Source organism: Nyctibius grandis, chromosome 1 (genome assembly GCF_013368605.1).
Source record: "Nyctibius grandis isolate bNycGra1 chromosome 1, bNycGra1.pri, whole genome shotgun sequence".
NCBI classification, from domain to species: Eukaryota; Metazoa; Chordata; class Aves; order Nyctibiiformes; family Nyctibiidae; genus Nyctibius; species Nyctibius grandis.
The window spans coordinates 44,085,935-44,230,113 of record NC_090658.1 but is presented as its reverse complement, the minus strand read 5'-3'; the positions used below and the strand labels follow the sequence as shown (position 1 = coordinate 44,230,113).

Genomic DNA, 144,179 nt, shown 5'->3' with positions numbered 1-144,179 from the left:
GCAAGTTCACCCCCTAGGGCCTGTCTGCCTTGGGAAATCTGGGAATAGCACAGAAAGTGTTAAAAGAAACAGAAGTGGTTGGTTGTTTGTCTTGGGAAAACTGCTTTTGTACTGTGTGCGTTTTCCCTGTCTGCAGGCAGGGGTCAGCTGCAAATGGAGACCTATTCGGGCCCAGCTGAGGGGCACTGAGTTACCAGTGTTCCCCTGTATGATGGATGATTTTTATGTGGGATTCTGTCTTAGTATACATAATCTTGGGAAGCTGCCGATGACATTTTGTACCTGTGTGCACTGCCCCTTGTTAGAGTGGTACTTTATTGCTTTAAGCAAGCCTTTAATTTTCTTATTTCAAAACTCCAGCAAATTTCTTGGAGAGATGTTTGCATCATTTCTTGTGCTGGTTAAGGTTATACCTTGGAGAGTTTCATTTCATGTAGTGTCACTTTGTTTCTTTCTAATTAAAAGTTTTGGTTTTCCTAAGGGATCACTCCTTTGGTGCTGCCCGACCAGTCAGTCCTTTAAATACGCTCCAGCAGCGGTCACACAGAACTGACAAACTTGAGCTGGAGGAGGGAACATGATGTCCTTGGATGGACCGCAGAAGACCATCAGTAACCCGGTAACTCCCCTGTCACGTCAACAACTTCTCCCTTGGGAAATGGGACTTTGCTCTTTTATGTCAATAGTTAGTACTTGCGCTGTTTTGCACAGTGAGGGATGTTACTGAGAACTCTTTGCATTGCTGAGGTATTTGAGGGACACAGCTGACACTAGGAGCTGATGGTGTTTAGAAGCTGTGCTGTAAGCAAATGAACACTTAATGCACAGGACTTACAAAACAGGAAGGAAGTTCTGTCGGCCTTGGAGGGTAATTCTTTTTCATACACAGCTTATGTGGATGTCTGGCATTTTTTCAGAATGTGCTGGATCGAAAGTGAAAATATGATAAGCAGTGTTTTCACTGCTAATTCTCTGCAAACATGGGTGGTGCCTGGCAGCCCTTGTGAAATGTTTTTTTTTGGTGGTGCTTGTAACTTCAGTCTGAACAATTCAGCTTGGAATCTTTTTCGATAGTTGATATCTTACCTTATAATAAATCCTGATTTGTAGGGAAGACTTGAGCTTACACGATTCAGCAATTGCAGAGAGTGGATGTGACAGAATATTATTTGCCTACCTTAGAGTCTGGAGACCTCTCTGAAAAGCTCTAATATTCTCATGATCTGGGACAGCGGCCTGACACTGGCATATGGCTAAAGGGATGGGCTGGAGCTGTGTTTTTCATTGTATCTTAAAAAAGATAGTTCCTTTGAGCCTGCAGGAAATAGTATTTTTAACATTCTGTGCTAGAACTCTTTAAAAATAATGAAGCGTGTAGAGTATCTAAGTGGAGTGTAGAGTAGCACAGAGCTGCACAGGACTTCCTTATCTATTGCAGTTTTGCACTGATACACACCTGTACCCTCAGTGAATCTGAGTGTTCAGTCCCACTGCATGTTCACTGCTAGCAAAGTGGATAGAGTTAGGGATGATGGGGGAATAGCTTCAACCTTCTTCACAAGAACCCATCTGGGAGAGGAAGGAAAACTGTGTGGAGATTAACTAGAAGGTGGAAGGACTGAACTGCAAAAAGAAATGGAGGATGAAAGTTGGTAGATGGGGATTTTAGTGGGATAAGAGGTGTTCAGGACAAATAATCTGTGTAAGGGAGCGAGGAAGAGTTCAGCAAAATTGGATGGCTGCAAGGGGACTGATGAGTATGATGGGTGACAAGACCAGGCTGGAGAATATAAAGAACGTAAACTACTGCTTAGGGGTCAAGAGCCTAAAGTGGGAATAAAGGTGAGTATTTGGGACTGGAATGTGGAGACAGAGTTGGGAAAGATTGTGCTGATGACCTCAGAACAGCCTCCAGACAAGGCCATGAGCAACCTGCTCTATCTGACCTTGCAAGGCATTGACACCAGAGGTGTCTTCCAGCCTCAGCCCTTCTGTGATTCTATCACCTATGTGATACCACAAGGTGAACTTAGTAGGGATGGAGGAGGGCAGGCTATGAAGACTTCACTGTTTCAATGAATTGTTCCATGAGCAGCAAAACTTTAAAGCTTTATTAGAGGTTTGAGTCTATGTGTTTCTTCACTACTGTACTGTTCTGAATCATCCAGAAGATCCTTTACTTCCCTTGTCTGGCAAGAAATGTTGTCAAGCCCCATCTCATGGGGCAGCTGTCCGCTACTCAGCAAGCTGGATGAAAGCTGTGCTGTCACAGTCCTTTCCTCTGTAAGACCACAATCTGTCCTCTTGTTTTATGAAAACTGGCAGATATTAGAAAGAACTTGATCTTTGAAACCTCTCAAACTCAGTTGATGTTGACCAATTGGCTTCATAGGTAATTTTTGGAGGTCTGGAAGAGAGGCTGGAAGAGAGGGATGTTGGTAGATGTCACAAGCATTACTCTTAATAAATATTGAGGAAAAAGTAGTAGAAGAACATCTTGAGACGTGAGGAAATTACAAGCACATTATGTGATGACAAAACCTCATTAAGTCTGTAGTATTGCACCCAGGAAATGCTCTATTATGGCCTTGTGGATTCCATGTCTGAGCTTCTGAAGAGTTGATGGGCCAACCTTCTTTTCTCTTAAATAAATTCATCCTTTTGAATGTAAAGAAGTTTTTTTTTTGCCACACCTTCTCTTCTGGGGTAAATAACTTTGACCCACTGGAGTAGTTAAGTCCCAGCATCCCTGGCCTGTGTCTGTATGTTTCTCTGGTTTGTTTTTGGAGACTGAACTGGTAATTTATTACTTGACTGCATTACTCAGAGCTACTACCCCTCAGGAGCAGCGTGTTAAAACTAAAATAATCAAGATATGTTTTTTCTTATTTATTAGTATTAATCTTAAAATTGAGCCTCTTGTGTACAGTTTGTATATTAAGGAACCAAGCTACTACCAGTAAGCAAAGGGATTTCAGCCTATTTATTCTTTCACTTAACACTTGCGTTCACATTTGGGTCCTCCTCTGCTGCACCTGCTTAAGCCAATAAAAATACACCAGATTTAAAACAACTTGACCATTTGTGAGCTTATGCTTGAGAAGCAAGTTCTTTAAGTCTGTTTTGCCTGATGTAGAAGACAACTGCAAATTAGGTTTTGTGCAGTGTGTGGGTAGCTGAGAAGGGAATTGGAGAGAGGGCAGGAAAGGATGTGTATCTACTGGCAGAAATGATCAACACTCTGTGTTTAGGCAATTTTTGCTGTCGTTCCCCCTTCCCTCCCCACAAATTCACAAGAATAAGTGTCAACAAACACATCCCCTTTTCATATCTTCCTGTTTTGCGTGATGATATGTATATATTTAAAACATAAAAATCTCAGCTTGTCCTTTTATGCTCCAATATTCCATTCAAGAGTAGTATTTCCAGTCGGTTCCTTGTTTGTTGTTAAATCACTGGAACTCTTGTTTGCAACTGATGTTTCATTTCAAAGATGTCCTAAAATCTTATACACTGTTCCATAGATGAGGGATTTTTTTTGGGGAAAAAAAACCCCAAAAAACAACATTGGCAGAAATTTTTGTCTGTTAACCAGAGCAAATGCAACATTTGCTACTGTTTGCTTCCTTTTTCAATCTAAAGCACATGTGATGAGATGCAGACTTATAGCTTTGCTTTCAGATCAGTCTCCTGTGTACTCCACAGTTTTCTGTTAAGGTGCTCCCCTTCCCTCCCTGAAATGCTGGGTGCACCAGCTGATGGTCAGGGTAGGGCTTCTGTCAGCATGTCTGAGCCTTTTCCAGAGAGCCGTGCTGGGGCGTTTGGGCCTTTTATTTTAACTGACATGTCCCCTCATATGGCTTAACAATTCCTACCATGTTGCCATTTCAGTTTAGCATAATGTGCAAGTGTCACCTTCTCCAGCTACTGATACAGAAGAAAAAATAGGCAGGCTTTGAGCCAGACTGCATACCATAGATACCATAAAGACCAAGACCCTTGAACAGGGCTATTTCAGTGCACTTTGCAGTTCTTAGCACATTAGGATGAGGTACTTTGTTGTGATGGTCGTGTAGTTTTTACTAAGACGACACTCTGTGACATAGTCTCTTCTTTTCCCATCACTGCTTTCCAAAATGAAGCAAGAACAAGCAAAAAAGGCAGCTGCTATAGTGTGGGGTCAGAAGGGTTGTGGAAGGTGCCTCCTGCTACCAGCAAAGGGCTGATAATAATCAGCCCTTGTCAATGACCTAATTGGAAGTGAATCCTCTTTATACTCAACTAAAAGTGAGGCAATAAAATATTATGACTCTTCATTTGAGAGCTAGGAATTGAGGCTGGAAATTTTAGTTTTAATTTTATCTGAGAAGCTTGGTTTTCACAGATGAAAATCTGCTGGGTTTTTCCTTCCTGTTGTGGTGGGTATTTAGTGCTTTTCTACTGTTTCTTTTAAATGAAATGCTGGATGTATTTGTTTTAATGTGCTAGAGCACCACATAATTAAGTATTAGAATATTATTTTTAAAATTATTGTGTTTTTTTGGCCTCCATCACAAAATGTTATTTGAATCTTTTTTTTGCTTCCTTTTTTTTTTTCCCCTTTTCTAGATCATTCCATACGTTGGGACAATACATGGTGGCCTTGTTCCTGGAGAGCTGATTGTGATACATGGGACTGTTCCTGATGATGCAGACAGGTAATGGCTGTGGTGTCACTTTTTGCAGTATCACCATGTGAACAAGAATGTAATGGATAAAATGTTTCCAGGGGTCCTACTTATGATGGCACACAAAGGCTTCATCTAAATCCTTGTGATAGTGTCAGAGTGAATACAGGCTTAAGCGGTTAATGAAAGCCTGTGAGTGGCTTTCAGGTGATGAGAAGTGGAGGGTGAACTGATTTTTTGCTTTCTGCTGATCCTCTCTTCTCTCTTTTTGCTTTGCCTGCTTTGGCAATTTTTTTTCCCTATCATAGCATATGTCTGCTTGTCTAAAGAGGTTGTCTGAGACTAACAAAATTGTTAACTGAATGTGTTGCGTGAAGGAGTTAACTTAAACTGGGATAAGGAGGTATGAGCTAGTGCATGTGCCCAGTATGGGGGTTCTGTTCCCTGACTTTGCCCAAGGTTCATTTGGTTATTCTACTGAAGAAGATGGGAAGGAAGGTGATGAGCACAGTAAGTGAGGAGCTTACATGATATGAATGATGACCATTAAATAAATAATTAAATATTTTAATTCATTGCAATAAATCATGGGAGAACCTTTCACAAATGTGTAGGTTTTGGACAAATATATGTTTGTTTTTTTTCCTTATGCAACAACACTCATTGTGTCTGCCTGTTCTGACGCTCCACAATAAAACACAAGCGTATCGAACTTTTAGGTGATTTCTTGACAGACTGAGCTGAATGTGGTTTGTCTTATTTTTATGATTAGGTTCCAGTTGGATTTACAGTGTGGGAGCAGCATAAAGCCTCGAGCTGATGTGGCGTTTCATTTCAACCCCCGCTTCAAAAGGTCTGGCTGCGTTGTTTGCAACACACTGGAGAGTGAAAAATGGGGCTGGGAGGAGATCACTTACGAGATGCCCTTTCAAAAAGGGAAGTCATTTGAGATTGTCATCATGATTTTAAAGGATAAATTCCAGGTGAGTCTGGGTTGAAATCTGTAGCCAGTTGTTAGGCCAATAAGAGAGAGGTATTTTGTATACTTACAGTAAATAGTTGGAAGCCTTGGTTTCTCTGTTACCTAGGTATAGTCTAACTACAGAGAAGCTGAGAAGCTTTTCTTTAAAGAAGCACTAAGTAGATCAGACTTTTAATTTTGTATTGCTTCTCTCTAAGTTGGATGAGTGGGCAAGTAATTTCCTGCCCTGGCTAATGGTTACTCCACCCTTCCTGTCTTATGTGCAAAGAGCTGACCTTAGGATAAACCTGTTTTGTGACTAGTGTAGGACAGTCCTCTTGGAAGAAACGTGTGAGGTGAATTTGTCTTGCTCTGTTAGACTGCAATAATAGATTCTATTAGATTGGTAATACCACACTGGTAAATGATCAGGTGATAGAAACAAAAGGTGTGAAACACAAATTTTAGTGTAGGCAAATAAATCTCCCTTGTAGTGATGGAAAGAGACTGAATCACGGATGAGCTGAACTTAGTTGCTCTGAAATTTCTAGGACACTCCCTGCTTCTGTACCAAACCAGTCTAAACCAGAGATACATGCATACAATTTGTAGCGTATGTTTAATACAATTTTCCTGTTTTGTTTCCTGTCTCTTTAGGTGACTGTAAACAAGAAGCACTTGCTGCTCTACAACCACAGAATTAGCCTTAAAAGAATAGATACTCTTGGAATATATGGCAAAGTGCAGATCAAAACTATAGATTTCATTTCTAATGTAAGTTATATAGAGAGCTGACTTGTTTGATTCCTTTTCTGTCTTGCTAAACTACAGAGTGATTTATGATGAAAAGGAAGTAAAAGAAAAGCAGCTACACAATCTAACGTCAGTAACAAGATTTTTTTTTCCCCGCATTTCAACATGTGAGTCTCATGTGAGGATCTCTGTCTTCCCGTTTTAGTCTTGAGGTTAGGGGCAAAAGCGTGACAAAGTTTACAGCTTACAAAGTTAACAGGACAGATGGTATAAGAATTGATTTGATACTGAATCTAGGAATGGATTAGGCTTTTCAAACATTGCAGGAGCTCCAGAATGAACTCTCACTATTGAGAGACTGTAACTTGTTGCTTGGCTTCCAAATGCCGAGTTCAGCCACAGCTGGAACTGCTTGTGCGCATAACCCTGTTTTTCCTGCTAAAATGACTGAATTGTTGAATGAAGTGATAAATAGGAGTGTACGTTAATTTCAGGGGGGTGAGGTGTCCTTTCTTGAAGACTTTGTGGCTTGACTTGCACTTGGACCAAACTGCAGTGAACTTAAAGTGAAGGTGGTGCTGTGCTTCCTCTCAGCTGCCAGCTCTGCTAGAGAAAGTAAACCAACAGGGAGGAGTCGAACAACACTTTCCCCTTTGCAGGAAGAGAGATCCTTCTGCTCTGAAAGAGTGAGACTTTCAGAGCAGAAACGGAAGGTGATAAATTCCAGGGAGATACAGAAGGTGAATGCCTTTTCCCTTTCTTCCTGCCACTCACTAAGGCAGCCTCCCTACTCCTGTGTAATAGTCCTGGGTCTCTTCTGCCCCATCCTCACCACATTGTGGGCAAAGCTTGGGTCTCTTACTGCAAGGGTCAAGTCTAACTCAGGTCAGAGTGCAAAGCCTGTGCACAGACTCTTATGGGCCCCATCACTTGGCCTTGGGTGTGTTGCCCGAATAATCTTACTTCAAAGCTATCTGAGTCTTGGTCTTGGAGGACTGACTCTGAGAAGAGCTTGGGGGCAAGCAGGTGCTGTAGGTTGGTTTCTGTCACAAGCACAAAACAAAACAGAGTTGCTTTAGTCTGTGGTTGCTGATGCTGTATCTTTTGGGGGGAGAAAGGAATGGAGAAGGGTGATTGTTTCCTTTTTGTCTTTGCTTCTAATATACTCTTCTGAGGAGGAAGATGGAGGCTTATATTGACATAAGCTGAAGACACAATCTGCCAGGGCTAAGCTGGCACTGTATCTCTGCATGGCCATGTTGCTCATCTGTCCTTTCCATGTGAAGGGACAGGAATGCAGGGGGCTGCTTAGAACCCAAGGCCACCTGTGTGGACCTGCCCTGCTGGTATTCCTACCCAAGTGAGGAAAGCTCAATGGGTACCCTCAGATGCTAAGGGGTTAACAGTGCTCTGACTGTTAAATAAAGATTCAAACCGTAATGAGGTGGTCTTCAGAAATCTCAATTTGGCGTCAGCAGTTGATCTTCAGGACTTTTCCTTGGTTTGTAGGGATTTGGCTATCTTTTTCTTTACCATAGCCCTAGATTTCCATGTTAACAGTTCACCCTTCAAAGCAACACAGATCCTTATACGGTTCTAAACTGACTTTATGTTAAAAAGTTTTATGAAGTTAGGAATGACATCTAAATATCTCTCTCTGCAGTCTTTACAAGGCTCTCAGCCGTTGTCTCTAGGAGTAACAAAGATAAACACAGAAAAGGTACATATGTTTGTAAAAGGTTGACTGAATCTCCCTGTTATCTGATAAGCCAGATAATGTTGTTTGTTTTCTCTTGTAGGGGGAAATGCCAGATGGTTCGCAATTTGTAAGTGTCTTGTGTAGACTTGTGGCAAATGTGAAGAGTAAAAAAAAATCGAAATAAAACCATCTCAGTTATTCATGAAAAAACATGCACAGAACAAGGGAATCGAGAATCTACTGGGAGGTGATCATCAGTGAGGTTTTGTAGAGAGTAATCCTCTTTTCTGCTGCTAGTAAAAGTGAGGCTATCTGTTAAATTGTTCAGAAAACCCAAAAGATAAACACAGCATCTGCAGCCATAAACAGAGAAATAAAAAGTGAGGTACCTGAAGTTTTAAAGGACCAAGTCACATGAAAAACTTTTTTCAAATAAGCATACTAGTTCTTCACGTTAGGGAATACCTGCAAAACAAAAGTATTCTGCAGTCATATTACGCCAAATGGCCTTATGTTAATGTGCGTATCTCAGAACCTGCCTGGCTACATCCTCCTCTTGCTGACAGGTCCGTGCTTACCCTGTGTACGCTTCAGGTGGCTGGATGCAAGCATCGCACCTTAGGGTTGGAACGCGCACGCAGTTAGCACAGAGCATAGACAGAATGAGTGCTCATCTTTTTGCAAAAAGCTGTACAGGTGAACAGTATCCAGACTGGAGTAAGGACCACGCTCAAACTGAAAAGGTCTTGGAAGCCAGGAATATATACAAATAGAATTTGTGGAGAAGGTGAAGTTGCAGTGAGTGCGATGATTTTGGTTGCCTTGTCGCTTGACAGTCTGCCTTCTTCAGTCCTCTTTTCAAAACCAAATAACATGCAATATGGTCATTTGCAAGTGGTGGACTTTGGCAAACAAATAAAGGCAAAGTACTTCTCCATTCACTCCTTTTCCCTGATCAAGATAATTTCTTAACACAATGAAAAAAAAAAAGGCAAATACTTGCACTATCTATCATGAACTGGTGCCAGGAGGACAGAATACTCAGTGACCCTACTTCTAGCACTTCTGCAACTGTGGGACTACACACCTAGCATGAGTCTTTAAGGCATAACTGAAGCTTTCAGAGAGGAGAGGTCGATATGTCCGTATCTGAATAATTATGTGATACAAATTTAAATTAGTGCAGGGAGTTTTGTGCTTACTTTTTTCCCCCCCTTCTCCCATTAGTGGTAGCAGAAGTAGTTGCAAGTAATGTTTATTTTGAACCCAAGGTGGTAGTCAAAAGAAAAAATTCAACACATTGATATGTTTATCTCAGTGTAACTTTTCCACTATAGTCTTAGTATCCCAGAACATGTTGGTAGGAATAACTTTAGCTATAAGTGCAGATTTGCAATTGTAGGCCAGATTTCTTCCTGCCATAGTAAAGCTCAGCTTGTATATTGAAAAAAGTAAGTCAAAGTCAAGGTTTTTACTAGTGGTATACTTCCAGGGAGTTCCTTACGTTGGGAAACTTGATACTGCACTTCGTCCAGGATGCACAGTTGCCATAAAAGGAGAAGTGAATAAAAACCCAAAGAGGTAAGTGTTACTGAATTTTTCTGCTATTTAACTGATCTACTCTTGAGAATGAGTAGGCTTTTCCATTGCCTCATTATATCTTTACTCACTTGCAACTTTGCATCTGGAATAATCTGAAACTACAGTGCAGTTTTCTTAGGAACCTGCAGGATACTACTTTAGAGAGGACTTAAAAGAGCAGCTCCATTGTGAAAAGTGAAGGTAAAACCTGCGTGTCTTACCTACTAAATCTGCATCATTCACAAGATTGTGTGTCTGTTCAGGGTTTCCATTGTGCAAGGCGTGTGAACACACATACGTACAGACAGCTTTTATTCTAAAGAGATCCAAGAGTAAGGGAACTGGCAGAAGTAGATGGAAAATGAGTGAATTAGATGAGTTGTTGGTGTGCTCAAACGCTGCATGTTTCTCTGAATACTTCTCGGACAGCCTCCTTGGGGACTGACTAACAAAAACTGAGTCATGAAAGCTGGTAGGGGAGTATGAGCTATAGTTCTGATAGCAAATTAGGAACAACAAGTTGTGAAGAAGACATTTTCCCAACATGATATCGAGAGGGGGGAAAAAACCCAGGGAGCGCAACATGGTCAAAATGGAGCTGAGGAGATACCTGTGCTTCAGCATGCCGTTTGCTTAAAGTGTGGTTTTGGTTCTGCAGAAAAATGCCTAAAAATGAAGCAATTAGTGCAAATGATGAGAAGCATGTTTTTTTAACGCTGTGTGTATGCATTGCAGTCCTCAGAGCACATATCTGCCCTGCAGCTGAACAGCACTCAGAGTTCATATTAATACTGGAACCCAAGGTCTAGAAATCTCATCAACAAAGTTTGAATGGACTTCAAATTGGACAGGATAATTAATACTTGATAGTAGCATTTGTTTTCCTTCTTTTGACTTGAAAAGCTTATTAGCACAAGTCCTGAATGTACTGCTTATAAGCGTGAAGAGGCTTTTGGGTGTTAGTGAAAGCATTGCAGGTTGTCTGCTCTTTGTGCTTTTAAACGCATAGATTTTTATAGGGTTTATAAGTTATTTAATGTCTTCACTCGGCTCATGCAGTTGTAGATGTTCCTTTTTCTTGGTGAAAAAGAGGACTTCACAGCTTGGAAGTGTGGCCGTTGCTACATTTTGTATCTGGACTAAGCAATTCTAGGCTTCTCAAAGCAGGGAAATAACCTGACAGCTGGAGCTAACTTGGAGAGAGGAGTATTTCTTCTTCAAATGCAGTATTGAGTTTGGATGACTCTTCCCGCTGATCACTCTTCTCCAGAGCCCCCATTTAGGAACCCTGTGTTGTGGACATGTCTGAGATATTGCAGAGTATTCATTCAGCCTGGGCAGAGCTACGCTGCCTACAAAGTAACACTTTGTATGCATGGTGTCCCACCAATCTTAAATGTGTGGAGAGAATCCTGAAATTTTTCCTTAGAGTCTAACGAGTTTGCTGGCAGATAGAATATAATGTCTTTAGGTAAAACAAAGCCTCTTACTCTCCACTGCCTGAGTTAGAAAGTGATGGTGGAGCAAGTAGCACTGTATGTTTCTGTGAGAACACTGCTTCCTAGGGCTGTAGGGGAGCAGCACTTGGCCCAATACCTGCTTGCTGAGACATGAACAGAAAGGTGTGAGTGACGAACCAGATCTAGCAGGGTCATGCCCTACATTTGCTGCCTCTAGCAAAGGTTTCAAGGTGTGAAGGAGACAAATGCATGTTAACTGCCTGCTTGATTCTTCAGGTGAATCACAGCTCTGGCTCCAGAACAGTTCTGAGTATTGGCCAAGGGCTTGGTAAATAGCATGGACTACTGCATCACACTTATAAACCCTTGGTATAGTAAACTTTTAAAAAATATCTTCCAGCTTTGCGATAAATCTGAAATCAAGTGACTCAAAGGACATTGCATTACATCTGAATCCCCAAGTGAAAAAAAAAGTTTTTGTAAGAAACTCATACCTTCATGACAGCTGGGGAGAAGAAGAAAGGGAAGTTGCCGACTTCCCTTTCAGTCCAGGGATGTACTTTGAGGTAAGATTAACTGAAACATAGCATCAAACTGGTAATACTGCCAAAAGGATTAGCAGTGGTGCGTAAATGTCATGTCACTAATACAGATTTAAATAAAACTGCCATTCCTGCATTTCTTGAGAATATTTAGGATTAAATGGGACCATAGGGAGCAGAGATTTGACTTGGTTTTAATGACAGTTTTCTTTGTAAATAGTTGCAAGAATTCAGCCTGTGCTTAGAACGAATTTTAATTGAATTGAGTTGGACTTGATGATCCTTATGGGTCCCTTCCAACTTGAGTTATTCTATGATGCTATGCATTTTATTGAAGTTCCATTTTTAAATGTTGCTTTTGCATGAAACATTCTTTGTAACAGAGGCAGGGCTTGCCCAAGTCTAGGCTAGATCATCAGGTTGTTTTTCATGTCTTACCTGAGCTTAAAACGTAACTGTTCCTCCTCTTGCTTTTCAGCTGATCATTTTCTGTGATGCCCATCAGTTCAAGGTTGCTGTTAATGGTGTTCACATTCTGGAGTACAAGCATCGTTTTAAACAACTTCAAAAGGTCAACACAGTGGAAATCACGGGAGATGTTCAATTGTTAGATGTGAGGAGCTGGTAGTTCTTTCAGTCAATCAGTACTAAAAGAATTAAACCTCTTCTACTGACAGTGCTTCCTTGTCAAGTACAGACAGGTGCTGACTCGCACTGAGCCTGCCTTTACCTATCTAGGCTTCTGCATCTGCCTCTCTGAGTTAGGTGAGTACCACAACTGCTAGCTGCGAGGTTAAACCCTCCTCTAGTTCACAGTATCCTGGCAAGCTAAAAACAAGTGCTTGCTCAGATGATAAATCTCCTGTATTACTGAACCTAGCAATATGGAAATGCTGCATCATACTGTGTCTAACAATTGCACTTGGTAGGTTTAAGTTATACTACTACTCGGCATTCCTTGATAGCATACCTTCAATATTGTGAAGTAGAAACAAGACTGAAATAAGATCTGAAGATATGGTTATCTACCCCAAAAGGGACATTGGTAATTCATTTAAAATAGAATTATGAAAGATACTCTTCTGCTTCTTCGTTTATATTAGCAACTATAACCTTTTTACTGAGGCTGGATTAAGCGAACATTTGACCCATCAGCTCTAGCAAAAGGCAAGGAGGAATTTGATGTTACTTCTTAGCCTGCTGCTGCAGTAGTACCTTCTCTGACACTCGTCGTTATGTCACCTCCTGCTTATAAGTGGCTTAAATCAAACATACAGCAGCATTTCTAGCTTTTAGTTTTACAAAGTGAAACAAAACGATTTAGCTGGTTCTAATTGTGTGAATTTTTGAAAGCTTGTTTGATCTGAAAGGGCTCCCGACTGAGTTGAGATTGCTCAGGGACTGAAGTAGATGTTTGTGTTTTTCATTTTTTAAACACGTGTGAATCCAGGTAGTTTCAGCTGAGATGAGACTCGGATGCTCATCAGTGGAATAGAGAATGAATCCTTTTTCAGTCTTGTATTAAAATACTGTCTCTCTGAAACAAGCTGTTCCTACTAAATCAGTTTTCCGTACAAATATCAGTCTTAATTTTTATACTCTTTTTAAAAATAAGTTGCTACTGGCTGTCAATAAATGCCTGAGGGATGTTACTATTTATCTTAACAGCTGCTAAAAGAGTGAAGCAATTTCAAGAATAAGATGTACCCTAAAAGACTGTTTAAGATAAATTACCAGATTTAATGTATAAAAAGCATAAATAAAACCACTTGTGAACTCTGCTTTTCTCCAAGTGTGGCTAAGTAGCTATGATTCCTTTTCGATCTCTATTTTGTCTTGTTTCACTTATTATCTTACCAGTATCTCCAAGGTGGCATAGTGATCCTGACTGGAGGACCATTTCCACAGTGAGAAGTTAGTGATCCACAGACCAGTTAACCTGAGTGGGCCTAGGCCTCAGCTATGCTGGTGTGACCTTCAGGACAGGGTTGTGCTGTACTACCCCTCAGATAAACTTAGCTGGCTGGTTGTAACAACAGAGCGGCCGGGAGGCAGCTCCTACTCAGTAATGGCAATTACACTACTTGGGTGTCCTTGCCTTTATCTAAGAGTTCTGCAGGAAGTTCTCCTGTGAACCACCTTTTTGTTTGACAGCAGACATGATTAATAGTTATTTTTTTTTAAGAAAAATCCTCTAAGAGCACAAATCACCACAACAGGATCTGCATGGCATGCTGCACCCTGAACAGAGGCCCGCTCCCAGTGGGATGTAAGATTATCCTCTTTATGGCATTAGTTCTAACCAGTTGCATTTTAAACCATAATTTACAGAGTCTGAGTGCCTTTCTTACTAGCAGTGTAATGAACCAGCACCTCCTGGTGTAAAACAGGTGGTGAGTTTTTTGGTAAATTCATTAATGTAGCAACCAATTTATTCTTGATCTTGAGGCGAATATGAAGCTAAGCAGTAGCAGTCTTTAAAGACTAAAAACCAGCTTTAGCTCCTATATGAATCCTGGTTTCTTATAACTTCCCTTTCAGTAGCTTCAGTGGGTTTTTTACTTCCCTAAAAGCAGATTCTCAGGATTGCAGTGCGTGGGTCCAGTGAGTACCATGCTTACATTGTAGCATGACAGCCCCTCTGCAGGGACAGTAACTGCATAGGCCCAGCACAGTGGAATTCAGTGAGTCTCACATGTTGTCACTCTATGTGTGCTCAGCTACCAGAATTTACTGATAGCATGCTCCAGTTTCCTGCTGTTAAGAAAACAGCAGTTAAGGAAAAGTCATACGAAAAGTCCCCAGACCATCCAGAAACAATACAGCCAGATTCTTACAATATTTTATTAAAAAGTTAAGCTCTGATAAAAATTAGTATGGCAGTTTGCCTGTAACACTTGCATGTGTGAAGCTAACAAGATTCAGACAAAATCTGAAAATAAAGGGGATGATAAACTTAGAAGTAGCTTTGGAGTGGTTCTCCCAAAATGATTTCCAGTTGTTTTATTGTCTTCTGACACTGCTGCTCAACTTCTTCACATTCATCTAGAAAAAGAAATAAAGCAGGAATTAAGTAGAATAGTGATTACAGAGCCACCCTAGGAAGGCTTCATTACTCGTCAAGGCTAGAACTGTCTTCAAACACCACGTATAAAATAGTTATTCAATAATATTTGAATTTTTGGACTTAGATCAGTGTTACAGCAGAAATAATTTGCCTAAAACATGCAGCTGGGGAGATGTGCACAGGCTGTAACACAGAAGAAACTACCATAATTTAACTGAACTTCAGGAGTGTGTTGGATACAATCTATTTCAGTTTGCACAGTTTAAGCTACTGTATACAAATTCATAAGATTTATAGCAATTATAGCAATCGTCCTGTCTGAATCTTTGAAATAAGTGGCGCTTATTCTTTTTTGGTCATAGCCCAGTTGTCTGCCTTCACTAATGCCGCTTTAGAACATTACCTTCCATGAGCTCAGCTAAGAATGGAATAGATTCTGGTAGCAGGATCAGGTAGTTCTCTTTCAGTTTTTGTGCAACTTCTACCAAAGCAAGCAGAGCAGCAAATCGGACCTAAAACAAAACAATAATCTTTGTAAGGAAACAAACATTACAGTATAGTTCCCTGTATTCTTCCCCTCCTTCTTTCTATATAAGCTTGTAAACTATCTTTCCCTACTGAAGGGAACTAGTTTTAAGCTAATTTAAATCTCAGCATCTGGGTTAAGATAATATCAAAGGAAAAACAGGTTGCAAGAAGCAGGTATGTTGCTGGAAGTTATTTGATGTAACGGTCTTTAACTTCCTGTTACAATGCCGCTCTGTTCCACTGTATCAGAAGGACTTAGCTCAGTACAATGAAAAAACAAGTACTCCCCCGGAATACATATAACCTGTCAGATAGGAGAGTCTCGACAAAACTCCTGAAGGTTCATAAAGAACTGTCTTCCAGTTCTCCCTCTAAAATGCCCCTTTCTTCATACACGAAACAGGTTGGCCCTTATTCCAACACCTACCAAATCTTTAGAAAACCCAGACCACACAGTATGGAAGACATCCACACGTGGAATACTGACTGCTTGCAGTAAGAGCAGAAGGCCATGTTGTATACATCTCTCTAGAACTTAGGAGTAGCATAGTACAATATTGGTATTTTAATCTAGGCTAGTATTTTAGCAATGACTTGGCTAATCCACTTCTGGTTTGGGGGCACTGTTACCATTTTCTAACGCAACAAAAAACCCCATTCAAATTCTGATAGCTCCCAACCTTAGCAGAGGTGTGCCTCATTTTCAGCAGGATGTGGTAGTTCAGTGGTTTCCAAAGAGAATCGTCTGCCATTGCCACTGAAAACTGAGCTATGCAGGGTATCAGGTGTGCTGTCACTCTTTCCTGGAACTTCTCATCTCCTCCAAGCATATTTTCTAGCTGTGGAAGTAAAAATCTTGTCAAACAGATCCAGGCTCACATAAACCCAGCCCAAAGCACTTCTTCTAGCTTTGGCTTTCAGGTACTCAAGAGTTACATCAAAGAGTCAGTGTCTGCAAGAGCTCAACAACATGCATGAACCTTATGGAATGAAGATGTTTAGAGAGAGGATAAAAAAATTAGTAATTCAGAGCCTTAGGCAAAGCTACTGTCTGTAGCCCAAAGACAATGAATTAATTCCTCCCTTTTTGTTAAGGGAGAGGACTGAGGCCTGATAGTTAAAAAAAAAAACATAAATCTTTCAGATGGGAAAAAAAAATCAGCTATGAATTGGGTTTTTTGTGTTTTTCAATACCTGATCAACCAGAGGCATCATCAAGGTTTCTGCTCTTTCCTTACTCAGGAACTTCTGGGTGTCAAACAGGAAGAGCTTGTGCAGACAGTCCATGGTGAAGTGCAACAGTAGACAGCTCTTTTCTGTGCTGTTCTCAGAGTCAAAGAAAGCTTCATCTACGTATCAATCAAGGAGAAGAAAAAAAAAATCATAAAAAAAAAAGAAAATTCAAAACTTCCCCACAAGACAGAAACATTGTTAGTTTGTGAATATAGCTAGAGGAAGCACTACATAGCAAGTACGTACTCATCACTCAGAACAATAAAGTGGAAGTGGTACGTTATCTGGTTTTTAGCTAATGCCCCAGCAGGTCTGCCACTGCTTGTTCATGATCAGCTGGGGATAAAAGAGAATAGCCACAGGCTATACGAAAACTGCTTGGCTGTACCTGTGGATATGGAGAATTTCTTCACATCACTACAAATGGGATGGGCAAGTAGTTTCCCATACAAAAAAGTAATAACTATTTTTGCCAAGAAAGCAGAGGAGTCTGAAAACACCAGGTAGCATATAAGAGAAGTCAATGAGAAAAAAAAAAAAACCCAAACAGAAAAAAAAGTCACTCTCTTTCCACACAATTTCATTCTCATGGAACTCACTGGGACTGACATTGAAATTTTCATGTGGTCTCAACTTTGTACTGGCAGCCCAGAGCCCACGGATGAAAAATGTCCTTTGGTTCCATCAGAATAAGAAAGAGGCCTTATTTATGAGAGAAAGAAGAAAGAGAGAAATGAGAGGTATGTGCTGTGAAGTAAATCCTGTAAGACTAAACTTTCAGCAATTACAATTAACCTCTTTCAGCAATTAGAGTTAGCCTGCCGATGCCTCTCTGTAGTTAGTAACTGAAAACTTACCAGTTTTAGAAATGTTGACCTGGTTCAGCGTCTCAGCAAATGGCTTCACTAAATGACCAGCAAACAGGGTGAAGAGACCCTTGAGCTTGTCTGCAATACAATCTGCTATTCGGTGGAATGTCAGCAGTCTGTCTTTTAGGGTAGACTCTGTTCTGGACCAATCAAAGAGCTGAAAGTGAAAGGCAGATTAGCTCTGTCCTGTGCCTGTGCACTGGAAAATACAAATATGCTGATGCAGATGCATTATATTTAAACTTCTTACCTTGAAGAAGAGGGGTCTGAAAGAAGCCTCAGAAAGTTTCATAACCATACTTATTAGACAATCGATAATGTAAGCCTCTGTCTTACCAACTTCCTCTAAATCATCCTAGAAAAATTAGAAAACATAATTCCAAGTTTGAAGTGTAAGAATTTGAGCTTTCAAAGCACGTTTTAATTTTGTCTGTTTCAGACCAAATACCTTATCATAATGTTTTATACCCCAAGAACAACTTCAGAACAGAATATTTGATACCCAGAATTTCAGAGCACATATACAATGGAAACTACTAATATTTTTTAAAACAACTGATAGAATTAGCATGTAGAGGTTGAGCTGCTGCTCTTCATCCCCCTAAATAAGCCACCTCGGCGTGTTCTGTTCGGAAGTCCAGGGCTTTCATGAAAAATGCCGTCAGCTCAGGCTGATGGGAGATCAGGTGCTCCTTCTCCATACCAACAATGTGCTCCTTCAAAATGTTCATAAGGGGACCCAGGCAGTTCTGCCAAAACAAAAGCAAAGCAATGCAAAGGCAACTGTGATATTGTCAGTAACTGAGAAACTTAAACAAGGGAATCGCATTTTTGCACTTCACACATTTACTCATTAAAATACTGTCAATAAAATAAACAAACTTTTTCTTGTACTTTTTTGGGGCTGAAGTTAGTAAGATTCCTGAAAAGAGTTTGGTCTTCCCTCTCCAATACTGGACATACCATTTAAGTCTGAAAGGTTTGCACCTATGAGACAGGAGCAAAGCCCAGATGAAAATTATGACTCAATTTGTGTTCCTAGCAGATAAATCAAGGCCTTTATGAATGGGATGATCCCTCAAGCATTCATCATCTAACACGCTAAGGACATTAAACTGGTGCATTTCTCCCAGTGAGTCACCATTGCGGTACAAAAGAAAAAGGAGATAAATCTAAAGGCTGTGCTAGGTTTGGCTGGGATGGAGTTAATTTTCTTCATAGCAGCTCCCTATGGTGCCGTGTTTTAGATTTGTGACCAAAACAACACTGATAACACACTGGTGTTTTAGCTGTTGCTGAGCAGTGCTTGCACAGTGTTAAGACTTTCTTTGTTTCTCACTCTGCTGCCCCAGCAAGTAGGCTGGTGGTGGGCAAGAGGCTGGGAGGGGACACAGCCAGGACAGTTAAACCAAATTTTGCACTGCTTGTTTCTTTCTTTCCTTCTTTTTAATCACAATGCAAAAGAACGAAAAAAATCCTTACCTTGCGGGTATTTGCCACTTCACAGTAACACTTTGTAACTGCAGGCAAGAGGATTCGGGGAGCAAGCCTTGTAGCTAGGATAGTTTTCAACGATGTTACGCGTAAACTTATCTGGGAAGAAGGACCAAACTCAGCCACAATCTTTTCCAAGCGGACAACCTATCAGGAAATCCAACAAAAGTTAGGCATACTTAAAACAACTCAAGAACTTACTTTACAGTAGTTGACTGTTGCAAGCTTCAGACGGGAATTTTGCTGTTTGCACCACTTGGAGCACCTTACATTAGGATGTCTGCGTACAGAGCTTCGCTGTCTTCAGAGGACAAACACTGAAAAAATGCGCGTGTCAGCAGCAGGGGGTCAGAATGACCCTAACTAGAGCTGTTAGATACACATTTGATGAGATCATGGATATTACAGAATGGTCCTTCAGGATTCATCTCCCTTTCCAAAGAAGCAAACCACAACCTATCAGAGGGAGGAGTAGGAGACACTCTTACGTTCTGTATCTTAGTTATCTGCCTTAGAAGGTGAGTAGAAGAGTAATACGCTATGACCTTCCACACAGTTGGCACACACTCCTACTTCAGTTTCAGAGAGAAAAAAGTAATCTCTAGCTTCTTCTAGGAACTGGGCAGAGCCTGTCCCCCTTTACATATCTGTAGGAATCAGACAGCTCACCTGCAGCAGGCAATCCAAAAGATAAGGACTAAGGAAGTGTGGTAATGTTTCTGCAACCTTCAGCAGAGCAGTGACAGCACTCAGCAAGTAAATTTCATTGGAGACCAGCTCCTTCTTATTTTTTAAAGTCTTCAACAGTGCCGGCATCAGCCTGTGAATAACCAAGCATCAACAGAGAAAGGTGAAACCACTGCCCATTCGGAGGCACGTTTCCAGTCACATAAATCCATCTGTTAAGCCTGCAGGGACACCTTTCACATGAATTTTTACATGTGTATTTGAGGAAACTCAGTATTCTGGGCTCTTCTGCTGTATTTCATTTTTCAAAGCTAATGATGGATATTAGGTTTAGAATCACAGAATCACAGAAAGGTGTGGGTCAGAAGGGATCTTTAAAGATCATCTAGTCCAAGCTCCCTGGGCAGGGACATCTTTCACTAGATCAGGTTGCTCAAAGCCCCCTCTTTAGTTTAAAGATTTAATGACAACAAGAAACTTAAATTTGTTAAGAAATACAACAGTCTTCAACAAGTAAGATGCTTGAATTCTTCTCGAATATGGAGAATAAAATAATGTAAGATGCAGGGTTTCCATCTGTACTGGTTCTCATGTTTTTAAATGTAATCTGTTCTGCAGTAGACACATAGAATATGGTCTGACTTTTCTAAAGCCATAAAGATTGCCTCTCTGTTCACAGTAGCAGACTCCATAAGGAACTCTACTGATTATAAAACTCTTACAATTTCCCCACTAGCTTCTTAGTTCTACGACCAGGAAGCACCTTCAAACGCTACGAATGCCTTTATTTTTATCTACACAAAACACACATGGGCAGACGGCCCCTTGGCCTTCATCAGCATTCCTTCAGTAATGCATTTCAGTATAACTTATTCCTGCTGCAGTTGGTTCTGTTAAAAAGAACCCACCAGTACCTTGGAAGCTGAGGTATTGCTTGGGCTTTCAATGTACAGGTGACCTCAGCTATACAGAGCAAAGCACTTCCCATCACATTCTTTTCCTCCTTCTCTGAAGAAATTAGGTCAATGGCAGTTTTCAGAACAGGTACAAATGGCACTGGATTTTCTGTGCCAAAACCTTTGCAGAGTAGCTTGAGGCTGAACAAAGCAGTCTGCCTGTTGATGGCTTGCTCCTCCTCCTCCTCCTTTCTTTTACACTGCACAATAGCAATGAGCTCAGGAAGTAGCTCTAAGAGCTGCAGGATCTAACAGGACAAGAGAACACACACGTTAGACATACAGTTAGAAACTCAGAACCTGCAAGGTAACTTTGGGCAGGTAGCCTACGTCTCACTACTCAAGAGAGCTGCCTGCCAGACTTGGCACTGGTACTTGACATACATAGAGCAAACCACTTCTACATCAACCTCTCTCCAGGCACTTCTGCTAAAGGAACCGAGTTAAACCCCTTCGCCTCACCTGGCTCTTCTGCCACTTTGTGCGCTGCTGCACCTTATTGTTCAAAAGGTCCATTGCCTTACGTCTCACAGATGGGAGCTGATTTGTCATTAGTCCCCTAATTACAGGGATGAAAGTTTCTGTTGGCAATAAGGCATTGACCTACAAGAAAACACAAACAAAACAATACCATAAACGCTCTTCCATGCACTGTGACAACCTCCAAATAAGACAGGCAAACCCTCTTCAACTTCCCACATGCGTTTCAGGATCAAAGAAGAGAGGACAGGCTAGCAATGCTGTATCTGAAGCAAGGAACAGAACACAGCATGTTCCAGTTCAGTACTTAATGTATGTTCACTGGCTGCTAACCAGCCGTTATCCACTAGCTCTGAGATTTCTTTAGCAACTCCTTTTGTCTGCACTGCTGAGCTGTCCCTCCTTACCCTAAAATACTTCTGGTAGTGGCCTGTGCATGTACATTACGAAAACTGGAATATGCTTCACAGGCAAAAAAAAACAAAAAAAAAAAATCCAAGCTGTGAAAAGACATATGCTCCAAAGCATGCAACAAGATAGCTAGTCCAACTCTACAAATGTAATTCTGATCAGAAAAAGATTAGAAAGAAAAGTATAAGGATTTTTTTCTCCATTTAAATTCCATGTAGAAATATATAGCAGTTCCATTAGCATTAGTTAAATCATTTTATGAGTTAACAGTGAGAAATGCTGCCAAAAGCCATTCTTCTCCACCAGATAGTGAAATGACTGCTTTCAGCCAGTAGAATACTAACTAGAGGAAATCAGCATTCCTGGTATTTTTTTTCTGGTTGTTCTGTCTAAGCTGTTAGCTCTAGTTATTAAAGTTGTTAGATGAGTTTAAACAATGATGCACCAGGTTGCAGACCATCCAATAAGGATTAGTACTAATCCAGTAAGAGACCCTACAAAGGTTATAATCATATTAATAAGCAAAAGCAGTAATGTCCCACTACTAACACGAGGGCTAATGAGACATACTTTATCCAGCATATCATAGGACTTGTTAAGCAGAACCCGCCAAAATTTGGCTGTTGGCTTGTCCACGTTTCCTTCCACTGAAGATGCCACAGTGTTTATATAGTGAAGAACTTCTTCTAATAGCCTAGATGGAATGGAAGCACCTTTTAGTAAGTAACAAGGACACTAAAGAAGTCGACTTTATTACTGGAAAGCATAAAATTTCACATAACAGCAACAATAAAAGAAAATGAAACACCTAATGGAGAGGCTAGCAAATCCCATCTACATATTGACAAAAAGCTATGGCAGTAAGGACAATCGTGCACATTAAAGAAGTCTAGCTGGTACCCCCAAATCTACGTACAACAGTAGTTCTACTTAAGGACGCTGCTTTAAAACAAAAACAATCTGGGAAGATATAGATGTTTAAAAAAATGAGCATTTAAGGAGCACTTAAAATAAATCCTACACACTTTTTCACTTAGAACAAATATAAAAGTTTGTTTATGAAGAAACATAAAAGCCTCTGCAAAAGAAACTATTAATTTTGCATTAATGGCTGTTATAGCCCAATGACTACAACGGTGATCTGTGATTACTGGTAGTTTTTTTACACCAATATAGGGGCACCTGTGAATAACGATTTTTTTTCCTATGAATGAAGTGATACGTTTTGCTAAAAATCTGGAATTCTTTTAGAGACTCCATCATCAATAGCATAATAGTTATGGCCAAGTATGTAAATAAGTACTATCAGAAATACAGAAAGAGTGGATATTGGGTAGAGCAATCTTTCAGAAATAAAAAACTCCACGTCATATTAAAAAAAAACCCCACAAACCAAAACCCAAATAACTTGCATATAATAAATACTGCTTGTTGCTAAGGTCAACACTAAAAGTATCCTTGGGGAAAAAAATATTCTAATGGGACTACACTTAAAAAATATTCCCAAGTTGCAGTAAAAGCTAGAAATAGGAGGAGGGGAACAGATTTAAAACATACCTCTGTTCCAACTTCTGCAGCTCTTCTGTTTCTTCGCATTCAACTATCTGGTTTAAAAAGGAAAAATGAAAATGCTAGGTGTGAAACTTACCTCCCCTCATTAAGTTAATATCCCAATATGTGCCAATTTGTTTGTTCTGAATGAAACATCCACTGACATGGTAATTACGAGTTCCCCACATCTGCACTTAAGCCACCATTCTTGAAGAAAATCTGAGAATCTTAGGCAATGCAGTCACAGTAGCAAATACATTTCATGCTGGTGGATGATGTTCAGCTGAAAAACTGGGAACTACTTCCAGCTAGAGCTGCAGCTTAAAATTTGTAACGTTTATTTTGTCTTTTCAGAGTTAATAGCATGAATCCCACACCAAACTTAAAGAGTTATACAGATTGCAAGTGAAATCCCAGACTCCATAAAGCCAGTGAGTATCCACCGTGACCAGAATTTCGCTTTGTTACCTATTCATCAATCACACAAACGGAGTCTATCTGGAAAAGCCCTATTAAAAAATAATTAACATTACTGACAGGTTTCAAAACTGTGTCAATAAAGGTGTAAGCAAGATACACTGGACAGTGTATAATTTCATCCCCTTTGAATATAAATCCATACTAAAAAGCAAATTAAACCTCATCTGTTACAGTATGACACGATTACTGAATGTGATCAGTTTAAAAGCAATCTGCCATTATTACCTTTTTCACAAAACTCTGAGAGGATAAAAGCTGTGACATGAAGGAGACTGACAAGAATTTAAAATGCCGAAGTTGTTTGTCTGAGTGAGACTCCACATTAAAGAGCTGCCCATCCTGATTTTTTAGCTTTGTCTTGCATGTGCTTGACTTTTTTGGCCCAGGATCATCTGTTGAAAACATTCACAAAACAAATTTGCAGCCAGGAGGAAAAGACATTTGACTTCTGATTACAGAAACAAAGTAAAATTACAGTCAGGTGCTTATCAAGGATAATCATTCTGCAGTATTCAAAATAATGTCAAAGTTCCAAAAAAGATGGTCTGAAATACCACAGGAGATAAATTGTTCATTTCAACAGCCTCAAAAGAAGTAGTGACATTTGACTGCCATTCCATCTGACCATTTTTATGTAAACAATCGTCTTTTTTCTTGGTGCTAAAGCTATGGTACGCTGGCTACAATCCAGAGACTTCTGAGGCAGGACCACATACACTGTGCGTCACATATTCGGGAAAACTGCTTTCAGTGTCATTACGTCATCCTTCCTGGCTGAGAAAATGTATTCAAACAACAAACACAGGAAGACCTAACTTAAAAAGAAACAAACAACCCTCACCAACTCTCCCCAATGCTCTTTGAAATAACAGACTGGAAAAGTATTAAAACATATTGTTTAATTTTTGCTCCACTATATTGTAGTAGAAAGAAATGAAACCTTAAAAAAAAACCCAGAAATGACTGGTAATCCCTGTGATCTTGTCTGCTATAAATAATAGCTTTTTATTTCAACTAAATGATTTATTCTGCCTTCTAAGTGAGGACTGCCGTTTGATTCTAAGTGCTCAAATTAATCTTTGAGCACTAATTAAAAGGATTAAAAAAAAAAAAGTAATCACATATCTTAGCCATTTTATATATTCAAAAAAGAAGTCATTAGAGTAATTCTGAATCCCTTAGTCTTCTGTCTAGAGGAGTAATAAAATCATAGAACAGTTTGGGTTGGAAGGGAACTTTAAAGGCCATCTAGTCCAATCTCTCTGCAACGAGCAGGGACATCTTCAACTAGATCAGGTTGCTCAAAGCCCTGTCCAACCTGACCTCGAATGTTTCCAGGGACGGGGCATCTACCACCTCTCTGGACAACCTGTGCTAGTGTTTCACCACCCCCATCGTAACAAATTTCTTCCTTATATCTAGTCTAAATCTACCCTCTTTCAGTTTAAAACCATTACCCCTTGTCCCTTGTAACAGGAAGGTTTACATGCATTTGCTGGCTCTGTTTTGTGGTTACCTTCTTTGTTCTCTGGTAGCTCTTTCAAGTACTGGATTATTTTCATCATGCTCTGGAACTGAGAACGTACATTAAATTCGCAACAGATGGAAATCCAAAATTCAGTGTCTGCTTCCAGAACAGCATCCTGTTTATGGTTTAGAAATAAAAAAAAATTATGTCAAGAATTAAAAAAAGTATTACTAATAATGATGAAAAGACTCAAAAACTCCTCAATGAGTCTGTGAAAACACCATGGTGAGCTGGATACTGCCAGGATTAACACCAAGGGTAAAAGGAGCAACCTCTTGGAGAGAGCATAGTTTCAGAAGACACAGAAAGATTAAACTGCTACAGCAAAGACTGTATCTTCTCACCAATGTTCCTTTAATAATTCTTTTTAGTTTTCCCCATAAACTATGCTTTCACCTAATCTGAGGGCCTGCCTACACAAAAACATAATAGGGTTTTTATCTTGGTCTGTACAGGAAGACCAGTATCAAGTTTCACAAACACAGTTAAAGAAAAAACCACAACTTTAAAAATATTGAAGCACTTCACAATTAGATTATCAGCTCTTCAGGTCAAGGATTGCTGTACAATATGATCTGATTTATTGTTCAGGCTCCAGGACAAAACAATATTGTATCTGCAGTACAAATCGTAGTCAATATCACCATCAGGTTCTGCTATAGAACAAGCTCAGAGCTCACTACTTATTTTAGCATAACCTAGGGGCTTATCTTGCACCTTCTTAAAGGCAAGACCATGAACAGAAACGGGGAGATCAGTCTCTTGAGGAAAAAGTTGACCTCACTAGTCTTCTAACCTTGTCTGTGCTTGACGTCGCAGTCACAGTTTTGGTCACATACTGCTCAAACAGCAGCACCAGGAGAACCCAGAGGAACTTGTCTCCTCCCACCGTAGTGATCAGCTGGGCCAGGATTGGCAGGCGTCGGTGCTCTGGCACATGGGGCAAGGCATCCACAAACACACGAATGATCTTTATCACCACCTCTTCCACGCTTCCTGAGGACTCTGACAAATCACTGTCTTCAGCCTATGTACAAACAGGTACAGCGGTTCAAACAGATTGTCACAGACAGGTACAAGTTCTTTCTTGTGAATTCAGAAATGAGAGAAAGCACTACATGCCTGATACCAGCATTACCAAAAGCATCATCTCAAGGGATATAAGTGCTCCAAAATAAACAGTTTTCAATCACAGAGTTCCTTTTCACTGCTTAAGGAAGATGCTTCAAATAAAATTAAAAAAAGAAAAAGGGGGAGAGAGAAGGGGGAGAGAGAAGGGGGAGAGAGAAGGGGGAGAGAGAAGGGGGAGAGAGAAGGGGGAGAGAGAAGGGGGAGAGAGAAGGGGGAGAGGAACAAGAAAGGAACCCAAAGAAACGCGAAGAAACCCAGAAAAAAAGAAAAGAGGAAAAAAGAAAAAGAAAGGGGAAAAAAAAGAAAAAAAGGAAAACAAAGGGAAAAAAAAAACCACAAAGGAAAAAAGGGAAAAAAAACATTACTTGGCATCAGCTGAAATAAGCAGGACATTTTCAAAGGAAAGCAAGGCCACATCCTTCTGAGAATTTTGCCTAACTGAGAATTAGGCTATCAAGGGCCTAGTAAAAATTATACAAGTGGGCTACATGATCTCAGGTAAGTAATATCAGGCTCTCCTCACATGTAATAATCATGTGTGCCATAAATTATCTGTCACAGGAACTTGTGATGGCTGCTACGAAAATTTTTAAATAAAAAGTAAATTAGAAAAAAAAAAAAAAAGAGACAGCAACTTGATTTCTGTAAAAGAGATCTGCAAGAGGATGCAAAATGTGTCTAGCATCATTAAAAAATACACTGGGAAATCCCCAGCCCACTGTTGGAAGAAGAATTTTTTTTTCCAATTCATTTTTACATAAGAAATTTATATGGCATTTTTCATGTTTAAATCTATGAATGACTCTAGAATTAAGATTTATTAGGTGCAAGTGAAATCTGACTGAAGAAAAAATGTCCTCTTTGAAAAACAATATTGTATTTTTGTTTTAATTTATAACCATTTATCTAAGATGTCCAGAGGAAAACAAGAAAACCCACACAAACACCAGCTGAAGAATAAAAGCATTTGCCAAATATTTTACCTTTCTACTTCCTTCAGACCACATCTACTATTGATATGACCACGACATATTATTATAGGACTAATAACCTTCTTCTTATTTCCAATGGTTTCTCTACTGAACTTCCCTGCTATTTTTATGATGAAAAACTTGAACTTGAAGTATGTTTCAGGTCCTCTTTAGGTACAGTTGTGATACTGTTTTGGCTAAACCATTTATAAAGTGAAGGAGCTCATAAAATTAAAAAGAAGCAGTAGTCTGATGAACTCAGAGTTGGTCAGACAAGGAATAGTCTGTTAATACGGTTATTATATATAATTTAATATCTGTCTAAAAATAGATTGAATAGGCTACAACTTATTCTACCAATGATATTCAAAACTATTTACTCAATTAATAATCTTATTGTTCACTTTTTTCTACTCCTTTCCATTAAGTAGACAAATTTACCTGTATAAGAGCAGGAATAACCATCTGCACTGTTTTATTAATTACTTGGAACGTGTACGTATCATCCAGACGCAAGACGTTTGCTCCCATGAATGTAAAAATGGGCATAATGTTATGGAGAACTTTATCCTGGAAAAGAAGAAACAAGACAGATGAGACTAGTTTATTTTTTGAACTGTGCTGCTCTGCATATTATACCTGATGGCATTTCTCCTTCCCACAAATGCCACTAGATTCCTATAAAAGAAAATGAGAATCATTAGTATCTTCCAAAATCTCCACTAAACTAATTTTACATGTATAGTATCCCTTACAGCTACTTACTATGTGCTTGTTAGAGTTCTTAATACTATTTAGAAACCAAGATACACTTCCAAGCAAGTAATTAAGGAGTGGAAATTGAGAGTTTAGTCTGATGAAATACCTTGTATTCTTCAACTCAGTGCCATGGTAGTATGACAAGCAAAACCAGCTATGGGGAGATTTGCAGAAGCACACATGTGAGCGTGGCACAGATTCCACTGATTTTCATACCTTTCCCACCCACCCTTTTTATATGTGTAAAACATCTGCAATATCTGCAATCATACAATGAAAACCAACCATGCTCATTTTAATTTTTGGCTTTTTTGGGGGCTAGACTGTAATCACAAGTCACTAATTTTAAGAGGTCTGGATTAGAGGTGTCACCTAGCTCAAGAATTAGTTTCCTAGATTTTGCGAGAACTTAGAGCAAGTAGTTATGGGCACATTTTTTATTCAGTTTTAGTGAACTGAAGGAGTGTTTTAGATTTTAAAAGAGAGATGAGACTCATACAAAATATTTCCTTGTATTCTGATCTTGAAAATCTTGTAAGAGCCAATATTAATGTACAATAAAAGCTCAGTTTTATATCAGGTGATGGCAGTAAGATGGTGACAAAGAAAAACAACCCCAACAATGCAAAAGCCAAGTCCTCCACAAATTTGTCAAAACCATTCCAGTTTTGCCTTTTGGGAAAAACGCTCTCTTTCCAAATGTTTCAAGAAAATACTGAGGTAAAGATAAAGATGCAAACTGAGTGTGATACATCTGGATACATTTTGCTACTTTCATAGTTTCAAAGCAAAAGAATCTTTCTTAGAAGAGTGAGTGTCCACTCAAATTTCAATCCACAGCAGAAAAGACCTATTTCTCATTCAATTAAAATCAGACCAACCTGGTTTTATCATCAGCTACAACTACATTTCTCAGTGTTGTACATGATTGGAACTTGTAAGAATACATGTGCTATTGGGCTAGATGTTTTCTCTCTTGTATATAAAAAAGCAGGGGAAAGAAGAAACAATGCACGAGAACTTTGACCACAGCAGGAAGGTGAGGCAGGGCTGTTGTCAAAGTTTCTTCCATTTCTCATGTGCTTCATTGCAAGTCACAAATGACTAGTGACCAAAAGCATCAAGACAGAGGTTTGTGTTCAAATAAAATGGAATAAAAAACCCTAAAAGAGAAGGGAAGCTGTAAATGTTGCCTCTTGCTCCTTTCAGAAAGTTTGTCCCCATAGAACAGCTCTATATGTTCTTTACTCTTCCCAATAATTGGAACCTGAAGAGAAGAGTCAACGCATAAATTTCAGGCACTACTTACGGGAAATATGCCAGCAACAGCACCAAGGAGAAGCAGTGCATGGTGGTGTGTCTGTGGCATTTTAGAAATCCTAATGCACTGAACTATCAATTCCACATTGAATTTTTCTTTGTCGAGGATACCTGCAAGTAAAACATATTCACTGATTAACACTTTAATGGTCAACTATGTAGGAATAAACAGTGCACTCTAGCACTGGTTTCAATTTGCAAACCATACCTAAGGGATCTGCAAAAAATGATTAAGGCAGCAAACTTGTATACCCTGTAGAGGAATGTCTCTCCTAAATAATACAGTGTAGACCGAGAGAAGAAAAAAGTTAGAGGCCATTCTTTTAATGCTGTAGTGGTGAGAGAAGTACCAAGAAATGAGTCTGGCAATTTTTACCTGCTGGGATCTTGCTACCATCTGAAGACAATTTCTGACAGATGCTTAGCAGGCAGCTGAGGATTAGCCGCTTTGTATATTCCATATTTTCTTCTTCCGATGCCATAGGTTCCAGACACCTATACATTCAGGAAAAAAATTAGATATTGAAAAAGGAGACAGAAAAATAAGTGGCCAAACTGCATATTAAGATACAAATAAGAAACTGCAATCTTCATTCTACAGAAGTTCTGAATTGAGGCTTCTAAAAAGCGTTTCCAAAAAGTGCCTCTTCCTTTTTTTGTTTTCAAATACATCAACTGGTCTAATGAAAGACATTTATCAAAGCACTGCCAAGAGTGTAAGATGATTACCTGAAATATGACTGCCAGTCTACATAAAGGCAAGTCATAAGGAAAAAAGATAAATACCCAATCTATATGTAAACTTTCCTGAGAGCCTGAGATAGGGCTGGCAGGAAAAGCAATAGTTTTCCTAGGTTGCACTGGATGAAGGCTGTTCCACAATGTTTTAGGAGGAATTTTAAAGCTGAGAGTATTATTATAATAGCTCTGTAAAAGACACAAATCCTGTCAATTATGCCAGTTTTAGCACAGGTATCCTTCTTAGCAATCTCAAGCCCTCCACCTGAGAAACAGTCTTCACATAAGAAGCTATGCAGCAGGTAAATGTCTTAAAAAGCCCATCACATTGTTTAAAGGGCAAAATGTCATAACAACTTCCCCTTCCCCTCACTGATTTACCTAAAAGAAGTTCAAGTAAAGAAGGCAAGCTAAGCTACAAAACATGGCAACAAAGCAGACAAAAAGTAGCCCATATTTTAACACTTTACAGTGTTTGCTGCAGAAGAGAGTGCTGAGGGTTCATGTGTTACGGAGGCACGATTACCGGCTCAGCAGGTTAAAAAGCGCAGGTACCAATGCCTGCGGCCGTCTAAGTTTCTTCTTATGCTGCAGTAATTCCAGAATAAGCATAACCCTCCTCCAGCTGAAGTGGCTTGTTTCTGGTGCCAATTCTGCATCCTGAGGCTTTCTAAAAAGGTAAGACAAACAATCAGTATATCCATTTGCAAAGAAAATAGTAGAGTTTAAGGGAACAAACGCATAAGTAAAAAAAGACAATTTTTCTTTAACGTAGTAATATCCTTTACTGCTTCTCCTGGGACAGGTGGCAATGCTTTTGATTGAAGCAGCAACACATTTTAAACAACCAACAGAAAATCCAGACTAAACTGGAAAAAACAAGCAAGTATAGCACACTTCGGTGCATACAAAAATTGTACACAATGAAGCAGACTTCTGGGGAAAAAAAACAAAAGCTATTGCCAAATGCCAAATTACCTCTGTTGCTGCATTTTCTGCCTTCTAGTTTGCTGAACAGTGGCCAGACTTTTGGTTTTCTCAGGAGGCTCCAGTTCTCTGACAATCTGCTCAGCACACACTGAAATCTGAAACAAAGAACAATAATGCAAATACCAATGAACAACATGTCACATCACACATCTATGCCCCCTCCTTTTTTTAAAAACACATCCCTTACATGCACATATGGGTATATAATCCACATACTCAACTTATATCCCAGAAAATGAAAACCAGTGCAGCAGAAAGAAGTGACTTAGTATAGTAAATGACTGATGCATGACTTTTAAAGAAATACCTTCTAAAAGCAGCCATTTCACAAACTTTTCACACCATTAACACAATTATATTATTTAACGGTTGGACTCGATGATCCCTGAGGTCTCTTCCAACCTGGTTGATTCTGTGATTCTGATTCTGATATTATGTGACAAATAGTTTTCCATGCCTTTCATGCTATGAATTATGTAAACGAGTGTTACTGAATGTAGCAACATAGAACCACCACCACAGGTTTGAACCTATTTCTGTGTTCTTGAGTTTGCCACTTACCCCTTTAAACACACTGCTAATTGTCTGGGCACAAAGCGGGTCCTTACAGTTTAACAGTAAGTCAAACAATACTTTTAACAGCTTCTGTTGTACCATCCCATCTGACAGAGCTGCAAAGAATGGCTTAGTAATCTACAAAAGGGAAAAAAATGAAAGGATGCAGAGAGGTTTACTGTAAGAGGGTAATAAAATCACAAGCTATGGAACTTAGGTATGTTAGATTATGTATAACACACCCAATCACATATGCATGTTAGTATCAGCACATATTGTAAAAATCTGCATATTAACTATGTATTTGTATATATCCAGGAATCCTTAGATGCAAAGCACATACTTCTGAAACATCCATCACACACACTGATTCCTGAAATTTTTCACAGTGCTTGCCTGGTCAGGGGAACCAAACTTGCTGTTGCCAGCCTTTGGTAAGTATACACTAGTACCTGGCTAATAGAAGGCCTGAATTTGTAGCCTCCTTCAAATGAGACTATTTCTCACCTACTGTATTTTCTTGACAATTTTTCCTCAGAATAAAAACATGAAGTAAAGCTCCTGCCTGACTGACAAAAACTAAGGACAGGGGAACAGTAGTATCTACAGGCAATGATACAGGTATTCATCTGCCATGCAAATACAATGAGATTTCTATTCTGTACTTGTCAAAATGCAAAAATGAAGCAAGCAGCAATTTCTCCTTCTGGTAAGTTTAAGAGAGAAAGTTTCGCAGCTTGTTTAGATGTTTCAAAGACACTATGCAGACCTTGAAAACCCGTACTAAAAGAATGACAGGTCAAAAGCTATGGACTCGTTAACACAGAAAGAGTCGTAAATCCAATTCTAAACACTGCTATTTGCTTTAAGTATAAAAATAAATTAAAGATCTTTCATAAAGCCATACCTGCCCAAGTGCTGTGATCTGAAATGGGGGAATTTCTTCGTAGATTTTCTTGGCAGCATGCAGACTTTTGATAAATAAATCCAGACTCTGCTGATTCTTGCACAAGAGCGTTGCTGAATATTGATTAAATTTTCCAAGGATGAGATGCAGGAGAATAACTTCGTCTTTCAACATTGCCCCAGGTTTCCTAAAGACCTTCTCTAGCAACCGGTCTAGTGCAGGCAAGAGGTGAGAGAGAATCATCTGCAGAGGAAATTCATAACAGAAGTTTTTCTCCATTCTCATTTTAACAAACTTCCAATAGCACAGCTTCATTTTACTGCAACATGCCCTCTCTGGTAACCTACACATTGCATACAGTATTTTATGCATCAGCTATTCAAGAGGAAAAATACACAACTTATTGGGACATTACCACGAGTACATGCTCAACTGCTACTTTGTTATTCTCCTTTGCAGAGTAGTATTTCATATTTTTAAAGTACAGAAACAGGCAATTTTTTTTACCAATTTATGACTGCTGTCTCCTACAAAACCCAAATGTGAGGCAAGAATGCTCATCCTTTATGCAGTTCATAATCCTTTCAAGACACACACAACTGAACAGAGCATAAAAATTCATTATTTCATTCATTTTCTGAACATTGAACTCATGTTTTTTCCAGCACTTAGAGAACTATGAATATACTAGATAAGAGGAGGTTAATACATATAAATAAAATTGATAGTACTACCTAATATGTTACAATTCTGTACAGAAAATCCTATATTCGCTCATATCTAAACAAGGTAATACATTTCCTCTGGAAGAACCTTCTTCTGAAACAGTCTTTCAGTAACATCAAGGGAGTTTCCTTAAGAACTCCACTGCAAAATTCTGCAGCCCTTACTCTCCTGGATGGAGCATGCAAATATTATGTTTCATTATACATGACACCAAGCTGGGTGGGAGTGTCGATCTGCTGGAGGGTAGGAAGGCCCTACAGAGGGATCTGGACAGGTTAGATAGATGGGCCAAGACCAACGGCATGAGGTTCAACAAGAACAAGTGCCGGGTCTTACACTTCAGCCACAACAACCCCATGCAGCGCTACAGGCTGGGGGAAGAGTGGTTAGAAAGCGGCCCGGCAGAAAGAGACCTGGGGGTGCTGATCGACAGCCGGCTAAACATGAGCCAGCAGTGTGCCCAGGTGGCCAAGAAGGCCAATGGCATCCTGGCCTCTATTAGGAACAGTGTAGCCAGCCGGTCTAGGGAAGTGATCGTCCCTCTGTACTCGGCATTGGTGAGGCCGCACCTTGAGTACTGTGTTCAGTTCTGGGCCCCGCACTTCAAGAAAGATGTTGAGGTGTTGGAGCGAGACCAGAGGAGGGCGACCAAGCTGGTGAAGGGTCTGGAGGGTCTGACCTACGAGGAACGGCTGAGGGAGCTGGGGTTGTTTAGCCTGGAGAAGAGGAGGCTCAGAGGTGACCTTATTGCAGTCTACGACTACCTGAAGGGAGGTTGTAGTGGAGTGGGAGTTGGCCTCTTCTCCCGGGCAACTAGCGATAGGACAAGAGGACACAGCCTCAAGCTTCGCCAGGGGAGGTTCAGGTTGGACATTAGGAAGAATTTCTTCTCAGAAAGGGTCATTAGACATTGGAACGGGCTGCCCAGGGAGGTGGTGGAGTCACCATCTCTGGATGTGTTTAAGAAAAGACTGGACATGGCACTTAGTGCCATGGTCTAGTTGACAGGGTGGTGTCAGGGCAACGGTTGGACTCGATGATCCCCGAGGTCTCTTCCAACCTGTTTGATTCTGTGATTAAATCATACTTCGCAGCACTACTGCATATTATTAGAGGTGTCAACTTAATGCCTAATAGTCTAATACATTATGAAATTATTTAACAGCTGAAATTTGATTTCAGCATTTCAATCAAGTGCAGAACCCATAAAACAACTAGAAAGGCGGTACTTACCTCACCATGGAGTTCATGAAGAATTTTCATTAAGTTTCTGGCAATATATGATGGGAAAATAGGGTTCTGTACACAATCAAGTATGCTTTCCAAAGCTTCCAACAATTTTTTCTTCTGGGATTTCTGTTTTGGTTGTGTCTCAAGCTCCTCAAATAGAGTTTCCATAATCTAGTTCATTAACAAAGTGAAAATTAATTCTTCCCCTGCAATAAAAATGCCTTAAAACAACATTTATTCAATGCTTTCGTCATAATGCAATCTAGGTACAAACAGAATTCTTCATCTGTAGAAAAGCCACAAGTTAATACCTCTTATTTGACTCATATTCTCAATTCTTTGTATGTAATAAATCACTTGAATGTTTTTATAGTCCTTTTAAAAAAAAATATTTTAAAAAAATTCAGTCTACTATAGTATACAAAGACAATGAACTTTCCCAGTTAACTTGATTCCCGCTGCTCACAGCAGCAGACAAAACTTGTATTAATGTAAACCTTAATAACAAAAATACCTGTGTTATGTATGTAGGATCAGATATGATCTCTTCTGTCTTTTGCTCCAAATGCTGAAGAACAGGATGAAATAGAGACTCCTTTACCCCTCTCAAGGAATGGAGGCAGTTGAGAGCAGCCCTTCGAACTTCACTCACAGGACTCCCCAAGTTAATTAGCAAAGATATCACCACTGCAAAAAGAGTGAGGGAAGGAATGAGGAAAAGACAACAGAATAAAGTGAGTGGTCAGAATTTTACTGTACCTGTCCCTGAAGAGGCATCAACATTACTTTGGAATTAAAAAGTCATCTCTTTCCACTATAAACCTCTAGACTACACAAAACTAACAAGAAGCTCACAGATCCATGGCTCTGAACTTCATCACAGTCCTTATATTTGTGTTTAAGCTCAGAAAGTTCATATATTACTACTGACTGCCACATCCTTGTACTGCACAGAAAGTAAGGTGCTGTAACTGACTTCTTCAGCATAGGAGCGTGTTTCTTTAACACTTTTAAGATTAAAAAAAGTGGTTTCACCTACTTCCAAGCTTGGGCTAGTAACTGCAGCAGTGAATCAGCAAGAAAGAGCTGTCTCAGCCTGGTGCAGCTGAACATAAATAACTATAGATACCCTTCATGGTATAAAATATAGTAAAATTGCACAAAATTAAAAAATACTGTGATTAAGTCTTAAGATGAGAGATAGATACTGTTTTTCTTTACCTGGAGATGATGGCGATAGCAGCTGTTTCTTTTGTTGGCATGTCTGTGATTCAAGCAGTGCATAGCCAATATATAGAGCTTGAGTCTGTAGCATTGCATTGACTTCATAGTTCAGATGATTTGAAAGGTTATAACTGTAAGTCCATAAAATTGAAAGGAATTTGAAGAGAACCTCTGAATCTTTTAGATGTACCTTAAATTTTACCAAAAAAAAAAAAATAATAGAGAAAAGTGCTTGTTTAGTAACTTTAATTTATTTGGCAAACTACTACTCACATCATCTGATAAACCACCCAAATCAAAGGAGTACACAGAAGGGAACTAAAGAGTCAGAAACAGTGTCTTTTGGGAAGAAAAAGTTATTGAGTAGATGCTCTTGGGTAGAGAGTACTTGCATGGGTATAGAAGTCCACATGTTGCTTAACAGCTGTCTTAATTAGTTTAACAGATAACCTGCAGTCTATAGGTATGTAAATACAAGGGATTTTTTTTTTTTAATCATAACAGACTGAATACACATCCATATAAACATTTGTATAGTACGTCAACTGCACAAGAAAATTGTTATATGAAAAATAAAGCAAAATAAAGAACTTCTATTTCCTGTTTTGTGCAGCAGTAATCTTAATATTAGAAGTGCTCTAAGTAATCCCTGACTTTTCATCAGTCATACAAAGTGATTTTCAGAAGTCTATAAACTAGCATCTCAGAAGAGCTGGGCATCAAATTTTCTTGTACAGCACAGTTTTCTGTGCTGAATATTCACACTCAACTTTATTCTTAGAATTTGTCCTGGATTGGCTGCATAGGCTTTATGATAATAGAGCATGGACCAAAATTAACAAACTCTGAACCATAAATGTATCACTGATCATCGCAGACACAGGTCAGAGTGCCTTCTCCTCCCAATAGTAATAGCTGCTCCATGAAGATTCAATTTGGTTTTTCACACATTTACATCCAATTACCTTAACTTTGCTTTAGGACCTTTCTGTCAAAATGTAATGAGGATAGCTTCTGATTTTGAAGCAGTTACATTGTCTCCTAATAGTATCCCAAATCAATTTAAAGTTCTTGCTTACTACATGGTCTGGCAATAGCTAGCATGCTTCCTGTCTGCAAAATGCTCTCTGGAATCCTAAGAGCTCTTCATTCATCAAACAGGAGTGCCCACACAACATCCCACAGGCTGAACACAGCTTGCCAGAACAACTGATACAGCTTCTGACATACTCTTGCCTATTCTCTTTTCCACAAGTCCACCAAGATCTACGTTCTAGTTATATTAACTGTTCTAGTGTGGGCAAAAATAATTGTCTTGTCCCTTTCAAATTAAACACCCTCAAAATCAGAGACCAGCACTACTCCACAAGTGAAAGCAAATTATTACTACAGCTGTTGCCTTCACTAGGTCCTAGGACATTACTAACCCCATTCCACAAACCTTCTGTAGTCCCTCCTCCAACCGTCTTCTCTTCTGTGCAGTACGACCCAGCTTGTTCAGTCAAAATTCCCACAAAAATAACACCCTTCCTCGCCTGCTGACAGCCCTTAACTAGCCAGACACTGAATCAATCTCTTTAACAGCTCAGTACAATCTCACTAGATCTTGGAGTGACTGATAATTAGACAAAGTTATATACAAGAATTAACATCAGAAACAAGCTTTGTTATGAAATCGTTGCTATTCTTTCCTTCTTCTCTTTGTGTTTGTCATGTGCTGTTCTTGATGAAACAGCATCAAATCCAGTAACAGCAGCTTTGTGTCAATTACTTGCTTCTCTTTGCCCCAGAATGTACAGTTATTACTCCCTGTCATCTAAAATCCAGACTGACAAAATCCCTTATTCTCATCACAAAAATGTATCACTCGATGTGGGTGAGAAAACATGAGATGATGTTATAAAGAAACACACAATGTCTTCTAGAAGTCTTCCTTTCAATTTTTGTATTTAAAAACTAACAAATTTTACAGAGCAACTGTTTGCTTTGCTCCCAGATAGGGCTAAAACTTTTAGCTCAAACTTCAAGCTCTTGACCTTGTCCTGCAAATCAGTATTATGTTTTCACCTTTGCCTCAACTGGTCCATTTATTGTTTTTTTACTTTAGTTTTCTATCGTTACATTTAATTAGGGTTAACTAACCAGCTGAAGCTTAGACTTTCATCTGCTCACAGTACTAGCATGCCACAAGCAGTGTCGCGTGATCAGTTCCCCATTTTTCTGTTTTCCTTAAAATTATATAATTATATATAGTTGATGACTAATAATTCAGAGCAACAAATGCAAAAATAATACCTTGAGTAAGAGATTCATCAATGCTCTGTACTGAACAGCATTGCTTCCCTCACTAGCTCCACTGACAAGTAGGTCAAATAGCCCCAAAAGGAGATGCAGGTAGTCCTGGCTATCTTGATTCAGAGATTCAGGATTCCACCAAGGTTCCTCTAAAAAATACAGGTTATAAACAAGACACAGGGGATGCATATGAACACCTTCAGAAACCAAGAGAAAACAGACATCTCTAGTCAAAAGAAGACAATACATTTGGCTGATTTCATGTTCACAAATAATTAATCTTTACAGATCTCAGTAACAACCAAGGAAGAAGGTTAGGGAAGCAAGGCTTCCTTGTTTCCAACAACTTCTGAAGACAAAAAAATTAACCTTCCTTGTTCATTGATATAAAAGACAGTCAAAACCTTAACACATACCTTTTGAAAAGGACAGAGGAGGTTTTAGGCCATTAATGAAGTTTTTCAATAAGAACAGGAACATAGCTGACTCCTCTGCATGAGCAGTCTGATCACTATTGAGCTTTTCTATGTATGCAGTGAACAAGTCCCTAGGCACTGAAGTTTCCTCTGTTGTTTCAACAGACCAATTTAGGGGAGTTTCCTGTAAATGAAAATTCACTTTAATGTATACTGTCACAATTCCATGCAACAAAAGACAGAAATTTAGCACCAAAATTCAGCAATACTTAATTTCTAACCTCAAAAGAGGTATCCTTATGAAGTTAATTACATTTCTGATTTTACATTTAAACTTGCACTGCAGTTTTAAAACCTATGCCAGCTCTTATTAACAAAATTAACAGTGTACATAAGTGAGGTAACAGAAGAGTAAAATACCACTCTCTCTAAAATATCTCTTCTAAGGGATTAAGGAGTTACAGCATTTTATGGACGTTCAGTTTAATCCTTTCATCTAGCTCTGTTCCAGCAACATAACCCGTATCTTTCAGATATTTGTATACACAAAAACTCTTTAATGGAAAAATCTGAGGTCAGAGTAACTAATTACCATGTATTGCTATGTGTGTGTGCGAGCGGGTGCACACACAGAAACACAGCCCTGCTCATGTGGGTTTCTTACACACACAAAACACAACAAACTGTTTCAACATCAAAATAAACCAAGAAAACCTCAATGGCAAATACGCATAAAAATAAAACAAAAAAAGGTAGCAGAAAGATGCAGAAACACTCTTTCTGAACATCGCTCCTGCCCCTCTGATGGCTCCTCCTTCTGCCCCCATGTTACCTCCCAACAAGTGTCAACGCAACTGTTTACGGAGCTGCACAATAAACCAAACCAAACAAATTCAGGAACAACACTTTCAATATTGTTGGAGGGACTTGCTTGAGGTTGCAATTCATAGAATCGTAGAATCACAGAATGGTCTGGGTTGTAAAGGATCTTCAAAGATCATCTAGTCCCCACCCCGCCAAGGGCAGAAACATCTTTGACTAGACCAGGTTGCTCAAAGCCCCACTGAATCTGACCGTGAACACTTCCAGGGAGGGGGCATCCACAACTTCTCTGGGCAACCTGTTCTAGTGCCTCACCACCCTCATAGTCAAGAATGTCTTCCTTACATCCAAGTTAAATCTACCCTCTTTTAGTTTAAAACCATTGGCCCTTGTCCTATCACTACAGACCCTGGTAAAAAGTCTTTCTCCACTTTTCTTATACGTCCTCTGTAAGTATTGGAAGTCTGCAATGAGGTCTCCCTGGAGCCTTCTCTTCTCCAGGCTGAACAACCCCAACTCAGCCTTCTTCATCGGAGAGGTGTTCCAGCACTCTGACCATTTTCATGGCCCTCCTGTGGAACCACTCTTAGCATAAGCTTTTTCATACTCAACTGTATTTCCTTCTTTCCCCTATTGAACAAACCAGCAAAACCTTTACTCAATGACTAAAAACCCTGATATTCCTAAGCCAAACAATGACACCACATGATGCCACTGGGTAGCTGTCAGAAATGCCCCAAACTTTGTGCTAAGCCCACAGCACTGAAACATTGAATCAGTTGGTGGGATGCTAGCCTAAAGCTCTGGAGTTCTCAATTTTTTAATGCAGACTCACTAGAGAGGTAAAATGTAAGAGCAATTCTTAATGGCAGCTTCTAGTACTGCTGCCAAGCGTGTGTTTTTGCTCTGAAAAGAAATGAAGGTTGTATTTTCAGTCCTTGTCAAGGTTTGTGAACGTCTTGTTCTCCAATAAAAAAAGATTTCTCCATTACAAAGAAAATGCCTTTCCAAACTGTTTACATCTTACCTCTGCAGATTCACAAGCTCTGAGATTTTTTATTTTTTTATCCAAGAGACGGAAGACTCTGATAGCCACTGAAAAATAACTTTCCTTCATCTGTGTATTGCAGCAGCACTGAACAAGCACTGAACCAATTATATGAGAGGTTACTTTCTGTCTCATACTGTCAGATTCTGTTTCAGCAATGAGTATCAGATCATCAACCTTAGAAAAGGGAGTGGAGAAAAAACAACAACAAAAAGTCTGTAAGGCAGTGGGACTTCACTATGACTTTACACTGTTTTTCATTTGCATGTCCAAATAAATCGTTGTTACCTTCTATCATCAGTAACAAGCTACTGTCTGCTGTAATAGTACTCTTTGAAACCTGGGAATGCACAAACATCTGTTTCTATGAACTACTCACAGGTATACTTGTTTATTCTCTAGAATTTTTTTTCAGGAAACTGAAAATTCCTGGAATTTAGTTACACTAATCATTTGTCCAAATAGGTAAAAGCTTCGCTGCTTCTCTTCCTTATGCTAAGGTAGAAATCTCACCTAGAAATTTTATCTAGATTGTACTGGAGTTTGTTATTCAATATATATATATATATATATTTTTTTTTCTTTTTTTTTTCCTAGCAGCTTGACGATAGCATACCAGTGCTAAGAAGAGCACATACAAAGTTCTTCTATATCCCATTTGTTCTACTGCAGTGACCACCTGGATCTCTTAAGGTTCGGGTAACATGGTACACATACCATTTGCAATAGTAAGGAAGGATCCCCTGAAATCATGTTTTCGGAAAACAGCAGAATCATTTTATTGTTGGCCACTCCAATCAGCTCTGCAGACTGGCTAGAGTTAATCGCCTCTTCAAGAGCTATTCCAGGGAAAAAAATAATAATCAGACAATCTAGGTACACAAATCACACATTAAAACACTAGCGGCTCGATAATATTTAGAAACAGTCAGAAACATACTAGACAATTTCTTCATCTTTTCAAAGAGTTTTAAAGAACTCCACTCACACTCACAGCATGACGGCTTGTTAATGACAGCCAGTCTCCTTCAATAAGTGTTTAGGTTCAATAAGGATGATGTCCTAAATCATCACAATTTTTCTTTTACCAAATTAGTTACAATTAATGCTTTACCTTCTGGCCAGCCTTTCAGCAAAGGGTGTAAGGAGCAGAGATCAGATTCTGACAGACAAACGGCCATTTTCCAATCTGAAGATTTTGAATTTGCATTAGTGATTACCATAAAAGGTAACAACCGCATTACTGCTTCACCTAGTAGTTCTTTTTTCTCTTTCAAAATCTCCTCTTTGACTAAAATTTTTATTGCTCGCTCCAGAACCTTGTACCTAAAAGAGAACAAGTCATGTTGAAAATCCATTGCCCAGTCATACCAGCAACACTTCTTTGATTTGTTCTCCATTTTCCACGGCTATTTTCTGAATCCAAACAGCAGTGAGAACAAATAGGGAATTCATGGGAAATGGTATGCAAATAACTGAACACCCCTCTTGTAACTCAGCATAGATATAGCATAACAAAGAGTATCTGAAGTGAAAACTAGTTTCTAAAGTATTCTTTAGAGTTACTTTTTAAAAATTTAATTTATGCAGAACGAATGTAGACTGAAAAAAGGCACAAACATACCACTTCCCATCCTTTGAAAGATCAGCTCTCTGGAAGATGTTCAAAAGACTTGATACTACTACTTCTGGATTGACTTGTTTCCTGAAAATCTGAAAAGTAATCAAGAAAAAGAAATGGAAGTATAATAAAATACAAAATAATTTACCATACCATAATGGAAAATGCATCTGCTATACCAAGTGGAAATAGGGATCAAACATCACTAATTGCATGCCTATTGATGATCATGTAATAAAAATATTATCAGGGTAAACAGAAGTTATAAGGCTGCGCAGTATGCCCTCTTGATATGCTAAAGCACCGAGAATTTACCGAATGCAGAAGTGTTTGGTAAAATTGATAAACAAATAAGCAGAACACTTCATAATTAAGTAAGAATTGCTTTTACTTTACGTAGCATCTGTATGACAAAAATATAAGGGAGATTAACAAAAGATACTAAAGTTTAAAGAAGCACTCACGTGCTTCTATTCCTATTTTTTAGTGATTGAGAATGAATGAACACACAAGACCAATTATACTACTGCTAATAATATTCTCCACTACTCCTAGCAGAAGCAATAAAGACAGACTGTTACTCTAGCTGGAAACAATCAGTACAATGCATACCAGAGTCCTATCCAGTAAACCTGAGCCGGAGTTTAGAGCTTTGCCACTATCAACTGACCAAATGACTCTCATATGGAAAAACTCAACTGAGTCCTTCTCACTCGCGTAATGACTTGTCATGGCACCATTTTCCATCCAAGAGGCAGAAAACACGGCTTGCATTTTTATAGAAAAATGCATAGGATAAGCAGGAAGTACACTTCAAATAATAATCAAAGATTAAAACATGCTTTAGTAGCTACATAAAAATCCATCAATAAATTCCGGTTAACTGCAAACACTTTGGGAAAAATCAGGAAGCCGAAATTTGGAGGGAAATTCTGAGGTGGTAAACAACACAAGCCTCCTAAATTTGTGCTGCTTCATCCTATTAAAGGACAAAAGCCATACACTAAGGACACGAGTAGAAGAAGGGCAATTACAAAGAATACATTCCAGACACACATATTCAAGACCAGCTAAAATCTCACCTGACATATCAAAAGATACACACTTACCTCCAAAGAACTGAGAGCAGACATTACAACATCTCTGTTGTCATCCTTGAGCCGACCAAAAATTGCTTCTTCTATGAAAGACTGATCAAAGCCTTCCTGAAAAAATAAAGGGGAAAAAGAGACAAAGGAAAAAAACATCATTTGTTGGTAGCAAAATTTACAGGCTTTTAATGAAATATCTGAATCCTAGTACAAGAAAAGCAGTAACATCATCTAAATTAAACCCCACAGCCAGACTAACTTTCAACAACAAATGAAAGAGAACCAGAAGTATCCATTAACTTAGATTTTATCTTAGATTACAAGCAGCTTAATGAACAAAAACTACATCCAGACTCCAGAATACAGGAAAATGGTGACAGGATCCTGCTGGAAACAGCACGAAAAACAGTGATGACGTACGAATAGTTTAACGGACCACTCATCTTCAACTGATACGTCTCTCATCTTCAACTGATATGTCTGGTGGACAGCTTTTTGAAGACATTACACGTTAGGTCAGTTCTGTAAGTGAGAGATTCAGGACACAAACCTTGGATGTTTCAATAACATCTTTCAAATGCTCAAGAGCCAAGACCCGCACAGCTGGCTGAGGATGATTCAAACTAAGCAGAAGGGAGGTATCAGAGTCTTCCAGAAACTGAAAAACAGATTTCAGAGTGACTCACTGCATGTTAAAAATACTTTAAGTATATATAAGGATAACGGGAGAAATTCTTTCAGCAATTTTTTGTACCAGAAGAAAACCTGTATAATTCAGACCCAAAAAGTGTCAATTACAGAACAATGGTGTTGTATAGCTGTTTCAAATTTGGTCTCCTTCACTTTGGCAGACAGTTTTTGGAATACAGCTTGAAAAGTACAGTAAGCCACAGACACCTTTTTGTCCTAGAAAAGCACTACACTTATCTAAGGATTCTGAGAAAGCTCTAGTGACAATGTCAGTGTGACAGAGCACAGATAGAAACTGTTAAAAAGGCATCCCTGCCAGTCCAATTGTGTGCACTTATCTCAGGAACCTTAAACACTAGAAGAGAGTCACATGCCTTTGTTCTGCATGCCTTGTTTTTCTGTTAATCCGCTTGTTATTCAGTCACAGAATCTGTGCCTTCATTAAATCAGTACAAAAATACATTAAGCACTTCTTTATGTAGTTTATCATCTTTTCCTAAGTGCTTTCAGTCTTTCAATCGTGCAAACAACAGCCATAATACTAACCATCTCTTAAGAATAAATTCCTTGGACAGATCTGTTGCACTCATGGTTATTCTGAGTTAGGCTGGGTTTCAATTGCTCTTCAGAAATGGCACAGGAAGAACTCTGTAGTCACTCTATTCTTCCATGTTATTGACTGTAAACGTCTTTAAAATCAATGCAACAGAAAGGACTGAGCCACCTTCTCTCAACAGCAATAAAGTTGTTGGTCAGCTTTCCCAAAACAGACACCTCTGACACCGACAAAATCTTTAAGTAAGATGAGGCCTTGCTGGGCACCACCATGTTGACACTGTTGACCACTACAGTATATGTAGTGGCCATGTTCCTAAGGAAAAAAATTATTGATAGCAATCGGGGCAGGTGGAAACGTGTAAATTTCAACCATGAAAAAAAGCTCACACTCATGTCTGTTCAGGATAAACACAAAAGATCTGATGGCTTTTGATTTTACCACCGTTTTGACCAAGCCCTCCCCAAAAAAATCACATTTAAGTAATTTGTTGGGGTGGGGTTTTTTTTGTGAGAATGGTAGATATTTGTTTAGAAAGAAGAAGAGAGAGCAGAACTTTGCCAAAATACCAGCCTTCTGACAGCATAACCAGATAAGAGCTAGGATCACAAACTGAGTTTCTGCCTACCTTGTATTTGCCACAGCTTAATGAAAGAGAAATAAATTGGTGAAAAAGATTTTGGTCAGCCTCATCTGTGCAATCTTCCAGATGCTTCTCCAAGACAGAGTCTAAGGCTTTAGGATACCTGCCAACAGACAAAACCCCCAACATTTTCCACAGAGCATTACAGAAGAACACGTATTTACCAGAGAAATGCAGGGAAATACAAGGATGCTGAATGCACACGCACTCATCTGAACCAGCTATTTTAAGTAGCTTTGCAAATGCAGTCAACCATCATGTCCTAACACACATGAACGATATGTAGACCACTAGGATAGATAATGAGCAGAAAGGTTATGCTACACAGGAAACAGCCGTACAAAACCAGTAGGTCTGTGTCTATGTATTACAGTGATAATAAAATACGTAAGGACAGACCAGTAAAGTAAAATTTGGACAAAGACTAGGAGTCAGTTATTTTGACTGTATTTATTCAGGCAAGAATATTGTGCTTGCTACACCCAGTAAGTCAAGATCATAGCTGACATCACCACCCTACAGATTGTGAGCCTGCCATAGAAAAATGGAACTTACTTTCTCTCAAGAAGTCTGATAAGAGGAAGCATCTTTTGATTGAATGCAGCCATTTTGGTGGGATTAGATTCAACCTCTGTACCAGAGGAGATAAACTCTTCAAGAAACTTGCTAAAATTACAAACAAAAGAAAAAGCCACCATTTTTTGGATAGTATAGTTTTCATTAATGTTATAAAGCACACTGCTAAACAGGTTAGGATTAATACACATTACTTATTGCAAGTACAGATTCGCTCCTGGCCTGCAGTTTCACTGTCCCAGAAGTACTCCCACAAGTGCTAAACGCATGGCTCTTCCAGATTCCTGAGTGTTCCAGTTTCAAAATCCAGATTTGGAGTTAATTTGTGAACTCAGAAAAACATCCTCATACAATGCTAATGCCATTGTCAGGAATTAGTTGTAATTAAACCAGAAATGACTGTAGTACTGCAGAAGAAAAATAATCAAAGTTAACTCACGAAGCCAACAGGTGATCTAAATCCTTTTCCAGTGGTATACTCTGAAGAATACCTTCAAGATGTCTGATGTAAATCTGATTCTGTGTCTCATCAGATTCTTCTTGTTCCTCTAGGAACAACATGTAATCATAAAAAAATAAAAATAGTTTGAGAATAACCTCCTCGTACTGATTAAAGCTAATAGCTCGTACATGCATCATCATCTGGTGAACCAAGCGCGTAACTTGAAGACCACAATGTTAATCGATTACTAGCACTAATTCTTGGTGAGCTGCTAGCAATGCTTTATACCAATGTCATTAAAATGCCAAAGGCTGTATTACAACCAATAAATTCAAGTATGCTTTGGAACGTTCCAGACCTGCTACCATAACCCGTGCCAGCAACTCCCTACAGCATTCCCTGCCGTGAATCTGGACCTTTTCAACAAAAGAGCTTTCCCAATCATGATTCGGCAGTTACAAGTCCATGGTGCACGTAGACTTACTAGTGCAGACACAGGCTACTACTGCATGCCAGTCAGCCTTCCTGTCCCAGACTGTTCCCAGGCACATTTAATTCATCAGGTAAACATAGATCTCCACTACTTAAACTACATATGGAGTACATGTAATCTACCTAAAAATGATTTTGCAGTACTACAATACATCACTAAGAGTCAGAAATTTCATACATCAAAATGAAGTTACTGCTGAAATACTGCAAATCAACATCTAAATCAAAGCAATATAGACAAAACAATGCCTAAAATAGCCTTCCCTGTAGGGTCTGGAAAACCAAAAAGCAACACACACACAAAAGCTTGATCAGGTCTTCTCATGTATTGGCACAGTTTTAATGGCAGAAGCAACTAAAATTACACAGCTACAACACTGACCACAGCCACCTGTCCTTAAGGCTCAACAAAATTGTAAAAATGTATGCCTACGTACCCGTATCGCTTTTCATGACAGTGCAAACAAGGTGAGGCAACAGGTAACGCAGAAGAGGAGAGATATCATAGCCTGCTGAAAGGCCTTGCAAAACTGTTACCAGTTCTGGGGTTTTGCACAGATAATTAAATGGCCTGCACAATGGAACAGGGAAACAAAACAAAACAAAAAGTATGTATGCTCATCTGAGTTACCAACACATTCAAACCATGCAGGCTTCCTAAAGATTCAATTTTCAGCAACAGGTAACAGCCTCATTGTAAACAAATGCTGAAAAGATTCAAAGGGTTCCACTTGCTTATTGTCAGAGGTTTATTGGTGCATTTAATATCCAAGAAGAAAACAGGGTACTGCCAGTCATGTTGAGCACAGCTGCCGCAACAAGACAAAATACTCATATGGATTGCATGAAGAGATACCCTCACATTGCAAGGAGCATATCTACTACCCAGCGGCAGCAAAAGGAAGGGAGGAAAAATAATAGCTCAATGACAGGAGATCCTCAAAGAGAATAGAAGCGACTTCCCTTCCTGCTAATAAAAAGTTTCTCTCATCTTGTCTTCTTTTATACCCACCTGGCTGGATGCTGCATAATGCATCAAGCATGCCACTCCTTAGTTCCCCACACCTTAGCTTTTAACCCATTTTCCTCTTCTGTGACTGTGTTCAAGTATCTGGAAGGTAATCACTGTACTTATCCCAGCAAAGATTTATTCTGTTGGAATACCCACACTAATCTCTCTGCCAGCAAGCAAACTCCGTGTAGCACATGGGACTTCCATCACCGTGTTCAACTGCACGTTAACAGCACAAGCTAACTGTATCGGGGCAGGGCAGACAGATCGATGGGAATGAAATACTACATGTACTTCCAGAACACCTGACTTGTGGGACCAAAGAAGTGGTGGTATAGAAGCACTTCCACTTCAGGTGTCAAACTATACGACCTCAAAGCCTTTCCATTGAAGGGACAGACTTCTTTTTTCCAAGCTGTTCAAATAACCTCAAATTTGCACTACCATTATTTTGCTGACTTCTCTTCCAGGATTCCCACTTTCAAGAAAACCTCTTACTGACAGGGTTCAGTTTTGCACATGGACAGCAATCCTTTACTGAGGGACACGGCAGGAGAGGGACCAAAAGATGACAGACTCACACCACTGAGGCTCCTCAGCTGTAGTGCGCACACAAATTTTCAAAGTAAGTCAAAGAAACTTCCAAGCCCTTTGAAATGTCAACTACCAAAATTTCTGATAGGAAAGTACCCCTTTAATGAGGAGGATAAAAAAATTCAAATTATCAAAGTGCAGTCTGAGCTTTTAAAAAGGGGGAAAACTCAATTCATGTAAACTTACTTTTTCCCAAGTTTGTCTCCTTTCTGAGTTTGTAGAAGTAGATTCAAGCATGCCACCCCATCCCTGACTAAAGAGGGCACTTTAGGTAATGTCTTGCTTATCTGTAACATCAAGGAATGCACCAAGGAAGTCTCCACTGTCGCTTTTACTGTCATCTGGCAGATTATCATGTATGTTGCAGCTCTATAATCCTGTATGGAGGATTTCAAGCCCTAGAAAAAGAGATAAAGGTGGATTTTTAACACACACAAATTAAAAAAAAAAAAAAAAAAAAAAAGAGTACATTAACATAAAAATCATTTTTATTCTGACATCCATGGAATCACACCACCTCCTTCTCCATGTGTTAACTTTTAAGGAATCTATAGACTCAACTTTCAAGAAGAAAAAGCTGTCACATGGGGTGCACACATACAGAAGACACATTCATTAACTGTTGCTCTGTTTGTTAACAGAGCAACAATCCTGGAGGAATGAGGATATTAAAGCAGGCTGTCCACCCTGACTCCATTTCCTCATTGTTTAGCACGATAAATCTCTAAGATAAACACGTTCATTCAAACTTCATATCCATTTCTCACAGCTCCATTCCTCAGGCAGAGTAGGAAAGAGAGTTCTTAAAGTCCTCATCTGAGGTGTGAAAAAACATTATTATTTATGGACCTTCACTTGCCTGATGTTTCAAAGCAGGCTAGCAGTGGTACAATACACTTCACATAGAACGTACCGTACCTCTTAAATGTGATCTGCAGATGCCTGTCCACAGAACACAGTACAGTTCATCACACAGGAAGAAAATCAAAGCTTCATGTACCTTTTGGATGTAAGGGAGCAGCATAGAGACTATAGTGTCTGTTATCTTCTCTGCGGCTCCAAGAGCTGACACAATGGTGGAGGCATAAAACACAAGAAGAACTCTCAACTGAGTCGAGTTGCCAGGACACTCTGAAAAGACCTGGACCACAGAAAAATCAGTTGTTCAGACATCAGGAAAAGTGGAAACACACATATAGCTTCCTCCAAACCAGCAAAATCTCAGCACTCCAGCACAAAAGCTCTACCAGCTCCTGCTGGCACAACTTAAGTCATGACGTCCTCCTAGCAGTAACCCTCACCAGAGGTTACTGCTCCCCCTTGCAGACAAGGCAGAAAGAAATGAGTGCTATTCCTCAGCTACCATAGTTAATCACAATAAGGTAACCTACAGCACTTGTGATTTTGGTGTAATGCTCAAGACTGAGAACTGGACATCCAAGAAACTGACTGGTATATGATTAACACCCCCCACTATGTCTGTGAACAAACCCTGTTATTGTGTGTGCTTCAGTTAGTTTGACAGTATGTGCACTCCAGTTCTCTAAATAATTGGAACTGTGGTACATCTCACCCTTCTGGGACTATAAAACTAGTTCTCTATTTGACATAATTGAAAAAAACAAATAAATCTGCTCACGTTCTAACATTCTCAATTTTAAGTTCTCATTAATATTTGAAGACGTATGCTTAAAACACCCATGACAACCCACAAAAGACATACCCAAATTCGAAGCACAGCTACAAACTAATAGCAGGAATAACTTTATAAAAGAAATTAAGACAATGAAGTACCTTGAAGCAATACATTATCTTTAAGAATCTGATAGACTGTCATCTATACAAATAATAAGAAATCTTCATATTGTTTACTAATAAATGACTCCTTCTACTATTTGATATGTAATTCAAAATATTAGTAAATAGCATAATACTATACAAAGACAAAGAAAACCAAGTGACAACAAACAAATAATGTTCTAGAATAAATGAACAACCTTCACAGATTTTGCCACCAGCCTGCAGATGAAATCCATGAAATCCAGGTCTTTGTAGCAGTGTGTAATGACAGTACCCCTTGCCAGTGGGACTCCAGGTTTCTTTACATAGTGAAAAAAGTAAAATTAGAACACTCAAGGGTAAAGTGAAGTACCTGAAGTAAAAATTAATATAATATCTAAATTAATCCTACCGATGAGTTAACACAATTTAAATTGAAATAGTAATGGAAACCCACACACCTCTCTGGAATTTTTTGTACCTACACTAAGACAGACAATAAAGAGCACTGCATATAGTCTATATTCAAATAAATATATATTTTAGTAATTGACATATCTTCCTAGCAGTAGCAAATACTTGCACCTTAAAAGCATACTTTAACTTTGCCAAAGCAAAGAGTAATTACAACCAAACCTTTTCATAATTAACTTTAAATATAAAGAAAGACAGCAGAAACAACAGGTGGGCACCCAGGCTCTATCCCTGCAACTAAATCTTCCAGTACAGTTCTGCAACTAACCACATGAACAGGTGGACTATATTCATAAACCTAGTAACACAGTCAAGATATTATTAATAAAGTCCCTCATGTTTCTCCCAACTTGCATCTGTTAAATACTTTACCCTTATTGGATCCATCCAATGCCATTTATGAGTTGGGCTTTTTATATTTAAAAGTTGAATAACTCTCACAAATAGTTTAGTCTCATGATATGGCAGAACGCAACCAATTAAACTATCTTGATTGTAGAGATGGATGTGAAATCTAAGGAAAAAAACATACATGCACAGTTAAAAATTATCTGGAAGTCCAAAAAAAAGACCCAGCCACATGCTTCTCAGAACACCTGTTTCTCTCGCTTTTAAGCAAGACAAGAGATGATCGTCATACTGACTCAGACATATGGTCCACCTACAGTCCAGAATCCCAAGGTGGCCACTAGCCTGTATGTGCTAGAGGAAAGAAACAGTGCTAGCAATTTTATTCCTCACTCTCAGTAATTTTAGGTCCCTATAGGACCTAAGATTACCTTAGTTTCTTCTGCATAGATTTCAAGATTAAACCAGACATTACAATGATCTAGTATGAATTCCAGTAAAATACATACGTAAAAAAAGTTGTGATTCAAAGGTTGTTATCAACAAAAACGCCCACTCTTTCAGGACATGAAATGTTATACTTTCTGCACCTGGATAAGTTAATTTATAGAAACAAATACAACATTCATTTCACAAAATACTTGGTTTGCTTTTTCTTCACACCGTCCTGCATAATCTTGAAATAAGAATGCTTAGCTCATGTTATAATACAAGGGCGTGCTATTCATGGTTCACAGTTGATATCGAAAATCAGCTATTTTACACAGCCCATTTCTAAAAGTGTATTACATAAATGCCTTTCTAGGCTCTCTGTAAGATGGCTAGAGCTGGGAAAATTTGGTGAAAGCCAGGCAAGGAAATAATTGCTTTTAAATAGAATACCATCACAGATCAAAATTTTCACAGAAATTTATCAAAAGACAAAAATCTAATTGGCAAAGAAGAACATCTGGCCCCATAAAGACTAAGCCCAAATGGATATTTTTAACACCTTAACCTGTACTTTCAGAAAACAAACAAAAAAAATTCTCATTAGGAAAAAAAACCCTGGCATTTCTAGTAGCCTTATCTATTGACACATATGATATTCAGTGGATTACCTGTGAATCAGCCATTCAAGGCACTTCTGGGCTGGCTTAAGCATAAAGTAAGGGGACAGGTGAATCAGGAACAATGAAATATTCTTATTCAGCTCCTGATTTACTGCTTTAGACTGAACGCTGCGTTCCAGGCCTTTGGATGTGGAACTAAACAAACTGGACTGAAACACTTCAAATGAAGGATCAATTCCCATCAGCTCTTCTAAGCCAGTGCACCCTGTGGAAAAAAAAAAGGAAGAATGCTTTAAACACAACAGTTTTATTCACCAGTCCTACCCACCTACCTCCTCACTGGCATATTCAACTTCTCTGCTATACTGGTATATGTCATCCTCACTAAGCAAACCAAACAGTAAACAGGTCTAAGACCAAAACTTTTGCTACACTTAAAGTATTTCTTAACTAACGAAGAAAAAGAACATTAATAAGTATCAGCAGCGCGCTCACGCAGCAATGGAGGCCAGTAGCATCCTGGGCTTTATTAGCGAGAGCGTAGCCAGCCAGCTGAGGGAGGTGAATTGTCCTCTCCTCATTTGTGACATTGCATCTGGAGTACTGCGTACAATTTTGAGCTCATCAGTAGAAGAAAACCATTGCCATATGGGTGTGAGTCCAGCAGAGGAACACTATGATGGTCAGGGGACTGGAAAATAACATACAAGGAAAAGGAGGGACTGGGTTTGTTCAGCCCGGAGAAGAGAGAGTCAGAAGGAAATCTTTTTGCTGTCTGCAACTACTTAATAGCATACAGTGTAGGTTATCAAGAAGATGGAGCCAGACTCTTCTCAGAAATGCTCAGTGAAAGGACGGGAGGAAACAGACGCAAGCTGGAACATACGAGATTCCAAATCAATGTATGGACTGATATTTTTTTTTTTAAAACACTGGGGTGGTCAAACACTGGATCAGAGGCCCAGTACTGCATCAGAGACCGTAAAACCTCCATCCTCAAACTCAGCCGAACACAGGCCTGAGCAACGTGCGCTAACTAGCCCTGTGCTCAGCTGGGCTAGTACCAAATGACCTTCAGAGGTCCCTTCCAGACAAAACTATGCTATGATTTTATACGGATGAAGCAAGCAAAGGTGCCTCTTTGAATAAATTAAAATACAACATTCCATGTACACCACTGGAGAACCACTGGAATTATTTCTTTATTTTACACATGCTTATAAGTATTAATGGCTAAGCACAAAGCAGACAACTTCAGCTGAAATAAAGAAACCAGGCAGCTGGCTGAAATATGGAAGAAATAAATGATTATATGCAGCAGTTCTATAGCAACTATTTAAGAAACTAAAAAATACTCTGTGTTGCATCAAAGATGTATAAATCTACAATCTTGTTACTTAAAATCATTACATGACATCAGTCTTTCTGGTTTTAGAAAACAGCTTTCTCATTCAAGAAGTATCACATTCCTGGGTAAAGTTCTGTACAAAAATGGAAAGAGACAAGCACAAAGGATTTGCAGTGTGCAAACACAGCAATGGCTTCTGCCACTTTACATTATTTGTGGCCATAATGTTACCAAAGAGCAGGGCGTCAACATGTTTTCATGAAATCACAGAATTCAGGTTGGAAGGGACCTTGAGAGATCTCTAGTCCAAGGCCCTGCTCAAAGCAGAGTTAGCCCTGAAATCAGACCAGGCTGCTCAAGGCATTATCCAGTTGGGGTTTTCAAATGGAGAGCACAACCTCCCTGGACAACCCGTTCAACTCCTTGACTGTCCTCACGGTGAAAAAGCTTTTTCTTATATCCAGTTTGAACCTCTACTGTCTCAACTTATGCCCATTGTCTCCTGTCCTCCAGCCATGCATTCCTCTGGACAGGCTGACCCATCTTCTTGAAACCTCCTCATAGGTATCAGCAGGCTGCTACTAGACCCCTCAAAGCCTTCTCTTCTCCAAACTGAATGAGACCACAGACATTCTTGACACCAGCCTCCCCTTACAGGGCAAGTTCTCCAGCCCTTGACTACCTTGGGGTCCCCGACTCTTCCCAATGACCTTATCCTTCACGTGCCCAGAAGCGTGCTCCAAGAGGACCTGCTCCATGATTTTCCCATGGACGGGAGTGATGCTGACTAGCCTGTAGTTTCTTTAATTATCCTTCTGGCCTTTTTTGAACGTGGGTTTGCCTTTCCTATTTATCTTCCCCCAGCTGTTTTCTGGGTAGATGATTTTTCAAATCACTGGCATCTGAACAGCCAAACTCACCGATTGCAAAAAACGTGTCCCTGTCAATAGCCGCAGCCTCCTTGGGACTGAACAGCAGCGACGCCGCTTCGCTGCGGTCCAGGAGGCTGGGGTCGGTCTGGGGAAGCGCCAGCCGCTTCAGCTGCTCCGCCAGGGACGTCATCGCTGCACGTCTCGGGGACAGCAGCCTCCACAGGAACCTAAGGAAAGGAGACCGAAGCAGGCTGCAGGTGAAGCAGCTGCACGGAGACGTGCCGCCTCCCCCCCGGTGCAGGCCCCGCTCCCAGCTGCCCCTCGGGAGTGCACACACGCGGGGGTGGGCCAGGCCCAGCCGAGCCGGGGAAGAAGCGGGACAGCGGCAGGCGGTGACACGTCCCCCGCGGAGACGCGTCTCCCGGTCCCGGCGCCCGACACCGACCTGGCTCGGCTCCGCGCCGCGCCGCTCCGCTCCCTGCCGGGCCCCACGTGGGCTGCGCGCGCCGCTGACCCGGAAGCAGCGGCTGAGGCGGAAGGGGAAGCTCCCGCCCCCCACCGGCAGGGAGCCGCCCTGGGGCTGCGGGCGAGAGCTCCACTGAGCATGCGCCGCCTCCCGGCGGGGCGGTGGTGGCGCGCGGCGGCTCCGCGCGAGGGAGGGGGCCGCTGAGGGTGGTTTCGCGCCCGTGTGGGGGCCTGGGGCAGGTGTGGGGCGGGGGGCAGCCCGCCCGTGTTGGGGAAGCAGCCGGTCCAGGCGACCAGTCGAGGTGTGAAGGCCCGCGGCGGCGGCGGGCGGAGGGGGAAGCCTCAGCGAGGTGCCTGCGGCAAGGCGTGCTGCTGGCTTTGTGCGGAGCCCAGCAAGGCAACAGCCCGGGCTGGGTGTGGGGAGCCACTGAACGGGGCCGGCGTGTGTTAGCAGTAAGGGCACGCACAACTGGGGTTGTTCCACTTTTGGATTTTTCCGTATCTGGAGTGAATGATGCTAGGGGAGGTGCAGGACCCCCATGAGCAAAAGGTCTTGAAAGCTACTGTAGTGTGTATGGGCCAGATCCCAGCTGCAGAGCCACAGAACTGTGTAGGTTGGAAGAGTCCTCTCAGACGTCTGATTTAGCCCCAGAGCGGGGCCAGCAAGTTGCTTAGAGTTTTGTCCAGTTGCGTTTGGAGTATCTCCAAGGGTGGAAATTCCACAGCTTCACTGAGCCTCTCATCCAAGGTTTGGTTACCCTCAGATTAGAAATAAATTGCTGATATTAAAAACCATGATGTCTCCCACCAGTTTGCGTTGAAGGCTGCAGGGTTCTGCACCTGGAAGTCAGCGCACAGAGCCAGACAGGGAACATGGCTTGTGACAAACCAGGAGAAGCCTGGGGAAAAAAAAAGCAGAAATAGAACTGATTCCAGTTGATGTCAGCAGATGGACAAAATTATGCTAAACAGAACAATTCCAGCACCAGATCTGTAAAATTATTTCCATATATTGTTGATAAGCTGTATAGCTATGGCAGAAATAACAAATTTGTTCATATAGTAAAGCTGCCTTACTTGGCAATCATTTAGCATACAGTAGAAATACAAAAAGCTGATGAAAGTTTAGTGTTGAAGAGAATTGTTTAAATGCTTAATTTTATCCATTAGGAATATCCACTGATTTCAACAGGACTCTGCTTGTATTAAGTTAAACATTTGTAGGAGTGGGAACAGAGAGAGGAAATGAAGCTGGATATCTGACTTTGTGCCTGATTATATTTGCTGGTGCCTTGTCAGAGAGCAGCTATTAACTGTATATTGTGTTACTTATGACATGGTATTATCTGGATGTAATGGCAGCAATTGCTGAGCTGTTAAGGGTTGCTACCATTGCAATTATAATAGTGTTAAGGTGTTTAGAGGATATTACTGATTTAATAGGATTGCTGTTATTTTTCTGATTGTTCTAACACTGAGATTCTGATCATCTAGCAAATGAGCTGGCTAAGGGTGGTGCAGACCAAGAGGCCAATTTATGGCACTTTTTCACATTCCCTGTGGCTTCTGTGCATCTTTTTCGTTTACAAAGCCTTCGTGAGACCTTATTTTAGCATGGTTTAAACCTGCATAAATATGCATGTTTCCATGTCTAAAAATACCAAACGTTAAAATATGTAGACTTAGCAAAGGACAGAAAGCTGTTTCTAAAAAAGAAAACTAGCCATTTTTTAGCAATGTTGTTCGTTACTTGAATACTCTACCTAGAGAGATAAACTAGAAGTTGCAAATGCTGAATTGTGTTCAGGTTTTCCAGTATTCCTGTCCCACTCTATTCTTTCCCGTGGAGAGCTGCAAGACGGAGGTTTTATATCTTTGCACTCTCTGTTCCATCCTTGTTTGGTTTCAGAGCACAGCTGTGGTTCCCTTTGGAGGTTAATGGAGGAACAGAGACACCTTCTTCAGAGGGAAAAATATCTGTTCTTGATTTAATTCTAAAAAACTGTTTCCCAGGACAAATATAAAACCAGAAAGTCTACTAGGAGCTATGCTTAGTTGACTTTCTAATTCCCCAGTGGTGAAGCTGAATATCAGAGATTTGCTCCATGCTGGACTACAAAAGGATGCTTTTCTGAACTTAAGTCCAAGCCTGTGTCAACCAGTCCCTTTAGATTCTCAGTGCCTGCATCATCACATAGCTGGTCTGTATGGGTGGAATTCTCATAGCTATACTACAGCTGAGATCATCTCTGCTGATGGCTGCTGTTAAACTGTGTTTGACAGATTAGATTGTCTGTTAAAAAATCTTGAAGTCTTAGAATATAAATTATCATATGCTAATTTTTATTTGGAAAAAAGCGATCTGTTTCCAGCATTTTCTGTAAGCCTGTTCGCTCGTAAGCATTGGTGTGTTTGAAAAGATTTGACTGACAAATGCAAACACTATTAAATTCTTAATGTTCTTTACGTCTGGGTAAATTTGTGCTACCGCTGGAGCAAATAAAATTGATGTCTTTGGATAGATAATGATATAGTCTTTATATTCCTTTCCTTCCAACTCACCTCACCAGCTGTGCATATATAGAGCTACATCTACCTTGGTAAGTAATGCAACCCAGCAGGAGGAAATTTGTAGAATGAAGTGGTGCTGAGGAAACCTTGTCACACTGCTGTGAGCATTTGTGAGGTTTTATGCAGACTAGATCTTGTTATGCCCTGTAGACCAAATTCCCATTAGGTGCGCTCCCAGAATGCATCTTGTGGTTTGCTTTTGTGTGTAGGCAACAGATGGGGAGAAATTTCATTTAAAGAGGAAAAGGGAATAACTGCTGATGCAAAAAGGAGCCTTCACTAGCATTCAATTGTAATATATCAAAATAAAGGTAAGGAATTGAATACTACCTATACAATTTACTGTTTACAGACAAAGTTAGAGAGTGTTTGTATTAAGTACTCTTAAGTACTCTTAAGTACTCTCAAAAGCTTATTAATTCATTTGCTAAGATGACGCTTCTTTTTCCTTCTTGCACCACCTCCTGTAATCTGGTGAGCCACCATGATTTTGGATTGGTAAAACAGTTCTGAAGGAGATGGAAAAGAGCCACCCTCTGTGTGCTTCACCATCTCTTGCTAATAATCTTGGTGTGTTCCATGACATTTCCCCATGCCATTTCTAATAGGGAATGTGACAGTGCCTGACATCTAAAATATGATCTGATTGCAGCATAATGAAGTAATATTAAAACCTTTCTAGGATATGCAAAGGAGACTGTAACTTCCTTAGAGGGTATCAAGTTCTCCAACTTTTTAAGCAAAAGTAGGTGTTAACAGGTATGTATGTTTAATGTGGGTATGTGTGTGCTAACTGACCTGTAAACTGATCTGTGTTCTGGAGCAGTGTCTTGAACATCCTGTAAGCCAAGGTAATCTTATTGTCAAAGGATGTATTTTGTTCTGCTATTGGTTGTAGGAGGCATGCCAAAGTTTACTTGTAGTTTTGGAGGCTGTGCAGTTAAATCTGCTACTCTGAGCTAATCTGTGTCCTTTGTTCTTAATACATGTACATATCTGCTCCCTATTGGAAGTTTATAATTTATAAGAATACATCTGTGGTCTCTGAATTTATAGAGTTACTGTAATTATCAGGAAGAGCAGTGCTTTATCGTATACTTTAAGGCTGCAGTAATGTATTTTCCTCTGTTTTCAGTTCTTTCTGCTCTCTCTGAAAATGCAGCAGTCACCCTTCACCTCTGGACATTGTGAAATGATGAGACAGTACTGTTCTGCAGTGTTACACATTGATAAAGCCTTGAGGTCATTATTCCCTTGTCTAAGCTTTTGTTAGAAGCAAGAGATTGGAGCCATTGTATCATATAGCAACACAAATATGTAAACAGAGAGAGTTAAGATTTGTTTTCCCTATCTACCCTTCCTCCCTTAAGGGCTTGATCTTTTTATGCTTACATTAGTGAAACTCAGGAGTAATTCTGATGAGGTCAGTGAGGTTGTATGAGTGTACAGCTGATGTAACTGGAGGCAGTAACAATCAAGCATAATTCGATGGTGGTTGAGGTTACAGAGAATTGCAGTGCTCATTGCTGGAACAGGACTGAAGGGAGAATAATTCTTCAGTTGACCTGAAGGGCTGAAAGAAGCTTCCTTGCTGGGCAGTGTATCAAGCACATCATCGACTTGCTGACCACTGTGGCAGACAGTATCGTATTTCCCTGGCTTTTCTTGGTGAATCTATTGCAGCTTCCCCCAGCCATAAATTCTCATGTGTAGCTGCATTCCAGATCTAATAATAAATAGAAACCCTCTGGATGGGGTGGCGGGAAGCTATTTTGGGGATTTTACTGTATTAAAGGCTTTCTGATATGGTAGCATAAACTGAGGGCTTTTGAATCAAAATTGTTGTAAAGGAAGCTTTTAAGTATATATTGTAGGTAAGGAGAAATAAACCCCAAATAAACAAGCTAGCTTCAGCTAGGCACATGCAGAGAAAGCATCAGCTTGAAAAGGGTAGACAATAGTCATTGTAACTCCATTTGTATCCACTTAATGTAGGTTTAGTTTGTCCCAAAAGCATCAGGGAGAGTAAGGAAGACAAATAGAGATGGTGAAAAATGGAAGAAAAAAGCAGTCCTTTCAGTGCTGAGCTACTTGATGAATTGTGCTTTTTTAGTTTATTGTGTAAAAAGTCAACTAGAAAGTTGGATTTTAGCAACTGCACAATTGTTGCAATGAAAAGTAGGAAAGTGTCTCTCGTGATTGCTGTGATTGTGATAGTCCTTTGTCATGATTTGATATTTATTAGGCTGGGAAATATGATACTGTGTGTATATGTTAGCTGTTTATTGTTACGAAAAGATACCTGTGCCAGGCAATCTACTGAGAGAGTAGGTGTCATAGATCTACTGCGTGGTAGTTGTGAGTCACGTTGTTTGATGCATTGGGAGAACTTGGTAGTCAGAGTGTAGCGATGTGGCCATTAGGGACTTGGACGTAATAAGCAGTAAGGAAAGTGTTGTGTACTAGACATGTCTCATCTTTCATAGTAGAGCTGTAAACAGTAAAAAAGACAATAAACTGAAGGATGGGGAGAAAGAAAAGTGATCAATAAGGAACATGCTTAACACAGCATGCTTTTCTTAGTGTGGTATACTGTCTTGCTATCACCTCCCTCAATTGCCTGTTATTCAAGCAACTGACAGGCATTGGAATAACAGTAGATCTCGTATAGTGCAACTACCCATTCCTGACCTGCAGCTGTTTGAACCTCTATTTGCTTGTCAGCCAGCCATTTGCTGGGTTTTTTTGAAATGCTGAGATGAATCCCAGCTCTTTCCCTGAAGGAGAAATTGTGTCATTCCTGTCTGGATGCACTGAATACAAATTTCAGCCTTTTCCCAGGCTGGCCATTGAAGCCAGTGCTGCTTTCATTTCTTCCTTTGCCCCAGTCACTGCCAGTCCATGGACTGTTTCCATACCTGGTGAATACATGGTTTGAACTAGAATGAGCTCACAACTTTATGTGACAAAGCCTGAAAACAGTATGACCCACATTCAGTAGCAGAGAGGAGAATATATATCTGCCAGTTTTGTTGTTCAGTTATATTCAGTTACGTATTTTTATTTATCCACTTTCTAACATTTATTTATTTTACATATTTTTGTGTAGGAATGAGTTATGCATTCATATACTGCCTAGCACAGTGGCACTGCGAACACTAGGAACAACTGAACATTTTTTAACGTATGTCCATATGCATATATGTATGAGAGATATGAATACTATAATATTCATAGGGAATACTATAATATTCATAGGACAGGGAACTGCTAGAGAGAGTCCAGCGCAGAGCCATGAAGATGATTAAGGGGGTGGAACATCTCCCTTATGAGGAGAGGCTGAGGGAGCTGGGTCTCTTTAGCTTAGAGAAGAGGAGACTGAGGGGTGACCTCATTAATGTTTATAAATATGTAAAGGGCAAGTGTCATGAGGATGGAGCCAGGCTCTTCTCAGTGACATCCCTTGACAGGACAAGGGGCAATGGGTGCAAGCTGGAACACAGGAGGTTCCGCATAAATATGAGGAAAAACTTCTTTACGGTGAGGGTGACCGAACACTGGAACAGGCTGCCCAGAGAGGTTGTGGAGTCTCCTTCTCTGGAGACATTCAAAACCCGCCTGGACGCGTTCCTGTGTGATATGGTCTAGGCAATCCTGCCCCGGCAGGGGGATTGGACTAGATGATCTTTCGAGGTCCCTTCCAATCCCTAACATGCTGTGATTCTGTGATTCTGTAATATTTTAAAGCTATTAGAAACTCAGAGAGTGCCTTTCTGTGATACGGAATTATACAAAGTATCTGCAATCACAAAAATCCCCTAAACTTTTGTCTGCATTTCAGTGCTGTTTTAAAAAATGTTTGGCTTTTGTATTTGCATTCATTGTGAGTTGGAAACTGTTCATGCTGTTATGTATCTTGGGAATTCTTGGGGAAAAAACCTGTTATTAGAAGAAATATGTGTTTGATTTAGATGGTGAGGGCATGCAACTGACTTTTACTGATAAGCCTAGATCTCCAGATTTGCTGATTTACTAGAGGTGCCATGTTTTCAGAGTTAAAACAGTGGCCCTGCTGTCTCGAGATGATGTAAAGACTCTGTGCTGCCTTTCATAAAATAGTCTTGACAACTGGAAACGTTCTTGATAACAGCTAATAACTCTTACAGACAAAAGTATATGTCAATGTTTCCTCCAATGCATTTCTTACTCTCTGTCATTCTGCATGTATCGTGTATGGCAGTGACTTAAGAGGGTTCTTTGCAGAGAAACTACTTGAGAGATGCTCAGAGGCCCAGTGACATTAGAGGCAATTCCTTGGACACACTGAGAGGAGGGTGCTATTTCTTCAGAAGGCTTGACAGGCACTTAGTGTAGTGAGTAGGAAGGCACCCTGGTCTTGAACGTGTAGTGAAGGGGAGTAGGTGGCGCTAAGAATCAGATGATTCTGCCAGTGGTGCTGGTACACCTCTTTTAAACAAGCCTGGTGGCCAGAGGCAAAGCAGTTCCTGCTGCAATGATCTCAAATACTGCACAGGAGAGGTTACACTTCAAAATTATTTTGCAATACCTGCTGATTCTTCACAGTATGGTGATGTGCCTTGTTTTAGTCTGTAGGGGGGGAACAAAACATTTTAAACAATTTATGACTCATTTAATCTTTAAAATGTGCCTAGTGTGTCTGTGTCACTGTAACACATTTAAAGGCTCTTTTGTGTGAACTACAACAGACAGATCTGAGATGCAAAACATGATGTTCTTTCTTGAGCAGAAGCTGTAGTGGTTATGTAACTGTTAGGCTGCACTGGAAACTTTTAGTACTTTCCTTAACATTTTTTATGAACTGTTTTCCAATTCAAAACTCATTTATAATCACTTAATTTATAATGTATTTAAAATTAGTTGTAGAGCAGGTATCTTAAAAGAACATCAAGATCACAAGTCAATTAATGGTGGACTATGCCTGAGTTAAGATTTCCAAGCAGTCTTAATTCAGCTGCTTTGTATGTATCACGATGCAGAGTTTAATAGCATAGTCACAAACTACTTTTTCTCCAGAAATCCTGCTTTGTTCAGTGTATTGCATAAGCAGTGCTCTACAGCATTATGATTTCTCTTTTTTTATTCAATGAATGCCTGTTGCACTCAGTTGAAGCATGTTGCCAAATACATAATTGATGATTTTCAGCCCTGGTCATCACAGTATTTCTACTTCTCTTCAAGTATTACAAATCTATTGGGTATTTGATTTTCACATACTTCCTTATACTTCACAGGATTAGTATTATTCCTGGTCTGCAGAAAGAAAACTGAGGCACAAGCTCCAAACTATCCATAGTTCCATTTCCCCATCCAGTGGGTAGTTTTAGGATATGAATGCTGGTACTATGGAATTCGTCTTTTCTCTAAAGTGCTTTACAGAGTACAATTACATACTGTCTTTTTGCCCTTTGAGTGGGCAAAACTGCTGGTAGGCCCAGCAGAATCCTATATTTGTCTGGTATTTCCATCACGCATTGTTTTAATCTCCTGCAATTGAAAGTGCGGTCTATGACCTTTGTGACTTCCACCACTGGTAATTTAACAGTAAAAAATCAGGCCTTACAAATTTAGGGCCAGATCGGAATAATTTCCATAGATCATCTGTGTGCCAGTGTTACCTGTGAAGGAGATATAAGGGGATTGCTGAGCTGTGGGGAAAAATGAAAAAGAGTCTTGGTGTTCTAGAAGTGCATTTGTAACTGAATAGTCTCCACTAGAGAAGTCCAAGATATGTTTGAATCCATCCATTTGAACTGCAAAATAAGCTTTCTGATGAATGCTTTTGTCATGGGAAAAGAGGCCAGGGTAAGATGTGTTCAGACTATCTCAACTAAAAGATAAATTCCAGAGTTTGCTATAAATATATGTGGAGCCTTACAGCCTATAAGGCTAGGTTCACCTTTGTCCTAGTTGCTGGCTCCACCTCCAGTAACTATTGTCCATATGAACTGGAAAAATACCTAGAATAGCGTCTGGCTTAAAAAAAAAAAAGCCCTCCAGAATTTGGTTCAATTATGAAATTCTGGAAGATGACAGCTCTTCCAGATTTAACTGTGGGACACAACAGAGATCTAAACTGCACATTAGCACAATTCCACTGCATTTGTCCTATAGACAAACTGATTTCAAAGTGAAGCAACATGCAAATACTCTCCTCTCCTCCTTTGCTTATGCTAAAGTGGACTTAAACAGGGAGAGAGATGAGCCAACTAAGAAACAAAGGACTTGTCCACATTCAGAGGGATTGAGAATATACAAGAGCCTTCACCGTGAGTAGGTTATTACTGGTAGATCTCCAGAGCAACCAGTCTCGTACTGGAAAGTATGTTGTGCAAAACTGATACCCATTGCTCTTCAGATGAGAATACAGCCGAAGTTAGTAAGAGAGGTCATAGTTGGACAGGGAACAATTGTCTTCAGAACAGGAATTGGAAAATTCAGGCCTTGCTGCTTTCATGTCAGGCATAGCAGGAATGTTGCTCATTTTCTCGGTGCTGATTCTTAATGCAGCCGAGTGTCAGAGTAAAGCTTTGCTGGACAGGATGTAAGGAGAGCAGTTCTGGAAAAGGAAAACTTGCACTATACATGTTGCAAAAAGAACATGTTATCCGTGTTTGGCAGTAATTCAGGTTGTGCCTAATGCTGCCTTATACAGGGATGAGTTTGCCCCTTTTACTAATCTTTGTATTGGTTCTGTTGAATGGATAATAAATAGCTAGTATTCATTTTTACAGACTGGCAATCCATTCAGCCAGGTTGCCTTCTTGAGTGTGTAACTTCAGTTTCATTGATGTTAGTGGAATTACATTGGTGTATCTGGAAAGAGGAATGAGGGCATTGAGACTGCAACTTGTCTAAGGTCATTCGATCAATCTGTGCAAATGCTGAGTTTAGAATACAGCAGTGTCTGATATCCAGTGCCCATATCCTGCACTCATAATCTCCACCTCATACCTGAGTGATTTAAAACCTGCCAGGTCTCATCTGTGCCCCTTAGATAATTATTGTCTGGAAACTCTGACTTAGTTGATGATGTTTATTTCTAGATTAAGTAAAGGCATGTTGTCTATGCATTCCTTATCTCACACACAAATCTCTGTTCTCTTTTCTCCGTGTGACCAGAACTATTGCTGAATAATGTTGTGCTTTTTAAGACAAATAGTCTCAGGTAAATCAGTTGTGGGTTACAGACTGGCTCACTGAGGGATTTTTTTAACTGGTTGTATTCATGAAGTACAAATTGTGTAGTCAGTTGCAGGCTTTCACATTGCCGTAGTCACACAGTTTCTTCCTTGCTTAGTATCTTTGTGTGATAAGGCTAAGCCAACATAGACCAGGAACACAGCCAGGATTCTGAGAACACATGATGGTGTGAAGGTTTCTTCAGAAGGTTTGTAACAGGCCATGCTATACCCCTAGTCCTGCCCCTTGCATTCTCATCACTGAACCATTTTTAAAGTCCTGGATCTGTCTCGCCATTTTTTCCGATCTTACGCCCGCACTATTTGTGGTTTCCCCACCTGTTACTGTGTGTATTACGTTGTAACTGTCTGCATATTGCTCTACAACTTCAGTGTGCTAACAGACTGACTGCAGCATTGTATATAAATTACCATATACATTTCCCACTTTTTCCTTTGATGTTACATTTCTAATCTGTGCAAAGCATCCATCGAAGCTTCTGATGTTATTTAGTTCGTGATCTAATCGGTCTTTGTGAGTTGCATCTATCCAGACAAGAACCCTTAAACAAAAAAGGAACCCTCAAGAGGCTAGCTCAAGGGGTAAGGGAGTTCAGGTATCCTGGTTTCTTCTGAAATATTTAATAGAAATATGTCAGAATGTGAGGTCTGAGGGCTCTTCTCATTCATGAAAGCTATGATCTTGTGTAGTGCTGCCTGGCAGGCGCCATGACTAGAGGGTTTGCCCTCTGCTACATTACATCTTTCAGCACTCACATTGCAGTTCGTGACTGTTATTATGTATCACAGTACAGCCTAGTGATACTGTGGCAGAGACCAGATGTTGAATGTTTCCTGCTAATATCTGCCCTGAAGCCTCTCTGAGAGCCAGGACCGTGTGCTGTGCAGGCTACGAGGCTGCAAGTGTGACCCTGCAAGCAGTAGGGACATCCCCTCCAGAGTATAAGGGACACTGAATGCCTGAGCAAACCTGGCATACTAGAATAATGCTGGGCATTTTTGGGTGCAGGCTACACGCAGACCTCAGAGACAAACATGGAGGTGAAGGGTGTATGGCAGGTAAAGCACACTGTAATCGTAACTGTTCTGTAGGTTCCTCAGGGTTTTTAGACAGAAAAAGCCTCTGCTCCAGAGAATTTGTGTTCTAGGTGGACATTAAGGACCAAAGGAAGCATTGCTGACACTATTTTAGAGATGGGGAGTGCAGCACAACAAGCTTGTTTCTCTCAGTGAGAGCAGCCTAATGGGCCAACGCTTAGCTTTTTGGGAAAATTTTATCTGAGTTCACTTGCTCAAGGTCACATAGTGCATCTTAAGCTGGTATGGATCACCCCACGTCTCAGCCCCGTGATTTTCCTTCTGCACAAAGGGTTGGCAAAAGCCAATGATCTCAGTGCAGTCAGCATTTTCTCCATACTCCTGAAGCCCAAGCTATGCTTTGGTAGTATTTGTAAGTCCTATAAATGCTTCTTGCTACACTTCATCCATGGCTGAATTTCAGGGACAGAGTAAGTTGTCTCTATATATAGCTGATGAGACACTTTGGGATCTTCTGACATTGTCAGTTGTTACTATGAAGCCACCAATGCATTTTTTTTCAGCTCATTCTCCATTTTTGTTTCCAAACCTCTCATTTGAAATAGTACACTTTAAAAAAAATAATTATAACGTATTTTTAGCTTCTGTATAGTTAATATCCCCACGCACGAGTACCATGGGGGTTTTTCAGAGTCAAAGTTTGTGCCTCTTGGTGCTAGATGTGGGAGGGCTAATATGCTCAGTGCCCGCGATGCTTTTCCTTAGCTCAGGCAAAATCAGAATTTTGGTTCCCAGATGTATCCTTCTCTTCTCTGCTCTCTTTCTGCCTTCCTTCTGTATGTGTTCATTTCAGGAATATGAAGCGAGTTTAATGTTTATTCGTATTGTCTTTACATATTGAATTTAATGCCTTGTTTTTTTTTCTGAACTTACAAAATAGTGTGTTTCTTACATTGAAGAAGGTGGGTTGTGTTTATTGAATCAAGAAAAAAAGGGTTATTTCTCCCAAACTCTAATAAAAAATAAATACATTTTATAACACACTCAACCTTTCTCCTTAGCTTTGTTCAGGAAATTTATGCATAATTTTTAACAGAATCCAATATTTTGGCCCAATCTAAATTATCAATGTCATCTTTAAATAATTCAAATTTTTGTTGGTTAAGCTTTAAACTAGTGGATGTTTGCTACAAGCAAAAGTACATTTTAAGCGACAGTTATGACATGCTTTGAAAATAAAAGGGCTTTTTGATCCCTCTTTTAAGATTCTGTTACCAGTTTACACAAGAGAACAATCACTTTGAATTTCTTTCATTGACTTCTTGAGAAACCGTCCTACTGTTCTTTTTCACAAAGAAACAGGCTGTGCCTATGGAAAGATTATTGCTTAAAGACTCATCTGCATATTGAACTCTCCTAAGGTTCTTTGTCTTCCTGTGGCCTTTCTGAGACAGTTTTGTCAGATATGAACTATTGTGTTCCTACACAGAAGTGTTACAGCTGAAAACTAATGGTGTTCATTTCCACATCAGTTGATTGTTTCACAGACGATTATTTAAATAGGGAAATCTGGTTTTCTTATTCTAAATCTTACTAAGTTCAAATAGAAGAATGATCTGGGGAAACATTGTTGCAGTGTATAGCATTTTTGAAGTTTTAATAAAAGTTGGGTTTTTATTCACATTGTAAGATTTTGTGAGAGGGAAGAATAAGAAGCACGTTGAAGGGATTAAAAGTCTGATGAACAGTGAAAATACAGAGGAGTGCTTGAGAGAATGATATGACGGCTTTTGGGGAGCTAATGGATGTTAAATAATGTGTGTGTGAAACAACTTCCATTTCATTAAAAAAATGATAAAGGTTGACACAGAGTGAACACTGGGCTTCCTTTAGTTAGAAAAGCCCTTTGATTCTCAAGGAGCTTAATGCGAAGTGTGCCAGGAGGCTTTCGCTTAGGTGGTATTAGATTCAAAGGTCCTTCATAAGTTGGAACTGTGATAAGAAATACTGAGTCAGTTCACCCACAGACCTGCTGCTGCTGTTAGGGAAGTTCTGGCCTTCTTGGTGCTCCTTGTGCATAGGAAATGATATCTTGTTGCCACAGTGTTCTCCTGGGGTAAAGGCATTCTTCTGGGTAGGCCCTTCCTAGCATTTATGTTAGCATGAACTACAACTACACACCTTTTGCCAAGTAAAAGTTAAACATAGTTGACAATTCGGCTCTGCCATCTCCATTTCTGATCTCCCTGTGCTACCTTATTTCTTCTAACATGTTTGGCAATCATGAGTATTCTTTTTGTCTTACCACATTATAAGCAATCTGTGTCATTTCTACCTCAAATATTCCTGCTGGTTCTTGGGTATCTTGCCATATCAGCTTAAAATTCTGTATCTGTATGGTTCACTGTGTTTCTTTGTCTTTCTCTAGTTGGGACTTTTGTCCTTTCTTTCCTGCTCAGCTTGCTTATTTCTGGTTTGATTTGATTTTCTTTCTCCTTAGGCACACGTAGTTTGTAGCTGTGTGACTGCCAGCTTTAGTGAGGATAGTCCTAACCTACCTCTGATGTGGGTATAAACTGATTGAAGCACACTGCTTTATTCATACTACTCTGCTGGGCACAGCTTTCCTTTTCTCTAGGTGAGCTGGAAGAGGCAGCTCCCTTTCCACTTCAAGTTTGGCATCAGAGTTCCATTTTGGCTCTCTTTCCACTACTGACCTCCATTCATATGCTTCTCATTACCATCCACACAGTTCGTTTATAAAATTAAATTAAAGTAGTAAACAAAATACCAGATACTCCTCCTAAAGCTCCACCTATAAATATCTCCTCTGCCTACTCATGCTGTCTGATGAAGGGGCAGTAGGCAATTATTTAGAAAACCCAGAACAGATCAGATTCCATCCAGATAGGCAGTTTTTTAAAAATGGGGATATTCCGTTTAGCTTGCTGTTTCATAGATAAAAAGCCCAGCTCTCTCAAAAGGCACACTGATGAAGTTGAAGCCCCCTATTTGGACATTTTCAGAATTAAAAAACCATGTTTTTCATCCTGAAATATTTTTTTGTCCAAAATGAACTATCATAACCTACCCAAAGTGGAATTTGAAATACTTGCCCCTTATAGAAGAATGTGGGTTTATTTCTATTTGGAATTAACGTGAATTTTTTTTTATCTCTCAGACTGGCTGAGAGATACTATGGTTCTAGCTGTTGGTTCCTTGGAACAAAGATGACATTTTTGTTTTATTTGTTTTGTTATGAAAGTACTAGGTTTACCTATGGACCAAGTAAACATGACAAAATGAACAGTACCTTTGCAGCAGTGGCTAGCTGTTTTGAGCAAATCCATTTATTTTATGAAAAAACTTAATAACCTTCCTTCAGAATTCTAGAAAATCTGGGTAGATTTCCCTTTGATTTCCAGAAATCTAGGCATGGATCTGACTCCAGTCTTAATCCACAGTGTGATCGGATACTCTTTGTCATCATAATGCCTCAGTTTTTATTTCATGACACAGTCACGCTGGCCCGTGTTATAGGATGAGGGCCAACAAAGAACATGTGGCTTTTAGCTAGGACCTCCCTGTATGAAGCCATCAGTCCCTGTAAGGCTCACCTGTACTGCGCAGTGGGGAGTGGTGCGGTACCATCTGAATTCATCTGCATAGATCCCCAGACAAGGCAGTGCCGAGGAAAGGCACGAAGCTGGTTGGAATGACTCACCTCTAATGAGGCAGTGCGTAAAAGGTCACAGGACTCTTTGCACAAGAGGCATCTCTGGTTCAGAGCATTACAGCTTTACAAGTACGTTTCTGGGCCTTTTCTGACTTCTTGCTTTTCCTCTAGAAACTTCTGTGCTGTGTATAGTGAATAAGAAGAAACGGTTTTACTGACTTCAAAGGCTTAAATAGTCATTTAGGTGATTGAAATTAGACATGTATCACAAACCACAGATGACTACCCAGCTGTAAAAATAAACCACACAAATTACACCAGCATACACATAACGTGTACATACATGAAAGATTTTGTTTTGTAATTGCTATTTGATATTGTCTGAGAGTATCCTAAAAGCAAGCTCATCTGCACTCGAACAAAAAAGTCTAGGCATAGCATTCATCAACATTTGCTTTGTTATATAGATGGAAGTGTAGCAACCTTGAGCATATTTGCATTGAGCAGGTGAAAAGCATATGGTTCTGACTTTGCTGCTTAGATTTGGAATTTGATTTTTAGACTCTGTCTTGCAGTATATATATCAATCTTTGGAAGTTCACCTTGCTTTGATTGCATGAAACATGTTGCAGTCCTCTTCTGAATTCCAATTTGTAACCTTAGCGCTGCATTTATGAAGTTTCTTTGAGCTGATGTGTAGGTATTAGCTGTGCGTGTATGCATGTTCTTCTAAATTGCATTGACTTACGGGATAGAAGGCGACTTGGCAGAAAGCAGAGCTTTAGTTAGCAGTACAAAGCGGAGGACATATGCTATCTAGCTGTTAATTATTCCAGTTATTCATTCACATTGGCTTAGAGACCTATGGTTGCCTTTACTGAACATAGTTCTCCTGTGTATCTGATACTGTCTTTTATGGCTTCCAAAACTCAGCTTTGGTGAGCATTTTCTTTTTCTAACTAAGGTTTGAATTGTGGCCAGTGTGGACAGTGCTAGAGAGGATGACCTTGGCTGATGATAGGTGCAGGCATTAATGACAGGCTACATGAAGGACATAGTAAACTTGCCAGTTCCCAGAAGAAACATTGTCGCCAGGGCAACTGAAATGACATGACACGAGAGACACAGGACATGCTTGCCAGGATGCTTGATCTCAGTGCTATCTTTTCAGATTTTACCCTGTGGAAAGCACGGGTAAATGGTTCCTGTCACACATTTATAGTTATTGGTTCCATAGACCTTTGTATGTGCTTCTTGGTGCCTGCTTTTGGGATGTACTGAGCGTGTTTCCTGGATGAAAAAGATACATGTTGCTTTTCTAAGTTGTGCTTCCATACTTTCCCGTTTAACTCCAGACCTGATACCCACTGGAAATTGTTTCGTCTCTTGGGTGTCCTTCTCTGCTCTGGCTCTTACGATTCTAAATATGAAAAGCAAAGTGTGAAGCGACTCAGGGGTCCACATGGACTTCAGACTAACGATAAACAATGTCAAACTACATTAGCGAATCATAGACGGGTCTTGAAAAGTAGGAATACATGTCGGTAGGAAAAAGAAAAGACAGGTATTTTATCAGCTTGGAAGGACAGACAGACACACAGGCGAGGAGACAGTAATTTCTGGCCAGAGCGCTTACGGGAGGCGAGTTCCCCCGGGCAGCCTCACCCTCCCTGAACACAAAGAGCGCAGGGGCGGGCGCGGCGGCCCCAGCGCTGCCCGCGGGCAAGAGGCTCTGCCCCGGCCCCGGCCGGGCCCCGGCCCCGGCCCGGCTGAGGGCGCCTCGCCTCGCCTCGCCGCGCCGCCTGGAGCGGGGCCGGGGCCGCCGCCGCGCCACGTGACAGCCCGGCGGGGATAATAAGCCGCAGCAATGAGCCGCTCTGGGCTTCTCCGGAGGGTCAGCCAGAGGGACCTGCAGCAGCGGTAGCAGAGAGAGAGGGAAAGGGAAAGAGGGCAGGGGAGAGAGAGAGGGAAGGAAGGTCACCGCAGGTCAGCACCTACCTGACAGTTTCAGCCTCTGCTCTCAGCAAGACTCATCAATATTCTTTCCCTGTCACCTTGGAAAAAGAAAAAAAGAAAGAAAAAAAGACACTGCTACCTACAACCCATCAGCAAGTAAACTAAGCTTAAAAATACATATAAACGTAGTAGAAGCCACAGCAGCTGAAGCTGATCCCCGGGTAGCATGAATAGCATGAACCAGATAGAAACAAACATGCAGTACACCTACAACTATGAAGAGGATGAGTACATGACCCAGGAAGAAGAATGGGACAGGGACCTGCTTCTGGACCCAGCATGGGAGAAACAGCAAAGGAAGGTCTGGGAATAAACTAATGTGTGTCTGTGTATGTGCTTCTGTGTGGAATGATGTCCTCTCTCATTGCCGTGCTGCATCTGGAATTGCCAGGGTGGTGCAGTAAGGGGTTCTAATTTTGTAAGAGAATATGTTTTACATTGCTTAAAGCATGTATATAATATGTGCTAGCTATGCCATATTTTGAGGATAAAGCATTCACTTTTTGGATTAAGTGAAACCTATGTAAGATGAAACTAATTTGTGAGAGGAGTTTCTTATTATATTGCACTGGAAATATTCTGTCAGTACCTCTAGATTTATATATTAGTATTTCAGTAATTTTTAATTACACTTCCTGGGTCTTCCTTTCAGAAAGCAGACTCTGAATTGATGTGTGTGCCTGATTGCTTTTCAAAAACAGTAAATTGCAATTATAAACAGGGAGATGAATGAGATGGTTCAAAATTGGTGTGCAAAAAAAGTTTGCAATACTTCTGAGAGCAGACTGAGAAATAGCTTTTGAAATTGTGATCTTGTGAGTCAGCTCTTATTAGAATTTACTCTTAATTCTGACTGAATGATCTGACAAGGAAAATATTGCCTAGAAATATATCCAAGCTAGATTTGGAAAACTGTATTTCATGAGTAGGTTCCCACATGCCAATTCACTGTCTGGGTAAAAATGGGTCTGTAAACTCCTTGGAATATACATGCCATTGTAGAGGAAATGCTTCTTGCCTTTTAGGTGTAAAAAGCTATTATGCCAGCAAGTACTGCCCATGCTCTTTTTCTGAACATAGGCAGAGATTATAATCCCATCAGCAGTCGTGTCAATGGTTCGGTACTTTAGTAATATTTGTAATATCTCATTTCAGAACACTGAGTTTTCGCAGCATATGGAAAAGAGAGAGATGAAATATTGTAAAGGATTTGTTACTTCCTAATGTAAAAGGTGATGTTGAAGTCACAGCTGACAGTTCTGGGATTAAAAGGTTACCTGCTGGTTACAAGAATGAAAAAAAAAAGGGAGAGGGGAGAGAGAGAGAGAGAAACGGTGCCCTAGACAATAAGGGTGAATATGCTTTTTGCTATAGGTGAGCAGCTCACTTCAAAAACTTATGTAGAAGTTGCCAACTTGTATCTGATGACAGAGTCTGGCCCACTGTTACAGTCACAGCTTCTATAAGAGCTGTACTATAAAAGTATAGCTATAGAAGTAAGAGCTGTTAGAATCATTGGGGCCAATGGGTTTCTTTTCCATTAAAATCATTAGAGCGAATATTTTCCTCTCGGTTTTTACTTGTAGCCTTCCTCCTTCTGTGAGTTTTACCTGTTTTTATTCATTTTCCTACATCCACACCTGTGCGGATCCTGCTGTACGAGTATAGTGGGAGAAGATCTGGGCTAGGTTGAAGTTCGCTTTTCTTCATCTACCAGCTGCTACAACTTCTAACCAATTATTAAGCTGTACTCATCAACACTGACACGTTTTAATTTGATGCTCTTTAGATGGTGAACTATTCTTTTATGTTTTATAACGAGAATGGAAATTATTTTAGTGCTTAAGTACTTTAGTGATTTGAAACTGCACAGCTGTAACAGGTCGTGGTTACATCTTATTAGGATTCAGTTGTCCAGCATTTCAGAGAACGCTGTTTTCAAAATAAAGAAATAATGGAGAAGTTACTAGATAGTCAGCACTCTCATGCAGTTTTCCTACAATGCAGATAAATGATAAAAAATAAAGAGAATTTGGATTCTTTAGGCTTTCTTATGTTTACAGTAAGTCTCTTGACTTACAGAAGAGCAAGGAGTAGTTAATATAAGACCTCATAGCAAATTTTTTGTTTCCGTTCCTCCAGACAGCATGCTTCAGCAGACAGTCAGGTTTCCACATTGATAAATTAAAGCAGACTGCTTTACTTCCACAGAGTAGAGAGATTGTGGCTGTTGCCAGTTCCCAGGGCTTAGTTTTAATATTAAAGTGATACTACATTTAAATAAAATTTCGGAGAGGGAATCCTCATTCCTTGTCTTGGAAAGGAGACTGAATTTATTATTACATGAAAAATAAGTACTCTCATGATAAAGGGCCCGATAAACTTTATAAAATTTCAAGGCTTCTATTTTTTTCTAATGGTGCTAAGACAGCTGCAGAAAGTGCCTTCTTTATTTCCTTATTTATTGGGCAAAGATTGCAGATACATGGGCACAGATCTTTGTTCTAACTGGTAATATAATATTGAAAAGTGATCTCAGTGGAGCCCTGGCAGTTGGCAGCATATATTTTCTGTTAGACAGTCTTGGAACAAACCAAAAATAAATGCCGTTGTTTCTATTGTGGGCTGCCCTCTCCAGACTTGCCATTTCAGTGATATGCCTGGTATGAGATCTGTCAACAGATGCTGGTAACACATGATGACGTCCATAGGATTACAATGGATGTGACGTCTAATTATAACCATGGTTCATAGAGTATTATGATCTGCTGTAATCCAGGCTCCTCGGTGGTTGCAGATGTCAGAATAACGATGAAGTACACTATAGGAAAGGAAGCTGAGTTGTAGCTTAGATCTGTCTCTCTGAATGTGAACAACAATTTAAATGCCTTAGTTGGGGTAATATTTAGCCTGTGTCAAATGAAGAACTCAAGAAAATACAACAGTTTGACCATATGCTGCATTAGACACTATTGGTAAAAACTTAAACAGGATCATATGGTTGGAAATTTGAGGCAGCAACTTTAAAGAAAGACTAAATAACAAAAAAAAAAATGTATTTTGGATGGACATGATGTTTAGAGAACTAGAGCCTTGGTGTCTTTTGAACATGAGGATGGGAACTATGAGGTTAGAAACTTCTGAAATCTGCTCCTTGACCCAGTACACTTCCAGTGGCCACGTGCACTTAAACAGCAGTTGAAAGATCTATGAAAGTGGCCCCTTGTTTCTTTGGTACTACATGGAAATAAAAAAGTATTGGAAAACAAAAAGTCTGGCCAGAGGGGGTGGGATTCTCTTCTTCACTCTGCTCTGTAACCTTAGGCAAGGTCAGCTCACCTCAGACCTTGGTTTTCTCACTGGTAAAAAGAGGACAACAGTGATATTTGTAACAACTGGTAGAAGTGGTTGGTTCTATGATATGTCAGACTAGTGATTAGCTGTCTTGCAATCCCTACTCTGCTGGACTGGAGTGGGAGTAAAAATCATACTAGGTCATAGTGGAAGACTTAAAACCTGATTTCTCTTCTCTCCATGATAAATTTGTTTCTCAAGTTTCCAAAAAACGTTCAATAAACTCCACAAACCTTTCAGTTTTCACTAGCCTGTATCTCAATACAACTAAAAGGAACATAGGAAAATGCAGTGTCCCTTAGCTTAGGAAACCAAGCTCAACAGTGCTACTCAAAATGCAAACATACTGTTTGAACTGCCAACACTACTTAGTAAGCTGTGTGTTAAATGGTGGTCTTTCTTATGTGTAACTTTTTCTACAAATACTTTATTATAGGAGTGTGCTTTTTTAAACTTTGACATGAAATGTGGTTTGTTAGTTTTGCAAGAAAGTGTTAAGCCTTCAGGTTTAAGATCTGAAGGTTGTGAAACAGGTGTGATCCCTTCTTCAGGACAGTTGTATTGTAAAGCACTAAACTGGCTCCACATATTTCATACTTGTCTTCTCCAGTCATTCAGATATGTCTCTGACACTTTCGCACTAACACGTGTAAGGAAAGAACTGGAAACACGCTCCTTGCCTTACTGATATTATTATAGATGAATGATCTGATTCTAGGTTGCTTATGGCCCTGGTACCACCACTTTGTTAATGTAGAAGGATTTTAGTGTGGGTGTCAATGCAATATCTGACCATTTTGATGTTTTTTTTACACTGGTATAGAATAAACAAGAAGACTCAGAATATTTATTTACCTTGATATTGCATTCTTTGTGAATGCAAATCATCCTGATGACACTGAACGCTGTGCATGACTGAGGTCTTTAGTAGGAAGGCGAGTTGTTCTCTGGGTACCCAGCCTCGTGAGCCGGAGGACAGGGACAGGGAGCAGAGTGAAGCCCCCATAATCCATGGGGAAATGGTTAGAGACCTGCTATGCCACTTAGACATGCATAAGTCTATGGGACCAGATGGGATCCACCCAAGGGTACTGAGAGAGCTGGCGGAAGTGCTCACCAAGGCACTTTCCATCATTTATCAGCAGTCCTGGCTAACCGGGAAGGTCCCAGGGGACTGGAAATTAGCAAATGTGGTGCCCATCTACAAGAAGATTCGGAAGGAGGATCCAGGGAACTACAGGCCTGTCAGTCTGACCTCGGTGCCAGGGAAGATTATGGAGCAGATCATCTTCAGTGCTATCATGGGGCATGTACAGGACAACCAGGCGATCAGGCCCAGTCAGCATGGGTTTATGAAAGGCAGGTCCTGCTTGACTAACCTGCTCTCCTTCTATGACACGATGACCCACTTACTGGATGAAGGAAAGGCTGTGGATATTGTCTACCTGGACTTTAGTAAAGCCTTTGACGCAGTCTCCCACAGCATTCTCCTGGAGAAACTGGCTGCTAATGGCCTGGATAGGCGTATGCTTCCTGGGTGAAAAACTGGCTGGCTGACAGGGCCCAAATAGTTGTGGTGAATGGAATTAAATCCAATTGGCAGCCGGTCACAAGTGGTGTTCCCCAGGGCTCAGTATTGGGGCCAGGTCTCTTTAATATCTTTACTGATGATCTGGACGAAGGGATCAAGTGCACCCTCAGTAAGTTCGCAGATGATACTAAGTTGGGCAGGAGTGTTGATCTCCTGGAGGGTAGGAAGGCTCTGCAGAGGGATCTCAACAGGTTGGATCAATGGGCTGTGGCCAACTGTATGAGGTTCAACAAGGCCAAGTGCTGGGTCGTGCACTTGGGGCACAACAACCCCATGCACCACTACAGGCTTGGGGAAGAGTGGCTGGAAAACTGCCTGGTGGAAAAGGACCTGGGGGTGTTGATTGATGGCCAGCTGAATATGAGCCAGCAGTGTGCCCAGGTGGCCAAGAAGGCCAACAGCATCCTGGCTTGTATCAGAAATAGCGTGGCCAGCAGGACTAGGGAAGTGATTGTCCCCCTGTACTCGGCACTGGTGAGGCCGCACCTCGAATGCTGTGTTCAGTTTTGGGCCCCTCACTACAAGAAAGGCATCGAGGTGCTGGAGCGTGTCCAAAGAACGGCAGCGAAGCTGGTGAAGGGTCTGGAGAACAAGTCTTATGAGGAGCGGCTGAGGGAACTGGGGTTGTTTAGCCTGGAGAAAAGGAGGCTGAGGGGAGACCTTATTGCTGTATACAACTACCTGAAAGGAGGTTGTAGCGAGGAGGGTGTTGATCTCTTCTCCCAGGTAACAAGGGATAGAACGAGAGGAAACGGCTTCAAGTTGCACCAGGGGAGGTTTAGATTGGATATCAGGAAAAATTTCTTCACTGAAAGGGTTATTAAGCATTGGAACAGGCTGCCCAGGGAAGTGGTGGAGTCACCATCCCTGGAGGTATTTAAAAGATGAGTAGATGTAGTGCTTAGGGATATTGTTTAGGGATATTGTTTAGTGATTGACTTGGTAGTGTTAGGTTAATTGTTGGACTTGATGATCTTAAAGGTCCTTTCCAACCAAGACGGTTCTGTGATTCTGTGACTTTGGAAACGGTTCTTTAGGAGAGAAGCTGTGTCTTTCCAGTCTTCAGCAGTACATATCAGGTTGCATTTTCAGTGTGACCTGTAAGGATTTATCTGCATTACCTGCTTTGGCTGGTAATACAACTCCTGTGTCCTTGCAAATAAAAAAATGCATTTGAAAGCCATATGTATGGCAAATTATTTGGAAGAAGTTACCAGGACTATGAATTACGTACAACATCCTTCTTTTTCTAGTGTTGCTGCAACTTCATTAAGTTCAGCAGATTTGAGAGGTTCATTGCAGCCTGGAAGAGAAATTGACCTTGTGTTCAGTCTGACTTCAGTGTCTATAAATAGAGTTACAGTCAGTGTCCTGGATTCACTCTGAAGTTCGTGTGGTCTATGGATGAAATCTAAACTGATTTCTTATCAGAAACCTCTTCCTAGAAGAAGCCGACTGCTGAGCAAGAAGACAGATGAAGTAGTGGAAGGAAACAGCTTCATCCTTCAACCAGGAAGAGAAGGAGAGAAATAACCAAGCCTGAATGAATGAAAATGAAATGTAAGGCAGAAAAACATTGTCAGGAGAGGCTAGATGCCACCAGCAAAATTCAGTACTGTAGAACCACTCCTCATGGATTTACAGGCTCTGGATTCAAATAATTGCCATGGAGAATATAACAATATCTACAGGGCATTCCAGCCTAGGTCTTGCTCTTTTTCTGAGATTATCTAGATATAATCAAAGTTGGGGTTTTGGGTGTAGGTTTGGGGGAGGGGGACACGGTGTTTGTTTGGGTTTTTTTTGGTTGGTTTTTTTTTTTTTAGACCATGCAAAATTCTTTCCATGAGTAATCAGCCTTGGGGTTAAGCTCCCATAGCACACATAGCATCCACCTCTTGAGAGTTTTTGATGAGGTGACACTTGTTACCCACGTGGAATACCAGTGGGATTGTTGAGAAAGCACAGAGATTCCCCTCTGCATGTGAGCAACATGAACAGGGTCTGGATGAGAACCAGCAGTGATTGTAGGAGGCGTGAGGGAGGCAAAAGGTATGCTCCTTTCTGAGAGAGTATCAGCCTTCTTGTTCCTTATTCCTAATACTTACCTGTTAATAGTTGGATATTTCTTATAAAGATGGCGGTCCTGGGCTGAATAGCTTTAGGACTAACTTCAGGAGGGGATTTAATTTGTTAGGAGGAAAATCCTCCAGAGTCCAAAGCAGAATGATAGTCAGTGGAAAAATCACGTGCTATACTGAGTTCAACAGTGCAGTTCTCTGTCTCCTTTACCTTTTATGCATGGAATTAGGATGACGTAGGTGTCTTGGGAATTCTATAGGTTGAAATGCAGGATTTTCTGTTACTACTAATAGTTAGGAAAGCAAAAAATTTCACCCTTTTAGACTTATTTTTTCTAGTATTTAGCTGGTACTGTGACTATCTTCTATAGAAGAACAATGTCTTGCCAAATGATGTGTGCCACTATAGATGCAGTGTGCCTTATGGTAACATGAAGTTTCAGCACTCCAAGGCCAAATGCTTCTCCTCCAGGTGCATCAAGAATTTTCTTTTCAAACAGTGGCTGCCAAAACCTCTATTATTAAGAACACACTCATTAAACATCTCTCCTTTCCTTTTAAATCCTGGGTGCTCTTTAAGTGACCTTCTCAAGTGGTAGATGGCCCCATGTAGGGTCTGACTCAGAAGCTGGTAGTCAGTGGATGGACTTCATTTTTTTCTGCCACAGCATATCTTGATTTTTCAGCATATACCATAACTCTAAATATTAGACACTGATGCAACAGAAGGACATGGAGTTGCAGTTTCTCTAGTCCTATGAAGAGTTGCCATGAGGGCAGAGGGAGCCTGTATAGAAATATGGGATGTGTTTATGGCTTGTTCTGTATGATTGGCTTCTTAGAGATTAGTGCTTGTTAAAATAGTAACATGTTAAATTCCTCTTGCTGATGTTATTTGCATGGAATGGTGCTTGAGAGGAGCATGCTGAAAGGAGAGTGGAACGATTATATTTTGTCAGTGTGCTTCACATTCTGTCTTGGAAGCTGTCAATAAAGGTGTGCAGGTAAAGAGGGCCCTGATTACTGTGGTGCTGATCTATGAAGGAAATGATAAGAACCATTTTATAATGGGAAGCAAAAGCTGCTTCCGACCTGCACTCACATACACACACCACAGCCTCCCCTGGAATTCGTATAGTAAAATGTCTGCAGATATGCTGATCCAATTAGTAAAACAATAAGGATTAGAAAAAATTATGGATCTAAGTGGGTTTCCATAAGCTGCAACAAACTTGCTTAAGAGCTAGAGAAAAGCTGTGTGTTAAGCAGTGGACTTTGCTGTAATCTCTTGTGGGTAGGAGGTCTGCATCTTGCTGTGGATCTCTGTTTGGGTCACTGGAGAGTTGGCGAGAGAGGCATGGGAGGTGTTTGCCTGAAAGAGCACCGAGGGTCTTCAGCCCTGAAACTGCAGTAAATAGGGAATCCACAGTCATACAATTTGTAGCCCTGTGCAAGCAAAAGCAGGGCTCAGGTATATTCTGTAAACTAATGAATCCCAGTAAGGAAATACCATGATTACATCACCAATTTCCAAATCAAGCTAACACAGCTCTTCAAGCTGAATTTTGACTGCTTTTTGCCAATGGGTAACACAGCTCAAAATCTTCCACCAAAGCCCTTCCATCCTCTTACAAGTAAGACAAAAAGGATTTCATCATTATGATGGAAAAATTGGATATCAAATGCCTAACACAAATTTAATCACTGTTGCATAAATTATGATCCATTTAATGATGTTTAGTTTAGGTAGTAATTTCTGTATTGCACTGTACAGTTCTACTGAATTAATTTCAGTGAGACTGAGCATGAGGATTTTCTTTAGTTGTGAATGGTGAATACTATATAGATATTGGTGGTACTTTAGAAGTTACACTGCAGGGCCTGCTTACAGAAGAACACACTGGATTTGTATCTGGAATGCAGGTGGACATGATGCAGGAAGAAGCATGTCAGTGAAATAGAATTAGATGGGAATTTGTGCTGCTCAGCTTTGTCCCAAGTCAAAAGACGTCCCTCCTGTGTGTTACGTTGTATCCTTGCAAACAAACAAATATAAAAGTGCTTACACAGTTGGCAAAGTTGAGTTGTTTTGGATGGCTATACTGCCAAGCATAATTTCTTCTGAGCCCTAATTGTTGGGATAAACTAATGTATAACTGATGTGATATTCCTCTACTGTGAGCAGTGAAAAGTTGCTGACTCTGAGTGAATATGTCTTTTATGGCATTTTTTACTCTCAGCTGATACCAGGAGAACATATTCACATCGAGCACTCCATTTCCTCCTAAATTAAATTTCATCCCTAGTAGTTTGGGGTGATTTTCAAGTCTTCAGTGTTTGAAGAACACCATTTCATCAAATGCTGTGATAAGAGTGTGTGACATTTGTTCTTAAAAAATCACTGGATTTGTTGGTTTTAAATATGCCTCATGTTGAGAGATGATGCATAAAGCTGATCATAACTATACAGGTGCTATACAATGCTTTTTTCCTACCTGATAAAATTTGGCATGTATTTAAAGATAGAAGTTACCTCTTTCCACATCAGTTAACCAGCAAACACAATGTTATGATCACCCTCTGTGACTGTTTCTGTACATGTTCTCTAGTAGCTCTTCCTGCTGCCAGTACAGGTAACTCTTCAATACAGATCAAGGTAGCATGGACCTAGTAATCCTCAAACTACTGGTTTGAAAGGATTACAGGGCAGGTGTCGCTGCTCTGCAGGAACAGAGCACCTGCAGAGATAGAGGTAGAGGACTTTGAAATGCAATGTTCTCCTTTTAGGAAAGTGTCCCACTTGAAATGGTAGCTTGTAGAAGTACACTTCATGCTTTAGAAGGGCTGTCTAGAGGGAAGCAGAAGCTGACAGTTGTCTGGCTCATGTTTAGTTAGTTTCTATATTTGGACCTTAAATTTCCATGTATGCACACAGGTGAGAAAATTAGTCCTGAATTTATGTCCTAAGTGCAGGAATGGGCACTGCTGCTCCTATGTCTGGTCCCAGATTTCCCTGCTTTTGAGTTGTAGGGACATATCACTTTGTCCATGTCTTCATCTCCAAAATAGTGGTTGTAATACCTATGTGCTGGCTTTACAGATGAAAGTGCTAAGTGTTTACTGTACTTGGTATGAGTAAGATTTTCCATTTACTTCAAATGCTTCCTCCCAACTGCTCTTAACTGTCAGAACCCCTTCAACTTGAAATCTGATGCTTGTTCTTATTTCTCTTCAAAAACCTGTAAGCAAAATCAGTCCAGCCATCCGTTACTTTGATAACTAGCAGAACCTAACTTAGTGCAGATGGCGTCTACTCTGAAGTGCCCCCTAGAAAAGCTTTGCTCACCCCCACTACCATAGCAGGAGTCTGCAGAAAGTGACTACCCTCGTCTAAAATTAGCATCTGTGGTTATTCCTTAAGCGTCTAAGGAAACGCTTATATTTTTTATAAGTGTTGAACACCCAGGCATTTCCACTGACGTCAGGAGGAACTTCTGTCTATTTTGCATCTCTGAAAATGAGCCTGCTATTTTGGCACTCACAGAAAGGCCTAACCATCTAGAATTAAGTGATTTTTTTTTTTAAACTCCGTTTTGTGTTTAATCTTGGCACCAGCGTAGCTTTTCACTGCTGCAAGACTTAAGACATTGCACTCTTTAATATGAAGAAAACTGGTACCCAGCTGCACTAAATAAAAAAAAGACAAACCAAACCATAACTGATTGTGTAGCTCTGGCATATTATTTCACCTGGAGGATTTCTTTAGGCTATGGAAAACCTCTACAGTCCAAGTTCATCTCCAGCTGTACTCTGGAGTGTAGTTCCACCATGCATTTTCTTTGGCAGAGCCGCTGACCACCTTTGACTCTACTCCTACCCATAGTTATCCAGTCCCCTTCATTTGCTGGTACAATGATCTTCTGCTATATACTAGATCATTGAAGAAATTTGAAGCAACCCTCCCTGTTCTTAGCACTTCTTAATGCCAAGTCATTGCAGTAATGTAGTTTTCAGTGCAGCCCCACAAGCAGCTATATCTGTACATGTACATATTATGTATAATGCACTTATCATCCATCTGGCATTAATATTAAAATACCAACAAAACACCATACATGAGGCTGAAGTTTGCTCCCTTTCCTTTTGTCTATGGCCTTCATTTCCATGACTGAGCACAAGTCCCAGCATGGCTCCTGTTAAGAATAGATATGCTATAAACAAAGAACTGTGTGTTTAATTGACAAAGCAGTTTGCTTATCACAAACACTGTACTGTCTAAACCACAGGTGTTTATGCTTTCAGCAGTTACAGCCATCATTGTGTGTTATTTACGTATCTATTCTTAGCTAAGTGCTCAAAAACAGGTTACTTAGTTAAATTGCATATTCATATATAATCAAGCCATCCGAAGATCCTCAGTAATGTTTTGCTTTTTATTCTGTTTTTAAGAAAAGCTCAGTAATTTAGGAACCTGAGCCTCCCTAAAAATTATTTAGGAACTCTGGAATTTTTCTGAAAGTCTGCTGGCTTACAGGATATTTTAAATGTTTTAGAAAATGTTACTCTATAGCTAATGCCTCATAAAAAAGCGTTAGAGCTTACAAAAATCAACCCAATATGTTTAAGTAGTATCTTTGACAGCAGAAGTTACCAAATTCTTTAAAAAACAGATTCTTAAAACAAGCATGAAATCAAAATTGATTTTTTTTTAATCATCAGTTACAATAGTAAAGAAATTAACATGGGCAGATTATATGCTTTGTGTACTGAGAAATACTGCATTGAATAACCTGGCATATATGCCACGGAGGAGTTTTTTGTTGCATAATTAGGAATTAATGCATGAGGTTTTCCTCTCTCTATGAGAATCTCAACTGAAACCTTAGTTTAGGTTACAAGTGAAACTAGATTTGATGATCTTCAAATGTTCTACATAACAGAGTGCAAAGGTGACATTTACTGTGTAAATATCTTGGGGTCTGACTATTGACATACTTTTCCCATCATTTATCAGTGTCAGGGACTTAAAGATGTGTGTGTTGGTGTGTGTCGAATTGAAAAAAAATTCAAAATCTGCTTTAGCTTTATCAGTCAGAAGACATGGTTTTCTGATTATGGAAGTGTTTTAAAGAATGTTGATAAATTGGATAGGAACATACTTTTAGCCCACTCTGATTGACTGTATTGACCAATTTATAATGGACTTACTTACTCACTTGACAATGTAGTGTATAATTACTGGATAAAGATAGCATGGTGAAGAAAATCAACAGAAAAAGCAAGGGAAAGACATTTGGAAATCCAGTCAACTAAATCCCGGATTAGCTTACTTTAATTAATCCTTCTACTTCCAGAGAACATACCTTTAGTTCCTTCCATACTATAATGTGTGAATGTTTCTTTCATCTCATCCTAAATAGTATTTGATCATTTAAATATGTATCTGCTGAAACAAAAATGTTAGCCAGTACTATCTGTGATAGTTCAGGAGCTCTTGGGAAACCAGGAGGAGCACTGTAGGGCACAGCTAGTGGAAGAAGGATCCAAGACTGGAAAGCAGAATAGGAGATAGATCTCTTTATAAGAAGGTTCATTTGGCACTGATAGGGTAGTGGTAATGCATGTTCTTTGTTTAATATACTTGAGAGAAAGCCTCAGGCAGTATAAAGGTCATAGACTTCACCTTTAAAGCACACCTGCAGATTTGTCCCTTGCAGGTCCACCACAGTATTTGAGACCCTTCTTGGATTACCTGTTATTTCGTTTTTAACTCTCCACAGGGAGAGGCAAATATGACAGAGATTATGCTTTTGTTCCCTAATAGCAAAGAAGTGGCCAGTTGGAAAAGAATATAGAGGGAGAGAAAAGCAAGAAAAATGGCTGGTCTCAAACCTTTTACCATTGCTGAAACAGTTCCCTCCAAACCTGCTGGCATTTTTACTGTGAATCCTTTACTGAAGATGCCTTCTAGTTTGTTGATACTCTTGTGAAGCAGAAATGCTGAGCATGGAAAGTGGTGGTCCAGAATTAACTCCTTCTGAGCCATGTATAAATGAGTGAATTTCTTTTGACTCTCTAACAGTTCAACTTTTTGCTGGATATTTTCGTCCCATGACATACTAAATACCTTTTCCTATCCTTGTTTTTCTTAGTTTTTCAGTAGTTAGATCCAAAAAGTGCACCTTAAATACAGCTCTTTTTCTAACTAGTGCTTACAGTGAGACCTCCCAAATATCACTTTGCTCAAGAGTGATCCAGAAAGCACCAGAATGCAGATAGCTCACTGTTCCATTAATTGAGTATGCCTTCAAAAGCATCAGGCGTTGTCTTGATTTTGTTCACCCAAGATCTGTATCTAAAAACTTGTAGAGAGCAAGAGAGAGAGGATGGGTGAAAGAGAGGTGTTTGGCAGCATGCATCAGTACACTGGATTTTCTAACAGAACCTACACACTTCACGCTCTGCAACCTCTCTGCTTAGGTCCCTAGTGTCCTACCTCATTGGCTAAGGAGAGGTATCTTCTGGATAGCACTTTATGAGATAGAATATGTATTTCTATATAAATGCAAAGATACAGTCTTTATTACATGGGGGACAGAGTCCATTAAAGCTTTTATAAAAATGTGTACAACATCTCTTCGCTGCACTCAACTTTGTGCAGTATAGTGGCAAATCTATTTTAATGCCCTGACAACTGGGCACGAACTGATTTATTTGTAGGTATGTGCTGTAAAGTTTTGTGGTGTAAAGTAATCAGGAATACTGGGTAAGTTATTAGTTGCTATAGCCATACTACTTCAGGTTGCAATGTCAGAATTACTTACTTTTATAGCGTAAATTCAAGCTCTGCAAAGTGCAGTGTATTGGAACAGAGAATATTTGGTGAGTATGCTCTAAAGTTAGGTTACCCTATTAGAAGAAAATACTGTTGTGCCATACAAATAGCTGGCGGTCCTCAGAGGCTCAATCTGGATGCTGCACGCTCCCAGTCGTGCTGTGTGGGAGTACTGTGTCTATCAAAAAGGCACAGGTCCTTGTGGGCGATGCTTCTTTATTTCTGCAGATATCAGTAGGAGACATTTTGAAGGGCAAAATTTGGTGGTGTTGCATGTAAGAAAACCCCAACATATACCAGGATCTGTTAATTGTTAAATTATTAAATGCTAGAAGCAATTTGGCCTATTGAAAGCGATCAATATGTCCATAAAATTTGCCTTTGAGGAAAATACAAAATCAACATCTGGAAATAAAAGAAAACAAAAGCCATTGACCAAAAATAGATTATTCAAAACTTTGCATTTGTACTGTTCCAGTAGTCCCTTTTTTTTGTTTTTGTTTTGTTTTTAAAGCTTTACTCCCATTTAAGAACTGTTCTGAATATGCTTGATTCACAGATACTTTTTTCACCAATATTTGGTTTTTGAGGCTTGTGAAATAAAAGTTCTTTCACTTGCTACAGCATTTTAAATTTGCAAAACATACAAGAGACTGTAAAATACTGCACAGTCACTCAGTCTGAGAGATGAACAGAGCCCTCCTAATTCTGCATTTAGAACTTTCACCTCTACTGTGGGGTAAAGATTTTGGACAGACATATAAAGAGGTTTTACTACTTGAAAGAAGTTGTACAAAAAGCTGTGGAAGAGCAAGGACTCAGATGTTGAGTCTTTACTCACTGTCTGTCTTTTCACTCTCATTAGAGAAAGTAATTTAATATGGGAGCTATTATAACTTGGAAATTTGTTAGTAATTTGAGAACTTTATTTTTACTTCACAGATTATACCATTTATTTACCATTCTGTAGTGCTAATCTTGTACCTTGAGCATGCTAATGCATTGAATAATGGTATGTAATCCAAAAAATTCAGAGGTATTAATTCTGTTATGGCAAGGTATTAACATACCTGTCGTTTTACATAAAAGGCAAAGAGAGTAGAGTCATCAGAAAGGTAGTGTGTAACTGTAAATGATGTCATGCATATTGTTATTGAAGTAGGAGAGAAGATGAAGAGGTAAGATCATTGCAAACAGCAAGGGATTGCTCCCCATTACTCCATCTAGCTAGAATGAATTATCTAGGGCTGCTGTAAGACAACCAGACATTGACATTTGGACAAAGGGTTCTCAAAGAGTATTGCCTGGATGCCGTTTATGACCATCTTTTATCAAGGACTTGTGCATATGATGTGAATGAATAAACTATATTGCAAAAGTACTCATTCACATCCTAGAGAAACCTCCACTTGCAATACCCTGACCTTTGTCACCGCTTAGCAAGGTGGTGACAATATTAATTAAAAGTCTCAGTATTGCAAAGCCTTCCGAGTGGAATATTCTAATAGCTCCTGCACCCCAACTCATGATGAAAGATAACCTTGTACTGAAGATGGACTTTTAATTTATTGGTTGGGAATGTGTGGCTGGGGGGAACCTTTCACTTTTAGGTCAGTGTTTTGAACCCAGGCCAGGTGAATAAGTGACAAGGTTGCTAACATATGCAGGCTGTTCGGTAATGTCTATGAGGTGAGTTGTACTCTCAGTTTAGCTCTCAGGGGGACAGGTGTCCCCATCACTTAAACCACCAGAAATGGCAGCTTCATTGGAGGTGCCCAAAGCTGACCTTATTAGTGAGAGGTAGGGACAGTGACTTTTCATCCTAGAGGTGAAAGCTAAAACAATTTCTGTATGCGAAAGAGCTTTCTCAGATTGCATCTGTGGGGTTATTCACAGTCATTGCTATTCTTAACAGTTCCCTGAGTGACTTCTTTCTCCATACCTAAGTGGCTGGCACGTTTCATAATTCACTAAGAGCCTGAGGAAAGGATAACTAACGTGCAACTAGATTTACAGTAGTAGGTAACTGGTTTATGCTAAACAGCTAGCTTTGATTTTTAAGTGTAGAATTAACTTTGTGTGACTGAGAACAGATGGTGAAGATGTTGGTAATTGTTATGTGGTGTTTTCCCTCTGTTCACAGTAGGATCTGTTTTTGATTAATTTTACAGTTCTTTATTTACAAGATATTTATAGTTTTGTCAACTTTCTAATCTTTCTTGCTACTATGTCTTTATTGGGCTTTTTTTCAGTGCAGTGTTTGATCACCTCAAAAGCAACGGTGAATTTTCTCCCACAGTAGTACTGTGGGATATGGTGGGTTTATTATTCTCATTATCCTTGAATACAGAAGTGAGACACTTAAAAGTACTCAGCTATAGCTAACATCTGCTCCCATTGTTGCCAAGAGACTTGTAGACTCATATGAGGAATCATGGGTCATAAAATGCCCAGCATTTAGGAGAAGAAAAACATTTTTAAAATTCCTGTCTTAAATGACTTAAAGGCTGTTGCAAAACTGGCATGAAAACACAAGTGTCAGGATCTCTTCTCCATGATCATAGTACAGACCTTTGGAAATGTGTGTACCTGTGGAACAGATCATTGAATCCACTTTCATTTTAATTTGGTTTATGTTTAGCTTTCTGTGAACACTCTTCTGCCTATTGACTTTGAATCTTCTTTCCCTCTCTCCTCATACTTTTATTCAGCTTTGTTTCTTTGTTATTCTGTCTTCACCCTTCTACTTTCTTTTTCTCCAATATCCCTGACAAATCTCCTCCAATATTAAATTTCTTTTTGCTAAGGGAAATTAGGGGGTCATATGAAAGTAGGAGAGTGAAATGGGGATCACCACAGAAAGAACACACTGACAGAAAAAAAGTTTACATCTTTCTGTTGCATGCTTGGATTACTAAAAGGGAGTTGTTTTCCACTGAATGACTTCTTATTTTGTAGTCTTTGGATAACATATATACCTAAATTTTAGGGCTTCTCAGCCGCAGAATCTGGAAGGAAAAAGAGTCTTCTTGCCTGTTCTCCCTTCTCAGGGCTGCAGTGTAGATGTCAATTAGGACGGGAATCTTCCATGAACATCATAGAAAGTATGACTGGGAGAATCTGGGAAAGCACTTTGCCTGAAAGTAGGGGAATGGATTGAAGCAAATATGCTCATGCTGTTCTCGACACATTTATCCAACTTGGTTTTGATGATGTCCAAGAAGAAGGATTCCACATTTACCCAGTCTATCTCTTCCAGTGCTTCACTGCTTCTAGAGCTAAAAATTAATCTAAATATTCTTTGTTGTTTAAGCTCATGACTATCTATCTTAAGCTCTATCTTCAGTGAACACAGAGAACTGATTTAGTCTCTCCTCTGTTGTGACTTCTTAAATGGTTGAGACAACTCTCTTCAAACTTCTCATGATTAAACTCAACCAATGGTTCTATATTTTTCATAGATGAAATTTTCTAGAATTTTATTCTTTTCATGACTATTTCATGGGTTCTTTCCAGCTGGTCCATATTCTTCTTGAATTTTGTGCTCAAAAGAAGGGACAATATTACAGCTAATCCCTTTCCAGCACTGAGGAGACTGGAAGAAATACTTCAGATATTGATACACCATTCTTCTGCTTAGACATTCCAATATTGTCTTTGCCTTTTATAACAGCACATTCTTTTAATCAGGTTAGGTTGTGACCCACTGTTATTCCCAGATCCTCTGCAGTGCTACTGCCCTGCCAGTAGTTCTTCATCCTGTGTTTTTGCAGTTATTTATTACTCGAGGAGGGCAGTACTTCAGACTTCTTGCTAATCTGCATCCAGCTTTCTTCAAGTCATTTCACTGATTTGTCAAGATTAATTTGAATTGTAGCTCTGTCATGAAACATGCTTACAGACCCATCATTTTGCTGTCATATTCAAATGTTATACGCATACACTTTATTCTGTCATCTAAATGAGTAAGTAAAGTGTAGTATAGGAAATGTTCAGGGCAGATTCCTACAGAAGTATACTTAATAAGCCCTTCTGATTAATAGTGAGCCATTACTCACTATTAGTAGGAATAAAATCTCTGACTTGCTAAACACTCTTTTTTTTTTTTTCTCATATGGTTTTGTGTTTAGTTTTCCTCTTGGATAAATAGCTCTCTGCTGTTGCAACCAGCTTAGGCACGTGACATAAAAGAGATTTGCTTCTGTAGAGTTCTGGTGGGGGGACCTTTAAAATACTCTAGTTTAACTAGTGGAACTAGGACAAATGGCTAGAGTTTAGATAGGCAAAATCATGAGGGGAGGACATGCATGTACCTAAATGCTGGCTTATCAAGGTAGCACAACATAAATTTTTGCTTGCTTGTTCTTGGAAGTTTGATTTTTTTAAATATAAGATTGGATTCTGCAAAAGTTGAATCTACTAGCCTAGCGAAGTTTCCCATTTCTGCATAAATGAAATATGCCAAACCTTTTATCGCCTGTAAGACTGTGTTTCTCCCTTTATTATTAAATTTACCACGTGTAAATTTGCCAGAGACCACTCTGGTCTGGTTAGTGATAGGAATGTGTTAAAAAATATTCAGAATTAAAAGAACACACAGGAGACAGTAGGGTTTTTTTCCTGACAGTTCCTTTGTCTTTCTAATTCCTTCACCTTAACAAATTGAGTAGGTTGCAGTTATATTGTGAAGATAAGAATGGGTAAAGATATCTTGCAATTTTTATGATGCAAGGTAGAACCATGCCCATGCTTTTACTAAAGATTTTCGTTGGATTCTTGCCTCTTTTATTTCTGTGTTATTTTTCGAAGCAGAGTTCTCTTATTTGAGTGATTCTTGAAATTCCAAAAATGAAAAGTAGATTTAAACCAGAATTGTCCTGCAGATCCTGAACGCTTTTTAGTTTCAAATGGGATTTTAAATATTGCATGTGCTCCTACTTCTAAAATATCAATGTTTCTGATTGAAAATAAAATTAAAATAGGCAGAATTATTTTAAACTGATAATAAACACAAGCAGACAACCTTATGGCACAGCATGTATTTTGAGAAGTCACTCATTTGGATCATACAGATGCATGCTGTTGTAGAACTTTCATAAATTGGTGTCATCAACAGTAAGGAAAAAGTAAGGAGCTTCCTTCAGGGACTAGGGCTGTTGTAGCTTTATACCAATGGTCCATCAAAGTCCTGAGTTGTCTGAAGACTTACCTAAAATTTCATGCTTAAGACTGATGCTTCTCTCTCACATGTAAAGGTGGGCTTATGTGCCTGAAAACTTTTCTGTCTTTTCCAGCTATCTCAGTTGATCCAATAAAGATATTGTCTGCCTGTTTCTAATAAATCTTGCAATATTTTAACTGTTTTAGCCCCTCCAAAGACCTGGTGAAACCTCTTATCTTCCTTTCCTTCCTGTTCTTCCCTTAAGGAAAAAAGACTGAGGTGAGGACAGTGCATGCAGTGACCCATACTGAATTTCCCATACATCTTGCTGCCTCCTGAGTTTTCTTCTATTTTAGACCAATGGGACAGCATCACCTTTCTCTGTTGCCTCCTCTGAAAGAAAGAACTAATGTCACTCACTTTGTAATAAAAGGCTCAATAATCTTCTTGACATTTCTTGGGGTTCAGCCTTGCCAAATTATTCTTGAAGGGATACTTACATGCTCTGTTTTTTTTTGTTAATAGTGAGCACTGTAAAACAGACGTGCAATCATTCAGTGCTGGGAGGGGGCTGCATGTTTTACAGGAAACCCTAGACTCACATCGGATTAGGCCACCTGCTTTGTAAGTACTGAGGTCTCCCCCGGCTCTCCCATGCAAGCAAAATGCAGACTGCTAGCAAGACACGTGCAATGTTCTGTGTGATGAATGCATCTCTTTGAGAACGTTTCCTGTGAATGATGAAATTAAGGAACTGGGGTGAAGTTCCCTTAGTTACTAGAACAGATCTGCTGGCAGTGCAGAGTGTGCTAGCATATAGTCTCTGACACCAACTGTCCAGCTATATGGATGGATGTGCTGGAGCAGGGAGGGCTTTCCCCAGCTTTGGATTTGGGGACCTCATGATGGAGCTTCTACTGACTTCGTTTGTGAGGCGGTTCTATGCTATCCTTTGCGTTGTTCCCAGGAATTTGGCTTTGACATACTGCATATGATTTGAGGGTTTCCTTTTAGTGACCTTTTGGGTTAGGCTAAACATTTCCCCTACCTTAGCCTTCCTGGCATTCTTCACTATGCTTTCACCATGCTTCATTTGAGTTGTTGCTGTGCTCTGGTGTGTTTAGTGTTAAGATCCTGCTTTGCCTACCAAGTGTTTTGGCACGATCAAGTTGTACTGGTGAACCACCTCTCCTGTTATAGTTACTCTAGTTCTTTTACTAACGTGTACCAATGCATTTAGGCTTCCACTGCAAGGGGAAATAAGAGCAAGGGGACAGTTGATAATAATTCAAACCAACAAGTACGATGTAAGATTTTATTTATTTTCAGTTCATAAGAATATCCTCATGAACCTAATATACTAAAAGTACAGCTGATATACATGTTCTAGGACCATCTAACAGATGCCATGTGTAGTCATTGGCTCACATCAAGCTAGTTTATAGAGGCTGTGCAATTTTTGCTGTGTTTCACCTTCATACCCCTTCTTTTGGGGGGAAGAATTAAATAGTTAAGAGAATGAGGGCCAATGCAGACTGTATCCGAAGCCTGGAGAAAAGCCCTGATCCTGCAGTCATTAGAACACTGTGTAGACACAGGAGCTAGGAGATCATGTTGCAGGTTCCCAAGTTGTATTTTAAAACATGGATAACGGACAGATGGAAATTCTTCAGGGGGAAACCTCAGTCTGGCCTAGTGGGAATGTTCTGGCAGAGCTCTTTCTGTAACACCCTTGCCATGTGCTCAGAGCTTACTAATGTTCCGTATAACTACAGAATGAATCACTGCATCCCATTTAGCCTAGAAGTAATGAAGACCTTCAGCTAGCACAAGTAGAGAGGAAAAATACTTTAGAAGAAGGGCTATAAAGCAGAGTTTTAAGAAGCAACTCTATCAGACTGAGATAATTAGGGGTAACACATAGGTATATAAACAAATGTGTTGAAAGTTTATATTTGAAGTAAATTTTCTTCAGGTGTGTTCTCCTGCTCTGTGTATTAGAATTTAAGGTCCACTTAAATTGAGTTGTGCTTCTGCTTTACTTAACAGACACAGGAGGTATTGTTTCCTGCTAATGCAATATTCATAACTCGGGTTAAAATTGGATTTTGTCTGTATTTTCTTATGTAAATGTTACAGAAAGACTAGAAACTCAGAAAACAAATGACTGGTAGGCCAGTAGCCTTTCTGGTAGGGGTACAGACAAGCAGACACATGCCTTTTAAAATCAATATTAGCTTTTAAAACTTGTAAATATTATACTCGACAGAAATTGATTTGAGTTGGAAAGAGTGAAAGGCAGTGTTAACCTTTGTTATGAGATATACGTACTAAATAGGATATGGGTGTCCAAGTCTTTATTGGGCTGGATTCACTTAATTTCAATTCTGAGTGCAAGTAAATAAATCTTCCTGGACTTGTGGAGTGTATCCCCTGTACATGTCCCCATGCAAGTTATGCTGCTGTTTTGTTGATGTACGTTTTGGACTCGCTGTCAGTGCCAAACTATAAATTTACCCTGTATCTTCAGCAGGTGGAACAAGTTGTCTTGTGACCCTCCGATGGGTAACAGTATTGGAGAGGGTGGTAACTGGTGCTTTGTCAATTCTCTTTATCCCTATTATCACATGCACATATGAAACTTGTTATTATAGCATCTTTTTTCTGGCTTTGAAGCACTATCAAAAGTAAGTTATCATTACATGCACATAAAAAAGATGTGTGGGCTTTCTCAGGAGTGTAGGACAATTCAGCTCCCAGAGATACCAGTTTTTCCATCCAAGCATGTACTTCATTGTGCATGTGTAAAAATGTTTGCTCAGAGCGGGCATACCCTATTATTTTTGGGCATTAGCTGCAGTTGATTGATAATTGATTAGGGATATTTCCTTTTTCTGCCCCTTGGTTGCAATTCTACTTGTCAAGGGCTTGTAAAATTAAGTGGCCTGAGTAAATTACCAGGTAAGGTAAGGTGTTTTTTTTTTCTCAGGTACACCCTTTGCCATCACAGTTCTATGAATCCAAATTATGGAGAATATGCTATTGACAGTCTTCACAATGAGGCTAAGTGGGCATAGAACATAAACTGCACTCCCTTTCCTGGAGTTAGCTTTTCCACAATAGACCTGTGACAGCAATAGACATTTAGTGCATTAAGAGAACGTTTACCTGTGGGACTGAAAATTGGCTTCCTGCCCTGCATCCTCTCTTCTTTGGTCTCTCATCTAAGAATGTCAGAAAAGTTTCTTTTGTGGTAAGAACTTTGGAAAGGGGAATTTTTTTTTTTTAATTTGTAGAGCCACCTATGATGGATAAATTCTAAAAAGAAATGTCTAGCTTTCGAGGCACTTATTTGTATCTCTGCTGGTATTCGGCTTGGTGCCTTCAGTCCTGCCTCATTTCTCTGGGCAATCTGATACTCCGAAATGTGCTGTACAGCTCAGCAGAAAAAAGGAATTTGCTTTGTCTAAATCATTTAATAGCTTTTAAATCCCAGTGGATTACAAATTTGCAGGGTACTATATACTGGCTGTATCTTGATCTCCAGGACTTAAACGTGCTTTGAATTGTGTCTTAATAACTATGAATAGAACTGTTAGTTAAAGCCAAAGCAGTGAGAACAAGTGGTATCACAATAAGAATAGAAGGATGAGGGTTAAATAAAATGTGGATTGTGGAAACTTAAAATTTGCAAGTTAAGTTTTGCAGAAGCTTTAATACAGTCACTTTACGGATTGCATCACTGAAACATAGTAAACGCTTCCTTAAGTAGCATTCCTATAACCATGTTTAGTCCTAGGAAAATAAGCCAGTTTGGAAGGCACAAGACAACTGTCATAAGGGGATAGCACCATTTCATGACCTGGTGCACTGGTAAAACAGAAAACTCTGAGAAACTGTGGTTTAGATAAAAGATCTAAATCTCTTATTATATACAGAAGATAATCTAAACTATCTAGATACAGCTAGTCTAAATAAAGAATCTGGGCATAATAGAGTGCTTCAGCAAAACTTGTTCTCTCATGAAAGGAGGCTTTATAGGTAATTCCAAGTTTATTCTTCAAAAGCTAAAATGTCAGTGACAAACCCCAGTACTACTGGAAAGAATCTTAAATAACCTACAGATATAAAAAGGCAGCCCATAAAACCAGTGACTATCATCAAACTATTTATTGAAAACAGCTTGACTCAGCAGTAGTAGCATCTTTTCCTTGTTTGTATCAGAGCAACACTGACTGCTTAGCGTCTTCATAAAATGAACAAGATTGAGAAGGGAGTTTGTCTGTCAGCAAATTTAGTGCTGTAAAAATGTCTGTTTCAAGATAAACTATTTAAATTATTTGAAAACTTTGGGAACTTTGGGTAAAACTTATGTTTGTGTCTATCAGTGCAGCATCTGGTAAGTTTAATCAGCTGTTGTAGAGGTGAAATAGAGGACCACAGTGAGACTACAGAGGTGGACAAAATGCTAATTTACTTTTTTATATATATACATATATATATATATATATATGCATATATGAGCTAAGAAGTGCCAGGTTCCATTTCTTCGTAAGAAGCTAAGTGAGGAGAATCTTTCTTCAAAGTAGGAATCAGATTTGTATTTTAAGACTGCTCGACTGGTGGGGTCATTGCCATTAAACACTTATTTAAATGAAAAATGGGGAAAACTCATTTACTTGAGTGGTACAAGGTCAGAACGTTCACCATAAATGTCTAAAAGAAGAGATGGAAATGGCTGAGGTTTTTCTCCAAATTCTTCTTTGAGTTCAGCATGGTGTGCTTGGAACAATTGTACAAACTGCAATAGCATCTGCAGATAAGCACATGTCTATCACTTAAGCTTAATTAATGAAAGGCTCGTTCATTTACTGGTTCAGCTTTCTAATATTTATTGCCAAATTGCCATGCAAGGTTCATGTGCATTTACCCTTGAGTGCTTTCAGCTGTTTTTTCTCTATTACCATAATATTATTCCTTCCAAGGATGCTTGTTATAATTTTTAGTATTTGCAAATGACTTAATGTGGTGCTAAGCCTTTTTAGATACATATCACTAGAACAAGATATTGCTTGAGGCAGACAAATTAATCTTATAAACTAGATCCTAACCCTATAATGATCCAAACCAAATACCATCCTAAGACTCCATCATGTTGAGCCCTGAGGGTAGAGGTGCCTAGTATCTCTGTTGTGGTGCTTGATATACTCTGGTTTCAGGTCTCCCATGAGCTCAGTAAAGCTAGTTACCTTAAAATGAGGAAAGTTTTACCTTCCTGAATGACTGCTTTTCAAGCTAACAGCCCTTTATTAAAATAGGTGTATTTGCAGAGATGCTTCAGCTGCAGCCATACTTACCTCCATCTGCACACAGAATGATTTTCTTGTGCCTCTACCTGCAACTCATCCTCTGCAGATCAACAGTACCCCTGCCCAGAACCACTTCCAATACTGTCTTCTCTCTCCTCCTTTCTCTGGTGTCACGGTTTAAGGCTGGGCTGGCTATTAAACCAGTGACAGATGCTCTCTATTAACCCTTCTCCCTGCCCCCAGAAGGGGAAGGAAAAGAGAAAAGGGAGAGAGACTTACGGGTTGGAAAGTTAAAACAGTTTTAATAAACTATAACAATGAAAAAAGATTATAATAATAATAATGGAAATAATTAAATATATACAAATAGATACAAAACCAAGATCGAGCTCCCCCGATGTCGGTCACGTCACCACCGGCACTGCAGGGCAGGCTCTGGGAAGGCCCAGGCTGGGCCCAGTGACGGATGGGAACTGGATTCAGGGATGCACGGATCGGGATCGGGGGCAGCAGGAAACGGACAGAGTCCTCTTCAGACACCGGCCATGGCAGAAGGCCACGAGACGCTCGCGATCCCTCTGCTTTATACTGAGAATGACGTGTATGGGATGGAATACCTCGTTGGTCAGTTTTGGGTCACCTGCCCTGTCTGCTCCTCCCTGCAGGTGCGACCCCCCTGCGGTTCTTCACTCGTAGTCAGTGAGGAATTTAGCAGTGACCTTGGTTTCTCTAGGAATAAGTACAGCAAGAGCCTTTCTGCATAACAGCCCTACCGGTGCCTCAGTGATAACTACAAACTTTGAGCGTTGTCAGCCCTAGAAGGAGACACTGTCTGCAAAACATGCAGTTAGTTTCAGAAAGTGCAGTTACTTAGAAGAGACTTAGCTGAAAGTAAAAATCGCTGAAAGTAAAATTGGTCTGTTTCAGGCCGAACCAGGACATCTGAGTATCTAGAATTAGGGATTTAAATTGGAAAGGAGAAGTCGAAGTTTAGCAAGCTGCTTCTTGTCACTGTAGGAGCTCTGAGAAAAGAGTTTTTGCCTTCATCTGTTGGCCTTTCTTACTCTGTTTCTGAGAGATCAGAAATTAAATAGTCTAAAAAACAGGCAGGAAAAAAGGCGGCCAAAGGAAATTTCATATTGACAATGGGGATTTAGGATATATTTTATTTTTTAAACTATTTACATTAAATATTTTAAAAACTGTGGTAATTCGAAATAGCAAAAGAAGGGGAATTCCAAATATCTGAAAATTTTAAGTAGCTGAACTCTAATTTACTTACCAAAATGTATGGCCTTGTTATATACCTAGAGTTAAATACCTGGTGAAATACCTAGTAAATACAAACTTGCTTTGTATGTCTTAACAGACATTGAAAAGCAAGGAGAATTTGTCAGAAGGCTGAGAAGTAGTGGATATTTGAAAACAGACTAATTTTAACTACTAAATTTTATAGTAGCCTATGTTTTGATTTCATTCATACAAAAGGTAATGTGTATATGACCTCTGTAGATCAATGGACTTAGTTCTGCTTTCCATCTCTGCAAGTAAAAGCACACATGGTTATTCTCCATGGAGAGAAATGCTTACAGTTGCTTTTGTGACCGCTTTTGCCCTGCAAACTTAAATATCTGCATTTGTGTGTTTCATGAAGTTGTGGTAGTTTTCTGAAAATTATATAATACAGTTTGAAAATAAAACCCTTGGTAAGGCAGGCCATATCTGCGGGGTCTGAATGTGAAACTTCTGCACCTGAATTATTGTAAACTTTCAAAATCCGTTCTGATTGTCCATATTTTCAAAAGGCATTCTGTTTCTCACTGTAGTTACAAGTAGGAGCAGATGCAATTTTGCTCATATCCTTGCTATATAAAGTCTCTCTTCAGTTACTTCATCCTGAAGAGTGTTCTCAAAACTTCCAGCCTGTAAGAAATGCATGTTACTTGTCCCTCACGTAGATAATCCATATAAGAACTGTTTATCATGGCATGAGTTCAAGTAGTAGAAGTTTTTGCTTCTGTGCTTGGTATCGCCTACATTTTACTGTCACACAGCTTCCTTTATACCATATCAATCTTTCTTTTCAGGAAGAATGTGTAACAGATAAGTCCCAACATAAAATTATGCGCTCATAAAATGTTAAGTGTAGTGATAACTATGAGACGAATTTTGCATTTATGTGTAGAACATTTTTTGGGACTCATTTATGAGCAGAATCTAGCACAATATTGCTTCTAATCAAGCAATTCATTGCCTCTTCGTGAACATCTAGGATAAGAATTTTGAATGCAGTGACATGTAAAAATGAATGGGAGTTGGACATCCGAATTTTTAAGGCAGTAGTGAAAATCTCAGATGCAGTGTTTCCTCAGATGGCTTAGCAGTTTTTTTGGAAAATGCCTTGCTGATAAGTTTGTTTTTTTTTTTTAATTACTATTACAGACGTTTACAGCCTGGTGCAATTCCCACCTCAGGAAAGCAGGCACGCAGATTGAGAACATTGAGGAGGACTTCAGAAATGGCCTCAAACTTATGCTCCTCTTGGAAGTTATCTCAGGTTCGCTAAAATAAAGTTTGCTATGTATTTACAGCATGCTAACTGAAACACTCTTAAAAGAACAGAAATTGTTAACAATTCAAAACAGTGAACACAAACTCTAAGCAGACTGAAAACTAAGAGATGAAACACACTGTAAAACAAAAGGGAGGAAAAAAAAAAGCTCTACTTTTTCCTTATCTCAACGTCTTCTATTTTGTGCTTGTGTTCTAGGATATCACAGTGTATCAGGGTATCACTGACATCACAGTGTTGTTGGACGAACCACAAGCATAGAGGACCTGGTCTTAGCCCCTAACAATTAAAAAGCCTTTACACTTAGGTTACAAATTCATTTTATTCCACTCTAGTATAAAACTTTTGCTTTGCTTTTAATGACTATTGGATGGACCAACGCTTTCAAAAGCGAGTGCCTGAAGTAAAACTAGATCAATGTTTAGTCACAAGTAAAACGTCTCATTTTTCAGAATGGCCTTTTAACTAACTGATGTAAACTCACTATGTCACCCTTTTAATGTGTTATTCAGAGGGGCAGTCCCCAAGGTACACTCAGAATGCCCCTGAATGGGAAGGGAATAGCTGAAGTTACAGATATGCAATAAAGGTGGAAAAGGGCAAGAAGACTTTTAAGACATCTTTATGGAAAAGACAGTTTACATTTTTGCTGGAGATTTCAGTGGGGAAAGAAGAACTTCAAATGATCACTCTTCATGAAATGGAGAGTCATATTTTCAGAAATTATTCTTCTTTGTGATAGTTTGAAAAGATTAAGTTCATTCAGACACGTTAGCCTGTGCTCTGAAATTAGCTGCTCTGCTGTACTGGATGAGGTTGTTAAAAGCCATTGTTCTTGGTCAGATGTGGAAGGATGCTATGGCTAATCTGCTGGGTAGAGTCCAGCCTCTCTTTACAGTCAGGCAGGTAAGGGTGATGAGCTCTGAGAACATCCTGCCTTCTTAATATTCAGCTACTCCAACAAAGACAGTAGCATGAAGCAGAAGTTGAGTAACAGGAAGCACTCACACATCTTGCAGATGTTTAGGGCAAGCATAAAAATTTTACTCTGGTTTTACTGATATATCAGAAAGATCTAAGTCAGATGTTTCAACATTTGAATTTTCTCTTCAGGGTTTTGTTCAAAGACATTTGACACTCTTTCAGAAAAATACCTGTTAAAATAACTGCTCACTTTTAGACAGTGTTCAGGACACATTCACTCTTGAGTTCTAATCACTTGGGTGTCTGTAGCCAGGTGTATGTAACAATAAACACGTTAAATTTGTTATTTTGCAGGAGAAAGACTACCGAAACCAGACAGAGGGAAGATGCGCTTCCATAAAATTGCTAATGTCAACAAAGCTCTGGATTACATCGCCAGCAAAGGAGTGAAACTTGTGTCAATTGGTGCAGAAGGTATGTGACAGAGCTTGACAATGCACCTTACTTAGATCCTAGGCATTCACATTGCAAAGACATCTGACAGAGACCCTTGGCCAAATTGTGTGGGCTGTTCTCTGTATATGGGTGTCTCAAAAATCCCTTAATATTGATTGCTGACCTATATCTGTGAAAGGATGAGAGGTGGAAATTTGTTGACACATGGAGAGGGGTAAGGGTATAAATGGGCTCTAAGATTGGTTTATCTCCAAGGTTAAATTGAATTATCTGTGTTTCAGTGGCTGTTCAGATAATGATTTCTTTTTTCAGAGTATTGTGTTTTTCCTATACATTATTAAAAATAAGGAGCTCCTTTAGAAATCAGGCTGGATTCTAGGGTGTGCTTTATCCAATCTGGGATCTTTTTTTACCTTTAGGAGATATTATTCAGACAAGACAAAGACTGACATCACTACCAGGTGGCTGGGACCTACTCCCATTTTATTATGAGACTGACTGTGGATGGCAGCTGTGTTTCTAAAATTCAGATGTAGAGTTAAGGGAGTCATCAAAAGAAATTATGGTAGCTGGGGAGAGACTGAACATATGAAGAAAGTGGGACGGGATGTTGTTTCCTAAAGTTATTACTTTCTTATTGTTCTGTTGTTCGGGTAGTTAAATAAAAACATGCAGCTGGCTAGCTAAATGCTGATAGATGAAAACTCTGAGCAGCAGAAGGCAGGCTCTCACTGCAAGTGAACATAGCCTCCTATGAGATTCAATTAATTGTTTAAAAAGGACAAGGGTCTGTCTATAACTAGCTGCTCCATGGAGGTATTTGCATAATGCTTTGCATAGCCATTACAGTACAAAGGAGTGATGTGGCTAGCATGATATCCAACTACTTTTGATTCCATAGGCTCAATGATGTGCTGTCCATTCTGGGGGTAGCCTCTAACATGTCCTTAGAGCAAAACTCTGGCTGTAACTTCAGTATCACGGTGAGAAGCACTAGCCATATTCTATTCACATTGCTAGGCCTTTTTAGATCGATTTATGAGCCTTCTCTTCCTGTTTTCCAATTTCTCCAGGCTTATATATGTCCTTATCCTGGCTTCCAAACCTTGATCTCAGGGATCTTACTGTAATTGTGGCTGGAGCAGGAAGATTCATTAGGTGGGATAAGGACATCTGTAGAAGCAATGGAGAGACCTATCAGCATTCATTGATTCCACAACAGTTTGACCTAGCCTGCTTGGTTCCTAAAGTATTGTTCACCAAATGTGTTCACTTTCTAGATCTAGAACTCCAAAATGCCAAGAAATGGGTGTTCTCTGGGCAGACCATTTGTTTGAACTCACCCTTTATTCATATGAGACTGAATTGGGTGGGCCATCTGAGTCCAAATCCATACCATCTATCTTTAGGCACATAACAAAGACCTTTTTTGGGGAATATATCGTCAGTGGGGAGAAATGGGCAATTCCCAAAGGCACTTCAGATCTCAGAAGAGCTCTGCTGCATTTCAGAGGTGCCTGGCTCCCTCCATCAGTTGTACAGGCAGTCAGGGGCAGCTGGGCCCTTTGCTCAATTAAATGAAGTGGAATGGAAAAATATGCCACTACCCTAAACTTCCGCAGTTAAGGTTATTCTGAGAGCGACATGGCATTGAATGGACAGCAGAGGGTACTGAAGAGACAATTTATGTGTGGAAATGAAAATTAAGAATGCAGAAGCCTGTTTGATAGCTGGTGCAGAAATACTGAGAGTACAGATGTAAAGCAAATGAATGGTAGTTTCTGTCATGTCATGCTGCGACTCTGAGGCTTCCTGACTGAAAACAAGAGTGTAGCAAAAGGAGTATCTTGTGGGAAAGAGTGGTCGTTCTCTCTGATCACAGTCTGCACAATGTGCTAATGTTTTCACACCTAGGTTCTTCAAGCAAGGCTGGAGTATTTAAACCAAGATATGTCATCTCATATCTGCTCCTGAAAGGAGCAGGCCAGCCCTCTGCACTCCCATCTCCCTCATTTTGCGCCACTTATTGCTGCTTATTACTGCCAGGGTGCTCAGACTAGGGAGCAACGCTTGAGCATTTTCTGTATCACCTGAAGGCAAAGCATCTGGGATAGCTCAGATCAGCCATTAAAATCATTTAAACTAACCCTGCTGTTCTCCTTCGCATCCACTGGCATGAGTTTAGATGCTCTGTGATAATAGGTAATTCCCTCTGGGAGGGGGGCAGGAACAAGAGACAGTAACCTCTTCCAGCTTCTCAGCCAGTTGCTGCAAGGTGATGTCTGTCCATGCACTCAATATTTCTTCCTGCATGTAACAGCAGGCCATAGCTGGTAAGCCAGGAGATTAAGGTGATGTTCTTGGCTGCTCTGCAGGCTTTTATTGCCTGTTTCTGGAATTCTCCATCTGTAAAATGGAGGGATTAGAAGCAAAAATTCATTCATTAGCATTAAAAACAAAGTTTTAAATTCTTGGATGGAAGCGCAGGAGAAAAATCCACTGCTGCTGTCATAACTTAGATGCAGAGAGGAACCTGTCATTGTAAGACATTGCACTATGTCAAGTATGGCTACTAACACACATTAGATTACGTTCATGTGGGCAGAGCAGATAGTTTCGTGTGCCTTTCACTCCTACTCTAAACAGGCTGAACACAAAGCCAGCTCTGGCCCAGACGTGCTTAGTGCCCTGTTAAGTTTACCACATCCCCTCTACTTAATTTGTTATCTAAGGCACAGTGCTGTGCTGATGCAGCAATGAGTATCATGTCTGACTGGGTATAGTTTCACAGTGTGGGACCTCTGGCACCAGTAGGTGTTTAAAGAGTCCCTGTGCCCCCTGGTCCTGCATACTTGCTCCCACACTTCACAGCCCTACCCTGTCAGTTGGGCTGACAACTGTTTCTGTAGCTATGCTGGAGACTGGATCAGCAATCTGATCTGGTTTTAAAACACACTTCACCTCTTTTTTTTTTTTTTCTTTTGTTGCATTTTACAGCATTGTTGACTGGAAAGTCATTATAGTATGAAGATGGAATGAATACCAGCAAGGAGGCAGAGCACCAGCTCCTTAAGCTTGTATTGTTATCAGTCCCTAACCTCTTAACTCACTGCCCCTATGTGTCAGCATGGGGTATATGGGCTTGTCTGCACCCATCTGTTTTGGCATTGTCTGAGTTACATGGATGCTTGGAATACTTTTTAATTTCCAAAGCATGAAAGTTTTGTATCTAAATCTGCTGAGGATCATGTTTTATTATCTGACATGCTGAGTGGTGAAGAGCATGTAGGCCCAAGAAGACCAACTGGCATTTAAAATGGGGCCTCAAAACAAAGACTAAACTGCAATTCCTGTGGGACATCAGTACAAAGTTCTATTTAGTATTTTTAAGAGTTCAGGGATATTCTTTAAAGACATCATTACTGTTCTGAGGCTGACTTCCTTGGGCTATCTGTGGAGTCGAAAGAGAGATGATCACCTTTAACTGTGATGTTGAGCAGAAGCCCAGTTCAGCTACTCTGATCTGTCTCGTGGAAGAGTCTTTCTCTCCATTAGTGATGAAATGAGACTAGAGAGGCAAAAAGCTAAAGGAAAAGCTGTGAAAGTAGTCCTTATGACCCACTCACAGTCCAGGAGTTAGAAGTTTTGCCTTAATTTTTAAAAAAAGTGCAATAACTCCATTTGCAAGGTAATTGCATCCTGAATGAAATGAACTGAGGTATGGAGAACCACAAAAGATAAGTATCCTGTTAATAGGAAACACTTCTGTATTGCTTTTCTGGAGAGCGGGAGAAATATTAAAGACCAAATGATCTGTGAATCTGCTACAAGAAGGTTAGAATAAAAAAAAATAAATAAAACCAAAGCAGAATAAAAACCTGAAACTAAAACCTTTGAGAACTTGCCACACTGCTTTGCTTAGCTTTTTCCCTAGGCAGTTTTTATCGTTTCCCCATCCCTTTCTCTTCTTTCCTGTCCTCATAGGTCAGCAAGACCTTTTTCCCCAGAAAGCAGTAGCTTTGCATGTGTGAGGTGTAGGAACTACATTTCCCCAGAGCAAACAGGCAATGTGAAGAAAACAATGAAGTCTTCTATTGACCTGTAGAGGAAAATTATAGGAATGAATCAGTATTTTTTCATCACTCATATTTTTCAACATTTAGCAACTTTGTTTCCTTCTGTTTAGATATTTTTCCTTGTGTTTTATACATGTCTTTTTTGCGTTTTGTGCTAGCAGTAGATAATGAGAAACCAAAGCTGGCAAATCACTTGAAAATTCTCCTGAGGCACAACATAGAAAATGCCCTCTCTTGCTCTTTCATTCTGTCTGTGTGTACATATGGATATGTAAATCACAACAATGTTCTAGAGATTATGCAAATCCATTAATTGATTGCCTGACAATCAGCAATGCGTCCTGAGTATTTAAATTCATTTATTTTACATTTGAAGAAATTCTTCTTTACTGTGTGTATATATCAGACATCTGATCAAAATACAATGAAATACTTGACCGAGGAGGAGGGAGGAGAGAAAAGTAGCTACATGCCCTAATTGCCATTTGGCCTTTTTTTAGCTGAAAGAGTTTAGTTTTGAGATTTGAAGAGACTTGAGGTCTTTCAGTGCCAATAAGACAGTAATAATGCATGGAAGGCAGGCAAAGTGAGGTAAAAGTTCTGGAAAATTAGCGTAGAATCCAAAGGGGAAAGCGGAAAAATAGCCATTCATATATAAACTCGGATTATCACACTAGCAAAATAGACTAGTGATGGGTGACATATCTCCTACCACATTTGTTAATTCCGTAGGTTCAAATGACAGCTTGTGTCACATACTACGGCAATTTAACATATATCTCGAGCCTCAGAGCTAGCAGCTGCTTTGTTCTGTAAAAGTTGCCCCTGGATTCAGGCAACTTTAAAGTAGCAGAGCGACTACATTTTCTGCTGGCACCTCTATTGGCATTTGACGTTCAATTGAGGAAATTCCTCCTGCTGCAAGTTCCTCCTGCTCCTTCCCCAGAACACTAGTGGGCCCCCAGGCAGCCACAGCTGCTCCACTTTTTGAGGAATGCTGGAGGTGACTTTCAAGTAGGGGAGCAGCTGGTGCCTTCCCCGCTCCGCTCCGCTGCTCTTTTGGTGTGAGGTGACTGGAAAGGCAGTCTGCAGTTCCCCTCTCTCATTGTCCCACCTCCTCCCCTTCCAGTGTTAGACCCTCCTTATAGTCTCACTATGTTCTTCTAAGTGTCTTGCCATACTTTTCAGTTTGATTTAACATTATCACCACCCTTAAGTGGTCTGGCAGTACATTTTTTGTCTTGAGAAATTTAAATGGTATCACTGTTAATATTACAATGTAGGGGCACACTGGATTCTGACTTGGTTTGTGGAAGGGACTCCCATGTATGTGTGAGAAGGGTTGGAGAAAGCAACTTCCTAGTGCCCTGTGTTGTAGGTAGACTCAAGCAGTCTTGAAACAAATTGAAACGCCAGAGGTAAAAGAATCCCATTTAATATTAAAGATACATAAATGTGCATAGGCATCAGCATTACAACCTCATGGCCATGTTTCTGAACTGCTTGGCAGGAAGCTATGTAGCTTAGTCTCAGGAGGTGCTGTGTCTCTTGAGCTGCTCTTGAGAGCCAGTCTGTGCTGGCATTATAGGTAAAATTCTCAAAAAGGTCTACATAGTATAGGGGAATTTCTGAGTACCATTTTATTAAAAAATAATACTGTTAATGTCCTGTAGTTTCTTAAAATTTGGGGTAAGACTGTATTTTTTTCAGTTCCTTTGTATTAGAAAACAGTAAGGCTGATATTGTTCAAACTTTAAATAAGTATTTCCCCTCAGGTGCTCTCTCAAAAAGTCAGCCTAAAAGGTAAGGAAGGGCTGAACTGATCTTAACCTCAGTAATCTTCAGTCCTACTGCCAGGGCAGCACAAGCTTGAGTTTGTTGAAAAATGAACCCAGATGAACTCTGTGTAGATAAAGAATTATGGTAGAAATATAACAAATTTATTAGATACAATACATTATTTATAGAAATATATGATTAAAATAAGAGAAAATGGAAAACATTCTAAATACTACTACTATCTTTTTTCACTTTAGAAATTGTTGACGGCAATGTGAAAATGACGCTGGGTATGATCTGGACTATCATCCTTCGCTTTGCTATTCAGGATATTTCAGTGGAAGGTAATAGTAATGCAACTATGTTAAATAATTAGGAAATTTGTTTAAAGATATTTTTATATGAATTGTGCATAAGTGAGATGAGTGTTTTAAAAATGAATTATTTTTTCACAGAAAATGATACGGCAAGTTCCCTAGCTGATGACAAAATCAATTTCTGGAAGGAAAAAGTAATTACTCTCCTTATCCTGATAGAGACCTCGAGCCAGCTTTCTAAATGCAGTAGTTCTGGGCATGTCTCTCAGTTACAGAGACAGAAACATGCCTGTGTTTCTGAGCTTTGGTGGCCTGAAACTATGCTGTACCCTGTATGGTGGTCCTATTTCCGACATACTTTTTTAGTCCTGTCCATTTCTCACATTCTTTGCAAATATTACCTGATTATATCCCTCTTCTTTCTATCACTTATTTTTTTTGCCAGTGCTTCAGAATTTTTTTTCTTAACTGTCACTTGGTAACTGGCTCCAGAAAGTGTGTTGTAGTTACAATACTCTTTAAATCAAGTTTGTGCTGTGAAAAGTCTAGAATTCTAGAAACTAATCTCAATTTTCAACAAAAATAGAGTTAATTTAAGCTCTTCATGCTGTCCTGCCCATAATTTGTAGCACATTAAACATGGACCTAATGGTCTGTTTGATCTTTTCTGTCCTTTACTTATGCATTCAGATGCCCATAGGGTTCAGATAATGAAGGTATTTCTTCAGCATTTATACCTTCCCGTAAGCAAATGGACTGAGACTACAAGCATATTTCATGTAGGCACCAACACAATCTTTTATGTCTAGTTCTGTTATATTTGTATTGGGTATTTTTCTCCAAATACACATTCTGCTGTCCAACCAATACAATTTCTTAAACTTCTAATATCCCAGAATTATTGTGCAGGCTGAGACTCTAGTCTGAGTTGTTCCAGTTGAGCTGATATCTGTGTCCTAATGGAGACCCATTAGTCCATTTGTATGACTGTCTTTTGGGATTAAATGTTGGCTTGTGCCAACCAGTTTCAGGTGGCTGACCACATGATGACAAATAATTAACTACTTGAGCGCTTTTTACATTTTTCCTTTTTTTAACTCCCTGGTGTCTTCTACAGAGACCTCTGCCAAAGAAGGGCTGCTGCTGTGGTGTCAAAGAAAAACTGCTCCTTACAGAAATGTGAACATTCAGAACTTCCATCTTAGGTAAACTTCCAGTATTTCAAGGGGTGGAAGCAGTCCAAAATATTTTAAGTCAAATTTATTCCCAGAGTTGTGTAGGTATATATTTGACAGGAGAATTTCACTCTTCACTGTTAAGTAGACTTTCAAATTCTCATCCTCTGTCTTCAGTGTCTTATTCTGGTTAGCCTTTGTCGTTATTTACCATGGCTTCCATAGTTACTATTTAAAAGAAAAAAATCCCTACTACATACAGAATGACAATATTACATTCTTAGAGGTGCTGGGTATATGGGAATATCTGAGTACTACAGCATAGTGACTTGGCAAATGACTGCTTTCAGATGAGAGCCACTGTAGGTATAGACTGTTTTTGGCAAAAATACCAATATGTGTTGAGCAAGCAAATATCTCATTATGATCAATCAGTCTTTATTATTTTGTAACATAACTATAAATAAGGAGACAAAAATGCACTCAGTACACAACAGCAGCACTTTAAACACGTTTGTTTTCAGAATCAGGATCATTACCTAAGTTGGAAAATTTAGTGAAGCCTTGTGGTTTTGTATTTTCATTAAGGGCTAGAAAGGGAGTTCCAGGTCATACGCAGGCTGCCTGGTTTTGGGATTTCACTGGGCTAGTTCCTGTAGCTCTGCCAGTGACCCACCTCATTAAATTACACGACTTGCCATTTGCACTGTTTAACCATATGATCTTGCCTTCCCTGAAACCCTTATAGTACTTACAGCAAGAGCTCTGTATTACAGTGTTTTGGTGTTCTGAATTCATTCCTAATGTGCAGCACCTAAAGCACATGTAGTGATAGAGAAGATACGGTTCACACATGCATCCACAGATAAAAAATAATTTGTTTGATTTACAGTCCCTGTGTTGCCTTTAAGAGATCTGAAATTTGTACATGTTATTTTCCTTGAATATATAGAGGTATATTTCAGTAGAGCTTTATATGGATGCAGGGTATACTGTGAGTTACAGTATCAGAATCTTAGTGTGTATACATACACATGCTGGTCTGATACATAGTATGGGGAAAACATCTGAATGGCAGTACCTTGATTAATATTTAGGTTGAGTGGCTGTTACAGAACTACTTCACAATGGGCTGTCCAAACCATTTTAGTCTATACCTTTTGGAAAAAAAGGTTTTTGTTAGTTTGGTGCTCATTCTGGTTCAGTTTTACCTTCTGGATGATTTTATATTATACAATGTATGTATATTCTGCTTAATTGTATTGCGTTTTTATTGGAGATGGTTCTGTTATTTGAAGGATCTACCCAGACATCTCAGTGACAGGGATTGTAACAGTCTTAACATGGTTAGTGTCAAACAATTACTGCACAGGATAAGACCTCAAACCCACAGTCCCAGTGACTGCATAAAGTGTTTACATAAATTATATTTCAGAATAATTGCTTCTGGCTGAAAGGAACCTCTCATAATCTCTCCAAATAGATGTTATTTGTAGCTCCATTCATTGCCTGTTCTTGCCTCAAAAGGTAGCGAGCCTGAAGTCACACTGAAGTGCAAGAGCTCAGATTGAAGCTGTCATATGCGTGAAGTGTTTTAAATAAACTAAGCTGATTTATGACTTCTTACTTCTATGAGCACAACATGGTTGTGCCATTAAAATTGTCTGAAATAACTGACACAGAAAAAGCCAATTGCTTCACCAAATTCAAGTAATTGCAGGTTTGCTCTTCTTTTATTTTTTCGCAAACGTGCTTTAAGTGTAATAGGAGATTATGCACTTTCATTGATGAATGCGTACTCTGAGCTATCCTGGAATACTGCACAAATTAAGCAATTGAAAACAGGGACTGTTGCACATAACGTACACTGCCTAGAAAGTATTATGGAGTCCTTAAGTGTGTATGGACTGTAGAGTAAGGAAAAAGAGTGCAGTAACAGAAAAGCTGAGAAGGATGAGATTTGACAGAACATAACTGTCAGGATTTGACAGGAGAGTTCCTGCTTGATTTTAAGCCTTGAGCAAGGATCAAACTGTAAAATGCCATGACTTTATTAACCGTTTTTTTCCATTCTATTTCTTGTTGTAAAGCTGGAAAGATGGCCTTGGATTATGTGCACTTATCCACAGACACCGACCTGATCTTATTGACTACTCCAAGCTAAATAAGGTCATCAGTCTGGGTGGTACAGCATGCTGTCCTGCAGTGGTTTTGCTCATTTCTGGTTTGCTTAGCATGTTTTCTAAAAGACAAGCTGAGGAGTGCATACTAATTCTGACTGGCTTCCTAAGCTCCCTCCAAAAAAAACAGTGACATGGAGGAAAGGACCTCATGACTGTCCTGTGTCCTTCTTTCCTTCCCATTACAATGACTTCAGCATTTAATTGCAGATAATCTGGTCCTCAGCTGCCAGGCAGTTGATGAAGTCTTTTACACTGCCCAGTATGGATGTTAAATCAAATATATTGGAATTCTCCATTCACCACTGATAGTATTGTACAGTCCATCCTGTTTTGCATTTGGTGTAAATGACTGTAGATTGCAGAGCAGTAAGCAATGAGATGATGATTAATCGTAAGATTCCTTAGAACAAACACTACCCTTGGTAATCAGGAGTACATAATAAATTACTAGTCTTACATAGAAAATATTCACCAATTCTTAGATTATACTTCTACCTATACTTCCAGACAAGTGGAAACAAAACTGATATCCTAACTTCTTTAGGTAGTACCTTACGGGGATTACAAAACTATTTTATTAAAGCATGCTACTCATGGCAAAATGCATGTTTTCTAAAAGACACTTTGGTTTGAGAGGGAGGAACGAGGAGTAAGTAATAATGTCAGAATTTCTGGGTATCATTACTGAACAATAAAACCTAGAAAGAATGTGGAATGTTGTCATTTCATGTTAGCTCTCAATACATACGTACCATTTTCTGCTCTCTGGAACGAATACATCTTGAGGTCTCATGTAAACAGCATTAAAACAAAACTTAATCATGGTTTTAATTTGTTGAGTGCAACTTTTCATTGATGAGAGAGACTGGTAAATCATAGACTGTATTTTCTGTTCCATGCCCTTCCATTACAAATTGATTTTACTAGTGGAATCAACTGTTATCAGAAAGCCTTTGATGAGGGAAACGATAAATGAATAAAATGAAATTATTTGAAAACTTGAGTCTGCTTTATATGTGTGTTAAATTTATGCTGGGGTCCCCAGGGTGTGCAGTGATGAAAATTACATGAACTTATTCCTAAACGCGTAAGATTTTAATTTAGGCAGTTGCTGAGACAACTGCAGATCTGAACCAAAGGGCAAAATATTAGCCATCAACACCAGCTTGTTCTTTAATTCTGTATACAACCTTTCCTATGGATAAACAGATTGATGGAATGACTAAGCTACCTGTCTCTGTGTATGTGTGCTTAAGCATGGCACAAACAGAAGTTAGTTTGATTGAGTTTGTGCTTTGAAAAGTGGCACACAGTACTAAAAAACTTCACAGTATAACCATCCTATATATGAGTGCTGAAAAAAGGGAACAGAACATAAGCAGATCTGCTTCAGCATTACTATTTCCCTCTTAGAGGTTTCCAAAATAAGAACAGGTCAGGTTTCAAACTGAGGCTGAGCTGTGGCACGTAAAGCACATGCAGAAAAATCCTAAAATAGACCTTGCTTTTCTGACCTGGCTGTGTTTGATTGACTGCTCATTTTGGTTACATTAACAGCTGTCTTGGTGTCTTGTTTCTTATCTCCTGCATGCTGCCTTTTCCTTTTCTCACCAATGCATTTTGTGTGAACTTATAGCTGGAAAGATGGCCTTGCTTTCAACGCCCTTATCCATAGACACAGGCCTGATCTTCTTGACTATGACAAGTTAGATGAGGTATTTATTTAGCTGTAGCAGAGATTTTTAGTTAAAAGGATGGGTGATGGAGATCTCCAATTATTCAGCAGTTGCTGTGATTTTAAACAAATCCTTTACTAGTGGATCACTATTTACTCATGGACTTAGTACCAAGCACACAAATAGGAGGTGCTCATCATTCGTCCATAAGCAAAGTGTTTTAACCTAGTCAATAGGTCTCACTTAGATTTAGTGTGGTTTTGTCCCATTTAATTTCAGTAAGAGTTTTTCTATACACATTAAGTAAATGTTGTATTACACACGGTGTCTTGTGTAATAGCAAAAAGAAGTTCATTGGTTTTAAATATTGTCCACATTTTAATTTTCTCTTAATGCCAATGATGCACAAAACTGCTAAATGTTGACAGAGTTAGAACTTATGATTAGAGACTTTGTATTCTATTATACCCAAATTATTAGGTTTCAAAGTGTAAACTCTTCTTCATAACACTTTTTATTGAACATGCAGCTTTTAAAGGAAAAGCTATCTAGCATGATATGTTTATAGAAAGATGTGTCATGGGCATTGCTACTTACAATACCTGGCATACGTATATGCACGAGGAACAGAATTCTGTGAAACTTAAATAATTGCTGCGATTCCATAGTAAGTAATCTTACTAAGTTCATTTCAAAGTAACAAAAAAGCATCCTTGAGACTAGATCCCTTTATAGGAAGTGTTTGTATTCAAATGGAAGCCCTGGAAATTCCTTAATTTTCTGTTAACAGAAAATCTGTTAACATTTTTCCAGTGCCTTCCAGTATCAGTAACTTTGCTCATCTGTGTCCTATTTTCCTAACCTCTCTCTGTAGACATTGGCATTGTTCAGAGTGGCTATGATCATTTAGCAGTTTGTGAATATGTGAAAATAATAATAGCATTAATGGCATGAACTGCCATTTCACATAGGGAGTTTTCTTTCCAAGTTGATACGGAAAGGCTGCCGTAAGAGCAGCCCTAATCTGACACGCTCTTCCCTTGTCAGCAATCGCTGTCTGTAGTGTAAGACATGAAATGTGTGCTGCTTATCTGAACTGTGCTCACTGCTTCCTTTCTCTTTCCTTCAAAAACCAAAATTAAAATCTCAAAAACAGAGGAAGTTCTTGAATTTCCACAGCTCTAAAATTCAATTTAGAGAGGCATTACAGATTTGTCCATCCAAGCCAAAACTGGGAGGTTTTGCTCCTTCTGGAGAACTGTTCTTCTGTCTGTGCTTGCTTCTTCTCATGCATGCACCTGACCAACAGAGAACTCAGTAGAATTCATATCACTGTAATATAAGGTATAGTAGGTATAAAAACATGCAGGACTAACTTTGTGATGAATGGTCTAGTATAGCCTACTGGACCAGTGGCCTTGACTGTATGTATTACTGCTGTACTTCATTCAGAATTAGCTCGGAATTAGGGGTGTACACTGCATACATTATCTGTGTTCACTTCCAGAATATATTTGCAGCAGAGCCCTAGTGATACATAATAGCTTATTACTCTTTTCTTTTGAAAGTATAGCAGTAGATAGACCAAAAGTTCATATATCTATACTCTGCTTTTTGAAGAACAATAGTTGTGACTCCAGTTTACAGTTTGGAAAAACAGAGTAAGTTTTAGTATACCTACTGTAGTCTTGCTTCAAGGAAAAACTGTCTTTGACTAGTTGTATTTTCTTCTTTAATGCAGGATGACCCCATAGGAAATATCAACCTTGCCATGGAAATTGCTGAAAAGCATTTGGATATCCCTAAGATGTTGGATGCAGAAGGTGAGTTATATCTTACTGCAGTTTGTGTTACTCACAAGCAGGACACAGTAAAACTACTTTTGTTTTGTATCTAGCAAATTTTCAACATTCCTTCCATGTGAATCATAATGGAGCAACCTGCTTTGTTTTCAAACCATGTTTTCCTTCTTGTTCCCCATGTATTGGATAATTTCACTCTCTTTTTTCTTCATTCTTATTGTTTGTTATTGTTTGTATTTATTATAGTACTTTGGGCCCTAACCTCAGCACATGGTCCCACTGTGATAAATAAGATAAAATGCAGGATCAAAAGATAACCCTTGCCTGTAAGAAATTAAAATCTAAGTCTAATAAAGGTAAATACAACTGTTAGCAGCTTAAAGTATATTCACTTTTTTAAATGTTTAAGTGAGAGGGCCAGAAATAGATATAGAAGTACAGAACTTTCAAAAATATACTAACAACATGCCTCCTATGAAAGACAGGTTAGGTTGAAGGAAGCATTTTTTTTTGTTTATTTTAATTGTAAACCTTTTGCAGTCATAGTTTTAACATATAGTTTCATGTTTGGTTTCTCCTATAATCTTTAGAGTTTGATGACAAATAAAAAAGAAATATTTATTAAAGTTTCCTGAATTTCTTCAAGATAACCAAACTTTTGTCCTGCAGCCAAAATATGGCGCCAAAATACTGGAATTTGCCTCCACTACTTTAAAGCATTCTTTTCCAAGTATGCAGACTCTGCTCAGGTGGCTTGTCAGTAGAGCAGTGATAACACAGGAATTATCCAGAGCACTCAAACTCACTGTCTGCTCCCCTTGAAGTCTTTGGTAGGAAAGTTAGGCCAATACAGGATGATTTGTAAAATCCAGGTTGTAGCCTCTGCATTGAAGAGGTTTCTTGGTTTCACCTTCATGCTTAAAGACTCATTGTTTTCATTTTTTGAATTGCAATTCCCCTTTCAAGCACCACTTAATTATTTTAGTCTGAAATACTGTGCAAGGAATAAACAGAAGTGCTACCTCCTTACTATTGAACACCTCCTACTAGCATTCTCCTTTCCTCATTTTTTCTCTTCACATACAATGTAAGAAACCTTTTTCTTTCCTCACCAGATTTTCTGCATGTTCTAGCCCTTATCTTACTATTCTCCTTCTTGGCAGGGGAGGGGAAAATGAAATCATGCTGCTTCTAACACCCTCTAAGTATTCACCAGCACTTTTTACTCTCTTTATTTCCACTGTGTTCTCAGTGGAAACTTTGCGAAGTTTTGTTCACAACTATGTGAAGTAGATGCAAAATCAGTAAATACATTGGTCCTGAACTTAGAAATCTTGCTGTTAATATGAGAAATTGTCACTTCATTCCTGAGTCTTTTCACACCAGTAGCTTTCCACTCCTTACATTGGCAGGAATCCTTGCAGCTTGCGCTAGCATCATTCACCACTCAGCCATAATTGGTGTAAACCCACCTTTTTCTGCCTTTCTCTGTTAAGTATTGAAAAGGTCTGTTTTTACCAATGTACCCATACGTTGATTGCACCGTCTCTATACTTTTACTCTTTCCTCCCATAACAGGGACAAAGCTATCAGTCAGCCAAGCCAAACTCTTCTGTGATTTACGCTTTTAACTAAAAAGACAGACTGGCGCACGGATTGCAAAACTGTTACTCTCTAAGCTTTTCTTAGCACAAAATGTATTTCTGGACTGCAGGAGTCCTACAGGTTTCCAATATATGTCAATACCCTGTCAGTCACAGGGACCCTGTGCTAATATACACTGTACTCACTCCTATTTTGTGACTGTCAGTGGCTGTGTTTAACTCTGGAATAATTCTAGAGATTTAGATGAAGTTGCTTTGGAGCCACAGTGAAGCTGAACCCAGTAGATTCGCCAGCCATGCCATCTACTTGGAAGTTTCTACAAACCAGAAGGTAGCAATACCCTTCTGTACAGTCTCAGCCTTCAGATGTTTTGCCATTTCAGGGAGAGTTATATCTTTACCATTTACTGATTCCTAAAGCTCAGGTAGCTTTGCACTGATATCAGTAAACAGATGCAACCTGAATAATGGTGTATTTATTTTGAATCCTTACAGTATTGAGGTGGCGTCATCAGCATAATCTGATGGAAGTACCTTGTGAGAATTTCTGGCAGATAACCCTCTTCTGTCTACACAGATGTAGTAAACACTGACAGACCTGATGAAAGAGCCATTATGACTTATGTTTCCTGTTACTACCATGCATTTGCTGGTGCTCAGAAGGTGAGATTGTAGAAGATGGATCAGATCTCATCCTTCACCTTCTGTCTTGTTTCTTTCAGCAATTCTTCTGATCTTTTCCTCACTAGTTACTAGGACAGCGTCTTAGACCTGACCTCATTTCCTATTGCCTGATTTTCTCTGTGAGCCACTGTCTCGGTAGAGCCTGTAGTAGTCTATCCATTTGTTCCATAAAAACAAACCTTCCTGTCTCATCTTTCTGTATATTTACTAATAATATCCAGTAGATTTTTGACAGATGGTTACTGAATGGGATAGAGGACATTATTCTCTTTAATTGAACTTGTGTGCATTCATTTGAAGCACCTTTAAAAATGCAAGATGAAAATAAGCTCATAGTGAAAAAACAATTTCAATAGCAGAATGCCATCTTTTTTTCTCCTTGCTGGATGTTATTCCTGCTACAGATGTCAAAATCATCATAACAGATACTCAGAAAATAAACCCTTCTCTTATGCTTTCAGAATTGTTTTTAAAATGTTAAATGCTTAATGGTAAGTACAAACAGCAACATAAAACGTTGCTACTATGCAAAATAGACACAGAAACATACACAGACACCTCAGAAGAGCTCTGGAATCATGTCCTAATGAAAAGAAGGAAGATTTTAAAAAGCAAGGCAGTTCAGAGTTCGACATAGTTCAGGTATTAGTAATACAAAGAATACTGATATATAATGCCAAGGTTATAACTAATCCACATGCAACTTCCAGAGAACATCTCCCCAGATCAAAATGTAGTCTGTCTTTCCTGTGTCTTAGTCAAAAACCCCCACATTCTAAGTCACCAGACATATGTGTGCCAGTTCTTAAGCAGACAGTCCTGGTAAAATTAAGGTCACTCCCTCTACGAAAATACTGTAGGATCAAGCTTATTAAAAAAAATTCCACCTCTTTGTAAGAGCTTATGTTGAATTTCTAGTGTACTTTTTATTCTGTCAGCACCCATCAATTTAACACTAAATTTATTATACCTTTGTAGAGTTTCTAGAGTACAGAGCTATGGACAAGAAAACAATCAGAATGACACTATGTCGTGCTTTTATTTATTCATCCTGTTTTCTACTCCTCGATTCTTTTGTTTTGTTTTGTTTTAATTTCTCCCCCCCTCTTGTAGATATTGTGAACACTCCCAAACCCGATGAGAGAGCTATCATGACCTATGTGTCCTGCTTCTACCACGCTTTTGCTGGAGCAGAGCAGGTATTAATCAACTGTCCCTTCAGGTTGCTGTGTTTTTGATTGGTTGTTTCGCATTTCCACTAGTTTATTAAAAAAACCTAATTTAGTACTTTGTGGTTTTAATTAACAATTGCAAGTATTACTTGAGCACTAATACTGGTTTTTAACCAACACTTGAACCTGTTTTAGTTAAATGTTGTATAGCAAGTTGAACTTCTTTAATTCAAATGGACATTCCTGTTTCTAATTTTGCGTCTTTATTTGAGGATTATAAAGACTATTTCAGAAAAACTGTATTTGAAGATACTGTGAAATGGAGTTCCTGTTTGTTGCTACATCAACATCTTATGTGTTTGCTGCATAAAAGAATGTTTGACTTTTGGAGATTGAGACTATTCTAGACTTACTCATGCTGAGTAGCAATTTAGGACTAGATTTTCAAAGATGCCCACAGATGCCAAAAGGCACAGAAGACATCCAATGCAGTATTTGTGCCTGGTTCCCACTGAAGCCAACAAAATTGTTTGTGGATCAAAATACTAGTACAGAAGGCAAGAACATCAGCAGCAGATCTGTCATACAGGATGGGATTCTCACTTACAAATGTGGCATTTCCCACTGTTCTGCCTCATATATTTCTAGCCTACAAATGGACATAACCCAACTTATGTGAAAAAAAAATAATAAAGAACCCTTAAAGTAGTTGATATTTTTTCTTCATCATCAGGATTTAATTTCCCTTCCTGTCTGGTAGGCCCCCTACACCTTATCACAGCACAGCTATGCTGTTGCGCCCTCTTGCTTCGAGGTATGAAGGTTTTACTATTCATGCAACAGGGGGATTCCCAATACTCTGTAACACAGGAGTCTGCACAGATATTTATTTGATTAGATATACCCCAGACTCACATTTGTATGAATGTATAGATGTGTGATGTCAAACTACTAATGTAAATTTTAAATACGGCAGAGCTACACAGTGCCTTCACAAATAAATTTGGCAGGAGGCATGAAAAGATTTGCTGTCAGCGGTTGAGCTGCATATACTCTCAAGGGTATATGTACATATGATGTGCAGATATGGGGTGGTCTGGGACTCCTGAATTACATGTGGTGTCTTTCCAGTGTGGCTAACATATCTAATACTTTTTTTGGTGTGATTTTAAAAAAGTAACCTAATAGGATAACTTTAAGAATGGCCTAAGTCATCTTTGAAAAGAAAAGATTATTAGACAACTATAATGGCAGTGTGAAATTCCCCCTTGTATAATAAGGCTTCATTATACAACAAGGTGACTTCTGTGCTGATCTGTGTCTTATTCAGGCCATTGGAATCTGTGACTACAGAAGGAGGGTAAATATAAGTGGCCTAGGAGCACAAATCAACAACTATAAAACAATGTGATTTTTATTTGCAGCAGCCACATTCTTTCTCCAAGCCTCTACCTTTCTCAGAATGTGTTTATGAATATGTCCTGTTTATTTGCTGTGTTTTACAGGCTGAGACTGCAGCTAACCGGATCTGTAAGGTGCTTGCTGTGAATCAGGAAAATGAGAGGTTGATGGAAGAGTATGAGAGACTAGCAAGTGAGGTAAAGACAGCTGTATCTGTAATGTGGTGATAATTATGTTCATGAAATACTGAAACATGAAAGATTCATGCACTCTCTGCAAGACAGCAAAGTGAAGACACTATGAGGTTAAACCTCACAGTGGTAGGGTACAAAGCTCAGTTGCCCAAGATGTCAAGGTTCAGGTGAGTCCTTTGCCACAGACTTCCTGTGCGACCTCCAGCAGGTCACTCAGTGTCATTAATGTACCAAAAAGGGTGTTTTGAGGACTGTCATCGGTCTGCCCCAAGACCAAGCTTGCTGTCTCTGTAATCTCCAAAGATAACCATCCTTGACCACATGTGGAACATACAGGATCCTGTCACTCCGAGCAAGCCCGTTGTCTTTGTGTACTGCAAAGCACACCTGGACAGGGTCTGTCAGGGTGTTCACAATGCACCTGTGAACACAGGCAGCAAATGAATGAAGAAGGGGGCACATTGTGCTCCTCCTGTCCTTTCTTGGTAAATGGCAAATTTGTTGAGTCAGGACGACCGATGTGTAGTGTACAAGTGAGAGGTCCCTTTTCTTTAATGAATAACCTGCAAAAACATACCAAGATCACAGACACAAAGACAGTAGTGCTACATTGGCACTAACGGACTTCTGAGTGAAGATTTTTATATGACCTGAGTTACTTGGCTGGTGTCTGTCCTGATCTCATAATTGTGACTACTTGAGACATCAAGACCAATACTTTTGAAAGTGGCAAGTGATTTTGGGTAACTCAGGTTTTTAATAACTAGCAAGAGACAACTTACATGTGTGTTCGTCTTTCTGAAAATCAGGGTATTTCTAGAAATACCTAGAATATCTGGGCAAATGAGTTAAAAAGTATTGTTCAGCTTTGAAAATCTTCTGCTTACTTGCCATTAAGGCACTGATACCAACTGAGGTCATTAGTATTAAAATGGAGCAAACTTGATTAGGATTTGTGCATTCAATATGGGTTGCTTTTCCATTGCCTTTATTTCAGTTGTTTGTGTTGGTTTGAAAGCTTTTAGAATGGATTCGCCGGACAATTCCTTGGCTGGAAAACAGGACCCCAGAAAAAACAATGCAGGCTATGCAGAAGAAATTAGAGGATTTCCGGGACTACCGCCGCAAACACAAACCTCCCAAAGTCCAAGAGAAATGTCAACTGGAGATCAATTTCAACACTCTGCAGACAAAACTGAGAATCAGCAATCGGCCAGCTTTCATGCCATCAGAGGGAAAAATGGTTTCAGTAAGTAAAGGAGGCATCAATGTTCCATTCTCCTTTTTGTTAACATTCTCACAAAAATTTCCATGTGAAGGATTGAAATGCCATTTTAAGTCATCCTCAGAAACTTCAGTTTGTTGCGCTTTATCAATATCAAACCACTCTTTTTACACATACCCTTTCATTCTAGAATCTTACTTTCTTTTAAGCGTGCTCCTGCCTCTTAGAAGGCTTTCCCCAAGGGCAAATTGTCTTGAGACGTGAGATGATACGGAGCTTCCTTTGGGAGTGTTATCAATACTTCTCTATCAGTGAGACCAAATATTGTTTATTTAAGCAAAACTCACAGTGGTTTCACTGACAGTTTGGTCATCAGACTTAGAGAAACAGGCATTGCTCAATACATGTTTCTGCTTTTTTCTACTTTTTAAAATTAAATTTTGTTTTTTCTTATGTCTGTGAAGATAAGAATAATCAGTACCAAGAATTCTCATCTGCTTATAAGTATTGTGAGTTGACTGTGTGTCAAAACATTTCCTGTGGAATATAGCAAACCTGTTTCTGTACTCTGTTCTATCATTGTGTTTTGGTTGCTCAGATTTAATAAAAAGACAATTGCACTATCTGAAAAGGGCCGTTGTCCACTCCCCATACGCAAAAAATAAGGGTCCTATTACTTCAGTTTCCTACTCATGCCTTTGAGTTTTTGAGGAAGCTCACAAAACTTTGCGTACCACAGAAAGTGAAATGAATTTGTATTCCAGAAAAAATACACACCAAATCCTCTTGATACTAATTATTTTGCTATTGTCGACTTCTGAGAGTGAAGCACTTTTGATAACAGATGGGTATGACATAAAAGAACATGCACATTGTAAAACAGGAAGCAAAAGCAATATATTGGGAAGACACTGAACATGTAGCTATGCTTGGAAGCCATTTGTACAGGGGTTCCTTTCATGAACCCACCTGAATAAGCTGAGCTATTAGGAGCAGGTGTCTGGGCTACAAGACTTCCTGAGCTGCCTGACAACGTTTTCTATGATTCTGTGATTTTACAAAATCTGGACATAAAAACATTTGCTCTCTTTTTGGAGCAAAATTGTGAATGAATCAGAAATCTGCAAATTTGGATAAAAAGAGATTATGGTTTCATCCCCTCTCTCCCATATATTCTCTTCACAGGATATTGCCGGTGCTTGGCAGAGACTTGAACAAGCTGAGAAGGGCTATGAAGAGTGGCTGCTGAATGAAATACGAAGACTGGAAAGACTTGAACACTTGGCTGAGAAATTTAGGCAGAAGGCTTCCACTCATGAACAGTGGGCATATGGTGAGGAGAGATAGCTTTTAACATTTTTAATGTTTTAATCTTCAAAGTTGAACTGTCAGTGCTGAATATTTGCCAGCCAGAAACTCACTCATAAGTAGTTTGGACAGTTTTAGAAACCTAGAATAATAATAGAATTTCTGGTTTTGTTGACTGTAGTCATGATCCTAATTTGTAGGCATGTTGCTAATGAAATGTAACTGTAAAAGTCATACTCTTGAGGTAGTGAGTCAAACTTAATGGGAATATTGAGCATTTGAATAGAGGCCATTACTGCTAATGCATTCCTATGTATTTGTACACCAGCAATCCAACTAGAAATGCAGTGACACCACTGGTTAAGTGTGAAATTATTAACAGAGTTATTCTGAGTTGATTATCATTTGGCCATCATGATGTTTTGAATAGTCGACGTAAACTACACGATAAAGGACTCGTTTCTGCTTTGATCCATACCCTGGATTACACCCCATTTATAGTTCTGTTTTTTAATGGTAACCTAACCTTACGTGTAGTTTTAACGGCTACAGAACTTGCATACAGTTTTGTTGGGGACCATGAAACATAGATCTGCTCTATCATCCTATTGTTCGCCCTGACAACAGTCTTCCTGCTTCTGCCGTGCTTCTGGCTTTTCCAGCTAGAATCTTTTCACACTGTGAAAGTAAACCAGAGTCCACCCCATAACACAGTTGCTGGAAGCGTGCAAGGCTGTAAATGGCTGCCAAGCAGATACTAGAAGGGAAACTACAGTGTTTATCATCAGCCCTGAGAGCCTATTTTCTGAGCATAAACTACTCATGGTGACATGTTACGGCTGTTAGGCAGGGAAAACTTCACATAAGCTGGTACATAACAAGTGAAACAATAGTCCCTTCTGGCTCTAGAATTCACAGAGCTGTGTAATGCCGTGTGGTGAGCTGCAGTTGTAGGGGCTGTCTGTATAGATTCACTTGTCCAACACAGGAGCTACTGAGGAGTGGTATTTCAGTTTCTGATTTCCTCTTTGCTTCTCTAGCCTTTTGTAAATAGGTTGGCATTTCCCACTTAAAATTCAGTGTTTGTTTGATACAAAAGGCAGCCACACATCTCTTTTTTTTTTTATATTTGTTTTTGAAAGTGTTGAAATGAATAATGAATTGAAGGCAGAACATGAAAAATAATAACAGATCATTAGTAAGAGTGAAGCTGAGCCTAGCAGTGTGATTTCTGGTTTCGTAAGTCCACTCTACAAAAGACTTATCACAAGTTTAGAGCTCCAGTTTTTGCCAATATGCCATTTTTATGCCAGTTTCTCAAGCAATGCAATACTCGCTATTTTAGACCAGTATAAACAGCCTATGCAAAAATCAAGGAATTACTGAGAGATCTTTAAAAATATATATTCTTAATTAACACTATTCTGATGAAAATTTGCTACTGATTTCAGTGAGGGTGGGACTTCATCTCATATATGTGATTTTCACCATGCCTCAGTTTAAAAAGTTGACTAAATTTGCAATTGTTCTAACCAATAAATTAGTAAAAAATGACTAACATTTTGATTTCCTCTTTCAGGCAAAGAGCAGATCTTACTTCAGAAAGATTATGAGTCTGCTTCTCTGACAGAAGTCCGCGCCATGTTAAGGAAACATGAAGCTTTTGAGAGCGATTTGGCTGCTCACCAGGACAGGGTGGAACAGATCGCTGCCATTGCCCAGGAGCTGAAGTATGTTCCATTTAAAGGCTTGCAGCTGCTGACATTTAACTTTGCGATAAACTCTTTCCAATGAATTTGATAGTGTCATAGGTACCAACGTAAGAATTCCAGAGATAGCTTCATAAGTATATTATCTGAGCTGGTCACTGAGACCTTTCCCTCATCTCCCCCTTACCCCCAACCAAATATAGATATTCAGCTGACCAAAATTATTTGAAAACAAACATTTTAAAATTGTCTCAACAGTAATCTTTTAGCATTAGCTCTCCTGATGAGTCTTGTGTGTTGATGGGAATGCTGGAGGTGTTTATTTCTCAGTTCATATGGTCTGCTGAGAGGTACTGGCTATGAGTTGTTTAACTTAGAAAATAATTTCACTTACACAAATTACAGATTAAGCATCTTCACTTGAAAATAAAGCATTTTCCCACAGGTATATTGGTCCTTTCAAAAGGCTTCACATCCCTAAATTATCTCTATAGTAGTGGGTAATGCACTGACTTTTCTGAAGATTTAATTGTGTCTAGCATGCTTATTTTCAATCTCTTTGTATTATATTTGGAAGTGCCATTGTCTCCATTTTACAGAGAGGGCAGTGGGGCATATGGAAATTACATAACTTGCTCAGGGTCACATGAGAAATCAAGCACACAAGCTCTCCTATAGGAGAGCAGGTGTTTTCACCCACAGTTCCATCAGCTTAGCCACAGGACCAACACTTGCTCACTCAGCACACTATGCTCAGCTTTATAACCAAAGTTGAGAACAATTCTACAACACATTTAGGCTACATCTGTATTGTTGACATCAGCTACATAGCTCAGGGATGTGAAAAGTCAAAGTCCCTGACTGACAGGCGCCCTTATGGCAGCGGAAGTCCTGAATGTTGATGCAGTTACTCTGGCTAAACTCTGTCTTTATCGGTGGACCTTGCTGTTGTTTGTGGGAAGGTTGTTAACTCATTTGTATGAAGCACAGTTTTGTCAGCAAAGCTCTGCCCACACTGACAGGACTGTAGTGTTACATACTGATGTCCCTATTCTGGTAAAGTCATCTTGGTGTGTACGCGGAGATAAGCACTGTTGGTTTTATAATCTTATGCAGTTAATTGCAGTGGTTTTGTACTGTAAATCAGTGGCGCTACTCCTGATCTTAGAAATTTGGCACATACTTAAATTCATTGCTCTCCTGCAGTGTAAATCTTAAAAGCCAACAGGAACAAATGTGCAGTAGTGGTCAAAACAGGAGCCAAGATCAAAATTCTCAGATTTCTGCCCTTGGCTCCAGCTCTCCAAGTTTCAGTTTCTCACCTTCTTGAATAGACAAAACAGTTACTACTCAAAAATGAAGTGTTAAAAACATGCCCTCTTTTCCCTTTGTGAAGGACCATGACTCATAAACAGCTCCACATTCATTAACAATTTAAAAATCAGCGAGTTGTCTAAAAATAGTTCATACCTGATAGCAGCAGCACTTACAGTAATTGTATAATTCAAATGCATTTAGAAGAAAAATCCTATTTTTCAAGATTGTTTAAAGGAGGAAAAGTAAAGCACAGTGGGCAGAGTAAGTCCTTGGTTTTAGTTAGTGTGAAAGGAGTCTGAAAAACACAGAGAATGGAGATTTCACTGAGTCTGGGAGCTTATGAAACACCTTCTGTCATGCCTTGATCCCTGGTGTGGAGTTATTTGTTCCTCTTCATACTAAAGAAAGTTTCTGAAACACCTAATCATTGTTAATTCAGCTTCAGCTTTACAAGTGATGAGAAACTTTGGGAATGTAGTATACATAGCACAGCATCTGCTTACCAGCATTTTGAACCCTGTGTCCTTTACCTCTGGTCAGGCCAGTGAACACTGTATCCTGTCTATTTTGGGATTGTCTCTTCTCAGTTGTTTCAGTAATTTGCTGTGTGAAGTTAAACAAGATATTTGTGGCCTGGGCTGCAAAGGTGCTGAAAACCCATTGCTTTTAGAGATGCTCTACTTTTGACTCCTCTGCTTCTCCATACGATGGGGCTGTCAGTGCCTGACTTTTCACTAAGACTTAGTATCTCAGTTAGGCTTAATGCCCTTGGAGAACACTGAATGAAAGGTCATAAAGGTCAAGTTTTATTATTAGCTGCAAGCAAATGGGCAGCTTCTATTTAAATATTTATTTTAATTATTTATACATAATTTCTCACACAATGAAATTATGGAGGAAAATGCTAATTTCTTTCTCCATTCATATTTTTAAAGAAGGATTGACTAATGTCTGAATGCTAAGAAGTGTCCATTGACACCTGATCCAAAGCCTATTGAAGTCAATGTGGGTATTTTTTTCTTGTTTTTTTTTTCCACCACTGGATCAGGCCCTTACAGAAATCAGCATTTGTGTCTAAACTCCAAGTCAGTACACTTCCATGTTTTGTTTAGTTAATCTCTTAGCTGCCTAATGTTGCTGTTTCAAAGGAGAACAATTGCTGTGTGATCTCGAACTCTACCAGTTGCAGTTTCCTGTCTGTTCTGATGTTTTCTGCTGCGGCATCTCAGTCTACTGTGTGCTTAAGGTTGAAGTTGCTAAAATCTGGTGCTGTTTAGATAAAGGATTTGAGTGTGTGTGCAAGCAGGTGATTCCAGCCAGGATGCTGCTATGAGATTGTTGTGTTCCAGCCTGTACAGACTTAGAAATCCTTGGCAATGGGGCATGACAAGGCTTGGATAGAGCTAAATACAAAGCTGGAAAAAGTCAGGCATTTCTAAAATGGGATTTGCCATTTATGACATAGCAAATGCTAACTAGAACTTGAGTGAGCTGTAATATGAAGTGCTGTATTCATTTATGGTCTTGTGTGCTCATTTCAATGTTTTCAGTCATCAAGGTAAAATTTTGGGAATGTAGTTGCATATCCATCACTTCTAATATAGCAACTGGTTTTCAGCCAAGACAACCACTATCTGTAACACTGATTTGGAGAGTCTTTGCTTCTGGAAACCTGGGCTCAAATTGTGCTTACGTACATGATTAACATGAGCCTGGTTCTGAAGCAGTGCTAAAGCATGTTGCTCAGCAGGTTATTTTTGTGACACTATCACTGTTCCTAAAGTGATCTCATACTTAAGTGGTTCTCTGGATCAGAACAAAATTTGACTAAATTTTTAATTCTTTACAGGTAAGATTGAATTACTTGTGAGATCAATAGGAATAGCTTAATGATTTTTAAATTCCAAAGGCTGTAGTTTTCAAATAACCAAACAAATAGAAATGACTGTTCCCTTGGAAGCTCTGTAACACATGTGCAGCAGTACTTCGTGTATGCATGATAAGCAAACCCTTTTTTTACAAAATGTGAAATCTAGTCTCTTCACAGCTTCAATGTTGAGAGAGATAGAAAAATTAATAGGACAAGGAATGTAAACCTACTTTTTATTTCCAAGTAATTACTCTCCTATGAGTTGTTATTTCTTCCTCTGCTCCTGCCTTGAGCAGAAAAATGTTCTTTCACACAGATCATACACTTATTTGAATTAAACTACAGCAGACCTAGAAAGGCAGTGGAGCTACACTGTTGAATGCCACTTGGTGATCGAACTTATGATTTTTTACCCATGAGTGCCCTTTTTAAAAGTTGTTTTGATAATATTATTCTCCTACCTATTTGTCCACAGCACATATCCCTGGAAGAAATAGGATAGCAGAGATCTTATGGGGAATGACTGAACCTCCCTGGCAGAGCTGGTGGAGGAACATTGCACATTACCTTCCAGGACTTTGACTAGAGCTGGTACAATCGGTCCTTCGCTTTCATGGAAGGACACCTGCCGTTATCTTAATAGACAAAAGGAGATAAGTGATCCATTGAAGCAAAAATAAAATTTGCAGTACTCTCAGGGATGTGACCTGGAATATCTGGAAAAATACCCTGTCCATATTGTATTAGATTTGGTATGCGAAAAGGACCAGAATACAAATCTCCGCATCCCATCCACTTAGTGAGCTCACCAGCTCACACAGGAACATCATCTAATAATGTCAATATACTATAATAAAAAAAAACAAATTCCAGCCAAAAAACTCACAGCAGCAAAATATATTTCAGCCTGTTTCATCCAAATATCCATGCTTCTGACTTAAGATTCCTTAACAAATAGATGGCTTTTGTTGCATCGATTGAAGACTAACAAAAAGGCTTGCTCTAAAGGCGGAAAATTTTTGAGTTAAGGAGCCCTTGTATAGTATGGCTTACTGGCAGCTTTCTCCTTACTTCTAACAGTTCTACTTTCACAATTTTGGGTTGGTTTTGTTATCTTTTAAAATTGTTATGGCATTTTATGTTTACTTGTTTTACCGTTCTTCACTTTCAATGGTTGATTGATTGCAGCACATCTGAAGCCTCTTTTAAACAGAATGGTTCACATACTTCTCAACTTTATCCCGAACCAGATTGTTCTGACTGAGCTTAGAGGAGGAAGCAGGCACAGTGCTACACTACCCCTGGCCTACAGTGTAGCTTCTTGGAGGAAAGCTACCTCTGTTCTCATTTTGTCCTCTGTGATTCTCTTAAGTTACTGGTGGAAGTGATCTGTGCATTCCTCTTGCCAATTACCTGAAGAAGAATGTTCAAAAGAAAGGAACAAATTCTATCTCCATTTATTGTCTTGTTCAAGCCTTAAAGTGAATCTTAGCTTCATATTGCCATGCTGTCGTATAATCACAATTTCTGCAATGTTTAGTACTGGGCAAAGTGTCCTCAAGGAGCAGCCAAAAGCTAAATTCAGTGGATGATGAAACACCAATAAAAGTGAGCTTCCAAAGTGCCAAACACAGGTATTTTATTATGGTCATGATGGCTGCAGTCAAACCAAGGGGATTATCTGCCACTGAGATCAAAAATTCAATTTGAGACAGACTCAGTGCAGAATCTCAGGACAGAGCCTTAAAAAGTTATTCCAGTCTTAGGCAGAATAGTAAGTTGCTTTCTGTCAGGATAATATAAGCCTATTAAGCAGGTGAAAAAGCAATTCTAACTGCTACATCCTTTGTGAATGCACTGATTCATGCTGGTGACATACTTAGGTCTGGAGATTCCTGTTCTCTGAACCAGCCAGCTCTAGGGTGTAGCTCTGTGAAGAGTTCCTGGAGAGGAAGACTAACACTGTTCTTTGTGCCCCAGATCTGGGCAGCCCCTATTAGTATTGCCAGGCCTGTGAGAGAGACATTATGCTTTGAATGCAACCTGAGGTCTATTTCTCAGTTAAATAATTTCAGAGCATATGAGGCTGGAAAGGATCATTGGATTACTTAAAAAAAAACATATATTTCAGGCCAATTAATTTTAAACTGTACCAATCTTCAGAAACTTGATAAAGCCCCAGACTGAAGCATTCTGGTCTTCAGGAGATCAAATTGCTTGTGCCACAGGAATAGCTGAGACAAAGACAGTTAGACACCTTAATTGTCTTTAATATCTGTATGTCACAGATGGATACTTGATTTTTCTCACAACAGAGCAGATTGATCCTGTTCCTGTGCTGTGCTGCTTGAAATGCTGAATATCTAGATGACGCGTGCCTATACTGCAACACTTGCTTACCTGGAGGAGAAATATTGCAAAAAAGAGGGGAAGAATTACTGAGGGCCAGTGGAAGAGTGGGGACCATGCAATTGCTCCCGTCTTTCAGAAAGTCACACAGATTTTTGTCTTCACTCTTTCGTAGTGAACTGGACTACCATGATGCTGCAAGTGTCAATGATAGATGCCAAAAGATATGTGACCAATGGGACAGCCTGGGAACACTTACTCAGAAAAGGAGAGAGGCACTGGAGGTAAACCATATAACAACAGTCAGCAGCTCACCTGAGGCAGGGAGGGGAGAATGAACCATTTGTTTCAGATCTGGAAACAGTGCCATTGAGCATCCACCTTGGCATCCAAACAGCAATAAATCCTTTCCTCAGATCGCCATTTCATTTTGGTGTGGTTTCATTTGCAAACAGATTGAATTGCTCAGAGCAGACTTGACCATGCTCAGCTGCCAAGGACAGTCCTAAAGCAGCAACTAATGGCATGCGGTTTATAGCACCACTCTTTGGGAATTTGATGTCCAGCAAGGATGACAAAAGCCATTAGGTGCTTACCTTTTCATGCTTGTCTCAGCTTCATCAAGTGAGGTACAGGATAATGTCCAGCACTGGGTTAATTTTTTGGTAGTGAGTATTCCAAAGCACTAAGATACTTTCCAAAACCTTGTTCCTTAAGAAAAGAGAAAGTCACACACATGCATGCCAAGGTGGAAAATGTATGTCTAACTCTTCCTTTTTATACTTACAAGAAGTTACTAAAGCAAGATTAGCAGATTTTAATTGATTTGCAGATAGATTTCAATAACAAAAATACTTAAAATATCAGCAGTGACAAAGTCATTTCACCTGTTGTCCTTCAAAGGCATACACCCCTTTTAACATGTTGGATATGAGAGTATCTTTACTGCAATCACTCCTATTGCCTTGAGTGAGAATCCTTAAAGCAGGTGGTGAAATCAGTCCACAATACAATCAATTGCTTTTGAAAAGATGAGGCATGACTTTGTGCATGGGTGGGTATGTGTGTGGAGCTAGGTCTTGCCCTACTAACAAAGGAATGTACCTTTCCCAACCTGTACAGAGGACGGAGAAATTGCTTGAAACGATTGATCAGCTTCACCTGGAGTTTGCCAAAAGAGCAGCTCCTTTCAACAACTGGATGGAAGGTGCTATGGAAGACCTACAGGACATGTTTATTGTTCATAGCATAGAGGAAATTCAGGTAAATGGTTGTCTATTTTTTGGCTTACAGTCATAGGGAAGACAAGAAAAGAAGCTTTTCCTTCTTGGAGAGTAGAGCACGTGTAAGAAAAAAAAAACATCTTCTCTCTTGACATTTTCTCTGCGACAGGCAATGCCTGCTCTCTTATAAATAGGGTTCTTCATTGGTATGAAAGCATATTCCAGAGATCATGGAAGAAGCGATGGCCCTGATAAAGTCAATGAGGGCTGTTTCATGAATGTATCTACATGTATTATTTCCTGTATCTACAGATACATGTAGACAGGGTGTTTGGGAGGCTGAGACCGGAGCTGAGCTTATTTACAGCAGATCTTCCAGATGTTGGAAGGAACATTAAAGTTTTTGTGCTTTCCCTCTCTGTTTCCGATTTTAGAGTTTAATCTCTGCACATGATCAATTTAAAGCTACTTTGCCAGAGGCAGATGGTGAAAGACAGGCCATACTGTCAATCCAGAATGAAGTTGAAAAAGTTATTCAGAGCTACAACATGAGAATAAGCGCAAGCAATCCTTACAGCACTGTTACTGTGGAAGAGATTCGTAGCAAGTGGGAAAAGGTAACGTATGCTAAATACATAAAGGACTTTGTAACATAGTATTCTAGTTCAGGAATACTGAGAATATTCAGAGAACTTTACAGTAAATCTATAAATTATTCCAGATCATCAGATGCCAGAATTAACTTCCTACAGTATATTATGCTCTCCCTTACATTTGCTAGGCTTGCTTCACAATATCCCTTGCTCCCATCACTGAATATTACCTATACCCTTTTTGTCTTTTTGCTGGAACAAGAGAAGCATGTGTTAGGGCTAGTGCTGGTAGTTGGCTAATGGATGGGCCGGGGGTGCTGTCAAAAGAACGGGAAATGATTGTATTCTTTCTCTCAGTATAAACAGTAGTTAGTGTGTCTCTTCTACCAGCTGCTGCTTTTCACAAATGTTGTAAAAAATTTGCATCTTTAGGACCATTAATGTTCTGTCCAATTAGACTGAAATCAGCAATTACCTTAAAAAATTACTGGGAGGGATTAAAGAGAGGCTCTTAGAGCAATCACACAAACTGTATTTCATTAGGAACCAAGACATAATATGCTGAAGGTAAATGGTTGTGTAGAATGTATGCATTTACCAAATACATAAACTTACATGGACAAGAACACACCCTCAATGGGTTATAAAAACTATGCAATAAGGACTAAATTCAGAATCTCCCAGGGCAATCTAGAAGTGTAAGCCAAAAAAGCATTTGCAATGTATTCAAGACCTTCAGATATACATGGTGGACAGAATGTGTCTCATGTTATCCTATCATAATGGCTGTGCTCAAATAAAATGTTTTGCACCGACCAGTCTTAGAACAATTACTTAGAGATTGAAAAATCACCTGTGTTTCAAAAGAAAAACAAAGGAACTGCTCTAACAGCAGTTCAAGTTAAATATTTGTCTTGAACTGGAATCCAGCCAGCGGTGAGAATTTCCTCTCTCTCCATGTCAGTCTCTCTGGTCAGGCTGCCCAAGACCATGTTAGCAATTTCTTATGTTAGCACAGAATTGGAAAATAAAATAGAGATCGTGTTTCTGGCTTGTCCTTCTGATATCAGCCTTCAGACCGATAAGAAAAATCAGTAATTGTAGACTTATTTATTCCATTTGTTTTTAAACTATTCAGTTGTGCCTACTCACACTTAGTGCTTTCCCACTGCAACAGGTGAAGCAGCTGGTGCCTCAGAGGGATCAATCCTTGCAGGAGGAACTAGCCCGCCAGCATGCCAACGAGCGCCTGCGTCGGCAGTTTGCTGCTCAGGCCAATGTCATTGGGCCATGGATCCAGACCAAGATGGAGGTGAGTGTCAAGACCCTCACACAGAAGCTGACGAACAAAGTGGTTTATAATTTTTTATCTTTGCTTTGTATACAGGACAACATCAGTCTCCATGATAGTTCACTAGCTGTTTGATCCTGAAGTATTTAGCACCTGTTAAGATGATTTTTAAAACTGTGGAAGCTTGTACAAGTGGTACCTTGATGGTGAGCAGGAGATGTAGCTTTGAAAAATCAATCACTAAACAATTACTATTTAGCTTCTGCTTTCTGTAAAGGAAGGATACCAGGATCACTGAGGTCTCAATACTAATTCCAGAAATAAATGTGCCACATTTCTTTTGAAATGTGTTTTCTACAGTAAAATTTATCATCTCCACTGTATGAAGGTTTTATTACTATTGCTTCTTAGTATGAAAATACTACATATTTATGTGAACGTTGGTCAAATTAGCAAATCTGAAGCTTAAATTTTGCGGGGCGGGGGGATGTCTTTATTTCTTTTGACAGGAAATTGCCCGCAGCTCTATTGAAATGACAGGGCCTTTGGAGGACCAGATGAATCAGCTGAAGCAATATGAGCACAATATCATTAATTATAAACACAACATTGACAAACTGGAAGGAGATCATCAGCTTATACAGGAAGCCCTGGTGTTTGACAACAAGCACACCAACTATACTATGGAGGTAGCCATTTATTCCCTTTTGTACTTCTGAGTTTATTCTGCCCTCTTCTGCCATAGAACTACCTTCCCTGATGTGAAGAGACTGCAACAGAGGATGGAATTTGGCAGACTTTCTGATAATCTCATAAGACTTATTTTATTTTCACTTATTTTTACTTTTAGTGAAGAAGTACCCATTCAGAAACCAGTTCCATATTTTTCTGAAGGCCATTTTTATTTTTAATGATCCTTGGTTGTAATATAGAGTTAGTGGTATGGAAAAGGTATCACATAAATATTTAGAGCTAATTTTTTTGCTTACTGTACTTTTTATACTCTTAGAAGAATATTTTTGATTCTTTAATAAATCAGTATTTTCTCTCTCATAGCACATTCGTGTTGGATGGGAGCTCCTACTTACCACCATTGCTCGAACTATCAATGAGGTTGAGACTCAGATCCTCACAAGAGATGCCAAGGGTATCACCCAGGAACAAATGAATGACTTCAGAGCATCGTTCAATCATTTTGACAGGGTACAGTACCCCTGATTTTTCTCGACTAGCAATATTTATTGTTCCCAAAAGCAAGTTTCTTTTCATTCCAAACGTAAGCCTTTTAAAAAACTGCAAGTGCAGTAGCAATGGGCTCTTTTTGAAACAGCAAAAAAGATCAGTTAACAAAGAATTTACAGCCTTATGAAATCATAGCATTGTACAGATACGTTAAAGATTAATTTTTACTCTTTAAATGTAATGCAAAATTATACTTCTGCTAATATGGTTGAGTATTTGTTCAAGTAACAAGCAGAACTGGATAAATCTCTGTGTTTTGGAAAATAACATGCCCCTTTATTTCAAGGCAGTGCAGCACTTTCTATGTACTTGCCAGAATCTTCCATCTCATTAAATTTAGGTGTAATCTGGATTACAGTTATTCTTTCTTTTAATCACAACTTGTCCCCCTAGAAATAGTTTTGTAGGGAATATAGTTGGGGCACTGACAGCTGTCAAGAAAAATCCTTTATTTTTCTGTCTGTATATGGGAAATAAGAGGCTGTTTTTTTCAGTTACCTAATCATGGATGAATAAAAAAGTAGAGATGAAAACAGTATCATGAAGAAACTTAACTCACTTCTTCTGTGAGTTAAGCCGTATTCATGGATAGAGGGTTAAAAAGATACCTATTCATAGACACAATAGCAAAATACATGCAGACAGGGATCTGACATTCCCAGCTGGAAAGCAATCTGTAGATGAGTTAGCTCTGCTGGCTCTGTGCTCACATGAACCCACCTTCAACACCAAGTTCACATTTCGAATACTAAAAAAAAATTACCATAATGCAGCACCAGGCTGTTGTCTTTTTCCCAGTACAGATTCTTGTACTTACCAGACTGTGCTTAACCCCCAGCTTACATTCTGTTATCACAAGTTGGCTCCTTCAAATAATTTCAGGCAATAGCAAAATGCCACTTGTTTTCACTGACATCCTATTTGTCCAGCTCTACTCAAAATGGTTACCCATACCTGGACTTAAACATGATGTGCATTGGATGCTGACAGTCATAGTTTGCTAAATATTCTTTAGAATATCCTTAGTTGTTTAGAAAGAAAAGCAGAATTGCCAAACCTCTGCTTTATGAAGAAACACACAAGCATAGGAAAGGTTAGCTACACAGGGACCAGGAACAGATTTTATGGAAAATCTTAATGTGATTCTAGTGCCGCATAATTCCTTTTTGTATTTTCTCAGGAAGCAGAAGATAACATCACAGAAACAGAGATAAATTTCCTGGGGTGGAAGGAAGTAGCACACTAAATGGCTTTCCCAGTGCACTGGAGCAGATAACTGAGCAATTAGAGCTATTAAAAGCAGACAGAGTACCAGGCCTGGATAAATTACATGCCAGTATTTGAGAGACCCTATTAAGGGAAACCAGGGTCTTTGCACAAAGATTTGACAGCTCCCTAAAGATAAGGAAGCCAGGTGACTGAATCCTAGTATATCTTACACTAGATGGCCATTTCTAGCATCCCTGTATCTTTGTAGTTCATAGATGAGTTCCCTGTCATGCTTGCAGCAAGGCTTGTTCAGCAGCTGAGGAGATATTATGGGCATCTCTTGGTGCCTCAGAAGGTCTTGAAGGGAGAAGCTAAATCCTGCACCAACCAGCCCTATTGTTATGGATCTTTAGGCTTTGCAGGTACAGTAAGAGTTCGAGATACCAAAGGACACAATAGAGCAAGGCCTTAGGAAGGGTTGTATGGCCTGGAAGAGGGCGCTCGTGTCACACAGCTGCAGGCAGGTTGGAGATGGGCCATGACAATAATGTGCAACACAGAAGTGCTTCCTAGCAACTAGATCCTTGCCTGTCCCTAGCTGTCTCCTTACTTCAGGCTATAAGGAGTCATGGCTTCAGGCAGTGTCCCTTCTGCCCTTGCTTCTGTTGCAGGAAGCCTGAGCGGCCGGGTCAGAAGCAGGAGATAGATGCTTCATCAGTTTCTATGGCCTCAACAACCTGGGCCTGGACTGCGAGGTTAGCTGCAAACCTTACCTTCCTCCAAGATAGATACAATCAAAAGGCCTTAAAAAAGAGGCCTGGAAGGATCACATTAAGGGAAGGACCACTTTGCATATGCTCCCTTTAGTATACTCCTTCCCTTAGCATCAGACATGGGAAATGGGTCTAGGAGGACTTTTGCACTGACACAGTGCAACAGTTATGTTCTTAGTAGCATAATGCAAGTTAAAGAAAGGAAGATGGTGAGATCTAAAACCACTCAGCCATCAAGCCAGACTTTCTGCAGGGGACAGATAGTAGAAACACTGATAAAAGAGAAGCTTATACTGATTAAATTACACTGTAATTTAATGGGCAGATGTGACTCAATCTACACAGGCTAGGAGACATTGAATAAACATATTTAAGAGAGGCAGGCTTGTTTTTCATTTTTATATCCTTCTTATGTCCTTACGGACTCAAATATTTAGTGTTAGTGAATAAAGGAAACCCAGGGTGCTTCAGAGTTACTTCAGGGTACACAAAATAACGAAGACTCTAAACTTGGAATTTAGATAGAGAGGGCAGTAATGGATTCTTTTATGCTCTTGATTACTTTAAATAGAAATGAAGATTAAACTGGATCATCTAAATGTAAGCACTAACATGAAAAATACTGGCTTCTCCATGTAGCAGTATATGTAATAATTTTGTGGTGCTTAGCATCATTTCTGAATGCCTGACATAGTTTAAAAAATACACGAAAGAACTGGACTGCTATTCACAATGATGAACAGCCAGAAAAGATCCCAAAAATTAATACTGTCCCTGACGAGGAGGCTTTAAATACCTAAGCACAACAGAATCATTTATGCATGTGATAGCTCTGACTTCTGTGGCATTTCTCCAATTTAAGACATATCTTGATGTTTGACTCTTAGTGTGTGTTGAGGGTGTCAGTGGAGTAATAATATGCAGAGTAGCTCCCGTTCCCATTTTAAAGAATATATTTTGGTACGCATAAACCTAACAGCTTTTTATAGAGTGCTTCTAGAAACAACTTCTTTTGCTTATAAATCTGAGGGAGGAACCCATATCTTCCTCCCCAGGAAGAATACATAAAAAACTAAAAATATTTCAGTTCATAATCCATTATGGGGCTTAATTTTGCAGTTGTTAATCCTTTGAAAGAGAGCTAAATAATTGGGTGAATTGTTTTAAATGGCTTCTATATCTTGACTATTCGAAAGAAAACTATTTGGTATTTTACAACGGGTTTTTTTTTGGGGGGGGGGCTACATGCCCCTGATTCTCAAACTGTAGTGAGTAGGTGGGCACCACGCATATAAGAATTACAAGGGCAGGAGGAGTTGTGTTTGTTTCAGTGCATCCACCGGCAGAGATGTGCTAGCACAGAAAGCGTTACAAGTCATCCTTGTAAAAGGCAAGCGGTAAATACGCTGCCTCCCTTGGGGCAAGGGGACAGCCCTCCAGGCTCTTGTGTTTCCAACAGGCTTGTACGCATGCTGGTACCCCAGAGGTTATTCCTGAGGATGATGCTGCTTACCCACTACTCCTTGCTGGAGGCTGCGCTTGAAAGCACAGTCTAGTTGTAGGTATAAATATAAATCTTTAGCAATGCTGGTATGTTTCCTTCCTTAATGTGACTGCACAGAGAAAAAAAAAGTGGGACACAATGTCTGAATCACAGAAGCAGTTTAGAAGTGTTCAAAATGGTGCATAGCTGTATTAGGGTATGCAGACAAACTGGGGCACCAACACAGATATGTTGTCAGTCACTGGTTTTGAAGTCTTTTTATGCAGGGATTCCTTTTTCAGATTCAGTATATTTAGTAAGTTCTAAATAAGATTGCCAAGTATGTGATAAAATATCTGCAGCTGCTCTGCATGTAATATCCTAATGGCTGTTAACATATTCTACTATTGATTTTTGTGCAAACTACAGATTTTAAGTAGGAGCTCTGCATGCAGAACAATAGCATCATGCCACCCTATATTTTACTAACAGAAAAACAACAGCTCCCTATTAAAGGAACCACATGATCAGGCTTATGCAGGTCAATTAGCATTCAGGAGACTGAAGGACATATTTAAGAATGGATTACTTTGACTCAAAGCTCACTTGTTTTCTAAGGCCACATATAAATCACAAAGGGGAAGGAAAAGATTTCTGGGGACTAGTAATGAAACACGGAAGGGGATTTCGGTGTTTTACTTCATATTGGCAGGAAAAGATGAACAAGGCAAGGTTATTTATATGCTTTAAAAAATGAATTTCAATGCTTCATGTTGATCTGCAAACCATAAAAATAAATATAAAGAACCATTTCCCAATGAGAAAGCCCTTGCATGGGCTTGATCTATGCATTAATTGCAAAATGCCATTGTATCCCATGAAACTCTGACGTACTGCAAAGGCAAAGATGCCTTTTTAGACCATATATGATGCAGATTAAAAAAATTCACTATGAGAATGTGAGAATCTGCTATAGCACATGGCACAACAACTTGGACCCTCACTGGGGAGTCCCATTTAACCAGATGACGGTTGCGAGCTCCAGCACAACCACTGCGCTCCTCTCCTAAAGAAAATGGTTTCTCAGTAGATGTGCTGGTGCCTCTCACCCCCGTCTGCCCTTTGCTACCTGTTGCACAACTACCGCTGCCATGTGTGCCTGGTTAGGGAGCTCATGCACACACTGACCACCCACCCCCCTGGTGTAGTCAAGTAGCTAACAGTCCTCTACCAACACCTGGTAGAGGAGGTGGAGGGACAGGATTTGGCTCTTGGCTCCCATTTTTATGTCATTTTGTTTGCAATCACACAGTAATATCTTTGGCTTTAGAAATAAGGTAAAATGAGCTGACTTCACTCCTGGTGTGACCTGCTGTAGCTGGTCTCCAGGATGGTTTTTGAGAGTTTCAAGCCAGCCTATCATTTTCAGAATAAACTAAACCATTTTGAATGCTTTATAGCAAGAATTATCCTATAAAATGGAAATATTAAAGGAAAAAATTTCACTGTGATTATGGCTTTTAACTAAATGCTGCTCCAGATTTGCAGCTTTGCTTTATCTGTCATCATTGACTTCCCACTGTTATTTTTCATCTTCCCTTTATGGAGCTGGTGGAGGTTGATGCAGAGGGAGTCAATATAATAACAGCATGACATGTCAAAAATGCATGGCATTATAAACTTAATAAAGCACCACTTTATCCTATTAGTATATTAAATAAACCCAGTGCATTTGTTAAAACTCCTATAGTTTTAGTTATGCCTAACTATATAGAAATATTAAAAAATAAATTATTCATCCAGCAGGCAAATATGTAGCAGACAGAAAACCCTGGATCTTCTCCAAACTGTCAGTCTGTAAAATCAATAAGGGTAATAATTTTTCATCTTGGAACATCTCTTTAATTGTATTCATGTTAACTCAATCTGAAGTACACCTCTGACAGGACACCTTTTGTATGAACAGGAAGAAAAAGACGAGCCAGTCTGTTTTTAAGGAGTTAGTGTGAATTTCTTGACCTGCAAAATGGAAAAAAATATTGGTTCAAAACAATGATCCAGTTTGATGTGGTGTTACTAGCAGCCATTTAACCTGATATTCAGTGGGGCTTTTTTAAAGTCAGTTATCAAAGCAAAGCCTTACTGTATAGATTCTTAAAGAAGACAGATAACTGAAAATAAGTTATGTCAGTTATAAATTTATTTTGGATCTAGAAAAGAAATCAATTGTTTTGTACTTCTGCTCTCTTTTGAGATGTGCATATTCAGTTGTTAAGTAATATTATCAGGTCAGAAGCGAAGTAACAGTAATTGAGTGGGAAAAAAATGTTTTGCACGGGTTCAGTGATCTTTTTACTGCATCTCACATACACTGTATGAAATAGAAAATGAAGGAAGAAAATGGCAGTTCAATAGAGTAAAAATTGCCTTATGAGCAAAAATGTTAAAAAAGCACTTGTAGAGGAAGCACAGTTTTAACTCTATAGTTGAAGTGAGGACCTTCTTCCACTAAGAAAAAACCTAAAGCATGAAACTGCAGAAGTTGTACACTTTTTAGGTAATTCATTGCAATATGTTGACATTACGTTTCCGTGAACTTCTGTAAAAACACGGTTATTAATACAAGAGTAGAATGTTCTTTGCTAACCAACTAACCTGATCTGTGGTTTTTCTTTCTTTCCTTTCACCTTCCCAAATGCATGACCTGTGATGGGTTGCTAGGATGAATCTGACAATCTACATTCTGATGAATTTAAAGCCTGCCTCATCAGTCTAGGACAGGTTGGAAATGACGTACAGGTAGAGGAAACTGATATTGTTCCGTTTTCAGATAGGCCAATATAATAACAGCCAAAAAAACTGTGAGTTTAAACTCCAGTGTGTTGGTCATAATGCTTTGAAAAGATCCTTCCTCTGGGAAGACAACTGGATTAGACAGACTGTCAGCATCACTTGGAGCCATATTTTTCTATGCCTTTTTCAAAGATTTTTCAGGTTGAATCTTTTACTTGGTTTGAGATGTTTTATTTGGACTCTACTAGATAACTAGGGGGAGCTCCTATGCTTCTTGCACTCAGACTTTTGCTAATTTTCCTGTCCTCAAACTCAACACAAGCTCTCTACTGCTCTCTCCTGATTTAGGATGACACAATTCTCTCCGAACCACTACACTGTATCACAACACACAGGAAACGTTTATTTACCTTCTTACTATCATGCCATTTAGTCAGCTCTGAGCCAGGAGTGCCACAGATAGATTATTGCCTGGAAAATGAGCAACCTCTTATACAAGGTCTTCAACTGACCTCCTTCTAAGTTTTGCAAGTCTCATCCTTTAAGCCAGTACGCACATCTCTCTACTGTAGTCAGGTCTTGATAGCCTGCAGTCAGAAGGAAAATCCCTGTATTTATTTCCCATGTCAGCAGACAGCTCTCATAGTGAACCTACCTTGGCTGTGGAGTGGAGTATTTCAAATAGTCGCTGATACACTCTTTTCAGACTGTTTTTAACTATACTTTTAGTCATGACAGCAACCCATGCAGAAGCTTTCAAAGACATTTCATATCAGGGAGGCAGCTTGAGCATCTCTTGAGTTTGACTAGTTTAGTAACAAACTTTTCTCCTTGCCCTTCTCTTTGTCTTCTCTGGTTGTGTTCTCTGTATTCTTGTCTCATTCACCTCCTCTTTTCCCTTATCTCTCCCCTGACCTTTCCTAATGTTACATTTTTTGTGGTGAAAATGTCTGTTTCCTGTGTGTAATATGTTAGTTACTTCTTCCTCCTTTAAAACTGATGATTCTGGTGACCTGCTTGGCAATATCAATGAATACTGTTCATACGCTGGATCCAATATGCATCATCTTTCTGGAAATTACCTTGGATTCTTCAAACCTTCCCTTCTATATTCCTTACATTGCTTTGGTCAATAGAGGAAGAATGGATTGATGGACCACGATGATTTCAGAGCTTGCTTAATTTCAATGGGTTATGATTTGGTATGAATTTTAAGAAAAAATGGCAACTGATTCTGCTTACAGCTTATAACATTAACCACAGCAACACTAAAGCTTATTTAAATTGACAGAATACTAATAATATAATTTACACTAGAGACACTAGTTTCTTTTTTCTTTGCTTTTTCTCTATTTTCAAATGGTTCAAAAGGAAGTTAAAATTAAAACTAGACACTGGAAAACCATATTCTATGGTCCGCTGCATTGCTCTTTGAATTAAGGAAACTTTAAAAGTTGAAATTAACAGTTATTAAATGATTGTTTTTTCTTTCTCCTTTTTTATCTGCATGAGGAAGAATGAGTCTGATGCTGTTTAATTCTCATAAACTAGCTTTGGGGGTTGCATTTGCTTTCCTTCATTTATTCTAAAAATTTCCCCCAAAATTCACCCTTTTTAGTGGAAAAAAGGATTAGCATTAGTTGAACTGTCCTATATTTAGCATGAAACTTTCAGAATTGTTTCCCTTCTTAGTTCCGTGGGTCTGCAGGTACACTGCTTCTTGGGCTATTGTTTCACCTCTCTGTGCGGTACCTAAATTACAATGGGTTTAGGATGGGTTGGAAAATAAAGCGTTAAGTTAAAACAAGTTAAGCAGGCATTAAGGGAGGGTGGGAGGGGGGAGAAATCCCAGAAAGGTAATTGAAAGTTACATACTATGTATTTAGGACAAAGAATACATTTTTCAAAAGCACCAAGTCCTTTTTACAAAAGGGGGTGGGCATTTAAGATCCCAGATTTTACTGACTCTGACATTTATGTTCCTAAGTCAGGAAGATGTTTTAAAGACTTTGTAACCACTGGTCCCTCCTGGTTCATGAGAGACACGGGCTATTGGCAATTGATATTACGGTGACCTTTTTTTTTTTTGTTTTGCATTCTGTGAAAGGGTGAAGCTGAGTTTGCCCGAATCATGTCTCTGGTTGACCCCAATGGGCAAGGAACCGTCACTTTCCAGTCCTTCATTGACTTCATGACCAGAGAAACGGCAGACACAGACACGGCTGAGCAAGTGATAGCCTCCTTCAGAATCCTGGCTTCAGATAAGGTCAGTCATGGTGCTGCTCGCTGTAAGGATTCAATAGCTCTCGTATTTAGCCCTCCTTATACAAGCCTAATAGTACTAGTGAAGCTTTGTAATCTGTTTGTAAGACTTCAGAGAAAGCACTCGCCTTTTCTTCTTGTTTGGAACCAAGACACTCAGTGGATATGGGTGCAGAGTTCAAGGCTTGGTCTGTATACCCTCATATCACAAAGAGCCAACATAAAATTAGGTATCTTAGACAACACTTAGACAGTATGTCTGTATAATGGATATATTGTACATCAGGTTATCTCCACAAAAAGCCTTGGTTAGAGGGGAACTCATTCTGCCTTTCACGCTGTTGTCTGGATGTTTCACTGCAGAGTTTGGCCCTCTGGAACAGGGCCTGGGTCAGCTGCACAAGACTATATCTAATTGTGAGCCATGTTGTGACCTGACAGCTCATTCAACAGCGCCATGCAATGTGGTGTACCCCTCTCCTAGGATAAGCAGGTGGAGGAGGAGGCTTCCTCTAGTTACTGGGTATGTGGAGGAAGCTCCTGAATTTGGCATACTTTCCTCCCCACAGCCAGATCCACTGGCGAGTGAGTGGTGTATGAAGATGAAAAATGAAATGGCAACACAAGAGGTTCTGGAGGAGTCAGGGCCATAAACAGTGCTGCCAGGAAACCAATCCTGTGCTATGGAGAAAGGAGAGATCACAACAGTACAGGTCTATTTGCCCAAGCTCGCTCTATTGATTTTCTCATTCTGGCTGGTTTGTATTGATTTTGTGATCTCAGTTACTGTGGACCACATTTTGAATTCCAGACATGTTCTCAGTAGGAATTCATGTGGAAGATGAAAGCCAAGGTCTCAGGAAAAAATGGTTTTCATTATGTTGCTATTTTAAATAATGTCAAATCTGTTAACAGAGGCTATCCTTCATATCATAAATGCAAAGCATTAAGATCAACAATGCATCTTTCATTACAAATTTATTAGGACCTTGAAACTAATAGGATCTAACTGAAAATGTGTCTGTCCTATCACTGTGGAAGGGGCAGTAGAGCACTTTAGAGATACCAGTTACCTATCCACGGATGAGCTGTATCAGTAGCCCTCTACACATGGCTGCACAGTGCTCGGTAGCTAACATACACTGTCACATATCCCGAGACTGGATTTTGACCTACTCGGTTCGTTGGTAGGATTGTCCCCTTCAACTCATCATTAGGGATGGAATTTACTGAGGAAAATATTTGGTCTCAGGAAAATCGGCAGGATGTCTGAGTTTATTAGTCAAAGCTACAGAAAATAAATATTTTTTGTGTTTTTGAAGAATATGTACTGAATCTGTCAATCCTTTCCCCCCTCCCAGCCTTACATCCTGGCAGATGAGTTACGTCGAGAGCTGCCTCCTGAGCAGGCTCAGTACTGCATCAAGAGAATGCCTCCGTACACCGGCCCAGGTTCTGTTCCTGGGGCTCTGGATTACACCTCTTTTTCATCAGCACTGTATGGAGAGAGCGACCTCTGATTCTGTAATTGGCCGTATTCATGGTAGACACTAAAAATACCCACGTTATTGCCCAGATTGCTTCTCAAAAGCTTTGACAAGCTGATTTAAAAACAAGTTTTACAAATACAGTAGCTACCGTCAGTGTAAAGTGCTAGTAACTAAAGTAACTAGTGTATATTAAAATGTGCAGCACGCTAGATTTCTGCCTTGTTGGTTTTAGGTTGTCTGTCCTATACAATGCTAGAAAATATATTAAAAAAAAATGCAGAATATTAACTTTGGAAATATCCATTCAGAAAATAGAATGTAAAACCTAAGAACATTGAAACTCACAAAATATTTCTCCATTTTCAAAATGTTTCAATGCCATATGTGTTTCTTTTACGATGTTCATAAAACTATGTTATGATTTTTTCTTTCGTAGAGAAATATTATTTTCCTCTAATGATTTCTGATTTTGTATGCTTCTACTGGTGGAATTTAATAAAATATTAAAATGCAGTTTTTCAGGGAAGAAACATATCAACCAAGTAAAGTACTTACTTAATTATGAAAATAATCCAGAATGCTATGTTTTTGTCTCTTAAAGATGGTTTTCTCTTATCACAAAGAATTGTAATATAGGGGGGGAAAGCTGATTAAATTGCAGGTTTAGAGTTCTGTAGGCAGTACTTTTCTTTTAAGCCTTTAACTTTTGCAGCTGAGGGAGTACAACTTTTATAATCAGAAATAATAAGGAAGCTAATTTCATGTGACCTGTTTTGCTTTGAAACCCTCATTCATGTCTGTGTTGGACAGTTTGTTTGTCAGTATAATAAAGCCAGTCCCTTGCTGTGTTAGTGGGCAACATTCATCTCTATCCTGCGTGATGCAAAATCCCATCTGAGCAAATGTAGTGTGGCTGTCTTGCAGCTTTAACTGTTCAGTGCTCAAATTAGAGTTTGTCTTGACTTCTACTGGATCGCAGCCAGTCCTGTCTGTATTATGCTCCTGTGCGCTAGTTGTTGGACTGGGTTTTTTTTCCATCTTGAGAAATGATAGAGAAGTAAAAGCAGTAACTTTTTTACTTGAATCCTACCGACACTGAGGAAATGCAATGTAATCAAACAAAACCATTTACAAATGGTGAAGTGAGCTGTGCAGCCCAGTGCTATTAAAGCAATGATGTGCCTATTAAATAAAGTCTGCTTTTCAAAACTTTATGAGACTCTGTCATTGGCAATCGTCTAGTGGTTCTCTCTAAGAACTGGAAATATTTCTGAACATTAAAGGAGGTTTCAGTCTGCTATAAGTAAAAGTTCAAAAAGTATGTCATACATTTCTATACACTGTGTTTACATGAACAACAGTCACTACGTACCGGAGGGACAGCTATGGCCTCATGAAGTGAGGTGGAGCTCAGCATGAGTGGGACAGAGTTTCTATTTAAGTCACCTGAGCACAGATGTCCATAGCTTGTTAGACTCCTAGCTTAGACTGGTTTCAATGAGATTTGGGCACTAATGCTTTTGAAGATGTTGGCCTTAACTTTTCTGTACCTCTCTTTTTCCTCATGTGCAGATGTTAAGCATGTAATGATGCTTTCACTGGCCTTTGCTTTGAAATCTATGAATGATTCAAATTCAGTCCTAAAGCAGGCACCCTGCAGGTAATGTGCATGTAGTGGGAGCAACTTCAAAACAATCCCAGAGGAGATGATAGGCAATGACTAAATAAGTCTTCCTCCTCCACCTTGTGTACAAAGGCCGGCAGAGGACTTAGAGAAATACTAGGGCTAGAATCACATCTCCTACAGTGCATGTGCAGCCTTGCACGCAGCCAGAAGCTGCGACTGCTGCTGCTGATACTGACATGGTGCAGCGCCATCTCTTTTTGTGATGACAATACCCATACAAACTAAGTTGAAAACTCTGCCTTAAAGCAATGGCATTTCCAGCTAAATGACTGCTGGGCAGGCTGAATCCTATTAAAAAATAAATCTGTATATCTCTCATTGCCACAGTTTAATGCAGCTGGAAGAATAAAACATTGAGCTTCCAAACATGGCGCAAAAGCAAAATCTCAGCGCCACAAGCAGGGTTATGCTACAAACTGGCACAGAGACAGTTTATTTCTGACACTTCTATTGGGTGTCATTCGTGTTCTCTACCTGCTAATTTTTATATTGTGATATTCTTCCTGTTTTTAATAGTATGGAAGAGATTTCTAAACTTCTCCTTTAGCTAAATGTTCTGTTGATCAAAGTGTGTGAGAGATAATGTTATCAGCAGCAAGAGAAAAAGACTTTTGCAAAGTAATTTTTTCATTCCCATATCAGGTTTCCAATTTCTAAACTAGAGTGAACAGAATCAGCAGAGAGCTGCAGGGACTAATTACCCATCTGTACTTGCCTAAAAATGTTATATCATATTTATTACTTTAATATATCTTTCATGTAAAAAAAAAAGATGTATCATAAAGTTATTTCTCCCAGCACCAATTCTTTTTAGGGTAACTAGATTAAATTAAGTAAGCTGCATTATTTTACCCTGAAGTGGGTAAAATTCAAGGTTTTAAAAAATATTCTATGGTCAAGTTGCCGGGCAATGGGTTTAACAGAGAGATGTCCTTTTCCTCAAAGGCTCCACTTTTAGTAGGTGGCATTTGTATTTTTCTGCAGAATCACTCTGTTCACACTGGGAATCAATGGCTTCAGTAGCATTTTCTGTCTACACAATTCTGGCAGCAAACTAGTTTTACTATAAAAAAAGCACAGTAACTGAGCCCGAGGTCATGAATGTACCAATCACAGGGACCAAATCAAGGTTCAAAGGGTGAAGGTACAGCATTATTTTGATGATCATGTGAATGAAGGTTACAGAATAAATTCAAATTCAAAAAAGTCAGTGAGGTTTTACGTTGCTTTAATGACTGTTCTACAAATGCCTTCTATGACTTTACATGGATACAACAATTCTTTGAAAAACTTCCTGCCAAGATAATCTTGATTTGTAGTAATCATTTTCAGT

At 39.4% G+C, this 144,179-nt stretch overlaps 3 protein-coding genes across 5 annotated transcripts in view; 2 read left to right on the top strand and 1 right to left on the bottom strand.

Annotated features, from left to right (window-relative positions):
* Positions 1-13,468, top strand: part of LGALS8 (galectin 8) — a 15,205-nt gene extending 1,737 nt beyond the window's left edge. For 2 of the 3 annotated variants that reach the window (XM_068409136.1, XM_068409145.1), the window contains exons 2-10: positions 482-619; positions 4,609-4,697; positions 5,440-5,650; positions 6,286-6,402; positions 8,045-8,101; positions 8,181-8,207; positions 9,573-9,661; positions 11,522-11,687; positions 12,142-13,468. In XM_068409136.1, the coding sequence (XP_068265237.1) occupies positions 578-619; positions 4,609-4,697; positions 5,440-5,650; positions 6,286-6,402; positions 8,045-8,101; positions 8,181-8,207; positions 9,573-9,661; positions 11,522-11,687; positions 12,142-12,291 (948 nt within the window). In that variant the 5' untranslated portion in view covers positions 482-577 and the 3' untranslated portion in view covers positions 12,292-13,468. The remainder of the gene's footprint in view (positions 1-481; positions 620-4,608; positions 4,698-5,439; positions 5,651-6,285; positions 6,403-8,044; positions 8,102-8,180; positions 8,208-9,572; positions 9,662-11,521; positions 11,688-12,141) is intronic. The other variant, XM_068409154.1, reaches the window with a different exon arrangement.
* Positions 13,469-14,522: 1,054 nt separating this feature from the next.
* Positions 14,523-54,178, bottom strand: HEATR1 (HEAT repeat containing 1). The gene is made up of 45 exons (XM_068404490.1): positions 54,115-54,178; positions 53,718-53,896; positions 51,498-51,714; positions 50,422-50,563; positions 49,794-49,895; positions 48,797-48,937; positions 47,983-48,194; positions 46,628-46,761; positions 45,696-45,804; positions 45,236-45,346; positions 44,666-44,783; positions 43,342-43,449; positions 42,810-42,905; positions 41,704-41,792; positions 41,194-41,405; positions 40,797-40,918; positions 40,059-40,256; positions 38,210-38,393; positions 37,794-37,942; positions 35,496-35,688; positions 34,789-34,961; positions 34,278-34,445; positions 32,319-32,561; positions 31,418-31,549; positions 30,845-30,951; positions 30,393-30,536; positions 29,505-29,623; positions 29,118-29,239; positions 27,491-27,619; positions 25,744-25,974; positions 24,936-25,062; positions 23,645-23,811; positions 22,946-22,992; positions 21,959-22,082; positions 20,960-21,100; positions 20,456-20,745; positions 19,524-19,674; positions 18,843-19,001; positions 17,975-18,109; positions 17,611-17,715; positions 17,349-17,517; positions 16,453-16,607; positions 15,939-16,097; positions 15,134-15,242; positions 14,523-14,708 (listed from the first exon to the last, which is right to left on the bottom strand). The coding sequence occupies exons 2-45, from the start codon at positions 53,857-53,859 to the stop codon at positions 14,620-14,622; spliced, it is 6,474 nt and encodes a 2,157-aa protein (XP_068260591.1). The 5' UTR covers positions 53,860-53,896; positions 54,115-54,178; the 3' UTR covers positions 14,523-14,619.
* Positions 54,179-70,536: 16,358 nt separating this feature from the next.
* On the top strand, positions 70,537-142,371 carry ACTN2 (actinin alpha 2). The gene is made up of 21 exons (XM_068420438.1): positions 70,537-70,977; positions 97,450-97,564; positions 98,858-98,977; positions 105,072-105,158; positions 106,249-106,336; positions 108,397-108,475; positions 111,907-111,988; positions 115,369-115,454; positions 116,933-117,025; positions 118,041-118,271; positions 119,433-119,580; positions 121,135-121,285; positions 126,976-127,084; positions 127,923-128,063; positions 128,458-128,640; positions 129,794-129,928; positions 130,417-130,596; positions 130,964-131,110; positions 138,544-138,609; positions 139,515-139,673; positions 141,031-142,371. The coding sequence occupies exons 1-21, from the start codon at positions 70,843-70,845 to the stop codon at positions 141,187-141,189; spliced, it is 2,694 nt and encodes an 897-aa protein (XP_068276539.1). The 5' UTR covers positions 70,537-70,842; the 3' UTR covers positions 141,190-142,371.
* Positions 142,372-144,179: the final 1,808 nt, after the last annotated feature.

Bases quoted from the DNA above. Each gene is read 5' to 3' on its own strand.
- HEATR1 (XM_068404490.1), bottom strand. From the start codon at position 53,859: ATGACGTCCCTGGCGGAGCAGCTGAAGCGGCTGGCGCTTCCCCAGACC. The intron at 32,562-34,277 runs GTAAGTACCGCC...TTTCCTCTGCAG, and splicing joins TTCATGAACTCCATGGTGAG to ATGATTCTCTCTCACCTCTT. The intron at 31,550-32,318 runs GTATGGCTTTAT...TCCCTTTTGTAG, and splicing joins AGATCACAGCACTTGGGCAG to ATTACTAAGCCATTCTTTGC.
- ACTN2 (XM_068420438.1), top strand. From the start codon at position 70,843: ATGAATAGCATGAACCAGATAGAAACAAACATGCAGTACACCTACAAC. The intron at 106,337-108,396 runs GTAAACTTCCAG...CTTGTTGTAAAG, and splicing joins ATTCAGAACTTCCATCTTAG to CTGGAAAGATGGCCTTGGAT. The intron at 127,085-127,922 runs GTAAACCATATA...CAACCTGTACAG, and splicing joins AAAGGAGAGAGGCACTGGAG to AGGACGGAGAAATTGCTTGA.